The 102,821-nt window shown below is 33.4% G+C and overlaps 6 protein-coding genes across 23 annotated transcripts; 2 read left to right on the top strand and 4 right to left on the bottom strand.

Moving 5' to 3' along the window:
- Positions 1–24,528: 24,528 nt before the first annotated feature.
- On the top strand, positions 24,529–42,338 carry LOC113706868 (protein ENHANCED DISEASE RESISTANCE 2-like). 2 transcript variants are annotated; one of them, XM_027228901.2, is made up of 23 exons: positions 24,529–24,687; positions 24,989–25,551; positions 25,828–25,902; positions 27,519–27,572; positions 30,130–30,195; positions 30,458–30,561; positions 31,228–31,295; positions 31,382–31,498; positions 31,641–31,681; positions 31,777–31,877; positions 33,902–33,997; positions 35,475–35,539; positions 35,631–35,702; positions 35,844–35,999; positions 36,672–36,904; positions 36,988–37,027; positions 37,128–37,282; positions 37,368–37,469; positions 39,480–39,524; positions 39,604–39,744; positions 40,391–40,486; positions 40,646–40,747; positions 41,925–42,338. In XM_027228901.2, exons 2-23 carry the CDS (start codon positions 25,414–25,416, stop codon positions 42,045–42,047), a joined length of 2,190 nt encoding a protein of 729 aa, XP_027084702.1. In that variant the 5' UTR covers positions 24,529–24,687; positions 24,989–25,413; the 3' UTR covers positions 42,048–42,338. The 2 variants fall into 2 exon arrangements, with proteins under 2 accessions (XP_027084702.1, XP_027084703.1); XM_027228902.2 differs by lacking the exon at positions 41,925–42,338 and having other exon boundaries at positions 40,597–40,680.
- A 1,835-nt stretch (positions 42,339–44,173) lies between these two features.
- On the bottom strand, positions 44,174–46,188 carry LOC113705432 (probable UDP-glucosyl transferase 73B6). Its single transcript, XM_027227284.2, has one exon. The coding sequence runs from the start codon at positions 46,125–46,127 to the stop codon at positions 44,475–44,477; it is 1,653 nt and encodes a 550-aa protein (XP_027083085.1). The 5' UTR covers positions 46,128–46,188; the 3' UTR covers positions 44,174–44,474.
- Positions 46,189–55,068: 8,880 nt separating this feature from the next.
- LOC113705684 (protein LPA3) lies at positions 55,069–60,886 on the bottom strand. Of its 7 annotated transcripts, XR_011820657.1 has the most exons (11): positions 60,732–60,886; positions 60,306–60,485; positions 57,986–58,033; positions 57,853–57,892; positions 57,616–57,716; positions 56,768–56,960; positions 56,555–56,653; positions 56,126–56,243; positions 55,814–55,956; positions 55,353–55,439; positions 55,069–55,222 (listed from the first exon to the last, which is right to left on the bottom strand). XR_011820657.1 is itself a non-coding variant. In XM_027227600.2 (10 exons), exons 1-9 carry the CDS (start codon positions 60,798–60,800, stop codon positions 55,836–55,838), a joined length of 969 nt encoding a protein of 322 aa, XP_027083401.1. In that variant the 5' UTR covers positions 60,801–60,886; the 3' UTR covers positions 55,069–55,652; positions 55,814–55,835. The 7 variants fall into 7 exon arrangements, 2 of the variants coding, with proteins under 2 accessions (XP_027083401.1, XP_027083399.1); XR_003451970.2 differs by having other exon boundaries at positions 55,069–55,652; positions 56,126–56,291; positions 56,616–56,653; XR_003451969.2 differs by having other exon boundaries at positions 55,069–55,439; positions 56,126–56,291; positions 56,616–56,653.
- Positions 60,887–62,184: 1,298 nt separating this feature from the next.
- LOC113706481 (bifunctional pinoresinol-lariciresinol reductase 2-like) lies at positions 62,185–66,488 on the bottom strand. The gene is made up of 4 exons (XM_027228392.2): positions 66,066–66,488; positions 64,620–64,860; positions 63,523–63,726; positions 62,185–62,646 (listed from the first exon to the last, which is right to left on the bottom strand). The coding sequence occupies exons 1-4, from the start codon at positions 66,411–66,413 to the stop codon at positions 62,483–62,485; spliced, it is 957 nt and encodes a 318-aa protein (XP_027084193.1). The 5' UTR covers positions 66,414–66,488; the 3' UTR covers positions 62,185–62,482.
- A 6,601-nt stretch (positions 66,489–73,089) lies between these two features.
- LOC113706538 (isoflavone reductase homolog) lies at positions 73,090–74,923 on the top strand. Its single transcript, XM_027228461.2, has 4 exons — positions 73,090–73,628; positions 73,864–74,104; positions 74,215–74,418; positions 74,594–74,923. The coding sequence occupies exons 1-4, from the start codon at positions 73,299–73,301 to the stop codon at positions 74,755–74,757; spliced, it is 939 nt and encodes a 312-aa protein (XP_027084262.1). The 5' UTR covers positions 73,090–73,298; the 3' UTR covers positions 74,758–74,923.
- Positions 74,924–82,695: 7,772 nt separating this feature from the next.
- On the bottom strand, positions 82,696–99,609 carry LOC113706682 (uncharacterized). Of its 11 annotated transcripts, XR_011820709.1 has the most exons (10): positions 99,190–99,601; positions 98,493–98,547; positions 97,458–97,523; positions 88,521–88,676; positions 86,270–86,316; positions 86,084–86,171; positions 85,886–85,998; positions 85,319–85,476; positions 85,111–85,231; positions 84,169–85,016 (listed from the first exon to the last, which is right to left on the bottom strand). XR_011820709.1 is itself a non-coding variant. In XM_072064081.1 (7 exons), exons 4-7 carry the CDS (start codon positions 88,668–88,670, stop codon positions 84,741–84,743), a joined length of 705 nt encoding a protein of 234 aa, XP_071920182.1. In that variant the 5' UTR covers positions 88,671–88,676; positions 97,458–97,523; positions 98,493–98,547; positions 99,190–99,601; the 3' UTR covers positions 84,169–84,740. The 11 variants fall into 11 exon arrangements, 2 of the variants coding, with proteins under 2 accessions (XP_071920182.1, XP_071920183.1); XR_011820712.1 differs by having other exon boundaries at positions 85,886–86,171; positions 88,521–88,658; positions 99,190–99,609; XR_011820708.1 differs by having other exon boundaries at positions 85,886–86,171; positions 99,190–99,606.
- Positions 99,610–102,821: the final 3,212 nt, after the last annotated feature.

The following is a 102,821-nucleotide window of genomic DNA, read 5'->3' as shown; positions in this document are numbered from 1 at the left end:
TATTTCCATTCAAGGAATTCAGAAAGTTATCGATTCCAGTTAAGAGTATTCCAGAAATCAACTTACAGATTGGTTGGTTGTCCAGTTTTTACTCTGGTTTACTTGTAACAAAGTAAAAAAAAAAAACAAGCTTTCTCCAACCACTCCATTCTACACCTAATCAGATTAGACAGTTGCTCTTTTTTGTAAGGGTTAGGTTGTACTTTACAGAAATATCAATCTTCTGATAAGTTATCAGTTGTATTTCACCTTTTCATAACCATTAGATTCAAAAACAAAGTACTGGATTTGTTGAGATTGAATAGTGCACCTTTGAATGACACAGTCCATGCTACTATGTTTATCAATAGCTGCTGTTCTGCTTTATTTCTCCTCCATGCGTAGATAGCAGAAACGAGTCTTCCTTCACTTTCTTACTCTCTGATCGCTTGATAATACAAATTTTCTTAGTTTGTCCTTCATCATATATTGCGTATTTATACCTTATTGTAGTAACATATAGTTTCTTTTACATGTTTTCCATTTTTACGTTGCAGCATTGCTTTCATCATTGAAGATTTTGGCTTGCACTGCTACTTTACTTCCCGGTTAGTCATATTACTCCTAACTAGCCTACCTAATGTTTGATAAAATGCTTGTTAGGCTTTCTTGATGCTTCACATTTACGAATTTTCATGAGCCTTTGTAGTTGCTTATTATTAAATTATATATACTCTATGCTTATGATTGTGAAGCTCTGGTAATGAATTTTCAAACTGCGTAGTGTAAGCTATTTGTTCATCTCCAAGATGTTTGCTTATCTCTTTAATGCATAACTAAGATAATTGAAGGTATGTTCGTCATTAGTTAAATTCTTATATTCACAAGAAAAGAAAAAAGGATTCAGACAAGCTAGCATAATTGTTGACTCAGCTAACAAAAGATGTGAAAGCAAAATTTTTGCCAATCAATCTCAAGAAATTACAACATGCAAGTCAAAGACCAAAATTTCAAAACTTCACTACCTACATCATTCACTGTTGTTCTCGTTCTGCATGGCAAAGAGCCTACTACACACGGCTATGCCCTGATGTCTAATTTACAAGACATTCCTTGCCGCATTTAAGTAACCATTGAGAAAAGAAAAACTACAGAAGGTAGGCTTACCTTAGATGGAAATCAAAAAGACTGCGTTTATATCATTTTCAGATGAAGAAACAATCTTCAACTGAACCAGTCAACATTCCCCTACCGAATATTGATAGAGAGCATCTGCAAAATGCCTGTCAAACTGTAAACAATGAAAATGTTGAGCTTGCTAAAAATAGGCTACAAGCTTATATTAGACGGAAATGTAAAAAGTGTTGCAGTGAAACTGTCCAGCCTACTCAGGCTGTTTGTACTAGAAGCATAACTACATGCGACAGTATAATCCAGCCATCAAGAAATTCTGAAAACATTGCTACACCTATGAACCATAATAAAGGTAATTCCTTTTATGACTCATCAAACCTTTAATGTATCATTTACTTGATATTTTATTTACTAAAATTATGATCTTATGATCTTATACGTGAAATCAATCATTGCAAGATCAAGCAATGCAACCGTCATGTCAACAGCAAAACCATATGCCAAAGAAAAGAAAACGTTCAGGTTATAGTCAATATTTTTTACTTTATGTTGATTAAAAAAATATCTTACTATAAAAGTTTCTAATGTAGTTAGTTATTATATTTTGTTTTACTTTAGGAAGCACTCCTAAGAAAGGAAGACAGTTGTTAGACTATATAGTTGACACTCCTGATATTCTGCCAAAACAAAAAGACTGTCCGCATTGTGGAGCTAAAAAGTTTTACTCAGAAACAGCAAACCTTTGCTGTGCTAACGGCGATATAGTCCTCGCGCAGAATAAGCTTCCAGATGTTTTGAGAGAACTCTAAACTTTGTCATCTGACGAAGCAAAAACATTTAGGCAGTTGATTAGAACTTACAATAATCACCTTGGATTCACATCTTTTGGCGTTAAATGTGAAAAGAATCTTTCTAAACGAAACAAAGGAGTGTATACATTTAAAGTACAAGGACAAGTGTATCATTTTCTAAACAACTTGACACCTGCTAGCAATCCAGGCAGTAACATGCAATTGTATTTTCATGATGTTGAAAATGAGCTTTCTAACCGTAAAGCTGTCTGTCCAAGACTATCAGAAAATGTAATTAAAAAAATTATGACTGTTCTTGAAAACAATCCATATGCAAAATTTTTTAGGAGCTTAAGCAATGTTCCTAATTTATCCAGCTATAAGATAATTCTGCGTACTCTGCCTGATGTTGACCAGAGGGTATTCAAGGTCGAGCTCAAATTAACTATCAAAAAGCTCCTTTCTGATATTTTGCATGCCCTAACTGTGATCAACCCACTGACTTCATAGGAACCTTGGACATTAATTGCCAATATTGCAGAATGAAAATCAACCCCTCTCCTAGGCAAGTAAACTATATTTTAATGCATCTAAAAATTTTTCCCTCATCATTAATGAAAAATTAACTAAATGGCTAATACATCTAATTGCATATATAGAGCTTGCATTGCACTTGCCATAGTTGATGCCACAGGATAAATAGATACAATTGCCTTGGGAGAACAAGCTGAAACATTGATGTCCATTCCAACTGCTGAACTAAGCGAACTAAACAATCAGGTATCGAAGAAAAGCAACTACAAACTACGGACATATTAAATTTGTTTTGCTTCTTAATGTGTTCCTATCTAATTGTAGTAGAATATGAATTTACTTCATCATATAACACAAGCAATCCAAGGAAAAAAAACTCCTCTGTTTTGTTAAAAAGCGGCTCCAAGAGAAAAAACAATCAAAGGAACGGCATTCACCATTGTCACAAGCTACGAAGTTGAACAGCTCGCAGCTGACCAGCAAACTTCAATAAACCTTCACAATGATCATCCATAGCATTAATTTCCAACAATATAATGCTTCTGTTCTTCAACACTGAACTACTTCTGTTTTAATGTAATTATCTTGTATCTCTTTATCATTTGCATTAATGTACTTCAACGTTTTAAACCTGTTATCTTGTATTTGTCGATCCTTCATGTTAATACTTCAATTTACTCTCTTTTGCCTTCAATTTCTCTGCATTACACAAACGTTCCATCAAGCATTTCAAGGTGGGCACTGGTTGTGCCACAGCCAGGCCTTACTAGTATAGATATATATCTTTGTGTGTATGTCTTCTTAGTTCTTAGGTTCCAATTTACTAGTCCGATAATAACATGTTTCTTAATTTTATGACCTAGTAATATATAACTCTAACCCGATATAAGAATATTGATTTAATCTTTCATTAAATGTTGGATTTTTCCAATGCAAGTTTAAGAACTGTCATTTACAAATAAAAACCTCAATGTAATGTGTCAATTTTGTATGATGTGTGTATTCATTTTAGTTTGATAAAATTTTATTTTTCTGTTTTAAACTATTCGACATAGTGGGTAGATAAAACTTTTAGAATTACCTCATATAGGATATGGTAAACTACTTAAATACTAAAATTTTAAATGCTCAATTATTTACTAATTTTAAAAACATTTTTTTGTTGTGAATTTATACAAAAACCAATAATTTAAATATAAAAATTACAATAGTTCTACATGTTCATTCATATTAATTTTAAAAATTTAATGTATATTAAAAGTTCAATTATTTACTAATTTTTAAAAATTTATTTACATACTTTTACTATAATATGATAGTATACATCAAATAATGTACCCCATTTAAAAACTTGGTAGATATTCTTTTTTTTATAAATATTCTTTTATATAATTTAAAATTTTATAATGATCATAAATTTAGAATTATATATTCATATTTAATTAAGTAGAAAAACATCTAGCAATCTATTTTCCTTTATCAATAAACTAGTTTTGTACCCGTTCGTTGAATGGAAATCGTCAAAAAATAATAAACTTTAGTCAATTTATAAAAATGTCAATATAAAATACATATTTAATGTATAATTTATTATAATTTGTCTTAAGTATATTACTATGTGCGCATTGTAATGTAAAGTATTCTTATAATATAAATTTGAACATCTAATTCAGTGAATAATAATTCAAAAATAGAAAAAATAATATTCAACAATACTATAATATTCAAAAACTTGAAAATAAATAAAAAGTGCAGTAAATAGTATCAAACAATATTCTACTATTCAGAAACTTTTTTTTGTTTTTTTTTGTTTGAACATTCTACTCGATTTGTCCATGCAAATCAGCATTTATTGATTTTCTATTATCACTGCATGATAGCGAAGTAAGATAACTAAGTATAAAAAAATAAATGATTTATCGCATTCAAGTTTGTGTATAACAATACGTAAAGATTATAATTAAGTAAACGGCCAGAGTGTTTTAATTAACTAATGAATTTACAGATATATCTAATATCGCATTACTTTCCAGTGCCTTTTGTTTTTTATTGTTTTTCCTGAAGGCAAATTAACAAACATCGTAGTATATGATCACAAAAATCAATTAACAAACATGCTAGAAAAAATCCTACAAAAATAACAATGAAAGTACTTGTTTAAATCCTATGTCTTCATACAAAACAAATAGAAAATAAAACAAAAAACAAAACAAAATTCAAGATATGTTACTAATCTCTTACAATTGAAAATCAACATGCCTTTTTAAAATATATATATATATATACATATATATATATATATATATATATATATATATATATATATATAGAAAGAAGATGTACCTAATAATCAAGAGGAGTGAAAATCCAAAATCGATACTTTAATATGCCAACCTCTTGCACTCGAAATACCTAACAATGAATTTGATGCTTGAAATCAGTATATTAGAGGCTATTTGTAGTGTAGACATATGAAATAAGAATTAATAAAAATACAAAGAGATATTGATATGAACATTAAAAGTATGTTTATCTTAATTTAAGTTGCTTACAGTACGTAAGTTTGTAAATGGGTCCACACTCGAGTCCTTTAAGTGCATGAACTCCTATGATTTGGATCCACACACGAAATACTCCCCACCATCTGGGCAGAGATGTATTGTGATTAAGGAATTATTGGCAGAAATATATTTAAAAAAAAAAAAAGACGGGCGGTAAGACACTATGGACGGAGACCTTTCTCTTGGATTGGAGGATACTACGGACGAAGGGTCAGGTAAGGGCCTTCGGGGTGCAAAACTTCAACAAATATCTAATGTTTTATCTCATCTTTCTTTAGCTATGATAATGGGATTTTATTTCTTTGGTTGATGACACTCCATTTTCTTTATGGACTTTTCTAGAATTTTTCAATCAGATGAAGTGTCATTTCTCTTTATACATCAATTATGGATGGGGACTGTGAGTCTTGTAAAAACTTTCTCGGGCTAACTTTCTTTAATTTTCATGTCTAGATTGTTTATATGTTGTTTTATATATGGGTAGATTATTTTAAAATAAAAAGGATCTATGATAAAGCTGTTAAAAAAAAAAAGAATAGGACACTATAAAAAAAAATATTATCATTTATTCCTATATATCTAATAGAGGAGATTTATGTCTCTTTTATTTATATCGCATTACTTTCCAGTTCCTTTTTTGGGTAGGAAATAAGAATCATATAATATTAAGAATTTTTATAGGAAATAAGGATTGATATATATACAAACAAAAAAGGAGCAAGCCACGTAGGAAACTATTTGCCGTCTCGTTAAGCCACGTAAGAAAGAAAAAATATGAAGGGATAAGTATCAGGATATGACTTTATTATATATATATATATATATATATATATATATGATATTCAGTTTTAAATAATATTGATAAATCTATCAGTGTAACAGTTAATTCTTTTTTTACACTAAGTTAATTCAACATTAAGAGAAAAGATGATGAATAATTTGAATACTAATCAATGATATAGTAGTGAGAGGAAGTAATTTATGAAATATATAAGATTTCAATAATTGTGATTTAAATGGTATTACTATACTTGTGCGTAATAATTTGGTAGAAACCGATATCATTAAGATAAGATTAGTTATTTTTTAAAGCTATTTTAAAATTAAAGATAATTTTTAAGCATATAATATAATCATTGTAATAATTTGATAGAAAACAGATATCATTAAGATAATATTAGTTAAGATTACCTATTTTTTAAAGTTATTTTAAAATTAGAGATAATTTTTAAACGATAAATATAATCCAAATAGGATTAGTATGGATAAACCCAAATGAACCATAATCCATTAATTCTTTTCAATCAGTCATAACACATAGGAGTGAGAAACACTGTGATTAAAATAGTTATATATATAGATGCGAATTAAGATTTGGTAGAGTTTTTTGAAGGTAACCTGTCATCCCTATAGACTAGCTTCAAATCCCCTATCTCCAAAATAGTCTCTGTCCTCTTTGTCCCTTATTTGTACAGCTGTCACGTGTCTCTAGCCTTTTGTTAACCTAAATTCAAATAAATCGATAATAATCGGTTTACAAATTTACTCAAAATTAATTCAAAAAGATAATTCAAAAATTTTTTATTTTCTTTTTAACAAAAAGAGTCTTGTTAATTTGGGGTAAAAAAATAAAGAAGAGTTTTAGTTGATTTCTATGTTTATGATCAACAAGACTCTTTTTTGTTAAAAAGAAAATAAAAAAAAGGTTTGAGTTATCTGTTTTAATTGATTTTAAGTAAACTTGTAAATCAATTATTATCGGTTTATTTGAGTTTGGGTTAACAAAAGGCTTGAGACACGTGGCAACTGTACAAATAAGGAACAGAGGCTACTTTGGCGACAGAGAATTCGAAGCCCTATAGACTACCCTTTTGCTCGTTGCCTTCCTTGAATCTCGTAAAACGAGTATAATTCACACGAAAGTTTTTGAAATCAATAACATGAAAAGAAGGGATTAACGATTTACACGTGAGGTTAATGTGGGGGTTAAAAAGATTATTTCAAGATGTGAAGGACAATTTTGGTCCTTTTTCCCCTATGTATATCCTGTCCAATTTTAATTTGTGCTTTATTCATAAAATCTTGTTGGAAATTTTTTACTCAAGATATATACCCTTTTAAGATGATTTCAAATAAAATAATTTGTTTCACAAATTTCAATCACCTTTTTATGTCACACATATCACATCACAAAAAGTGCTACACAAATTATCTCAAATAAGCCATCTAAATAAACTCCTGTCCAAACAAACCCAGCGTTTCTATAATTTGCAATGTGTGATTTGTTAGAAACTTCCGCATAATTGAGCTAGATGTATTTTTTCGAATGGAAATAGACGGCGTAACTGCAAAACCGAGTATTACTGATCTTAATCTCTTGGGTTCAGACTCTTAAATTTATTTATACTAGTATTTTGACCCGTACTATGCACAGGGTTATATTTCAAATCAAAATAATATTTTATATATTTATATATTGTTGTACAAATATATATATATAGACTAAAAATTTTAAAGAAGTGTATGCTTAATATCTTGAAAAAAAATTTAATCTATAATGATTTACATGATAAAAGAATTGTTAACGTATTTAAGGAGAGGGTTAAGTTGGGTGGTAAGGTGAAAAGAGTTTTGTAAAAAAAAAGTCAAATTATCAATAACCGACAAAACATATTATATTATACCCATATATCAAACTGATAATATAAAAAAATAACCAATTTATTTTCTTCCATTTTTAGAAAAAAAATCTTTCTCATATCTTGTGCCCCTAAAATTGTTGACTGCATTTAGATTAGCATTTTTCATAAATTTTAATGAATATTTTTAAAAAAATTCTCCGTAATATGTGTTTTTAGAGTTCTTAAAATTATTAAAAATCACCATCATTTCTCTCTTCTCTTATACGCCAGTTAGTCATCAAATGCCTCCTACGATTTTTATATCTTCTATCATGGTACCATCATCTCTATTATTATTGTTTTTTTTTTGTCATCTCTGTCATATTCCTGCAATCCCCTTTCTTCTTTTTTCCCTTTTCCGCTCATCCTTGTAACCCATATTTTTTCTTCAACCTTTCCTGCTACTTTTCAACATCTCACCATTTTCTTCCCTCGCTCCTCCCCCTATACCTAACCTCTAAATTCATATCCCTGCGACCCAATATATTTAACTTTACCTATCACAATGAAAATATAAAATTAAAAATTAATTACAATGGTTGCAATTATTAGTATTTAAAAATGGAAATGAAAAACTGATAATATCTACAATATATTTTTCTTTTGATTTACTCTCCCACTAATAAATTTCAAACCAAATTCCTATATAAGCGGAGCCACTACTTTTTTTAAATTAGAAAGGCATAGGAGCCACTTCTTACTTAAGAAAATGTTATTTGCACTGAATATTTTATTATTTTGCAATTCCACCATTTGTTTTATCATATAGTCTAATTAATGAAAATTATATGATCAAAATGATTATTAAAGTGTGAATAACAAAAATGGAGTATAAATAATCTTACTTATTTAAATTAATAAGAAAGCATAAAAGGATGTTATATTTGTTATCTCTTCTTATGGTCTAGTAGAAGTTTTAATTGTTGTAGAATCATAAATAACGCAAGACAATTGAAAACGTGATAGGTTGAAGTTCAAATAGGATAACATGCACATTAACCAATAATTTGAAATGAAATGATTTTAAAAAGTAACCAACAATTTCAAATGTGAAGAGTAGATGTTGAAATTGAGAGGAATATATTTTATAAATTAAATTAAATGTGAAATGCTAGAAAAATGGAATTAGTAGTGGGAAGATGCGTGGATGTTTGTTGTTAAAAATCCCTTCTCAAATTCATTTAGATATAGATATCACTCAGTTTTTCTAAAATTTTTAAAATCTTACTTCCCCTATTAGCTTGACAAGGCCAAAATGTCCCTATCAATGGTTCAAATTGACAACATTGTCCTTGCACTCTTAATAACTATTTAACCAAAAGGCAAAACAAAAAGAGAATTTTTAAACCAAAAAGTATAGATTAAAAAAAAACCAGATCGCTATCCAATATTGGTCTATATTTCTCTCTGTTGAGATAGAAATGGAATAGCAAAAGATGTGGATAATTTAAATTTAGTCAAAGTTAGCCAGTTAAAAGGATTTTGATAGCTAATTAAGACCTTGAAAATTTTTGGTGGGACAGTTACAAGGAAGTCAAGAAATTTTTTAGGAAATATGTTTTAATACATATGTAATTTAAGTTGTCCTAAAAATTAAAATAATCTCTTCATATGTGTAATTTGTAATATACATCCTACTTATAGAAAAAAAATTATAAATAAGTCAAAATTTAAAAACTTATTCAAAAAATGATCGAATGACTAAATATATATCTAGGAATATAGTATGCTTTCCAAAACATCATTGGTTATACTAGGTAATAGTTGTTCTATGCCTAAAAAATTACTCATTATTGCATTTATAACCACTAATGTTTTCATCTTTTTTTTAAGCTTATTTTATTTTTTATTGTTGTTGTAAGCATCATATGTAGGATCACATAAGGGTGGTATTGGAATAAAAATTTTCTCCTTCTTGCATTTCCTCTAAAGGGAGCTAAAGTGTTAAAAAAATCTCATTCTAAAGGAGGTATGTGAGATTTTGAAAAATTTAAAGGGTGCTAAGTGATATTGTGAGAAACATCAAGGGAGGTATCTAAAATTATCCCCATACAAAAATATATAGTGATAACAAGCACAAAGCACAATAAGTTTTGATGTATTGCATCAACAATTAGAAAGTAAAATTAAATGCTGTCTAATGTTGAACTCAAACTTCGATATTGAGAGAGAAAATCCATTCTCACGAGTTGTTGTTGTTGTGTTACCTCAGGCAAACTTTAATAGATAAAAATATGACAATGTGGGTTAAGGATTTAAAATAGATTATTCTCGAGTTCATGAGCTCCAAGTTCATGTTTGCCTTAATTATCTCTACTATATAAAGTCATAGTTGTGGTAGTAATTGGTATAAATATGTTTTGTCATTTTTTGAACTTTAAATTTTATTTTTATAAAAAATTAATTTTTATCCTAATCAGCTAATCATAATATGTCAAGATACCTACTTATAACCACCATAAATATTGTAATTATCAAATTACTATAACCATATAAATCAAAACTCTTTAATAATAAAAAAAACATTGAATGTGTCCTTATTATAACCATACAATATTTACATGAAATTAATTCATTTTAAATATTTCTAAACTGCACACACATTGAATGTGCCCTTAACACATTGTCAGTGTAATTAACAAACCCTTGCGCTCAACTTGATACCATAATAGATAGCATGTATTAGCCAAATAAAAACGTCATGCTATCAAAAAGTTCCTTAGCATTATAGATAAAGAAAATAATTCTTAAAGGTACTTTTTAAAGTTGAAAGTTGGCAAATTTTACTAGCCACAAGGCCGAATATCAGCCAAATAGAAGATACAAAAATCAGGAGGGACTAGAACAAACTCTTCCGGACTAAACACTAAGCTGGCTGTCTAATCCCAATATCTATAACAAGTCGTTTATTAGAAACAAATTTAGAGTTAATTTGATAATATATTTGTCTTTTTCACTAATATATAGACACTTTCTGATATTCGGACACTATCTCCACATACTGCTTCAGTTGTGCAATCTAACATCAGGCAGCAGAACCTGTATAGCTGAGAATATGATCATAAAAGTATAGGTAATAGAAACCAGTTGCTTATAAAGGTTAGCTATGTTTGAAGCAACTTCTTTCGTTTTTTCATTGGAGGAAGAAAATACCAAAAGAAAAAGAAAAAAAAAAGGAAGTGTAGGTAGAATGAATCAGTTTCTTTTTGTCATGAAAAAGGGTCTAATATTCAAAAACATTACATAAACTTAACAATTTAGAATTAATCTTTCTTAAATTGACAGTCTATACACTAGCGAACTATATGATTAAATGAAACTCCAAATTTTGCATATATAAGATGTATCAAGACTCGCTAATATATGCACTATTTAAAGCATGAAAGTTTAGGAAAATGATTTAACCTATTTTGAGTGTCATACCTTCAATTTAAATTTATTGTTGGACAGTTAAATAACTATTTCACACCCTTAAATTATAACAAGTTCAATCATTTAAAGTTTGAACAACTAGTTGAAGTTGAAGGAATGCTCCAAAAAAGAATGATAAAATTTCCCGAAAGTTTCATCCCAACTTTTACTGTTCGTTCCTGCTCAATGGAAGTTAATTGAAAAGGCATACTAGTTGTTTTTAATCGAATGACATAACAACTAGAGATGTAGATGAAGCTAATCAAGTTGAATCCCTGACATTCAAACTTGTTTGATTATTTAAACGAATTTAAAATTTTATTTAAATTTGATTTGTTTATTTGATGAACTGAGGTTAAATGAGTTTTTAATCGAATTTGAAATTTATCTAATATAAACTGTTGTTTAAATTTAACCTATCCAGTTGGCAAACCAAATTCGAACAAATTCCTATACAAACCGAACTCAATTCAAATATTAAGTAATTTTGATTCATCTTTCAGCCCTATTAACAACTAGACAATGCAGTAAGCCTACCCGTATGGTTTAACCCTTGTTTCGTGTAGATATGGACTCTCTTCTGTTTGTTATGGATCACGGCCAGCCCAATTCAGCAATTGCCCAAGTCACTTTTGGCAAGAAGGCAATTTATGTGCTGATGTTCTAGCAAAGCATAATCTAAATCTGCGAATGGGAAAGCATCTTCTTCCAAATTCAACAAACATGGTCAAACCGCGTTTAAGTGAAAATCTAATGGGTATAATTACGTAGAATTATGTAAATTTGACTTTTGACCTCCAACTGAACTAAAGAAAATAGTTTGTGGACCCAAATATTCAGTATAACCGGTAGAATTAAGGAGGTAATTGCCGGTCAAATCTTACATTTTTTTTTCTTTTCTTTTCTTTTCTTTGACTCTGCAAAGGTTTAAAATGACTTTTGAACCAAAAAAGGAAAAACTCTTTTGAACCAAAAGAGGGGGAAAATGGTATAAGAAACACCACCAATGATAAATCTATAGCCACAATATTCTCTTTCTAGCTTTTGGGGTTCTTTTCTTTTGGTTGGGTCAATTAGAATGCACAAACTCCTTTCACAGTTTGGGATTTATCAAGAATTTTTTTTTAGAAGAAAATTTTACTTATGTAATGTTATTTATACAGTAATAGAGAAATGGTTTCATGGTTAAATTATTTTCAATAGGACGTTTAACTATCAAGCAATTTGACAAATCAAACAATTGAATTTTTGTTGTTGATGCATCAGATATTTCACTTGTGAGAAAATCAAATTTAGAAATAAAAGGGTCAAATTTTCATCCATAATATCTCTAGTCGGCTAGTGGCTTAGTTAGAAGAAGAAAGAATGTTCCATAGCATCTGCTGAGGTGCCGAGGGCTTCCGTGGTTTGGAGCCTAACGTGTTCAAGTGGTGAATGACTGAAAGCGTTGTTTTTCCTTGTTTATTATGGCTAATCTCTTCACGCCATTTAATGCACAAGTGTCAAGCGTCTGCTTTAATATTTTGCATTTATCTCTTTGCCTTCGTTTTATTTTTCTTGGACCTCTCAAAAAATTAAGGGGATAATTTCAGAAACCTCCCTAGTGGTTTCTAACAATTTCACTCACCTCCCTTCAGGTTTAAATAATGACACTAACCTCCCTTCATGTAGTAAAATGATTATAATACCCTTCACTTATAGTTAATTCTTAAAAACAAAAACAAAAAAAAAAATCCTACAACTACAACTACTTTTTCATTCTAAAGTAATGACCGCCACACAAAACAAACTCTTATTATCTCTTCGACTCTCTCTCCTTCATTTCATAATCCATTCTTTTTCTACAACTGCCATCTATACAACCATCTAATACATCTGAATCCTCATTATTATGGAAATAGATCATCTCTCTCTCTTTTTTTGTTTTAACTTTTTTGTAAGTATTATTGAATTAGAATTGTTAAATGACAAGTTGCCGAAACAGATTTGTTGTCAAACTAAGGATGTGTTTAATAAAACTAAAGTTTGAAATCTAAAATCAAAAGTGTGAAACAATTAAGTCATTGAATTGTTAAGCATTAAATCTAATATATTTGAGTGTATATCATATTCAATGATAAGTGAATAACTTATCACTTAATTTTGGGAGCAAGTTTTGCCTAGAAAATATAGTGCCACTTAGTTAATTCGGTTGTTCAATTTTTGGTTATCAAACAATCTGAATATATTAAGATCTAAATTTATTAAATTTAAATGCTGAATTGGGTTATCAAACAAGGCCTAAATGAAAATGAAAAGGATGGCGGTGATATAGAGTACATACAAGAAAATAAAAGTGATGGCTAAAAATGGAATATGGATACAATTCATTCTCCCATTTACAAACTCATAATTAGATGTTGGTAACTAACTATTTTCACTATTTTATGCCAACTGTGAAAAAAAGAATTTTGGAATATTAAAAGCTACAATCAGATTTTGCCTAGAGACAATGGGATGTGGTTTCTAGCGTTGCTTTTGGTTGCTTCGTATTGGTTTTCTTAGTGGGTTAGATTTTTGTTGCATCAACAAGATTGTAGCCATTTGGCCATTTGAATTTGAGTTTGGATAGTGACATTGGTCAATTCAACCGCTGAATTTAGGCACAAAAAAAAATTTTTTGTGGCTAAAGATTGGGTTGAATGCAAACTTTAATTATCATAGTTGATTTCCATGGAAAGCTTTGGAGCAGCAAAGGTGGGCTATCAAAATTTTGAGAATATGGGGATTAAATTGAAGTGGCTTATTAAGTTCATTAGGATGATGGTTATGCTATTTGCAATAGTTGCAACGTGAAAGAAATTTATAAGTGGGTTTTCCCCATTGTAACTAACAAAGGGGTATTTTAGGATTTTAAGGACAAATTTAGCATATATTGTTACTAAAATGCTAATAGTATGAGAGGTAGATGTAATTTTTTAAACTAGAGGGGAGATACCTGCAATAATTAGAAACCTCATGGGAGGTTTCTGAAATTATCCCAAAATTAAGAGAAGAAAGGTGCATTCCTCTAAGAAGAAAAACATGAAATATTTGGTTCTTGTGAGTTTTATTTATTTTTTAATTTTTAAGGGAACTTGATTGATTCAAGTTTGACTAACAATTGATGAATATGGCGGTCTAGCTCGTTTATTGACTCATCTCTTTTGTTGTTGAATTCAAACTTACTCGTTTGTTGAATTTAAAAAAATTTTCATATATCAGGCGTGCCTATTAAGAAGAAGTGGCATCAAGAAAATGCAGTAAAGATTGCAAATTGAAAGCTGACTAGTTCAAACATCCATATTCTGACTAAAATGAAAACCCATCTCAACTCTTCAGTCAGTTTCCTCGGTGAATTTGATGTAGCAAAAATCCCAAGATAATATCAGTCCTATCATTGCTTAGATCTCAATGCTCCTTGTGAATCCAATATTACCTGCAAAACCTACTAACCATTTTGCCCAACTCATCTCTGAGGAGACCACATGCCTTTTTTTTTTTGGGGCAAAGAAGTTTGTGCGGGCAATAATTTGTTTGCATCAAAAGACTCTCAATTTATACGGTTGTAATGGAGATGAAGAATATGGTTTTTATTTTTTGAGGAATTTTTTCTGTGGTCTAAGAGTACAAGATAAATGGTGAGTCCATTGTCATTTTTTTCTATCGAAAATGCAAATTTTTTTTTTTTGCACAAGTGTATTTATGTATTTTAACCTATGGCAGAACTATGTAAATTTGCTTTGGCATCCAACTGAACTAATGAAAATAGTGAATAGATCCAAATATTCAGTCTAGCAACCAGGACTAAGGAGGTAATTGAGAGGTCAAATCTTACATCTTTTTCTTACTTTGCAAGGTTTAAAGTCTCTTTTGAACCAACAGAGGAAACAAAGAATGGTATAAGAAACATCACCAATGACAAATGCATAGCAACTAGATTCTCTTTCTAGCTTTTGGGGTTTTTTTCTTTTGATTGGTTTAATTATAATATACGGTCTCCTTTTACAGTTTGAGAATAAGAAAAATTAAGAAGAGAAATTTACTTGTGAAATGTTATTTGTATAGTAATACAGAAATGGTTTTATGGCTAAATTCTTTTCAATAAGAAGATTAACTAACCAACAATTTGACAAACGATTTGATTTTGAAGAATATGAAACATTAAAACTATAAACATGGTTATTTTTCTTGGGGATAATATCAGAAACCTCTCTTGAGGTTTCTCCGAATATCACTTAACATTTATGAGATCTTAAAAATATCACTTACCTCCTCTAATAATTGTGAAAAGACTATATTAACTCGCATTTGATACATAATTTACATATCAAATAAATGGAGTTCAAAAAATTTAAAAAAAAATGAAACCAAAGTCACTTTCTTCTCTTTTTCTTTTCTTTAATGTTCTCTCTTACTCTTTTTTTTTTTGGATGGCTATGTGATTTTTTATTTTTAAATTATAGTAAATTGAATTTTATTTATCTTTTAAATTTTTGTGATTGTGATAGAGTGAAGTATGATATCTTTGTTTATTTTGAGTTGATTTTTCTAATGATTAGTAAAACTTACAGGCTTGGGCCATGGGTCAAGACAAAATTAGGAAAAAAATATAAGATTCATAAGAAATCGATTTTGAACATATAGAGTTAAGTTGGTGTTAGTGTATTTATTTACAATATCTTTTTTTTTCAAATTTATACTTTTATGGTCTTTAGATTTGTGATGTAATGGTACTACTGGAGATGTTTTTTAGATGGTGATTTTTTTTGGAATAAATAAAGTGGTTTAGGAGTATTTTTATTTAGCAAAATAAACAAAATGATAGTTTAGGGTTTTTCAAAATTTTATTACACAATAACATAACTTTAAAAGTGCTAGGTGGCATTAAGAGAAATTTCATGCAAGGTTTCGGATATGATCCCTTTCTAGGGAAGAATTCATGCATAATGTTTGGAAGGCCAAATTAAAATACCTCAAACCAAAATTTTGAAATTTTATTGTTTTATTTCATATTCTTGAATTTTTCTCGTTGATGTATCTGATCTTTTACTTGTGAGAACAATCAAATTTAGAAAAAAAAAAAAAAAAAAGGTCAATTTTTCTTCCATGTGCATTATCACGAGTGGGCTGGTGGATTAGTTAGAAGAAAGAAGGTCCCATGGCATCGGGTGAGCTGCCGGGGTTTCCGTGGTTTGGCGCCTAACGTGTTCAAGCGGTGAATTACTGGAAGCGTCGTTCTATCCTTCTTTATTATGGCTGATCGATACACGCTATTTAGTGCACAAGCGTCACACGTTTGCTTTGATATCTAGGCCTGTTTGATAATGCAATTTATTATTTCAATTTAATAGATTCAGATATTAATAGATTCAGAAATATTTGATAATAAAAAATTAAATATTTAAATTAATTAAATGACATTGAATTTTCTAGACAAAACTTATTTTCAAAAATAAGTTATAAATTATTTTCTTATCACTTAATATGAAATACTTTCAAATTTCGTATTTAACAATTCAATAATTTAATGAATTTAGATTTCAAATTTCAGTTTTATCAAAGCCACCCATAGGCCATAGTGTTTTTCTTCTTGCCTCTCATTTTTCTTTTTCTCGGACCCCTCAAACAATTAAAAGAGGAAAGCCACATTTCTCTAAGAACAAAAACATGAAATATTTGGTTCTTAAAACTTTTATTTGTATATATATATATATATATATATATATATATATATATATATATATATATGTATAGAGTAAATCTTATATACACTGTAAGTATATACATTATCACGATTGGATGAATGACACATGAACAAAATTTGAATTTTAAATTCAAAATTTACACGTGTCATATATCTAACGATGATAGTATATACACTGACAGTGTATACGAGGGTGTGTCATATATATTTTTTAATTTTTAAGGGAACTTGGTTGGTTCAAGTTTGAATAACAATTAATTAATATGGTGGTCTAGCTCGTTTATTGACTCCTCCCTTTCGTTGTTGAATTCAACTACTTATTTTACTATCCATTAATTCGAGTAACTGATAAAGCAAACTACCCAAAAAAAAAAAGCCATAACTTTATAAATTGTTTAATTTCTATAAGGTCGTACTGTGCAAAGAATTTAAGCGTTAAAAATGCAGCAAAGATTTGCATTGGAAGCTGACCAGCTCAAACAACCATATTGTGACTGGATGAAGACGCATTTAAACTCTTCTTTTTTTCCAAACTTGAAAGGTCTTGAATGGTTGGGAACTTTGGATTAATGATCTTTCTCTGAGAAAGTTTGGTTAGGGATTACCTCATAATAAGTATTCGTTAAATCGAGGTCCCGACATAGCTCATAATTAATTAGGTAGAAGACAAAGTATAATTTGTCATACTCTCAATCTAGACTGTCTTAATCAAGATAAAGAATTCGATTTTTTGTTTTGGAGCTTTCTATTCTGTGATCTTCTTTTGATGCACTACACCAAATACTTCCAATGTAGATTGTTCTAATCGAGATAAATGATTTGATTTTGAATGGTATTTTCTATCCCTTTTTAAGGATTGTTTTGTGTGCATTAAGAGCATTTGATAAAATGTGAGTCCAATATTTGTCTAAAGGCTAAGGCCCATTAATTACAACTTACAACCAATTATGCAAGGAGTAAATTTATCTTTACTAGGTGATTTGCACTAGAGCTATTCACGAATCGAGCCGCTCGAGCGGCTCGAATACGAGCTTGACTCGAGTTCAATTAATATCGAGCTCGAGCTCAAAAATATCAAGCTCTGCTCGCGAGTTCAGTTATATATATATATTTTTTTTTTAATTTATTATTTTAATAGTAAAATTACATATATATCTCTAATATTTTATTATTTGTTAAAAAAATTATTATTTTATTCTTTTTAAAAACAATTATTTTTTAAAAAAATAAAATAATTATATAATTTTTTTTTATTTTTAAGCTCAAATTTGACATTTTGAACTTGTCGAACTTCATAAAATTAATTGGAGACTCGGCACAATTAGGCCAAAACTCGACTCGACTCGTTTGCACCCCTAATTTGCACACATGTTGCCTTCACTGCGTGCGGGATGTATATATAACCTTGCATTATTCCTGCTACTAGAGAGAAGCGGGAAGGGGCTTTTAAATTTTGAAAAATCAAGTTTTTCTCCATTGAAAAGTTGGAATTTTTAAAAAAATTTTATGTCGATTTAAACTTTTGTCCTCGCAAAAAATTATAAATATTTCAAGTTATATATTTAAATTTTAGTTGAATTAGAGTTTGTCCCCTCAAAGGAAATTTTTTGGTTCCACCTATAGTTGGAAGGGCTTTCCAATTTGCAGCTCTCTACCAGATGAATTCCCACTCTTAAGTCTGTTTCCACAATGAATTTGATGTAGCAGAATTCCCAAGATAACATGAGTCCTACCAGATATTTTTGCTGCACTGCTGCTTGTGAATCTAATATTTGCTGCAAAACCTGCTAACCATTTTGCCCAACTCATCTCTTAGGAGACCACATGCACCTACAACCAGAGTAAATTTGCTCTCTTTTTTTTTGTTGGCCGAAAAATCTATGGAGACAATAATTTATTTGCCTCAAAAGACTCTCAATTTATACGGTTGTAATGAAGATCAAGAATTTGGTTTTATTTTTTTTAAAGAATATTTTCTATGACGTTAGAGCACAAGATAAATAGTGAACCCCGACCTAGTACGTGGAAGAGTTTCAAAAGAGCTCTCTGTGGCCACCACTGGACCCAAACCCAATGGTTGGTGTGCTTCCTTTTTCTAATGTGCCTAGCATGTCTCCTAAATCATGAAGTCAACATCAACTGCCAAACCAATATGCCTCTTGGTGGAGTCAAACTCCACAATCACCAGAAAATGGAATATGATATAACATACGAGTACGGTTAACTAAGGTCTCTTTTTTTTTTTTTTTTTTTTCCTTCAGTGGGGGTATCCGAATGCATCGGCACTCGACTAGTCCTCCACTGGGCCTGGCCCCCGCCCCACCAAGGAATCAGAGATTGTTAACTAGGTGAGATTTGACCACACGACCTGGGACCTAATGAGGACATCCCATAGCCAGTCAATCTACATCCCGGGGGCAAGTAAGGTCGTGTTTGGATTGCAATTTGTTGGAGTTTTTATAGAAATTGTCCTGTAACGATTTGATATATATGGGATAAAAAAGTAATTGAAAAATGTAGAGATTTTTTGGTGAAAAATCCCTTTCTAAACAAGCCCTAAATTATCAACACCATTTTTTTCGTATTTTTTAGATTTATTGACAATTTTTCAGATCTATATCTGTTAAATTGCAGATATGTAATTTCTAGTGTGTGTATGTTTAGCCTATTATTAAGACAACGATATAAATCAAATCGTGTTGGGCGATTTCTAATTATCCACTAATGCAAATTTATATATATATAAAAAAAAAGCAAATTAAGTGATAAAGATAAAGAAAAAGATGCACCATTTCATAACCGCCTCTCATTTTTCCTCTCTTCCGGGGACAAAACTAATTCTAGCAAGCACCCACCCATTGACGTTTCACTTTCACTAGTACTGTTAGAAAGTTAGACACACGAAAACAAGAAGTCAGCTGGATTCGAAAATCCAACTTTGGGAGGGATAGGGCCTAAGGGGGTCATTGTCCTTGATTTTCCCTACCCTTAATTTCAAAATTCAAGTCTCATAAATAAATCATTCCCAGGACCAGTTCATTGCATGAGATATGTATCACTATCACAATGAAGTACGAATAGTTATGCGGTCCACTTCGCTCGTACTATGCTCTCTCCACCAAGCCTTCAACTTGCAGATTGTTGTGACGTTTAATTGTTGCCTTAATGTGCAATTAAAGGGGAAGAAAAATCGTCATGATTGCTATGTTGTTATATTTTATTATAAACTTTTCTTTTGATAAATGGTAGTTGACAAATACTCGTCACTACATAGATTCGAGTGCCACGATTAAAAAGCACTAAGAAAAAGGAACAGGAAAAAGATTGATATTTTATAATAGATATCCACTTAATTTACATTAAAATTATCATATAAATGTACGAAGTTACTAATATTTTCATCCTTACATTGAGACGATTTTTGTATATAAAATTAATTTTTAGAAACATTCAAACATGAGACGTCTCTTAATATTACATAATAAATAGGATATATAGTACTCATAAATACAATAAATATTTGATATATTTTGAGACCTTTTATAGAAATATAAAATCGTAGGACTTTTTTTTGGGGTGTGACTTATTTAATACAAAAAAATAATCGAAAGATGTGTATCTATTTTGATAATTGCCATATAATTACTGAAAAACAATTGACCTATTTCACAGCTAATTATATGATTTTGATAATTGAGAGTAGACCCATAAAAGAAAAGCTACAGGCTCCATTTGTGTTGGCCATTTTTTTAAAAATAAGTTTTTTAAATATAATACTATAGTAAAAAATATCTCATCCATACAATATATCAAATATTTCAAAAAAAATTATAGTAAAAATTTTTCATATACACTGCTACAATTAAATTTTTCAAAAAATTTCTCAAAAACAACTAATCCAAACGGAGCAACAAATTATTTAGGACCAATTTCAATTATTTCCTTGGAATCTTCTATAAAATTTAGTTAAATTCCTTTGACAAAAATATGATACACTTTAAAGAATAAAAGCTGGCATCTAAAGCAAGCACCCTCCCTAGTCCCACATGAGACTAGATCCCCCCATCCCCCTGTCTTTCTCTCCAACACCGCGTTTTTTTATTCCTTCCTTGTCTTTGAAAAGTGATGAAAGAAATTTCATACCAAAAAAGAATAAGACCAATTTTTTTTTTTTTGACTGCAAAAATGTCAAATACATTGCCTTAATTTTCCATAAAATCGAATTATAAACTTCATGTTTTTGACTTGTGAGATTGTTAAAAGTATAGCTTAAATCGTCAAAAGAGACAACTCTTTGAAAAGGTCTTTTTGTTTGAAAGAGTTTTACTATTGCTTGCAAATCCCGTTTGACGTCGAATGTGAAATAACCGAATATTGCGTCAAAGCCACCATAAGACTTTTTCCCTTATGAGAGTAGCCGGCAATATTCCAAATTCCAGCTATTCTTTTATTCCCCTGCCACGTGGTCCTAAATTCCCGGGATTGTCTCTATAATGACGTGGCAACTTTTAACTGCGTCAGCTAGAATCTCTTTTCTGTCCATTACCGCCTTAGTAACTTCCTTTCACTGTGGCTTGGCTTACCAGCTGTCTGCTGAATATGGCTGCCCAACGGAACATCTGAAAAAATATTATAAAAAGTACTCTGAAAAATAGTCTAAATTTTTTTTAATATTTAAAAAATATCTCAAAATATATTCTAAAAACTTTTCTACTCTTGAATATCCCAAAATATTTTCTAAAATATACTATCAAAACTCTGTTGCAGTAAAATTTTTCAAAACACCCCAAAAAACAGCTAATCCAAACGGATCCAAAGGTTTTTCAATTATAGAAAAATGCTAAAATTGTTCCTTATACTTTTTCATAAATCTTTTTGGAGTTGATATGTACCTTGTATTTTTTTTTTTTTTTTGCAATTAGGGTTTAGGATATGATCTTGTATATGAAATTCCACTCATAACACTTTTGGTATTCAAGTCATTGAGTCTGTCTAGATTGAGGATTATTTGGCAATTTTTTTTTAAATACGGTAACACTTTTTATGATATAATATCAGATTTTTATGATTTAAACAATATCTCATAAAGGAAATTGATATTTATCTGACCTCACAACACCACCATAACAAATTTATTTATGTGGATTTGACATTGTTCCTAATCTAGAATTGCACATTTCTTTTAAATGCTGTTTAATTCGCGTGTCAAGTTTTTAATATGGAACCTCTGTAAATGGATTTAATAGGCATTCATCAGTCCACATGCCATTCAATTTCACATTTCCAGATTTATTGTCCTTTCTTATTTTGAATCATTCTTCCAATTTAACCTGGAGCTTTATTTGTGAGTCCCCATTTAAAACCCATTAGACAATACAGTCCAATATCTTTAGGAGGGATAATGTTATAACTGAAAAGTGTGTTTGGGTTGTAAATTATTTGAGATATTTTTTATGTAACACTTTTGGTGATGTGATGTATGTGAGATAAAAAGGTATTTGGAAAGATAAAAATGTGTATTGAAAATTGTAATGATGATATAAACAAATATATTGAGACAGATAATCTCCTGTCCAAACACACTAGGGTAAATTAATCCAAACTTTGTTGTCCTACGTTTTAGTCACCTGTCTCCCATGTTATTTTATCCCATAAAAAACATGGGATTAATTTGGAATGTATGATTCCATACATAGAATACAACTAAGCAGGGAATGAAACAAAAGATTCTTATACTTTTCAACTAATCGTAGATCCATTACATTTACACTAAACATTTTTGTACATATCAGAATTGCGCTAAAAACTACTCAAACTTTTGACTAATCATTTTTAAGAATTGTACTTCAATTTTTAAAAAATTTGTAAAATTTCTAATGCATATCACAAGCTCTATAGATTTTTGCATATAAAATTCATAAGGTGACCAGAATTTATTTGATTAATGTCTCATAAACAAGGATAGAGTTAAAGTTGGTATTCATCTATTATTATGCTTGAAAATTATAGAAATTTTATTTGTATTTTTAGTTGCGTAAATTTCAAACACATCCATTTTATTAGTGTATGAATATAAAATCGTAATTTGGGCGAATTCACATCTTTGCGCTAAACTTTTGACCATACTTTTAAAAAGAAAGCATAATATGTGCACATATAATATTTTTTTGGTACACGTCTTATATTTCACTAACTATGATCTAAGTTAGTTTAGACTTAATCATAGGGTTGGTCCAGTAGTCAAGGGAGGACTCTTAGAATTCTCCCTTGTTATTACAAGTAGGATCGAAATTTTGCCTTAATTGAACAAGATTGATAGGATCGTTTGAATTGTAGGATTTTACGATTCTGATACAATCTTATTATTTTTAAAACATTAGGTAATAATTTTAATAGTTTTACCATATCTTTGTGTGAAAAACTTGAATTGAGTGCTGTTTGTTGCAAACTAGATTCAAATGCTTTTAAATCCATGGAAATAACTCACTCCAATTCCAAACCTATAAAATTCTATGAATCATTAAATTTGAGTCATATGTTTCACTAGAGGGGAGAGATGATTTTTGATATGGGTTATCACTTAGGGCTAGTGTTTGGTGTGTTTATTGTGATAAATTAATATTTAGAAATGAATTAATTACTTTTGCTATGTCTAAGTGGTAGGCTTAAATTTGTAACTCAAATACATGTATTTTTAGCATAAATTTCTATTCTCAAAATTTTCTTTAATTATTTGCTTATTGTATACCGATCTTTTAGTCAATTAAAATATATTTGAAATATTTTGTTGTATACATATAACATTTAATTATCCTGTTGTAAAAACAATGATGTAATAATAGATCAATAAATCATAGTTAACTAAATGTATGGTGTTTAACTATTTTAATAATAATTAGATAGATGATTTATACACATATAAAGTCAACTTTTCGAAGTAAATTGTCCCGTCCTATTTGGATTTTGAACCAGAAAGAAAGAGTTGTTTAGTTTAATTAAAATAGATCGATGCAGTCCCGAATTTTTATATAATTTTCAAACTGTTCCAAATACTTTATATAACACAATTTTAACCTTAATTAACAATATCATTGTATTGATTGCACATGAATTACATTATTTGTTACCATATATGAATTGCAAACTTAAAAATCATAAAAATGACAAATTTTTTACTTGACATTTTTTTTTTTAGCAACTTACGATCTGATCCTGCAAACAAAAAAAAAAAGAAATAATCTTACGCAGGATCCCGATCTTGAAAATCTTGCTCAACACAAGACAGACAATAGGTGAGACTCCCAAAACACGTTTTTTTTACTGACATTTTTTTTAATCTATATTGCACTTTTCTCTAGACCACATGGAAGTATTTAAGTACATTTATGGCATTATGTGCCTTAATACTAAACCACATGGGATGGGAGCACAGTAGATAAGTGCTCTCTGTCTCAAAAACTCAAGCTGCTGCTTTAACTCTCATTTCATTATCATCATAAATCTAAATCGGAAAAATGCATTTATCTTTCTAATTGATATATATATATATATATATATATATATATATTTACTTTCTCCTTTCCTGAAAGGCTGGTCGAATGGATTTTTCTGGACAAAAGGCAAAAGTAAAAGTCCGATGGATTAAAAAGAGAAGAATATTCAATCTGTAGCCCCTTTATTGGATCGGTGCACAAAACTGTTTGTACTGGATAACTCCCCTGTATTTTAAAACTCTCATAGTCAATTTCTTTGATAATCCCACGGTATCTCTCCCTCTCTCTCTTCTCTCTCTCATAAGCAGCACTTTTGAAGTCGCCGGCCAAATTCGTCTCTTCTCTGCTCCTCGCCGGTGACCGCAGATCACGGGGCGGGTCGGCTCCTCCCTTCCTTCGCTTCTCTACGAACTCCAAATTTGCATTCAATACTATACACTATAAAATTCATTTTGTTTATTCAATTCTATTTTACTGTGATTTATTTTATTGTATTCGCACGCGTACTTTAACATGCAAATTGCCTCTCTCTCTCTCTTTGTTGCTAATATATAATGGAGAAAAATTTACACGCAGTGGTTTAGAGTCTAAACTAGTTCTCTTGCTTTTTTTAAATTTCTTTTGTGCATTTTTTTGGTTAATTGAATTGTTTGAGAATTTCAAATTTTGTTGAATGCAGATCTTAATTGTTCGAAACGATCGTCAAATTGATCGGCGATCATCTCACCGGAGAGTTCTGGAAGAGTTGTTTACATTCTCCAGCAGTTAATTCTTTGGTTTCTGCATTGAAGAGAGTCGTTTTTTCTTTTTGGAATTTTGAGAAGATCAGTTTATATTTATGAATCTTGGACTAGATGAAATATAATGATGATTGATCGAGTCACATAAATTTGGTTGAGAGTTAGCGGAAGTGAAGATTCCTCTACTGTAGCTTCCCGGAGTTCTCTCGGTGTGTGTGTGTGTGTGTTTTCTTTCTTCTTTTGGTTGTTTTGCAAATTTTGGTGAGTGGGAGCTGAGCATAAAATTAGCTGATTCAATTGATAAACGAAGGAAATAGAAAAGAACAAGAGAGGGGGAACATACGAATTGTGAGGTTTAGTAGGGATGTCAAAGGTGGTGTACGAGGGTTGGATGGTGCGGTATGGGAGGAGGAAGATAGGAAGATCCTTTATTCATATGCGGTATTTTGTCCTCGAGCATCGGTTGCTTGCCTATTACAAGAAGAAACCACAGGACAATGTGGTAAAAGCTCTGACTGCATATCTGCATTTTCTAATTTGTAATTAACGATGCTATACATTAATTTTTGAATGCTTGATTTTTTTTTGGAGCTAGTTAATTTGAATTGTCGAACATTTTTAAATTGATTTGTTTTGTAAATGTGTAAACTGCTTGTTTCCTGTGCTTTAGTAGATGATGTAGGCTGTAGGCTCTTCAGTTTGCTGTTTGAAAATCTTGATCACTGCTTATGAAATGCTGTAAGTGAAAAAGTTGATACTTGAGTTTTGATATGAATAGGTTCCACTCAAGACTCTCCTTATAGATGGAAATTGTAGGGTGGAAGATCGGGGCTTGAAGACTCACCATGGACATGTGAGTTGCACATATTTTCTTCTGTTTTGTTGGTTAATTGCCAGTAGTAGCTTTGTTTGAAAAATAGAGTATAGAATAAGCAAGTTTGCATCCATGTGTCCAAGTTACATCATAGCATCCCTGCATCACAATTGGCTGTTGCAGCTATTTCGTAGTGATTGAATCCTGCAATATTTTATTTTTAATGAGGTCTGAAAGATGCAAAGACAATTTTCTTAACTTAGCACAGTGCCTCAAAGGTGGACTGTGAGCTGTTTATTTATTTTTATTTTCTTATTTTCTATAATTTTTATGTGAGGATATTCAGACCAATATTCAGAGTCCTAGCACTGTGCCTGGAACAGATCATGCAAAAAAAGAAAAAGATAAAAATTACTCATTCTATATGATCATAAAGGTAGCATTAAGAAGATGATAGAAGAGAACTATTGATTTAATGGTTTGAGCTTTCAGCAAATAATTTTTAGATGCTCTAGTTATCAGGAATGATTTGGTTAAAGGTTAGTTTAAGGTTTCCTATTACTGGATTATGTATCCTTTCCATGCAGACAGAGTATGCTGTCTTTTTGTATTGAGCATAACGCTACCTAAGCCATAATTTGAAATTAGAGGTAGAGGAAGAGAAAAGAATAGGAGGAAGGTTACAGATAACATGGAAAAAAAGTGTAATTTAAAAGATTTTACCCAAGCCATAATTTGAGTTGAAAGAGATTCATATAGTTTACACTAATTCTTGGTAAAATTGGATAGGTCACTCAACTTTATTGAATTTGGATCAGAATTATTAATGAAGCATGGTGCAGTATGTATTAATCTTGGTCCCATGGGTTGCAAATCTTGGACTACCTTGGTTTATTAGTTGTGATACTTGACATATGTGCCTTAAGTTTTCTGCGGATTCTGACCATGTCTTGTTGCAATTAATCAGAAAAGACAAGTTGAATCAAAATGTGTTCCAATTTCAGTGTCAATAGAGTACTTGGAATGGTTGTATCCATTATTGATAGGTCTGGAGGCCCATACATTGCTCCATAATATGAAGACCACCACCTGAAATCCACCCATATTCAAGCCTAATTAGATCAAATCTGGAAAGTCATTGCACAAAGAATTTTCTCCTTGGTCAATGGACTAGAATACATAGCATGCAATTTCCCTGCACTTAGAGCTTCCAACTGTGGGCTCTTTATGTAACGTTGAAACTTGAAAGATTGAATTTTTAGAACTGTCCATTCTTAGCTTTTGGATTAATCCATGATATTTTGCTGTTCAATTGATTTGGCATGTTCATTGATGTTTGACTGCCTATGTTTACTTCAATGTTGAAGCTTCTGTTGTTCTATATTTCCATGCAATCTAAGCTTGATCCCTCCATTCCTTCTCCCTTATCTACCAAAAGGAGGAAGATTATATCATACATGTACACTGATCAAAGTTGGCATGTAAAAAGTGGCCAAATAATAGAATGTGTATGCTGTCCAAATTGAGCAATTTTGCTTAGTGCTAGAAGCAATTAGAACATAATTTTATGTTAGAGTATACCTTCTGGGCATAAAACGTCACTTCATGTTTTCTTTTGATGGTTGTTTATCTTATGGCTTTCCTTGTCTTTGCAGATGGTTTATGTGTTGTCCATCTACAACAAGAAAGAGAAGTACCATAGACTGACGGTGAGTTTTATTTTTAGTTGTTATATGTGTTACTCATTCTTTATTAAATTACTCAAAATGCCATATTAACATGAAAGCTGATGGAATAAAAATTCTGTTGATGCTTGAACTCATTGGTGAACCTAGAATTCAGATGATGAACTAATGAGATACGGGGAAGATTATGCGATAGTGTAGCAAAGTAATTTTTTAAGAAATAGGAGGCAAGATTGATGGAAAGGAAGTTGAAAATGCTGTTCAAACCAATTAATGCTTGCATTAATCTTGGGGTAAGGTAGATATCATGAAACTTTAACAGTATAAGTGTGATGAAAAATGTAAATGGTTTTTTTGGGGTATTCCTCTGAAAATTTTATTGACGCAAAGGATGATAATTCATATATACTTGTACCGGGATGGAAGTATATAGATGTTTGGTGTTGGCAAAGATCTTTGGCTTATGATTTCGCAGAATGTACTTGATTGCTGCACATGTGGAAGTAATGGCAGTAGTGGTGATTGAGGTAGGATTCTACTACACTGTGAAACACCATGATTTATCTTATATTGGCTATCTGGTTACTGTTTGAACCATTTAGAACAGCTTTGTTATGTAATTCTGGCAAGGTTGGCTCAAGGATTGCGAGTTGGTGGTTGGAATATTTTAGGGTTTCGGTTCATATGGTTAGGTTAATCTTAGAGTGAAAATTATTGAGAACCAAGTCTTATAGTAGTTGTTTATGAAACCTGTTCAAACTTCCTCTGGAATCTTCTATCAACAGGCTAGGCATGAGCTGTGACCGATTACGATGATTCCTAGAAAAGGTGCTTGGGCTTGCAGGTGGATACTGTGATACTGTGGTACCTTAGCATAATTGTCTCATGTCAGCTACTTGGGGGATCTGTTACAAATCAGACTTTTCAATCATATACTTTGACGTATTGGTTTAAGCGTTTGGTTCACCTAATTTAGGTTGATAAATGCTGTTGAGTTTGGTTTTACACATCAGAATTTAGTCTTTTGGTGAACGGAGAGCGCAAGACTTAAAAAGGCTTATAATTATTATTCACATGCTTCTAAAGATCAAGGTCATTAAACATGGATATATGCAGATATAGAATGTTTTCATATGGAAAGTCTGCAGTGGAATAGGCTAATGGTAATATTGAGGAGAAGAGCTTGAGTCAGGAGTGTGAGACCAAGTATACTGGCAAAGATTCTAATCTAAAAGCTGAAAAGTTAGAAATGGGGTATTTGGTTTGTAACTTCAGTAATAGCTGAAATTTTATTGAAGACAGATTATGTGGTATCTTTGATTTGCTTCCTGGATTTTTCTGAGTGAAGCTCTAAAAGTAATGTTTATCATGGTGGACAGTCATTTGCCTACTAGAAAAGGAGGGTAAAGGCTGGGGTATTGTCAAAGAATGGAAATTGATTTCAGAAGCGAAAGAGAGTGCAACTATAAAAGAATGGCCCATGTGCAGGCGATAGATTTGCTATTTATATGCAGAAGAGTTTCAGCAATGTAACAGAATATGTCTCTGCAAGAGCAGTAGAAACTTCCCTCAAAGGAAGGAATCCATCACCTCTATCCATCTTTTTGCTTAACACAGTAAAGTGAAGACATATAGAAACTGATCTGCATAGCTTAGAAATGTGATTGAGCTCTTTCTGGAGAGTTTAGAAATCTGGCTGACAAGGTATTTGCTGAATTGTGTAACCTGATCACTTCTTGAAGCACTTGGAGATGGATTTATTTTATTAATTAGAATGATGAAGAGATGACGAACAGATTGAATTGAATGGTTGGATGAGGTTTGAGCTGCTGTAACCTTTAGGGTGGTAGGGTGTTGTAATTTTGTTTATCCATACAGTCTGAGGTGTCTTTCTTGTTTGATGAAGAAAGCTGTCCTAGTTTTGATTGTAGAAACGGGAGATGAACATTTTTGAATTATGGAAAAGTATTATCTGATCAGTGAATGGCACATAAAAGATGTTTCTTTTGATAGTGAGTTTCATCAAACAACAATTTTAATAAACTAAGACAATTTCATGAACATGGCCCTGTATCATAAGGTATATATGGGGAGAGAGTTTCAGTTTGGAATTGCCCAGGTGAATTTCATTCACTCCTGTAGTACTGTCTCCGGAAGAGATTTAGCATTTTGTTATTTGACATTGGAAATTGGGCATGGAAAAGAGGTCTAAATCTTCAAAGGATGAAAACCCCAAACCCTCAGCTGATTTTGTATTAAAGTATAATAAGTCTGAGATGTCCACTGCAACATTTCCTGCTTGAAAGGATTTTTGAAGCGATGATTGTGGGTGGGACTTGGGAATCCAGTGGGAAAATGAAGGCGGTGGAGACTCTTGGATTATACTGTGTCCGCAAACATCAAAAAATAATATGGCTTTGACACTTTTTGTTTTAGGGCATAGTTTTAGCTTTCTTTTTTACCATCTTCTTAATTGCAGCACTATAATGATTTAAACGCCAGCTTTTGGTGCTTCTCACCTTTTCAGCATCACCACTCTTGCCTATATGCTGATTCATGTTAACCATGTGTATTCTTCCAGATGGCAGCTTTCAACATTCAGGAAGCTCTTATTTGGAAAGAAAAGATTGAATCTGTTATCGATCAGGTTGATTTCTTATCTGTTAACTTTTCCTTCCATAAATTCCTACTATTGGATTTCTGCGGTGTTACAGATACAAAATGCATGACCACATTTTGAAAAGTGCCTAGTATTTGATGTCTAAAACTTGGTGGTTATTTATTGTTTGTCTATTTGTTGATAAGCTTTGAGGGCGATGATTTATTTTACATAATGGCATATACCATATACTATGTTGTGCTTTTTGCTTGGATGTACATAGAACTGATTTTGAACTGATAAATTGCAGCATCAAGAGTCACAAGCTGTTAATGGTAATAAGTACCAGTCTTTTGAATACAAATCTGGAATGGATAATGGGAGGAAATCCTCATCATCTGATCATGAAAGTCAGTAAGTATTACATTCACTTTATTTTGTACCCACTTTGTGAAATGCTGTGTTAGTAGTGGTGAAACTTTAGTTTTGAGGAATGATGCAATTTTTATCATTGCTCAACTTTGATATTTCTACCTTCGTTGATTCTGTTCTTCAGGCTTATTTTTAATGGTTTAAACTGAGCAGAACAATTTTGGGAAAAGCGCTTCTCTGAGGTGTCCTCAACTAATTTGGGCTTCTGCTTTTTGCTTATCTTATGCTGACAAAAAAAAATAAGATTCTGAGAAGCAACCTGAAGGTGCTCTTGGAAACAGCTTTTAGCTTTTTAAAACATTTAAAGCAAATACATTCTTCCAATTCTGCAAGAGATAGGTAATGAGCCTAAAAAATCCACAAGTTTCGCAGAATATTTAGTTGATTTGGGTTACATCCTCCCCTTAGAATGTGGCTTTACAGAATAAGAGCAAACAAGGTGGTGAGGAGGTTAAGTGGAGACATAAAGTAACTTTACTAGTAGCATTAGTGCAATACGTATCTTCTGTATTTTAAAACTATTCATTGGTGGTGTTATTCTTGTTCAAATGCTGGTTATGCTTCTGTTCAGTGTAGTCAGGTCCTTAATTTATTCTGAACTTTCAATTTAAGGTTGTTTTTGTACATAATAAATTCTAATCAATGCAGGTTCAGTGCTGCCGAGGATGAAGATGATAGCCGTCATAGTTTAATGCGGAGAACAACCATTGGAAATGGTTTTTTTTTTCTTGATTTCCATTTTTGTAATGGCTTCATTTCTTTTCTTATGTAACTGAATTTTCACTTTCCTTTTGATGGGCAGGTCCTCCTGAATCTGTATTTGATTGGACAAAGGAATTAGATACAGACTTGGCAAATCAAAGCACGAACAATCAGGCATTTTCTAGAAAGCACTGGCGCCTGCTCCAATGCCAAAATGGTGGGTTAGTTTGCTAGTCTTGAATTGTTTTTTCTTTATGTAAGTGGAGCAATACTAGTTTTATTTGAAGCTTAGCTTAGGATGTGAAAGAAGTTGAAATTTGATGAGGTGCATAACCTCTTCATTATGTGGATGACTGCAGGACTTCGCATCTTTGAGGAGCTTATTGAAGTAGATTTTCTTGTACGTTTTTGCATACTGCTAAAAAGATTTGTCTTATGTGTTGAAACTTGAATGTTTGAGGAAAAATCCTCAACTCAAAAGTCCTGTTTCTGTAGCCAAAGAGCTGTAGTAGAGCAATGAAGGCCGTTGGAGTTGTGGAAGCTACATGTGAAGAAATATTTGAGCTTGTAATGAGCATGGATGCAACGCGTTTTGAGTAAGTGCTATTTCTTGTGGACCTGCATTAAGCACTATTCCGGTACTTTTTCTTGCAATTTGGCATGATTCTTTTAGTGGCTAATGTAGATTTAACCTTATTGCCCTCTCCCACAGCTACCAAGTTATTTATTTAGAGAGTAGGATATGCTGTTATAGTTCTGCATCACTTGGACTTGGTTTGTTTTCTGTTGTTGATCATATTCCATGTATAGCAGTGGAGTCCTTGCACGTGTATGTATGCGGCTTGCTTTTCATCTTCTCGATGCCCATGTATGTACTTTTTAAGCTCCTGCCGATGGATCATGGTGCCTCCATGATTTGGAATTATTGCATTTAGATGTCCCTCCCAGTGTTTAATGTTAGAAATTGGCAACCATATGATTCTGTACTGTAGAGCCACCATATTTTTCCTATTATTAGGAATACGCTCCACTAGTCTCTAAACATTACAAGTTAACTACAGACTGACAGGTATTGTAGCAGGAAAAGGATGAGGATAGATTTGAAGTATTTGTCGAACCTATTGTCTGGAGAAAATTAAGATACCTTCGAAACTAAAGAAAGGGAAGCCTTGGATAGAGAATTGAAAGATATAGTGATGGGATATATCTCTGTTTAACATTAATGTCAGCGCATGTTTGATGAGATTAGAGAATGCTATAAGCCTTATGGGTGACATGATTACTAAAGATAGAAATAGATTTTGACCTGGCGAAACAAATTTTGTTAGGGATGAAAGAATGTTTTATGCACCCAGGTAGAGGGTAATCAAGTTGAGCTTGAGTTTCACCATGCTTGAGCTCAAACTTGACTCCTGATAGCGTTGCTAGCTCAAGCTTGACTTGACACTTACTTGAGCTCGACCTCAAGCTTGAGTTGAGCATCCAAATATCATGTTTTAAGTCCAGAAAAATACAGAATTCTGAAGTTAAAAAAAAAAGACAAATTTCAAAGCCAGAAAAAACAAAAGATTCAACACCTGATAGGATGGATATATTTTCTAATCAAATTTCAAAACAAAATCTAAAACACTTTACATTACCTTTTAAGATTAGTGGAAAATTAAAAAATCCCCACAGCTTGGTCCCCTGTTGCAAAGCTCCAAATCATCAGATGGATGAGAGAAAGATGAGTGCAAGGCCCTTTGTAAACCAAAACTATGATCTCATACAATTTTCAAAAGCGAAAATGCTGATTAAAGAAATATGGTAGTACCCATCAATCTGCTAGAACTGAGGTTATTGAAATTAACAATCATGCAGGTTGTCACTTTCTACGTTGGACTTTGATTATGAACCAAATAAAATATGTATACCAGCAACGACTAAAAAATTGGGGAGAGAGTGATTAAGAAGAAAGAGACAGAGAGGAATGGGGGCAAGGGAGAGGACGCAGAGGGTGAGAGAGAGATGACTGAGAGGATTTGGGAGTAGTGGGCAGCTGGAAACAAAGTGAGAGAGAAGAGAATGCGATGTTTGGAGGTATACCTAGGGTATATTACGAAGGGTTTACAAGTAATTTCACAAATGTTATAAAAATTAAATTCATATTCATAAAATTTCGATAAGGCTTGCGAGCACTCGAGCTTATCAATTTGGAGCTCGAGCTCAACCCAACTTCTTAGTCAACCGCCTCAAACTTGAGCTTGAGCTCAATCTTTATTGAGTTGAACACCTTGCTACTTGCAAGTAGCTCGGTTCGCTTACACCCCTATGCCAAGGTAAATGAGAATGAGGTTTGATATTGTTGAAACTATTATTCTGTTTCTTCTTTTTTCCTTATGGGAAAGTGTTTGATGTGTGGATGGGAAGCATGATTTACTTGAAATTGCATAAAGTTTGAGGCGATGATTGACCAGTTTATGGAAGACCCATTTTTTACCTGATATTCAGCTACATATTTGTGGACTCTGTACATGGCATTTTGGTACTGATTTGGCGTTAATGCTTAATCATATGATAATGAGGCATTGTGGTTTCAATTTATTGATAATGCTTAGTCATGTCTGGATGATTTTTGCAGGTGGGATTGTACTTTCCAGTATGGTAGCTTAGTAGAGGAGGTAGATGGACATACAGCAATACTGTATCACAGGCTTCAGTTAGACTGGTTATCTATGTAATATATTGTTCCAGATATGAACTTGCTTCTCTGACATCTATTGTTTTGAGTATTGTTTTATTTCAATTAAATTGGGTCTAACTTGATGTCAAAGTTTGAAATTGGTGCTTCATTGCAGAGTTAACTAATAGTTTTAAATTTGAGCTGTTTTTGCATGCAAAGGTTGGCTTTTATGTTGCATTGTGGATTTAGGCTTATTTTATAACCTGATCTTTCTATGAGGCACTTTGGTGTGTGCACAAGCCTAAGCATGCTTATAGTCGTGCCGAAAAGGATGTTCTTTTTCCTCCTGCTATCTCACTTTCTAAAAACTTTATCCTCAACTCCTTTTTGTCATTTCTGGCCTTTAAAATGTATTTTTCAGAACTGGAAACTGCAAATTCTGAGTTGAGCTTAATATGCTGGCTGCAATAGTGAGTTTGTCAAAAAACTGGAAATTCTAGCATTTTGTCCCATCGAGCCTGAAGGTTGACTCATAGTAAATAACGAAAGAAAATATACATGAGAGGTAATAATGATGGAAATTTAACTGTAATGTTGGACATAAAACTGTAACCCACTGCTATCTGTTGTCTTATTATGGTGTCTTTGATTCAAGTTAGTTTTACAAGGGTTGTAATTGTCATAAGCATGCCCCTTATTTTTTCCAAATTGATCTTTCCTCCCCTTCTGGGTTTCTGGCTAAGAAAGTCCTTCGACTAGGTCGTCCATGTATGCAATTCATCAGTTCTTTTAGGATTATAACCCAATTGCTACTGTGCTACTGATATTGGCAAGTTTTAACAGCATCAGGGGTATTTTTTTTGGTGGGGGGGGGTTACATACCTTAAGTAATGATGGCAAAATTTGCAAAATTAAGCTTCTGTAACTCTTACCAGAAGAAAACTATATGTAAAGTAGAGATGGTATTTCGAATAAAACAGGAAAAGAGCTAGATTTGATCACATTTGAACAAGTTAAATCAGGGGGTGAACTTGGATTTAAGAACATTCTTGTTGTTGGGAATGAGAATTTGTAGTAGTAAGACATGACATGTGTTACAAAAGAAATATCTGTGAAATGTAGATAAATTATGTATAATCAACATTTCATAAAATATTGATATTTTGTCATTATGGGAAATGTCCATTTTGGACATAGAACAATATTAATCCTGAAAAATTTAATCTAAATCAAGGTTCTTTTCTAATAATAAAATATGTGGAGTCAACACTTCATAAAATGCAGATAGTAAGTCCTTATCAGAAATGTTCATTTTGGAAATGGAACAGTGTTGTCAATTGAAGATTTTATTCAGGATAAAAGCTGAATAGCATATAGAACATCATTATAGGGGCACAGAATTCATTATATTTGGTTAAGGACTGTGAACTAATTATTCTTTTGTGTCCCTTCAATTTTTCTTTTTTGCTACACTTACATGATTAGACAAGAAATTCTTGACATTAATTTCACCACTGGATTTCAACTGCAGGTTAGTATGGCCTCGTGACCTTTGTTATGTGCGCTATTGGCGTCGAAATGATGATGGGAGCTATGGTAACAGTGTACAGGATGCTTTGTTGTTTTGTTGGGGGGGGGGGTTCTAATTTTCCTTTCCCAAACCAACCACCTTTTCGGCTCTGTGCAGTTGTATTATTTCAATCAAGGCAGCACGAGAATTGTGGCCCACAGCCAGGATTTGTTCGAGCTCATATAGAGAGTAAAATTTTGTCTCCTGCTTTGGTTTTATATGGCATGAAATAACATAATCTGTTGAGGGCTATATGGTACTGAATAACTTAAGCGTTTAATCTATTTAATATGTATCATGAAAAGTCTTCAATGTTCCTTATGTGCGCAGGTGGAGGGTTTAACATCTCCCCTATGAAACCTCATCACGGAAGGCCCAGAACACAGGTGCAGCATCTTACGCAAATTGATCTGAAAGGCTGGGGAGTGAATTACATTTCATCTTTTCAGCAGCATTGTCTGCTTCAAATGTTAAATAGTGTTGCTGGTAAGCTCCTGTGGAAGGGTCCTGCTTATTTGGAAGTGTCATTAGGGCTCTGTTGATGTCTCTAGTCACTATGTTTAGTGTTTCTAATTTCGTTGAGCTTTAGTACACCAGACTTGTGCTTTTCTGTTTCTTTTCATGCTCAGCCACTCTGAAACTTGTATAGAAAAGTTGGATACAACTTTAGTTGCATGTTCATCTATACTTGAAATTGCAGTTCTGGTGATAAACAATTTGTGTTGTGTGGATATACATTTCTAGTCATACTTTTGAGTTCACAGCTTTTCTGGATTCTTGTAATGGTTTCTATCTGGACATTTCTTGTGTTAATTGCATAAATTGAAGTACTTTCACAATCATAAGTTTCTACTTTATTATACCTGTTTGTATACTGATTACATGTAAAGTTAGTGAAGTAGCTCAGCTAACTCTTTATGTGGTCATTCTTCTTGCTTGTTATTTTTTTCCTTGTCTTTTCATCTTGATGTCATATTTTCATCATTTCGAGTGAAATGATGTGTATACATGAAAGTGCCCAATTTTAAGGGTGTGTAGCTACTTATGCATGATACACTGTTTTATCTGATTATTTCTTGGTCAGCCTTCTGTGCCTGAGTTTTAAATAGTTGGAATGTATCTTGTCTCTTATATTGGGTAGTTTCCTGTTTACTCCAGGACTGCGTGAATATTTTTCGCAAAGTGATGAAAGGGCAGCTGCACCAAGGATCCCAGTTATGGTTAACATGACATCAGCTTCTGTTTCCTCAAAGAAGAGCGAAAAGCTCTACGGTTCTTCTGTACATAAACGAAGTATGTCTTTAGATCAAATAACTTCTTCGAATAAGAATGTGTCAATGATGGATGACTATTCTGATGAGGATGAAGATTTTCAAGTGCCTGATCAAGAGGTATAAATTTTTTTTTTTAACACTAGATATATCTGCTTTGTCTTCTTTTATCTTTCTCTAAGTCATGTATGGACAATTTGCAGGTGTTGCCACCCAGTCTTGACAGTGAAGTGAAGAAATCTGGTAACTGATTTTAAGTTTTTATTGTATTACTGTCTTTTAGATCCTTCAATTTTCCAAAAAATGGTTAACAGACGCTAAATTTTCTTTTAATGATTTGAAGCTTCTGAAGAAGAACTAGCAGACAATATTGATTTGTCCATTTTCTCGGGTAACCTCCGGCGTGATGACCATGAAAAAGCTCGTCACTGCTGGAATATATCTGATGGAAACAATTTCAGAGTTCGTAGTAGGACTTTTTGCTATGATAAGTCAAAGGTTTGTAATTTGTTGCTTTTTGTAAATTGTTATCATTAAAATCTGTCATGGGTTGCACTAAAATCCATCTTGGACATATTTAAAGATTCCAGCTGGAAAACATCTTATGGACCTTGTTGCTGTTGATTGGTTCAAAGATTCAAAGCGAATGGACCATGTAGCGAGGCGGCCTGGATGCACAGCACAAGTAAGATTTTTGTAAAATATTCTGTATCTTTGTTTGAATTTTCTTTCCTTAATTAGTTATGTCATTAGTAATATTCATGAATGTGAAGCAAATAGCTTACACCTATATTGGCTGTCTGATACATATAGGATGCATTTAATCAAACTTCATCTCTTGGGTCAACTCTTTGCCTATTATTTGGAAGTTATACAATTTTTACAAGCTTATGCTTGTGAGAACTGTATTTTCTCATTGCTTATTGATACGAGTTTTATCTGGTACATATTTGAGCTACCTGCTTGTTCCTACAATTGCCGCTTGTAGTCTGCTTTTCTTGTTCCCCCGTCTTCATTATTAATCACTCAGAGTCGGCTACAATACACCACAATCATGCTAATCACTAGATTTACATGTGATCTCATTTGCATCATCTTTTTGAATCAATGCCATGGTCATACTGACTATTTTTTGTCCTTTTGGACTCTGCATTAATGCTTTGTTACTGCATCATCAAGAGGAACAACTGTCACAGAAGTTAAGTGTATGACATGAATTTGTTTTATCTTGTTAGTAGGAATCTTGTGTTAGCAACAAACAGTATCCTAGTTTTATCTTGTGCAATCAGCAACAAAGAGTATCCTTCTTTTATCTTGTGCAATCCTGAGAGTTTTATGAAACTGGTCAGCCTAAGTTCTCAGAGGCTTCTAGCTTTTCAGTTTGCTTGGCAATTCTCGCTATCCTGGGCCAAGGTGTAGTTGAGCTTTATACTGATGCTACAGATGGTCAGTGGAATCATTTCAATGCCTATGTTAAGAATGTGGCTTGTTAACCTGATTTAACAGTCCTCTGAACCATGATCATATTCTGAACCCTTTAATGCTAAAAAATATTCAGTATATTATTCCTGAAGTCTTACAAGTGCACGAAGGAATTTAGAACTGAGAACTTGCAAGGAGCTTTCTTTCATAAAACTGGTGCAATTGATTCATGGCCATGCTGCTGGAAATTCGAGATGCATTTTGGTTATCTGATATATGCTGGCTGTGTTCTCCGTTGCCCAAGATCATCTGATTTAGGTTTTCCAAGCTGAAAGTTATTTTCTGGTTTTTTATTTACTGTGGACTCATTTTGAGCTATAAAAGCTAGTCACAGAAGCAACTCTGAAAGGTGCTTTAAAATCAGCTTTTACTTTTTTAACTCTCTGAGAATGTGGTACCCTTCCGATTTTGTAAACATCGTCTTTGAAGAATCTTTTTGGGAAGTGGAATAAAGTTTGCAATTCTCCTATCCAAATGGTTATGCAACATGAAGAGGCACATTCTACAGTATTCGCCATGTCTGAAGTTCATGATTACAGGAACTTTCAAGTACTGATGAAGAGTCGATTATCAAATCCATTTTTAGGAATTTGGGGAAAGGAAATATGTTTTCTAGGTCCAATGTGTCTTCAGAGATTAATAAATTCAAATTATGAAAATACTCTTGCTTGAGTTTCCTGTTTGAATTAACTACAGTTTTGATGCTTGTATCAGTCTAAGTTCCCAGACATTCATGTTCAAAAGCAAGGCTTTTAATTTATGGGTACATCTGTATATCTTTCAGAAAAGCTTTAGTTGTTTAGCTTGTATGTATAACAGTTGTACTAGGCAGGGCGTGTGAAGTTTCTTTATCAAAGCAAACCATTATTATGACAAAACATAAAAGATAACATGGGTGGGGACTGTACATGTGGCCTGTTCATCTGAGTCTTCTTTATAGGACCTTCCTAAGACGCTAAGAATTTAGTATAGTGATTGTTTTCTATATAAGAGCTAACTGTCTGTGGCCCTGAATGCAACTGAAGTGCTGCTAATGTTGTCAAGGCCTCCGAGGTGCCAAAAACCTCTAAACAGGCCAAGTTCATTAAAAACAAAGAATTGAATCATGTCATTGATTAAGAAATTAATAATGGTTTTCGTATTTTTCCCCTAGTCTCTTAGCCATTGATTTTCATGTATTTTAGTTTTTGATGTCTTTTTACTCTTTTTGTAGGTTGCCTCTGAGAAAGGACTATTCTCATTGGTGATAAATGTACAAGTAAGTTGGGTAGCCAAATTCAGCTTTTCTGTTGAATATCTTTATATTCATTGTTGGCATAAATTTTGTCTCCTTAAAGGTACCTGGATCAACACACTACAGCATGGTATTCTATTATGTGACAAAGAAATTAATACCTGGTTCTCTTCTGCAACGTTTTGTTGATGGGGATGATGAGTTCCGAAACAGCAGACTGAAGCTTATCCCTTCTGTGCCGAAGGTTCTCTCTCTCTCTCTCTCTCTACAGGCAACCTGAAATGTTCATGCGTCCCAAGCTTCTGTATTTGTAAATATGACAGTTTGAAAGTTGTCTTGATGTTCTTGCACTGTTGCTTGTGTAAAATCATGCTTGTCTCTATTGGTTTTGATAAAAACTTACATTCTAAGTTGCAAAACGTCAGTATATAATTGCTGGCACTCATCTTGGTGTGTGGCATCATAATTTGTTACATTCTAAGTTGCAATATGTCAGTATATAATTGCTGGCACTCATGTTGGTGTGCGGCATCATAATTTGCATTTCTGAGTGTTATGTACAGGACTATTACAGTAACTTGTCATGTCACTATAAACACAACACTTATTCATGTTGACCTACTGAATTGTGTCTTCAATGTCCTTGCATTGTTACAAATAGCTATGCTCTTTGATCTTAAGTGTGATGTCCCTCTTACCTCTCTCTCTCTCTCTCTCTCTCTCTCTCTGTAACTTAAATTGGTTCTCTGGTTCTGCAATAAGCTACAGAACTAGGCATGGTGTTGGAAGCCTAAAGGATGACATAGTAATGTTTACCTTGAAATGACTTTTGCTTGGTATTTTCAGTTTACTTATGTTTCCCTTGCTCATGAATAATTCCCCACTTCTAGGGCTCATGGATTGTGCGTCAAAGTGTTGGAAGCACCCCATGTTTATTAGGGAAGGCTGTTGATTGCAACTATGTTCGTGGCAATAACTACTTAGAAGTAAGCATCAGTTAGCCTCTCTCTCTCTCTCTCTCTCTCTCATATGTTTGTGTGTGCATGTGTGAGTATGTATATAAATATAAGCACACTTAATTCTGTTAATTGTCTAGGCTTAGCAGACAGGATACAACCATTATGGTGTGGCTTACATTTGTGCAGATTGATGTTGATATTGGTTCATCAACTGTTGCAAATGGAGTTTTGGGACTTGTGATTGGCGTAATGACAACATTAGTTGTTGACATGGCTTTTCTAGTACAGGTATCCTATTTAATGAGAGTGCTTTTTCTTTCTGCTTAGTTGAAGTTTTATGTGTGTGTTTGGTCAATAATGTTGTTCAGTTCCAAAAGTGGATCACCATTTGAAAGTTTATTCTTTCTCTATCAAGATTTTTGTTTGTATTCAGGTATTTCTGCCTTTAATATCTCCCAAAAATTATTAAAAGTATTTTGCTGAAACAAATTGATGTTATAACATATTGTTTGGTCGTTGAAATTAAGATTGAAATGGAAGACGATTATGGTCATAGTATTAGTAGCTGTGTAAGGGGTTCAGATTGTGGTTTGATTAGCATTTAAATTGTTTCCCGTGGCACAAAAAGGTCGCAAGTGCCTATCCTTCTATCCTATCTACGTTTGAAGAATATAGAGATGTCTAAGGCAGGGCTGTTAGCGACTCGCATTTAGACAAATCATAATTGAGTCGTGTCAGAAGAACCTGAACCCTAAGAACAACCCATTTGAGTTTCAATTTTGTTATGTGATTACCTATAAACCAACATAGTTTTTTTTTTTTTTTTTTTTTTTCTGTGTAACGAAGTATTAGCTAAAAAAATCTATCTGATTTCTTGGATCTAAATAGTATACTTACAAGTTACGTTAGAAGTCAATTGGGTGTATAATATGACTGTCATCTCATTTTATGCTCTTGATCTTGTAGAACGTGCTCCTTGCTTTTCATACATTGTCTCAATTGTATCTTTAAATATAGTATACTTCGAATTAGAAGATTAAGTCAATATCAACACAACATCCAGAATGGTCCACTAATATATAATAGTTCTTTGATTATATAGGAAGAGCCACATATCATGCTTACATGCTAGACATTTAACAAAATAATTAGTCTTTTGAAACGTAATTTGCATAATCAATTGGATAGAAATATCTTTGTTTTGGAAACGCGGAAGGTTTTCATGCCCAATTTAAAAAATTGAGTACCGAGTGCTCGACAAAACTAAAATTTGGTATTTCCGATTCTTGTTTACTTTGAAATCACCAGCATCATGATTAGTGGAAATTTCTGTTATTGGCACCGGCAGGTATGACTTGAATTTCCTTCACTGGGGTCGCTGGTGCACACTAAATATGAAAGTAATATCACATTATTGTTTGCTTTTTCAACCAATGAAATGGATTTTGTGTAAATGGTGGCGCAGGCGAATTCCGCGGAAGAGTTACCAGAGCGGCTTATAGGTGCTGTTCGAGTTTCGCATATAGAATTATCGGCAGCTGTTGTACCAAAGCTAGATCCAGATCCATCAGATTTGCCCAAATCATGATGACCTTTGCAACTTTTACAAAATCATTGATCGGTTATAATCTCATGCATGCTGGCCATTTCTATTGATCAATTTCTTCATGCCTGACATATCTTGAATTTTCATCTATTTCTTCCATTAAAGGTTGTCGTGTCTTCAACATCCTTTTATCTTTTCTCTAATTAAATGAGTCTTTAGGGTAGCAAGATTGTGTCAATATTCTTTTTCCGTTGCGATGTAATCTTTACATCACTTGTAACTCCTGTTGCATATTGGACGAATGAGAAATTCCTTACAGTGATTTTTTGGATATGTTCCCGGGATCATTCACTGGACAGGTATTATTTTAACAGACTACTCAATAAGAAACTGTGGGAAATTTGAAACAACGAAATGAAACATTAGCACTAGTACTTTGAATGCTTTTAAACGTTATGTGTTTTTGGATACAATGTTACATATATATATATATATATATTGTATTTGACATCTGCACTCACTCTTAGGCCTGTCAATCGGGGCTAATGAGCCGGGCTTTGATGAGTTCAAGCTCAGCTCATTTAATTTGAAACATTTTCGGGCTTCGGGCTATGAGTTTCGGGTTCGTAAATGTGAAGCTCATACTCAGCTCACATAATATTCGGGTTGTGAGCCTTAATCGGACTTAGCCCAAGCTCACTTATTACTCCTTAATTTTCTTAATATAATTACTATAACTATTAAGTTGTAAAACTAATTTAACATTTACAAGACTATAATATTAAAACTAAACATGAACAAATAATAGTTCTTAAAAAGTATATAAATCAAAAAAATTTTCAACAATATTTATATTTAATCCCTTTAAAATGCATGAAAAATAGTAATAAAACATGCGATCATAAACCAATACATCTTTAAAAGTTGAAACTTTTTTTTTATAATCTTGTGATTTAAATCCAAATATGCTTGATGATTTTTGTGTTTGTAGACCAAAAAAAAATAACCAATAATATGCCAATACAAAAATTTACTCAACCAATAAGAAAAATTAGAGATTTAGTTATGCATTACTAATATTGGCTCTCAAGAAAGCTCATGAAAGAGTCTTTAGATGTATTTTTGTGTTTTGTAATTTATATATATATTTAGTATTTAGTAAAAATATATTTGGATATATAATTATACATAGTATCAAAATATAAATATTATATATATAGGTAATTAAAGGGCCGGACCTATATCGGGTTTGAGCCTAATAAGGCCCAAGCTCAGCTCACATTTAATTCGGGCCTAATTTTTAGGCTCAAACTCAGACCGGCTCACTAAATGATCGGGCTCATCGGGCTTTTTGTCGGGCCGAACGAGCCGAGCTCGGGCTGGCCCAGCCCCATTGACAGTCCTACTCACTCTCGTTATGTATTAGGGGAGACCTGTCCCATCGTTTAATATTTACTAATAACTAGTGAATTATGGACTCTTATTGATATTCTATAAAAGTATGTAACCTCCAGAAAATGTAATTCGGAAGTTGTTTTAGGGAAGCATGCTGGTAGTTACACATCTTTTAATTTGGAAATGGAATCCCGAATTTGGGGCCTGACAACATGCAATAAAGTTTTCCATGAAACCTTTTAGGGTCTCTAAGTAGCAATGATATTAGGGTAGCTGTAATAAATTGATCTAGTTTCTACTAATTTTATTTATTTTTTTGTTGCTTTCGTCCTAAACCGCTTTAGGTTGCCAGAGAAAACATCAATGAATCACGAGTTGGATTGTCTCTGACTCTTTTGTTTGGATCACAAGCTGGATTGTCTTTGGTTTGGTTCCATTTAAGTGATTCAGTGTCATCAGATCATTTGACCGCAAATATGACTTGTCATTAGTTTTTTGGGTTTATTGCTCATTTAGATTGCTATTTTCTAGAGATTTTTGTAAAAAAATATATTGTATAAATTTAATATATATAAGATAAAAAGGTGATTGGAAGATGAATTCACGAAAAATGAATAAATTTTTGGAAGAGAATGACAATCCAAACAAGATGTGTACATTGCCTAGGAAAAGTTCGTAACCTAGGGTATGTATTTCGCTTTTAATAATAATTTGACCAATTTAATCAATTTTTCTCCTGTGCGCTTTATTCCTTTTTTGTTTTTCTTGAAACATTCGTAAGAAGATCGTATATTTCTTTTTGGCTGCTTCTGCGTCATCCATACAAGCCTACAAATCAAGCCCGGAAAGTTATCAACCCCACGCCCCTCGGCGATATCAGATTGGGCATTTGTATAATTTCAATCGAGTACACGGCAGGTCCTCCTACCCAACACAAAGCAAAAGACAGATAGCTGTATAGCGGACAATTTGCGATACACTACTCTCTAGGGCAACAGACACAGTATCAATCTGTCAAAACCAATAGATATTATAAGTGCTCATATGATCCTTCTCTTCATATCGGTAATCTGCTTAATTCTTCTTGGCTATAGCTTCAAGAAAGGACTTCAAAGCAGCCACTGAACTTGCTGGAAAACCATTCTTGAATCTGCTTCTTACTGCCACTGCTTCCTTGTGAACCTCTTTGTCATCCAGCAGAAGGTCAATACCTCGGATAATGCCATCCTTTTTGACCATTTCTTTTGGATCTTCACCGGTCATCAACATATGCCCCGCCTTCAAGTGTTTTACTACCAATTTGGCATTATGAAATTGGTCACCCCTGATTGGCCAAGCCAAAATTGGGACTCCCCGGGCAATGGATTCCACTGTAGAATTCCATCCACAGTGAGACAAAAATCCACCAAGAGATGGATGGCTCAAAATTAGCAGCTGTGGTGCCCATCCATTTATCACCAATCCTCCGTCACCGACCTTCTCTTCCAACCCATGTGGGTAGAAACCTTCTTCTTTAGTTTGAGAACGGGATTCATCACCCATAAAACCAGGTGGTGGACCGGCTCTTCCCGAATTCGGTTGAATCACCCATATAAACGGTCGGTTCAACTCCCCTAATGCACTGGCTAATTCCGCGCATTCCTCCAAGTTAGGCCCAACTTCACTACCAAATGACACGTAAATCACGGACCGATGTGGTTTCGAATCCATCCATTGAACCACCTGGTCTTCTGTATAATTCGATTCCCGATTTGATCTAAATTCGCCGTCATGTAAAATTGAACCGCTTGATTTCCAGTACTTTTCAGGCAAGAGCGGGCCCACGCCGTAGACCGGTTTATCAATCTGATCTGCAAGATACTTGATAAACGGCTGTTCCAGATCATTACATGTATTGAACAACAACGCGGACGAACCCTCCACCTCATCTAACCATCTCGGTCTACTCCCGGCCCCAGGAGGACCGAATTTCATCCCACTAGGCGGTCCATTCCCTCCATCTGGTCTGCCAAATCTCCTCCAACCCGGTGGTCCATTCGGTCCATCCGTTGCTGGCCCAGCTACATTTCCACCACGTCTATGTGGCCCATGATGCTCCTGCCTTTTGAGATCCGAATAACTCAGCTCCATGTCTTCCGGTAACCCATCAAACTTTCGGATCTCACCTGGTTTCATATCACCCACCTGAGCCTTCCAAGCAGCATATTCCATAGCAGCAGAGCAAGCACCAGAAGTAAGAAAAGAAACTGCCGGTATCTCAAACTTCACAAAAAACTCTTTGCTCCAGCTCATCATCACATCAAGCACAGCACAAACGGGTCGGGTCTGACCCAACTCCCCACACTTTTGAGAAAGGTATGCTTCAAGTCCACTTCCCATTTGCTGATGGTGGTGGCGAAGTGGGCCGGGTCCTGGCCCAAATCCGGGTCCGGGTCTCGATCCATCTAGCATTTCAGGCAGTAAAGCTGCTGGTGGTGGTATCATCTCCGGTGGTGATGGCTGCACAGGAGGATGTGGTGGTGATGATGAAGGTGAGTTGGGAATTTCAACCACTTCAACCAAAGAAAGTCCCCTGAGAGAGGAGGGAACAGATGAAGATAGATGAGAAGGGATGATGAGGATGGCTTTGTAGTTATCAGATGAGAAATGCTTGCATAACTCCATGCATGGGAAAAGATGGCCTTGCCCAAAAAATGGTACAACCAAAACTTCTCCTCTAGCTTCCATCTTAGCAACTTCCTCCAAATATGCTTATGTTAAATCTTCAACCTGCACAGATTTCATATTGTTTTTGGGTATTTATAGGACACAAGGAGGACGCGGAAACTTGAAGCCAAAGCAAAGGATAACAAATTTTAGGACTCATACGTTTTCTTACAGTTAGTGTACTTAGGTTTGACTGTTTGGTTGGAAAAAGATGCAACATTAGTGTAGTATTTTGGAGGATTTATCGTTACGTTTTAGCAAAAAAAAAAATTGACAGTGACAAGCATATACATACAAGTGCTAACTGTGAACAGGCGATTGATATAGTAGTAATTTATATAGATTACGAATTAGATTAAAATTAACAAGGCAACGGCACTGCTTTTACATTTTTCAATGGCTAGGGAGGTTGATAATTTGATATTTTTCTTTTTTTAAAAGATAAGGAAGATAAAGGGAGGTAATCAGGAAAAAGTTGCTCTAAGGCTTGTGGATAATTTTTTCTGCTGTAAACAACCATTTGAAATAGAATTTTGTTTATATATACTGATACTGTATATATTATCACCGTTAAATTCATGACACATATGTAAAAATTGGATTTTAAATTCAAATTTTGCATAATTGTCCTTCATTCAAAATTAACAGTAAATATACTGCTAATGTAGGAAAGATTAATCTTTTTTTTTTTTTTTGAGAAAAAAATAGGACTGTATTAGCGGATAGTCCCTATATTTTAGACCATGATTTATCACAATTTCATGAAGCTCACGCGTGCACGTGCTCTATTTTAGTTTTCAAGCTACCGGTCCAATAAGTTGGGAGACTTTGCGTTTCCTGGATGATCCAGGACAATCCCAGAGTCTTAGTTGCTAAGCAAAAACCGACACGGACAAGATCCAAATTGAATTGACGATGGTCGGTGTCGGGAATTCACATGGGCAATACACTGCTAAGTAATAGCACAATGGAAAGTTGCGTAAGCACACACGTCATGAGTGAAGGGGTGAGGGCCAAGGCAACTGATTGTTTTTCAGTCAACGCGTCTACGCAATCTTGCATTTGCAGCACTCAAAAGATGTCCGGCTACTTTCATCAATTGTAACGAAGGAGCATCAAACCAACTTTTTTGCCTTATGCAAGTTTGCCACTAAAAGGGCTTCAGATCATTTTTTGAGTCGTAAGTCGAAGTATTTAAACCCCACATTTTGATGTGTCAGAATATGAGCTTGTCTTTCCTTTAGCTTCTTACACAACTTAATTGGATTCCCTTTCTCTTTAGAATAGAATAGCATAAATGTCGTTGACTGTTGAAGAAAAGAAATAATGAAGGAGAATCAAATTTTCCTTTATTAAGTAGTGATATCATGGAGTGGGGTGGCAAACTTTATCTCTTCGTGTTAAAGTTTGGTTTAGAATCTGATAGGATGACTAATTAACCATTATATATTGGAAATTTCAAGTCACAAGATTTTGCCTTGGCTTGATGATTGATGGGAATAACACCTAAAATACTCAATATTATGATATTTGCATTTCCAAAAAAGCCAATTATACAGTACTCCATGGTGGCATTTTACTGAGTAAGTTGATTGGACCGTGAGAGAAGTAGATATATCTGTGTAGTGTTTGGATAGGATATTATTTGAAATAATTATTATAGTACTTTTTGTGATGTGGTGTATGTAAAATAAAAAAATAATTGTGAATATAAAAGAGTGGGTTGAAAAATATGTTTATAATGTAAGAAAAACAATATTTGAGATAATTTTATATCCAAACACAGCCATTTAAGGGAAACTCGTTATGATTGGAATTGTAGTCGTAGACCGAAAAAGTGGCATAGATTGGACCAAAAGGGTTCCAAGCGGGATGCCCGGCAATTTTGTGGACTCTTGGGCTCAGTTATTTGAACTGTGTACAATGCCCTTTTTCAAAAGACTGAAAAAGGAAAGATTGTTACAGTAGTTAGTAGTTTGAAAGATTTGTTAGTAGTTTGAATCTGTACTGTCAAAAAGGAAAGAAATTCACACATGGCATGATTTTACATTCCATTTTTAATTTTTAATATAGACAATAAAACCAATAACATATCAATTAGACGTAGAAATCAATTAACAAAATCTTATTCATTTGAGGTCTAAATTATGCTTCCTTCTGCTTTTCCATTCCTGTCTGAATCAAATTTAACTTGAAATGAAATTAATTAATGTAAAAAAAAAAGTTGCCTTGCATGTACAAACACTTGAACAGTCCCTCTCTGTTATTTTTATTTTATGTTTGGCCCTTTTATAACTAGATAATGGGGAATGGATAATCCAAGCTTAAACATACTAAGTTGCATCCAAGCTCATTAGACTTTCAGTATGACTTACCACTGACTGAAACAATTGATAGTAAAACTTCATACTCAGCTTATACCAAAAGCGAACTTGAATATCATGAGGATGGTTTTGTAGTTATGAGATGAGAAATGTTTGCATATAACTCCATGCATGGGAAAAAAATGGCCTAGCCCAAAAAATGGTACAACCAAAATTTCTCCTCTAGTTTCCATGTTAGCAATATCCTTCAATTTTGCTTATGTTAAATCTTCAATCTGCATTGTTTTTGGGCAGTTAGAAGAGGGACACGGATAGTTGGAGCCAAAGCAAAGGATAACAAAATTTAGGGTTTATACTTTTTCACACACTTGGTATCCTAAGGTTTGACTATTGTTTGGTTGGAAGAAGACGCGGTAATTTAGAAGATTTATCGGTAGGTTTGCGTGCAAACGGACAGCGACAAACTTATACACACAAATGTCAACAGTGAACAGGGGATATTGATATATTAGATTACAGAGAGAATAGAATCAACTTGAGAATACGACGTGGTTTAAGTGATTCAAACTTGCTTTGCTTATATCCTAAGAGTAAATATTATATACACTGATAGTGTATATATTATTATTGTTAGATCCATAATATATATATATATATATGTAAATGTTAAATTTCAAATTCAAATTTTGTATATTTGTCATTCATCTACTGTCAATGTAGAAAAAATTAATTTATATAGTAATCCCTCTTTTATTAAATCAATAGAGTTCATAATCGGTACGCACATTACCCTATTATCTTATTTTATTTTTTGAATTTATCACTTTTTTTAAAAAAAAAGTGAAAGTGTAATGCGGGAGATTTTATTGTCACTGATTTCAACATAGGTGTGTAGCACCCCTTTTTATTTTTCCATGGCTAGGGATGTTGATAATGTGATAACTTTTTTTTAAAGAAAGGAGGATAAAGGGAGGTAAAAATCTCTCTTATGGCTTATGGACAATTTTTCCTGTTGTAGACAATTAAAAACCCATTTGAGAATAGAAAAATTTTCTATTAAGAAAAACACAGAAGTCCATACAGCCATTAGTCATTGTACCTTAGACCGTGGTTTATCATACATTTACAGCTCTCTATTTTTGGTTCTCAAGCAACCAGTCAGATATTATTGGGAGACTTCGCCTTTCTTGGATACAAGACAATCCGAGACTCTTAGGCCTTAATTGGATTGCTTTTTTTTTTTTTTTTTAAGAAAATTTTTAAAATTTTTTCTGAGCACATTTTTCAATCATATTTTTTTTCCTTATATGTATCAATTTGTTATAATACATTTTTACAAAAACTCTAAAAAATAGCAATTAAAACGACACCTTAGTTGGCAAGCAAAAATCGACACAGAGAGGATCCAAATTAAATTGGCATTAGTCGTTGTCGGGTATTCTTTTTTTTTTTTTTTGTCAGCAAGGGTTAGTGAGTATACAGACCCAACTAGACCAAGAGAGTGCTATGGCACAATTCTTAAATTTTTTTCGCTGCTGGTGAGGTTTGAACCCTCACCAACAGCCCAATGAGGGACTTAAGTCTCTCCCTGGTGGCCACTGAGCCATTGGCCCAGTGGTTCGTTGTAGGGTATTCACATATGCTACACACAGCTAAGTAATAAAACAATGGAAGTTGGGTAAGCGCACACGCCATGAGTAAAGGAGTGAGGGCAAGGGAAATGAGATAGTTTTTTGGTCAACAGGATCTATACACAATCTTGCACTTGCTGCATTCAATTGAAACAAAGATGTCCGGCAACAACTTTGATAAAAAAAACTGTGTTCAAGAAGGATCAAAGTTTTCTTTGCAGAATAGTGATATCATGGTTTGGAGTGACAAATATACCTTTCCTTGTTAAGTATGGTTTAGAATCTGATAGGATGACTGATTAACCATATTATAGGAAATTTCAAAGTCACGAGATTTGGCATTGGCTTGATGATTGATATGAATAACAGCTAACAAGTACGACTTTCAATTGGGCTTTATGAGTCGAGTTTTGGCAAAACTCACAAAAGAAAAAAAGGATTTTCGAAATTTTGAATTTCGGGTTTTAAACTTATATTCTAATGTTCATATTCAACTCACAAATATATTAGGGTTTCGGGTCTATATTAGGTTTAGTCCAAGTTCACGATTAATACACAATTATATATGTTATATGTTTCATTTTTGTATTATTATATAATCATGTACAACATTAATTTGTTACATTACAATATGTATAGTTATAGATTTTATGCATTATTTTATAAATTTTATACATACATATGAATTTTATACAGCCCTACTAACAAACGCAATATTTTCGACCAAAATGGTGCCAAGTGGGCTAGCAATTTTGTGTAATCTGGGTTTTGGACTCAGTTTTTTTAATAGTTTAAACATGAGGGTTCGAATGCTAAACTTCCTATTTATACTCCTCCTCTTTGAACCATCCAACCCCATCCCTCCTCTCCCCACCTCCAGGACTTTTTTTTTTTTTTTTTTTTTTAATAAAATGTGTAGATGGGAGGGTTCGAATCTGGAACCTCTTACTTACACTTCTTCCTTTCGAATCACCCAACTCATCTCTCCCCTAAGGACTCACTTATTTGATTAAGTGTACAATAACATATTTAATATATTTTTGGTAATTCAAATATATAATTCCAAAAGTTTGCTTTGCATGTATAAACACTAAAGAGTCACTTTGTGTGTGTTTTTGTTTTTATTTTTAATAGGTAGAGTTACGACTTCATGAAACAACTGATAGTACAACTTCATACTGAATTAAATCTGAAGAAGAATAAAATCCATTTATTCGACAACCGAAATTGACCCAAGGTTACTGACTCAGCTTATTTCAAAAGCTCTGAAATAACTTTCTTTTTCATGCATTCTAAAGCAAAATACCTATTTAATTTAGAGTAATTTTATATACACTGATAATGTATATACTATCACCGTTTGATTCATGACATATCTAATTAAGATACAGTTTGGCTAATGAAATCTCTTAAAGCTTTAAAAGCAGCCAGAGAACTAGCAGGGAAACCATGCTTAAAAACTTTGTTGCGTAGTGCTTTTGCTCTCTCATGCAATTCTTCATCACTCATTAGTCTCTCAATGGCTTCAATTATATCATCTTTTGTTGTAATAATTTCAGTGGCCTCATCATCTTCTTGTATTTTATTAAACTAAACTACAACTACACCGTCCTAAGTTTCATTTATGTCAGAGGTCCCTCTAGCCAATTTGGAGAGGCAAATCCACAAGAAATGTGACATGCCATTTATTTATGAATTAATGAATTAATCTTTCGTTCACTGTAAGTATATATATTGACGGGGCTAAAGAAAATAAGAAATATGTAATGCTGACATTATAATGTTCAAGTTTGGATGGATTATTTAAAAGAACTTAAGATATAATAAAAATTCAGCTTGATTATTAATCAAGCAAAACTTAAACAAGAATTTACTAGAGTTGTTCTTAAAATGTATTCCATTATAAATTTTTGGTTTAGACTTTGTTTGGTTAGTTTAAAAATAAATTTTCAACTGATTCTAATCAAGCCAAACTCGTGGTCGTCTACTTAATGCTTATCAAGAAAGAACTGAAAAATTCATAGCAAGAAAATGACCTATCACTCAGTTGAACAGTAAAGGTATTCGCCAGTGGCCTCAACTAATTTTCAACTAAACTTTGTTCAATAAAACTCGTAAAAGCATCATATGCAAAATTGGAGCTACTTGGAAAACCATAACAAAATTTAGAACAAAGAATTGCTGCATTTTTGTGAACCTCTTGATCACTCATAATCTTCACCCTGCCCATTAATTTAGCGTTCAAAATTTGATCGCCCCTAGTGGGCGATGGGCTTGGCATCCCTATGCAGACGGCCTCAACTGTTAAGTACCACCCACAATGTGATAAAAATCCACCTATTGATGGATGGCTTTAAGGATGTACGCGAGCTGAGTCGTAATCGAGTAGCTCGCGAGTAGCTCGGTCAACGGTTTGGCTTGAATTCGGGTTGACCATGTTCGAGCCGAGTCTCGAGCTACTCGATTGTCATTCGAATCGAGTTTCGAGCCAATATTTTGAGGTTCGAGACTTGTCGAGCTACTCGTCGAGTCGGGGTATTTAAATAATATATAAAATGACCATTATGGGTATAAGTTTTACGGAATTTACATTCGAGTCGAGTCAAAAAACTTGATTAGATTCGACTTGATAAGGTTTGACTAAAGGTCGAACTTTATCGAGTCGAGCCTCGAGCTTAAAGCGAGTTTTTCGAGTCAAGTTTCGAGTATCGATTTTTTTGTACTCGGTCGAATTCGAGCCGAGCTCGAGCCTAAGTATATATGAGTCGAATCGAGCTCGAGTATAGCAATACTCGAGTTTGACTTGACTCGATTACATTCCTAGATGGCTTAATGTCAATAGTTGGGGTGCCCATCCCCTTATGATCAAGCCCTATCACCAAATTTGCCTTCCACATTTGGGTGGCTTGAACTCGACCCGGATCGAATGACCCAAATCAAAGAGCGGGTCAACTTTTCTAAAGCCCATGCTAACTGGGTACATTCTTCTTCCGCACGATCCACTTCACTACCAAAGGCTACATATCGGACAGATTTGCACGATTTTGTATCCAACCATTGCACTACATGCTCTTCACTACAGATGCTGTGGCGCTTGGGCTGTCTAATTTGGGTTTCACTAATTAATTAACGACTTGGGTGGCACCCAAAATTTCTCATGCAGGAATGGCCCCACGGCAAACGTCGGTTGGCATGGCCGTTTGATTAGCCACGTAGTGGATAAATGGATGCTCCAGATCATCACACGTGTTGAACATCAAACAATTGAACCTTTTATTAATGGCATCCATGGTGGTTGATCACCCCGTCTAGGTGGACCGCCAGTACATGGAACCCGTTTAGGATGGCGTGTGAAATCGGAGTATGTATGATGCATAACCTCTAGTAAGTCAGGGATGGTATGCACCTCACCCCGACTACACGCTTTAGCTTGGGATTTCCACGCGCCCTACTCCATGACAGCTGCACACATAATGTATTTGATCCAGTCCATTGGAAAGTCGATTATGGCACACACTAGATGGGCTGAATATGGACCAGTGGACCTACTGCTCAAGTGGGCCTCAAGGTCCAGGCCCACTTGCTCTTGGGCCATGTTGTGTCTAGATAGGGCTGTCAACGGGTCGGGTCCGGGCCGGAATTCATTATTCCGGACCCGGACCCGAATTACTATGCCGGATCCGGACCCGACCCGTTTACCCGACGGGTCTTTTATTCTACGTTCCGGATCCGGATCCGGCGGTCCCGGATCCGGATCCGGGTCTACCCGAATAAATTTACCAAATTTTATAATTTCTAATAAAAATGAGAAAAAAATATACTTGTAAACTAATTTCTAACTAATGCAAAGAAAAAATCAAATAAGAAAAGAAATCAAATTAACTTTATTAAAATACATCACCCTAATCAAATTATATTGATAAATATATATTTTTTAAATTATTAATTCATTTATATCCGGATCCGGGTCTAATACGGGCCGAAATACTATATTCCGTATCCGACCCGTTTTTTTGTTTGACAAAACGGATCCGGATCCGGATCCGGGAAACGGAATTAAATCCCTACCCATACCCGTAATAATTTCCCGAATCCGGTCCGGATCCGGGTCTAGACCCGACCCGTTGACAGGCCTATGTCTAGAGAAGGGTCGGCTGTGCTGAGGAGGGGGTGGTGGTTGAAGGAGGAGAGGACGTAGGAGGAGAGGTTGGAAGGGAGTACAAGGGTGGCCTTGAAGTTTCTAGAGGAGAGGTGTTTGCATGGTTCTATGCAAGGGAAAAGGTGACCAGAACCAGAAGATGTAGCAACAAAAATCTCTTTAGTTGTTGTCATGCGTTCAGATTGGTTCTGATATTTGAGAGTTGTGAAAGCTTTAGCACCGAATGCAGAAAGGAATCTGTAAAGAATGGTGAATGATGCCTCAGAGGATGCGAACAATGAAGAATATCAAACTTGGAGATAAGATATTAAGATGTGTAGGCCATCATGGGGCCAAAATAAATTGCATATTGATGAATAGGATGCTTGTTGAATCTTGCCACTAGTACGGGTGTAAACGAATCTAAACAAACCAAATATTCTTATATTTAAGTTTGGTTGATTATTTTGTTTAAGGTTAACTTGTTTATTTCTCGAAACAAATTCGAACAAACTTTTATTGAGTTTGAGATCAAGTGATTTGACTATTTTATATGTAAAATTTCACTTTTATGCTAATCGAGTTGAACTGAAAAGTTTATAAAATAAAAAAGATTGTCACAATTTGATTTGATTAGTTAGTAATTGAGCTGAACTCAATTTGAGTATCGCAGCTTGATTCGTTTTTCAATCCTAGCCACCAGCTTTTTCTCATTGTCAAAATGTTAAATAACAAGATGGTAACAAAAAAAAAAAATCACACCATTCGTAGACGGTAAATTTGATAAAAGGACACACACACATATATAGGCAGGAAGCGCATTTTGACAACCAAAAAAAACAAAACAAAAAAAAGAAGTTATGTACAGATTAGACTGAACAAGCTGCAGGCCAAATATTGCTGGAAACAGTACATCACAGTATTCACAGAACTGACATTGAAGTTTTCATCATACACACGCTTACACCATCGGTGCTCTGTGTAACTACTTAGAAGGAGCACAAGAATTCCTTCTCAGTGTAACTACTTAGAAGGAAAAAAAAAAAAAATACACTCATTGGTGTAGCAATAGACAACAATGAACAGCACTATCAATTCAGAAAAGTCTTTCTCGTAGAGAAAATCAACTATCAAAATGAAACCAACAACGTACCTGTTGTATGACAATTGACAACTTGCATAAAAGCTAAATGGTGCTCTAGTTCTGAATCACCTCTGTGTTCACTGAAACCAGAACTACCTAGAGAGAAGAAGAAGAAGGAAAGATTTTTACAGCCTAACATTGATAACAACAACCAAAGATTTTTACAGGGAACTTCTCATTGACTCGTTGGTGTAGCTAGTAAAATATTTTGCGTCTTCTATTCCAAAGACAAGATGCTATATGCATCAGAAGTAGGTAGAGCTTTAACTCTTCTTTTCTCCCAAGGAAATGAATACAGCAGAATATTAGCTGGGAAAGGATACTAGAATCATCTTTCTGGAAGTCCAGATTTGCAACATTGATAATCGCATAAAACCAGTAAAGAAAAGCAAAACAGGAAATATCCAGATGGGTATTAGTGATTTAATTTCTGATTAAGTAGAGAAACAAATTAGTAGCAAAAACCTTACCTAATAGTTTAACAAGGAGATATTAAGCTGATGGAAGGATGTCTAATGCCACTTCCTTGAGGGATGGCATCAAATCCTGCTGATGCAAGCAAATATATCCCTTTCTTGTTCTCCTAAGCACTTTCCATGGGCCAGGGTAGCACCTGTGGTTGATCAAAGTAGTTTATAGAGAGCGAAATAGAGGGACAGCTTGTAACTTCATTTAATTTTTTTTTCGACAGAAGCAATAATCTTCCAAATCTGCATCCCTGATATTTTAACTCGAAAACTTATCTTGTAAAAGTTGAGAAAGAATACAGAAAACATCAGAACCTGAATAGAACTCCCCCTTTGTGTCCTTTAAAATTGTGAATGTAGTATACAGTCTCCATTTTGGGCAAAAGAGTCTTGTTAAGTGCAGCCAGCTTTGGATAGAAGAATGGTGGATAATCTTTTCTTGTTTAAGGAGAAATTCTCTATGAGTGAAGCCAGTGAGATGCTGTCGAACGATTTGAAATCAACAACCTACTAGCAGAAGTTCCTAATACTCCAAAATTTTCTAATAATTTGAATCAGAATAAAGGTTATTTGTTTTGAAGATACAATAAAATGTATTATAATTTTCAAAACTTTCTGCTTTAGCATCATAAATGTCAGCAGTCTATGACTTGTAACAGTCTATCATGAAGTATAGAACACAAAATTGTACAAGAACTAACATCCTACACTACTAGTTAACTAAACATGCATAAACAAGGATACACCCTGATCTTATCCGGTCAAGTTCTCCATTAAATATGATCAGTTTCCGAGAGGTGCTTACCACAGCCTCTTTGTACAGTTCTTCGACCACAAGCATTTCTGTGTTTCACAAGATAAAGGGCATACACTTGAAATTAAGTCAAAGTGGCGAAAAAATTGAAAAGAGGAAACTTTAAGGCATGGAAATAAAATGAAACATAAAAGTCGTCTTACCACTGACATTAAAGTATGGATAAGCAACTAAAAAAAGCTCATCTTCTGGCTTAACTCGGTCAGCCATCTTAACTTTTTCAACAAAACCAAAGTCCTCAAAAAATGACGGCTTTGTCAGATAATCCAACTTAAATGAGACTCCCCCAAAAACTGAATTTCTTGCAAATTGAACTTCCTTAGCCTCTGGGAAGAACTGTTTAGTATAAGAATGTAAGACAAAGTTGAGAAACCAGAAACAAAATTAAATAAACAAGAAGATGGCTTTTTCAAGAAAAATACAGCATTCCATCTTTAAGTGCATTCAAAACAAGTTTGGCATAATATCTGGTGGCAAAAATGATATTTCAAAAGCTGATCATAAAGGAGATGCTCCAAAAGGCAGGAAATCCTTGCTTAACAAGCCATGTTCCTTAAAACAGGAAATTGGTAACGTAACTGTTTCTTCATTCAAACCCATTTCGGAGCTAATTTTGGTTTATTTGCTGCTTAGTCTTCCCTATCACTTTGATATTTTTGATTTTCAGTCTTCCTCCAACTGCAGCGCAAGAAACCCATTAACCAATGTCCGAAACCATCTTAACCACATTCTAATCAATTTGTCTCCATGGAGCTGATTCCATACTCCAATTACTATACAACAAATTGCAAGTACAACTGCACCTCTAAAGAAATGTGAAGATCCATCAGGTCAATAACAATTATTTTTTTCATTTCAATTTGATACACAAAATACAAAATAACTTAAAAATTTGCTCTATGAAATATAAGTGAACATATGGGAAATATGAGTGTCATTGACTACTTTGAAACTGAAATTGCGCAAATATTTGTTAAAGTTCAAACCATACTATTCTGGTTCTTGTGGCTTTCTCAGGAGTTATGAAGAGGTCACAGAACTCACGGATTAGTTCCATACTTTCGGTCATTTCTATACCCCCTTCACCATCACCTGATACAGACATGATTTTGACGATTGTTATGAATTTTATGGAACATGTAATAACATGGGATGTAGCAATTGACAGAAAATGATAATAAGTAGTTTCATAGATGAAAATTAAGTAAACAGCAAAGGATCGTATAACCTGGCACAGATCCCAATCCAGCAGTAGGAAATTCAATTTCCTGTGGCAGAAACTCGTTGCTCACAAACTATGCAAACTGTAGAGGTTCCTTCATGCCTATTATCATTATGACAAAATTTATATAGCAACTCACCATGAGCTGCCTGTTGTCCTTCACAGCTAATTCAGTTGCCTCTTTAGCCTGTCATTTATAAAGGCCCTTGGATTAAACTGCAGAATGGTGATAAAAGATCGAAAAATGATGAAAAGAAAAGAATGTAAGAAGACATATCCCTCCTGTAAAGCCACTAGAAAAAGAAAACTATTTGAGTTGGATTAAATCAACTGCAGAATGGAAACAGTTTCCAGTCAATTTAATGGTCGTGGCTAAACTTTATTCAAACAAAGTGATATCAAATGACCAAATTCAGGATTTGATATGGGAAGTATAGTCCACCTATTTCCCCTATTGAAACCTAATTTATGCCATGTTTAATCATACTAAAGAGGAACCTAATCATACAAACTGCTTAGTTGAAACAGCAGATTTATTATGCATTAACACAAGTCTGAAAAGCACTCTATTAGAAATGGCAATCAGAAGCCTGCATCAATGAAGGAAACTAACTAGGTAGAGCATTCCAGAAAGCAATTCATAGTATCTCTAGGAAAGATCAGCAAGGGTCTAGTTCAACTTTATGTTCCATATGAAGCTGCCTTGCTAGGAAAGTAAATGTAAGATACCTGCTAAAAAGTATATCAGAAATGCACAGAATACCTTTCAGATAAATTTACCGTGATACTACTTTCACAAGTTTATATTGTCCAATCAGAAAAATGAAATAGTATGCAAACAAAACTTTTAGAAGCCTTAACAAGAATTCTGATTGCCTTATTCCTTGAAATCAAGAGAATGTAATTTTACAGAATATGTGTGCATATATCATCATGACCGCAGGCAAACAATATGATCTACAAAAAGAAACTAAAATGAAGCTTGAGATTGTTAAATTTTTTCTAAAGTAAGCAAAAAGGGGCTCCAGCCACCGACACCCACCACGCCAAGTTTAACTCAACCTGAATAAGATATGTACAGATTGTAAATGTGTTTATTATAATTGTTCTTTTTACCAAATAACCTCTACTTCCTACTGTAATTAAGATTATATAGCATCCACTTGTAAATTCTGCACGAAAAAATGCATGTATATCCCTTAGAAAAAAAAGAATCTAGTTCAATATCAAGCTATGTGGATTAAATGTTGACCAAGAACGTACTGAACCATCGCCATGCGGTGTGTAACAGGCATAAAGACTTAAACAGCAATAATTGCATTTGGTTCCTGACTAAATAAAGATAAGTGTGATTGAAAACTCAAGGGAAGACTTGCATTTCAAATTATGCATCCAATAAACGGCTGTGACAAATGTTACAGTCGTCAGTTTCTGGAAGGTAGAACAACGAGAACAATCCACTGGTAGTTTCAGCCTATTATGGTGCCTTGGTCATACATGGTTCAAGTTGAGCTTTCATTTTTCTCTTATCTATTGATTTTGAGCCTTTGTATCAAGTATTCTTGTGAGAAACAGATAGATGTCTTAGTGGTAAAGTACCTTTACAAGGATAAATGGTAGTTAAGATCAGTGCCCTAACAAAGATGCACAAACAAGTAAAATATCGCAATGCATGAAAATTTTTTCAGTCACAGTACCAGCCACAAAGAGTTTGGCATCATCAGTAATGATCTCATTCTTGTAACCTCTAAATGATACTGTACCACAAGGAAGGAACTACTTCTTTAAAGTTTTATTTGGATAAAAAAACTACAAACATCTAATATCGGATGAAGAGTTAGAGGAACTCATCTAACCATTCAATGATTACATTCATAGCTTACTAAGATTCCAAGCTCATTTCACATCTCTTCAACAAGACTTTGCTAAATCTTCGCACCTAAAAAAAAAATCCTTTTCTTGGATCATGAACTTGAAGGAATAATAGGAAACTAAGCTGATCAACAGTTTTAACTTATAAAAAATGACTTGTACATAATTATGGACCACCATGAATTGAAGATTTAGAACACATAAGCAATAGTCCCATTCATTAACTTCTCTCTGGTTTTCTTCTCCTCTTCCCGCTTTATTTATCAAAAAACATTTATTGGTTTATATTTCTGAGACCAAAACAAGAAACTGAAGGCAATATCCAGAGAGAACAGAACAAATTGACTTTGATTGTTCTTGCAATAAGACTTAAATCACAATTCAAAAACTAAATGCTTAATTTTCTTCTCTTGATCAACAACTAAAGTTACCAAAGAACCCATTTCCCATTTTCTTTTTTCTTCACATTTCGAAGTTCAAAAATAAAACTGAAATCATTTTCACAAAGAATGAAAAGAACTAAAGAAAGCATCTAAATTCAAAAAATCCCAGTACCCTGAAAAGGGAAAAGACTATCAGAAACTCACTTGTTGAAGAAGCTCAGCATAATCCTTGGGAAATTGTACATCAAATCCAACCGATGGACTGCTCTCTCTAGATGCTGAATTTATTGCAAAATCACCATTTCTTGATTTCCTGTTAAAATGAATTCTTCCACTGCAGACGTTCACTTCTTTCTTTATCGAAAACCATCTCTGACAAGAGCCCTGCAATTATTTTCAAGAAATCATACAAACACCCAAAAGGGTACACTAATTGAAATAAAAATGATAATTCTAAGCATTACTTATGCGCTGTATAAAAAGCAGAAAGTGAAATTTTGCATCAAGAATCATTTTGGCTTGAGTGGAGCTTTGGAGGATAATAATTATAGTCGTTTATTAATTATTTATTAATTTTGGAATAACTGATCAACTGTTATCGGTTGCCCGATTAGAATTAGCAATCATAACCTTTGGTTTTGAATGAGAAGGAGATGAGAATGGAAGAGCAGGAGCCGTTGGGGAAGTGGATAACGGCATTTTGAAATTGGAAACCAGCCACAAGACAGCTAGCGTCTAAGCCCAAAGTGAATCAATATATTCTTTTGTTTTTCCCCGTTTTTTCCTTGCAAAAGTTATTACCAAGGTTTCCCATTAAATTTATTTTTGTTGTGAACGTAATAATATATCTATAGTGGTAGTGATTTGTATTTTAAATTCAATACTAGTAAAGCTATACAGTAAAGAAAGAGTGAAGTACAGATAATATTTCTTTTAGAGCCAATGGCGTTATTGATTATTGATCTCTTTATAAATTTTAATGTTGCTCGTTGAATTTTTTCTTTAGCTAAACTAGTCACTCAACTTATTGAAACATATATTTTTTGACCAAAAAGGTGTACGTCTTCATTAGTTGAGTGACAAAAAATTTATGTTTTTATTAGTTGTGTGACAAAAAACACGATATTCTATTACTTGGGTGACCAGTTTAGCTAAATAAAAAATTAGTGGTTAAAACGAGGATTATCAATAATTTAGCGACTATTTTTGCAATTTACTCTTTCTTTTATTCTTTTTTTGATAAATGTACAATGAGGTTTCTAAATCTACTATAGGTGAGACAACGCCATAACTACATGTATCTTTATTAATACAATATATGAATTTAGAAGTTTCATAAATGAATTAACGAATTTCAAGAACTATATGAATGTATGATGTGTCAATCAACCTTCAAGGGAGACCAAGGTACTGATATATCATGCTAGGGGTTGAATGGACATGGACGCTTATCTATTTATCAATTTTAAAATATTACCCCATATCCATTACATAAAGAATATCTTGTTATAGCCTTTTTTTTTTTTTTTTTTAAAATCCAATTGGAAAAACCCTAGTAATATTTTGTCAACGCATGCTTTGGGTTGTTCTCCAGACACAGGATGCGTTTAGTGTCTATCTCCTTCTCATTTTTTAATTTCTGTGCTTCTTAATGACGTACTTAAACTAAAAACACGCAGAATGGTGTGTGCTGCATATAATATAATCAAGTAACGGAATCTTTGTTTGTATACACTGATAGTATATAAATTAGTAGGTATAGATGCATGTCACATGTACAAAATTAAAGTTTAAATTCAAATTTGAATTAAATGGCATGCATCTATTTCCGCTAGTGTATGCACTGACTTGTTTGTATACATTGATGGTATATAAATTCGTAGGTATAGATGCATGTCACATGTACAAAGTTAGAGTTTAAATTCAAATTTGAATTAAGTTGCACGCATCTATTTCTGCTCGTATATACACTGACAGTCTGACTGACAGTGTACATAAAATTAATCCAAATTGTTATATCACTTAAATTAACAAAGGATGAAAACACTAACAAAGGACCGGACCAAATCAGAGGCAGATAATATAGTTTTTGGGCTAATAGCCACACAGCTTGCACGCGACTTACTTAGCTTGTATTTCGTGAAAATATACATCAATTGTCCAACTTTGATCGAAATTGAGAACATTTCAAAATGACAATTATTTTAGTAGAAATTTTAGAGACGAAGTCCCCAAACATTTGGGACCAAACTTTAATTAGCCATAAAGGTAGAGGGTAAGCACATAAATTACAGAGGATTGACCCACAATAAATTTTAAACATTATCATCCACCCTTAAATTACGTAAAATTTTGTTGGAACCCTATAATTATTGCTTCAATCACACATATTGCTTGAGGTAGTCCTCAATTTTGGTGTACTTGACTTCAGGATACAGTTTGGATGCCTCTTCCCCTTCATCTCCTATCTCAAAATTTGTAAGGCATCCTTCATAGCAGACGTGATAATAATGAGTTAATCCAACTTGCTCCGCATAATCAAGTCCTGCTCCAGAGGAAAATGTAAACAAGAAGAAGGAAGTCCAATGGTAATAAATAACTTGAGTGAGCTATGCGAAGTATGAATCTACTGGAAAAAAAAAATGCAGAACTGCTAGAAATCACAATGGAGTTGCATGATCTATAGAAATCTTGAAATTATTATAACACATAGCGCTAGTAGTTCAATTATTAATACACGAAAATTGAAACAAGGAAATTTGTTGGCCCTTAATATCTTCTAAATTTTAATCAAGAGAAATAAGATTGCTACATGCTTGCAACTATTATTTTCAATCCGTTACGTTTTCCATGTTATATTATATAAGTACTTTTACTTTTTTGGAGACTTGTTATGATTACAGATCTACAACGATTACCATTCTTGTCAAATTGCATTAATTTGATCCTAAGTTTCATGACATTTTTCATTTATGTTAAACTCCAAATTGTTGGAAAATTTTCAATTATAATTTCAAGTTGTGTTGACAAGATTATAGACAAAAGGAGATATAAAAGCTGAACTATAGGGACAAAAAATAGAGTAAATGAAAACTATAATAAACAGTTTTTCAAAAACTAGATTTTTAACTACTATAAAAATTTTTAAAAAGTAGTCTAAATTTTTTTTAATATTTAAAAATATTCCAAAATATATTCTAAAATTCTGCTACAGTAAAATTTTTCAAAACACTCCAAAAAATAGTTAATCCAAACGGAGCCTTTTTTTTTAATAAAAATAAAAAAATCACCTAGAAATGGTAGGGGGTTAAGCATAGACTCTGATTTGTTTATTAAAACAGATTATTGAGCTTAATTGTAATGCAGTTAAAATTAAAATGATAACTTTTCTGGGATTATGACAATAAATCATTTGAAGTACCTTTGATGGAAGCCAAAAATTCTTCCTTGGTTATGGATGACTTTTTCAGTTCTTTCCCTATTAGCTTTTCCCATAATTGGACCACCTCTCTTTGTGAAAGTATGTTTTGAGGTGGCCTTAGGTAAAGTGTTTTGTTCAGTGTCCTTGGATCATCTATGGTTTTGATTGTGTAGGTGGCTATGTCGTCTTCATCAACATAAATTGCTGCAAGAAAAAGACAGTGGCACCAGAATAGAGAAACCAGCAAACAATTAGAAGGGAACAAAGACATCAATGATAATGATACGAGGGACCGCGCAAGGCGAAACAAAAGAAATGGTAGAAGAGTAAAAAGAAAAGAGAGACTGGCATAATTGCACCCTACGGCAAGAATCAAAAGTAACACAGGAAAATCATCAACTTAAAATTAAACTTGCAAGAGAAGTCCATAAACCTAGAAAAAGTAATTGCAGCAAATACCTAATAAATAATTTACTTGCATTTGCCTTGGCCCAAAACTCTGAAGTTTCACATAATTCTTTCAACTAGCAGCTTTACTTAAAAATAAATAAATAAATCTATAAATTTTAGGATAATTCATTTTAACTTTTTTACCACATTAACATATATAATATGATGTTCTTCATTTTTTTTTAAGCGTAAGTGGGAGGTCCCGGTTTCGAATTCGGGACTTCTCACTTATATTTCTTTTCTCTATACTTATCCAACTCATCTCTCTTCTCTATAATGTTCTTCATTTAAGTTGTAATAAGTGGGTATGCCCTGATTTTACTATATAAAATCTCTAATAGATAAGGAATCCTTGTCTACTTAAGATTTTCTGTAAAATGGCATCCAGACCATTTTAAAGGGTTTACACGCATGAAGATGATAACAGAGTCCCAGTCTATACTTCAGTTAACAAAATTATCAGAAATTTACGCCGGAAATTTTTGAGACTACTGTCTAAGCTTTAGTTCAAACTTGTAACTTGAGCAAACCCTAGTCAAAATTCCACAACTTCTCCAATGTATCTACTTTAATTTTAGAGTTCAGACACAAGTCCAATTGTGGGATAATTGATTCTTGATGTTCTACATATAGTACGAGTTGAGTACCTTTTTGGTTTCCATCTCCAAGGAGGAGTACAGAATCCTTTGATGGCAGAATTTTACCAGGTTGGCAAAGACCTCCAATAAAGTATCCTGCAAAGCAATTGGCTGAAACATACGTGAAAGGAATCCCAGCTTCTTCAATAGCTTTTCTTACCACCATTTTATCATCAAACGTGACCCTTCCTGGCTCCATAGCATCGCCCATTCTTGCGGGATCAGTACCAAACTCAGATGGCAAAAATCTCTGTGTTGCATTTCACATGTCAAGGCTATATATGTATATGTATTGAGGGGGGAGCAACAAGGGGGCCAGCAGGGGCAGCCCCACCCCAAGTTGTGGCAAAACCATTTAATCCCAGAAAGACCAACCTCCACCCCCACCACCCCCCCCCCCCCCCCCAAACACACAACAAAAACAACCAATCAGAAAACAACCTAGCTTTGGCCTTGAAAAAGAATCTTAACTTCTTTCAAAAAATTTTGGTCTGCTATCTAATTAGTTGATCTATAAAATTTAAATTCGTATTATTTTAGTATCGGATAATATCTTTTTAAGGTCATATAGATTGTTTCCCAAAAACTTCTCTTTATGAACATGTAATAATGAACATTTGGTGCTTATTAGCAATTGCGGTTGTGTACTTTGAACTAGAACTTGCAATTTTAAACTAAAATGTACGTTAGAAGTTAGAGATGTGAGTAGTTGTATAAATTTGTTACAATAATTCAAATATTCTTATAAACTGTGTTTCGGGGACTCGATTTCTCTGCTGCTTTATTAAGATTATTGTGATCATAAACAATCTATTGTTATAGAACTTTTTTTCAAACATATTTTAGTTCAAATTGCAATTAAATATCAAAACTGAGGCATTAATTCAAAAAACGGAAAAATTGACATAATATTTAATATTTTCAAATTACACACATAAAAAAAATTTTCTACACTTGTAGTTTTGCCTCCCCTCCTACTCAAAATTCCTGGCTCCACCACTGCATATGTTACAAGCCAAATGAACTACAAAAAGACAAATCCTAGTCATTTATGCTTAATAGTCCTTCTATTTCCTCTTGGACGGAGAATTCTCTATTTTCAGCCTCCCAAGTACTCGTTGGACTTTTTTGCTATCCTTCCTCTTCTAAAACTTGAAGAAACCATTAAAATGGCATAATAACAGGGACTCAAACAATCAATAATTGGCACGAGTAGTTAAAATGGAAAATTCACCTAAATTTTGCATAGTTGTGTGAGTCACTTCCTTCGTCTTTATTTTTTCAAGAAAAAATTTCCATTAGAATGAGAAGGATTTAAAGGGAATGATTATTCGTTATGGTTTTAAGACTAAGAAATAAGAGCCTTAGACTATTGGATTTTGTCATAGTAATTCAAAAAAAAAAAAAGAATTAGTAATAGTAATAGGCTTCATGGGTAGGACTAGTACTAATTACCTTGATATTTCCAGCCTCTTTGATGGCCTTGACAAGGTCGAGCTGAAGCAAAATATGGTGGGATCGAATGTGAACCCCAGAAATCGCACATATAACAACGTCCACCAACTTCACAGCATCAACTAGGCTTTGATAATGGCTAAAGGAACCAGGGACTAGGTGAGCTCCTCGTGCCTTAAAAGACAAAAGCATCTGCACTTTCTCAATATCAACACCTATCTCTGGACGATGAAGAATGTAGGTTTCATGACCTTGTTCTAAGCTTGCCTTCACCAGCCTCTTCCCCAAGTACCCTGTTCCCCCTATAATCAGCACCTTGCTTTTCACACTCTCTACTGTGGAAGCCATCTCTCTCTCTCTCTCTCTCTCTCTCTCTCGTGGAGGCTTGAACAATTAATGTTGTGACATCATTATATAGGTCATAGTTCAGAATTGTTCTTGATCTTATTCATTTTTTATATAAATAAAACACTTTTTCTTTTTGTGTATATATGTATGCATGCATGTATGTATGTATATATGTATGTATACATATGTATATAGTGTGTATATATATATATATATATATATTCTCTGCATTTATGTTATATCTTTTAAAATGGTAAGAGTCTATTAACATTTAATTTTCATGTGTATAAACGTAGTGGGTATGTTTAATTGATACTCATGGTTGGTTTTGGGAGAGGTGTGTTGAACCAAATGTAACTGTTCTAGACAACAATAAACAAAAGGTTAACTTAAAAAGTGTCTACATATATAGGCAAGAAATGTGAGCGTGTTTTTATATGATAAATTGTGTGCATAAAACTAGTGCTTATTGCTTATTATTATTTTGTAACAGATTAAAAATAGAAGCTTATGATTGTTCATCTTTGTACTAATTTTCATGTGTAATGACCTTTTCAGTTTTTCTAGTATAGTGGTAATTATGTTAATGACAACTATTTTCATACAACTAACGTTAAGCCAAATTATTTTGGTGAATTATCCTGAAATTATTCGATATATTAAAGAACGAAGAAAGAGATCAAGATGCATGACCATATGATATGGCGTAGCTTGAGAGGATAGGTTGAGGTAACCTTAACATAAAGAAACTGTTGTTGAAACGCATTTGTTGCTTTCTCTTAGAACTGAAGAAAATGATCCAAACTAAGCTCAGACCGTCAACGAAAGCACAGAAACATTATTGTTTATTCATCTGCTCTCAAACTTAAAGTGTTCAATTTTGATTGTGCAACTACTTACCAACTTTTTTTTGAAAAAAAATGAAACTCTATACCAACACAATTTTTGAGATCCAAACTATTGGATTATGCAGATGTATTCTAAAATCTTTGAGATATAAATTACTAGTAAATACATATTGATGAAGGGCTGAATTTACACCCCTTGATCTTAAATTTACATCTTATGCATTACTTTACATTAACAAGTTTTTTTTTAAATAAAATTTAGCAAAGAAAGGGTGAAATTTAAGAAATGAGATGGAAAAAGAAGAATTTAAACATAGGATTATTAATTCTTCGATGGCTCAATCTTAATCACTAAACCAAGATTTCGCGAGCCATAAGCAAGTTATCAGTACTAATGAAACAAGAAAATGTCTATCATGTGTATGTATACTATACAAAAGCAAATTGTCAAAATTGACTTTTGTACTATGGCATTCCATTGATTTTAATGGACAAATAACGATATCGTGGTCCTTTGAATGACCTTGGCAAATAACTCCCATGAAATCACTCTTGTTTCCCCACGTGTCACGGCGGCGGGTTTCCAATCAAAAGGGTTCGTTCAACAACGTTAAAGGACCATCTTCATTCATTTTAGTTGGACTTTTTTTTCCAACAATTGTTAAGTCAGAAGAAATTAAACCTATTTTAGTTGGACTTGGAAATTGGAAACTTTGTCCTCAGATTTATTTCACGATCAATCTTATTCTTAGATCTACCTGTGCTCTTTAAAATTTCTGCAACTAATGATGTTGTCAGTTTTGGCCCTGATTAGGTTAGAGGACGGTGCATGCATGTTATATATACTATGACTTTTGATTTTATAGAGGACCAGAAAGTCACATTTGGTTGTTTTTGTCTCGAAAGATTTTGACAATCGATGTGAAATAAGCATAAATTGGTCATCCTGAAATCCAGAGCGATTTTGACTACATTTTGTGTGTGACACCATATGTTGATAAATGAAAATTTTTTTGTGTTTCTGATTTGGTTCTAGTAAGGAAGATGGCCTTGGATCAACAGTAAAAATTGAACTACCATTGAAAGGTGTTATGTTTATGATTTGCCCAAGTCACAAATTGATTTGAGGAAAGTGATTAAAGGGGCGTTTGATAAAGCTAAGATTTGAAAATTGAAATCTAAAATCTGAATCCATTAAATTATTGAATTGTTAAATATTAAATTTAATACATTTGGGTGTTTATCACATTTAGTAATAAGTGAATAGTTTATCACTTATTTTTGGGATCAAATTTTGTTTAGAAAATTCAGTGCCACTTAATTAATTCAGATATTTAATTTTAAAATATTAAACGCGTCTGAACATATTAAGATCTAAATTCATTAAATTTAAGTGTTGAAATAAAATATCAAACACGACTAGAAAAAGAAAATGGTTCTACCCTTTGGAAGTTTGACATGTCAACAAGATTGAAAAAGTAGAACTTGCGTCACTAATTGTAATTTTCTGTTTCCGCTGTTACTTTCGATAGGAAATTTGTGACTTAAACTAGCATGCCACCTTGTGGTCTAACTAGTTTAGGCAAGATTTTGGAAAGTATTGATATATAGTTGCTTTTGATTTTGAATTTACTTGATTCTTTCTTATATATTTTTGAAATTTCCACCCTGTAGGATTAACAAATGAAACTACAACCTTAATTGGTAAATGCACTTAAAATTTAATTGATAAGCATAACCACAATTTAATCACTTTTTCCTGTGGTTTTACACACTTAGTTTTTGGATATCTTCCACTTAAAGAACAATTGCAAAATGACTTTACTATTTCAACATCACTTTGGGAGGAATAGATAGTTTTCTATATGTGCTACTCACATCATTTTTTTTTCTTTGTGGCGTGTGTTCCGCTTTGAGGAAGAGTTACATCAGTCAATGACTTGTGATCTCTCGTTACTTCAAATTCTAAATTGTACGTGGTGAAAGTTCTGAAGGAAGCAGACACTTTACCAGCCCATCAAGGACCGGTGAGACATTCCAAACAAGAAAATTTATCATTCATGCACCTCATGGGTCTCAAACCAGCCTTAGAAAATGAACACTACCGCGAATGATATTTGACCACTCCATTGTGATTTCTGCACTTTTCACCAAACTTTCTGTCATGCAAAACAAAATTTTTTTTTGTCAAAACCCCACACACGGAAATAGGATACCAGTCGAAATTTTATTTGTGTTGAGTCCCTTATTTATATATCCGTTATTTCTGATTAATTATGTGCGCATTAATAAAATGGATTTTAAACATGATTTCTCAAAAGATAAAGAATTTCATTGTATTAAAAATTATTGCTCCGGGCACGCATCTTGTTTTTTTTGGCTAGTAGACATGCACGGTTGGCGAGTCAAAATTGCTTCAAGTGTTGGATTTAGTTGCTGGTCCAGAAATCATACTCTGAATGGTAAATAATGATACGGTTCATCAGATACTACATCCTGAGTAATGCAGCTTGATGTTGGGCTATCGCGTCTATTACTTAATCTGGGAATTACGTATGTATGTAAATTTCCGATCTAATACAGCTTTTTTAAGTGGGAGAGATCGAACCTGAAATCTAATTTAATGTAGCTTTCTATTTCCTCAACTCAGTAAACTACAATTGCATACCAATCTTTCAATATTCCTCGTTTATAGAAAGAATTTTTGTACATAAGGGTGTAGAGTAAAAGTGAAAGAAAAATCCATTAAATATCTTGAATTACAATCTTCGTCCATCAATCAAAACAGCAAGATATTCAAGTTTAGTCCACAATGTTAATTAAAAGACACATTTTGCTAATTAATCCTTTTTCGTCTTTTTTTTGTCGTAAAACTCTTAAACAACATGAGAAAAGATAGGATCCTTTTCGTTATTTCCCAAGTATTCCCTTGTTTTCCTTACCTTTCAACTGCGATAATAAACACACACACATCTAAGGTAACTCTATAAGTTTACTCAAAAAGCAATTGCTCCTTGTTTTCCTTACCTCAACTTTTCATAAAGTCCCAAGTTGGCCTTAGTCAAAAGGTTAGCACTCAAATTAGAAATTGCTTTTCCCAAACTATAGACTATCTTACGCAACGGATCTTCTGTCCCACACCCTATGCCACTCTCTGTTCCACTTTTTATTATATTGATATTTCTCCTACATAAATATCATGTTTTAGTTCTTTTTTGTTTTCTTAAAATCCAATAACTATTAATTGAGTAAAAAATAAATACAGTTGCTTCAAAAAAGCAATATATAATATAAAGTTAAAAAATACAGCAGAAAATTCATAAAAAATCTCTTTTTTTATTCATTTTGATTTTTTGAGTTTGTTAAATTTTGTGTATTACTCAATTAATAGTTATTGGATCTTAAGGAAATAAAAAAAGAACTAAAACATGATGTTTATGTAGAAGAAATAACAATATAATAAAAAGGGTTAATTCCACTTTGTCACCCCAAACTTTGGACGATTACCCACTTAAGTCCCTAAACTTCAAAATGGGACGCTTAGGTCCCTAAACTTATAAATACCTCCCACTTAAGGAAATTTGTTAACAAATCCTGAATGCCGTGGTGGTTGAAGTGTTCCATTTTATAAGGGTTTAGGGATTTAAGTGTCCCATTTTATAAGTTCAGAGGCTTAAGTGGGAGGTATTTATAAATTTAGACACTTAAGTGTCCCATTTTGAAGTTTAGGGAGTTAAGTGGGTAATCGTCCAAAGTTTGAGGGGACAAAGTGGAATTAACCCTAATAAAAAGCAGGACAAAGAGTGGCACAGGGTGTGGGACAGAAGATCCGTTGCGCTTACCTACCCTTAAAAAAAAAAGGAAAAAAAAACTGTAGACTATCTTTAGCAATTAATCAAGGGAAAAATTCACTTTTCGTCCTTAAACCTTGAGTTAGGGACATATTTCGTCCCCAAACTTTTAGACACATCACATTTAGTACATGAATTAATTATTTTGGATCACATTTAATCCAAAAAACGGTAAAATATTCAATGTGGATGGAGAAGGCTGATGTAACCGTTGATTTTGATCAAGAAAATTATTTTTACTTAACTGCCACGTGCAAACACACGACTTTCTCCATCCAAATTAGGCAATTTACCGTTTTTGGACTAAATGTGGCAAAAAATAATTAATTCATATACTAAATGTGGTGCGTCTAAAAGTTTAAGAACGAAATGTGTCCCTGACTCAAAGTTTAGGGACAAAAAGTGAATTTTTCCCAATTAATCAATGTCTAAGATCAGACTTTGGCTTCCCAAATCTCAATGCCACTTGTCACCTAATTATAACTTCCACTTACCATGAGTATGTAAATTGGAAACGGGGCAGGGACGGTCATCTGAAGGACCGTTCCTGAACAGTGCACGACCAGGATTTGGTCCAAAAAAATTGTACGGTCCAAATCACTTCTTGTATCTCGTTTTTAACAACGTGTGTGGGGCCCATAAAAATTTGTTCTAAAATTACACGTTATGCAAACAAAGTTACGTTGTGTACAAATAAAATTACGCGATGTGTAAAATGCACAATATCGCTAGGAACGATTGCACCTGCAACCGTTTCTGCCCATGGTCCATGTAAATTAAAGTATCTTCTCCAGGGTGCAAAAAAAATCTGAATTGGGCATGTAGTTGAAATGCTTGATCACCTAACTGCTGACCACATTCGGCCGTTCAATATTCTTCAGAAATTTCCAGGACCCATTACTGTTGTCGTGCGTTTTACGTACACCACTTATTAGACATTAGGATAGGTACAAAGCATTACCTTTTTTATCGAAGACAATAGTGACTTCATCGATATATGGAAAAAAAAAAGATCATTGATGTATTGTGTTTTCATCTAAGAAATACCCCATCCCTTGCAATGGTTGTAAATTTTTTTTTTCGTTTTTGTTACTTTGAGATAAAACAGAAAAGCCAAAAAAAAAAAAAAAAAAGAGGTACTGTTGAGGGATCCCTTCTTGTTGGATCATGATTTATGGAATCCATGCATTGAGAAGTGGATCGTGATTGATTTTGTTCTATTGACTCAATGAAGCCATACATTAAGAAGTTCTCTCTTTTCCACACCTTTTTTATTCTTTTTTTTTTTTTTTTTTTGCTACTAATGACTTTCAAGATAAGAAATAGGAACATAATTCAGTAGGATTACTGGAGTCTGTGAAATAGATTTTTTTTAAAAAATATGAAGAAAAAGAAAAAGAAAAAAATGAGACACTCAGGCTCCGGATCTTCTGTTATTGATTTAAATGCTATACCCTTGTTACATTGTTTGAGTGGTATAAATCTTATAGTATTTAGTGTATTTTTCATTGGATTAGGGTAAACCAATTTTTGGTGTAACTTATAATAATTTAGGTGTAAAAAGTATTCAAATTATATCAAAATATGAGGGGAAGAATGAGTTGAGTGGTTTGAAATAGTGAGTATATAAGTGAGATTTTGGATCCAAATCCTTCTATTTACATAATAAAAAAAAGGTTAAAAAATTATATAAAAAATATTGATTCACACCAATCCAGTAGAAATATACATTAAATAGTAGTAGGGAGGATGGGGAGCCTACAATAACTGGTCTGTCAGGATGAAGAAAAACCTGACTCCGTCAAGGTTCTGGAACTGTTTTAATTTCTTTTCCATCAACTTAAACCAACCCAAGTTTGGCAATGGAGTAAGCATCATCTAAGCATCCCATCATCACTATAATGCTCAATATACAAGTCTATCTGGAACACCTAAATGAGCATCTTTATATAATTGGAAAGTTCTGATCAATAAATTAACCAGGCAAGTTAGTCAAGCTGCCCAAATCCCTCACCTACTCGAGTTGGTGGATATCTTAAAATAAAAAAACTGCTGAGTAGCTGGTGTATCAGTAACCATGTTAGTTTTTGTCAATTAGGGCTAATTCTCTCTCTCTCTCTCTCCATATATATCTGAGCAGGTAATCTTGGTTCAATCACTTGAAAGGCCAAAAGAAAAGAGCAAAAATGGCTAAGAGCAAAGTTCTTGTTGTGGGGGGCACTGGTTATGTGGGTAAGAGGATAGTGAAAGCTTGCTTAGCTCAAGGGCATACAACGTATGTTCTCCAAAGGCCAGAGATCGGTCTAGACATTGATAAATTGCAGATGTTGTTGTCGTTTAAGGAGCAAGGAGCTCACCTTGTTGAGGGTTCATATTCTGATCATCAAAGCCTTGTGGATGCCGTAAAACTAGTTGATGTTGTCATCTGCACCATGTCTGGCGTGCATTTCAGAAGTCATAACATTTTAATGCAGCTTAAGCTTGTTGAGGCCATCAAAGAAGCTGGTAATATCAAGGTAAGCTCAATGGCATATGGAAAAACAAATACCAATTTTACAAGTATCTAAAAAAATATGCACATGAAATATGTTGCAATAAATATATTAGATTTCTTTAGTTTACTTCTATACGCAAATTTTCTGTTATTGTATGTATACCATTAAATTGCTGCATTTTTAGAGTTTTACTCTTATGGTAATAAGTTTTCAAGAAGATTATATAACGAGTTAAATTGTCTTTTCATTTTTGTAGCGTTTCTTGCCATCAGAGTTCGGCATGGATCCTGCTAGAATGGGAGATGCCCTTGAACCAGGAAGGGTAACATTTGATGAGAAGATGATTGTCAGAAAAGCAATTGAAGAAGCTAAAATCCCCTTCACTTATATCTGTGGTTGCTGCTTTGCTGGTTACTTTGTTGGTAACTTGTCTCAATTGTGTACTCTAGTTCCACCTAAAGAAAAAGTGAATATATATGGCAATGGCAACATGAAAGGTGCTACCACAATTCATACTGAACTTTCTGTTACAACAACTTATTGACTTCTTTAAAAGTACACTCTAGTATGGATCCTTATAAATTGATTGTTGAATTATGTTTTACAGTGGCTTATATGGACGAAGATGATATAGCTACTTATACGATCAAGACCATAGATGACCCACGAGCACTGGACAAGACAGTTTATCTTCGACCACCAGAAAACATCCTCACTCAAAGGCAATTGATTGAGAAGTGGGAAAATCTTAGAGGAAGAAAACTAGAAAAATGCAGCATTCCTGCAAAAGACTTCCTAGCTTCTATGAAAGGTATAAATCAATTTCTTTCGGAATTTTGCTCATGTGCACCCCACCTCCCTCCTCCCCTTTTTTGGTAAATTGTAGAATCTGTGGACCCACCTGGGATTTTTCCATCTATGTTTTATTATGTTCCTGGTCTTTTTGATTAACATTCAAGTCTGGTATCGGGGTAATACTGATGCAGACATGGACTATGCTGGCCAAGTTGGAGTTGGCCATTTCTATCACGTATTCTATGAGGGCTGTTTGACAAACTTTGAAGCAGGAAAAGATGGTGAAGAAGCTTCAGAGCTATATCCAGAAGTTGAATACACCCGCATGGAATCATACTTGAAACGTTATGTTTAGATACATTGTTCAATTTTCTTGGGAGATGAAGTACATTACAGTAAATTTTGTGCTTCAATAAATGATCTGCTGTATTTCAGTTAAAACTTACTGTTTTTCCTACACTTGATTTTCATTTCTTATAACTTTCAAGAGAAGAGTAAAAATTTCCACTTCATTGCCTAAATACTAATCCGAAAGTAATGTTTATCTATTGCTTCTTTCATTCCTCCTGTAGAATCAAACAATAACCAGATTCAATAATCCGCTTATTTTTTATTTGAGTATTATTGAATAAATACATATTTTCTGATTGGAAAACCCTTGCTTAAAAAAATATTATAGATGTTTATTTCTTTCTTCTTGGCTATGCAAATGTACTCTGTTCACGATGCAAGAGTTTTGATGCATCTAAAAGCAGGAAAAATCTAAGTGGTTATGTTTTCTTTCAAGTTACAGTATAAGAGGATATTGTGGACTAACAAAAATTCAACAATTAAGGATAGGCCAATGGTAATTGAAGTCTTGTTGGTTTTATATTTAAGAATGAGAGGTGTTGATTCAATCTTTCTCTTGCCAAAAATACCACCTTCGATTACATTAAAGAGAAATGCACTTCCAATTGAAGAAGTGATCCAGTGAACCATGCAAAATATCTACACTTGTTTGCGTTAGAAAAAATTGCTAGGAAATTGGATTAATTTCTTTTAGGTAAAATTCTTGTTTTATGTGGAAGTAATTAGTTTTCTAATTGGTTTTAGTTACATGAAGTAGTAGCCAAGAAATATTTTATTTAATTTAGAATTAGAAGTTATTTCCTATTTTGCACAAGTTTAGGAATTAGAATTGATTTTCTATTGTTGTTTGGATTTTGGCCAAATAATATTCTCTATAAATAGGTGGGTTGACATACTACACAAGAAGCACACAAGGGCACATAAGTGGCGACATGTAACCTTATACATGGGGTGAGGGAGGATTCTTGGGAGATGAGAGATGGTATACAAGGGTTGGGTTTGGATTCAAGTTTTATTCTTGTAAAGGGTTTTTCTCTCATAATAAAGAACGGTTTCTCTCCGTGGATGTAGACTCAATGGTAGAGCTGAACTACGTTAAATATTGTGTCATCTATCTTTCATGTTTGTATCTTGTTTACCATTAAATTGTTGTGTACTTGATATCTCAATAGTTGTTTGTTTCGCGTTTGAATCCTAACAAGTGATATCAGAGTTTGGTTGCGAGACCGGATTGCTCACAAGCACTTGGATCCCAACAAATTGAATAGTTGGATCAAGAGCTTGGTTATTTATGGTTGGATCCCGATTAACTATTGAGATCAAGTGGGTTGGTGGCTGTTACCCATTGAACAATTTAATGAGTGGTATCCTTGTTTCTATGGATTGGCAAAAAACATTGATAGTGAAGGATAGAAAGCCGAAAAGCATGAAGATACTTGACGGTGAATCTAGGTAAGTGATTCAAGGGTCAAGGAAAAGGTGAAATTCAATGTTGATTTTGGATGTGAATCGGTGGAGGCTTTTTCACATCTCCAACGGTTGATACTTCATTTCGGTGGCTTTTAGATTTCGGTTATGTTTTTTGGGTGGTGTGGCACGTGTCCCAAAGAAACAAAGAGATCTAATTTCCATGCACCAGAAGACTCTGACAATTATGAGTTTTTTGTTTTAGGTGAAATCTTGAAAATCACACGTGGCGAGATAGTCCTGAAGATGAGAAGAAATATGGTGATTTTACCATTTGGTTGCCTCAATGGTTAGGGTTAAAGCTCACAGAAGAAGATCCCGGATTGCAAGTGCTGGTGAGAAGAAATCCTGCAAAAGGAGATGGTGAATTGAGACACTTTCTCACGAGTCAACTAGAGGTTGGACTCGAGGTAACTACATATATGTTCATTTGCCGATTGAATCAATTTGGTGTCAGGACTGTATTGATTCTGGTGTGTAGTTCGATACCATATTATTTGGTAGTTGAAGACAAATGGTTGCTAAAAGAAATTTTCGCCAAGGTGGAGATTTGTTAGAAAATTGGTTTAATTTCTTTTATGTAGAATTCTTATTTTGGGTGGAAGTAACTAGTTTTCTAATTAATTTTAGTTACTCGAAATAGTAGCCAATAAATATTCTATTTAGTTTAGGATCAGAAGTTATTTCCTATTCTGTACAAGTCTAGGAATTAGAATTGATTTCCTATTGTTAATCGGGTTTTGGCCAAATAATGTTCCCTATAAATAGGTGGGTGGTATACTACACAAGAGGCACACATGAGGCGACATGTAGTCTTATACACGGGATGAGAGAGGATTTTTGGAAGATGAGAGATGGTATACAAAGGTTGGGCTTGGGTTCAAGTTGTATTCTTGTATAGGGTTTTTCTCTCATAAAAAAGAACAGGTTTCTCTCCGTAATGTAGGCTCAATGGTAGAGTCGAACCACTTTAAATATTGTGTGTCATCTATCTTTCATGCTTGTATCTTGTTTACCATTAAATTGTTGTGTACTTGATATCTCAATAGTTGTTTGTTTTGCACTTGGATCCTAACAAAAATAACTATAACTACAGTATATCAAAATTAAAGTTAAGTTGGCGGTGTAAATCAGTTTAACATTTTGTTTCAAATTTAATGTTGTACATAGTCTGACAAACTTGTAATAAAGAATCCTGAAATGTAATGTAAAGTGAAAATTAAATAATAAGGTGCAGCCACTAATTCATGGAGAAGGGGTTAAAGGGCATATATTTATGTAGACCTGATTTTAGGTCCTATTAATAGATTTCATTGCCATTAAGTAATCAAATAATCATTGTGATATTGAATGACATTTGCTGTTTAGGGTAGACCGATGTCGTATGATGTTAAACCTAATAATCAATGCTACTTGAAAATTTGTATCTTGAAAGAAGGAGTTCAATAAGAAGTCAAACAGGCCAAATTAAGGTTTTTTCTTTAAACCTTCTATACGAGTATGAATATGTAGGAAAATGTTCACAAATAGCGAATAGTTGTTGTAAATTAGAACATACAAGAGAAAAAGGAGGGTAGTTGTCGTAAATTACAACTATTGTAATTTACAATAGTTGTTGTAAATTACGACATACAAGGCCGGCTGGAAAAAGAAGGGTAGAAAAAGGAGGAGGAAGTACGTACTACTTATTAGGAATGCACAGGAATGCAATGCCACTACAACAAAAGCGGGATAGGAACGATTGCTACGGTGATTATCAGTTAAACTTTAAAAGTCATAATTAATAAAAAAAATTACAATATTTAGATTACATCATGTTTATCTTTTCAATGTTATGTGGCATTTATAAAATTTTATTCAACATTTATATCGTGTTAAAATAATTTACATTATGAATAAATAAACTTACGTTCAGTTGAATTGAATAAAACCGATCATAAACGGTTCACCTGTCAATTGTTTTAGTCAATGGCCGTAACGAAGATGCTTTCCGTGTATTTTCCATTTTATATAAAATTATAGGAGATTATGTCAATTTTTTAAAAACTTAAGAGGGTTATATAATATTATACAAAAGTATTGGGGAATTATGAGTAGTTTACCCTTTATTAAATGATCATGTGGATATCACATTCAGTGATAAGTGAATAGTTTATAACTTATTTTTGGGATCAAGTTTTGGCTAGAAAATTCAGTGCCACTTAATTAATTTAAATATTCAATTTTTCATTATCAAACGTGTTTGAACATGTTAAGATCTAAATCCATTAAATTTAAATACTGAATTGGAATATCAAACACGACTAGAAAAAGGAAATGGTGGTACCCTTTGGAAGTTTGAAATGTCAACAAGATTGAAAAAGTAGAACTTGCGACACTAATTTTAATTTTCAGTGCTCGCTGTTACTTTCAATTGGAAATTTGTGACTTAAACTAGCATGCCATCTTATGGTCTAACTAGTTTAGGCAAGATTTTGGAAAGTATTGATATATAGTTGCTTTTGATTTTGAATTTACTTGATTCTTTCTTATATATTTTTGAAATTTCCACCCTATAGGATTAACAAATGAAACTACAACCTTAATTGGTAAATGCACTTAAAATTTAATTGATAAGCATAACCACAATTTAATCACTTTTTCCTGTGGTTTTACACACTTAGTTTTTGGATATCTGCCGCTTAGAGAAAAACTGCAAAATGGCTTTACTATTTCAACATCACTTTGGGAGGAATAGATAGTTTTCTATATGTCCTACTCACATCATTTTTTTGTGGTGTGTGTGTGTGTTGATAAGTATATATTGTACGTGTTTTTAATGTGTTTTATTAATTAGTTTTGGTGTGTTTATTTACTTTTATAACTAATTAACTAAGTTTCTAGTGAAAATGCACATTTTATGGTTTAAGGGGTAAAAATTGTATTTCTATGGATTTTAATGGTTAAAACTTCATGTTTTTGTAGGTTTCATGATTCAATCATCAAAGGAAGTGAATTGAGAATATATTTGGATGAATATTAATGATTTCAAGTAGTTTAAAGAAGATATGAAGTGCAAAAGAGAAAATACAATCAAGTTATAAAGGAAGCAAGTTTCACAGTTTTGACACCTTGCGGTATTTCGGCAATATCTTGAAATACAAGCATTGGGTTAAGGTGATTCTTGAACCATTTTGAAGCTAAGAGATAGATCTATATTTGGTATGAGACATTGAAGTCCAGTTCAGTCGTTTTCCTAGTCAAAATGTCAAAATGCCAAAGTGCAACTCTGTTGTCGTATTCTGAAACAGAGCTCTGATTAGTTGATGGTATTCTGATCATATCTCAGTTTACAGAGCTCCAAATTAGATGATTCTTGAGTCATTAGAAAGCTAACACAAATAGCTACAACTTTCATGTTTTGTACAAGAGCTAGTTCGGCCTCCATAATCACGAAAATAGTAGTTGAAACAGTGACAAATGCACAGAAGTGAAAACGCGACTTCATGAATACGTGGCTTGTAGTCGCGTATTCTCACCTGATTGCTGCAACTTGCTCATCAACTTGCTCTACTTTCACACAACTTTTCCAACTTAATTACAGCTATCAATCTCGGCTATATCTAATCAAGAAAAGGTTGGAAAGTTGGAAAGACAACTCATAGAAGTTTCAAGAGTCAAAAATGACAACTAGAAACAATTCATTTAGCTCTTGAATCCTCTATAAATAGAGGCCTTTGGAGAATATTTTCACAACTTTAGAAGGTTAGAGAAACTCATCGAAAATGTAGCTTTCATTAGAATTTCTTTAGTTCATTAGTTAGAGTAGTATAGTATAGGTAGTGTAGTTTATCCTTCTTGTATTAGTAGCTAGATTTGGATGAAGATTGAGGAGCAAAGATTGAGAGGTTGATCTCATGTGACAAGGGTGATATCTCTTCTACTACTTTCTCTCTTGTATTTGATTTCATGTTTAGCTATAATACAAGTTTGGAATTGTGTTTTTATCTGTATTTCTAAAGTTTATGCCTAGAGTATGGATGAACTTGCTATATCTTGTTAATGGTGTTTATTTAGTTGTTTGATGATATTATTTTGAGCAAGTTATTTATTATTTTTACTTTTCTAATCATGATTAACCGGCCATTAGTTGTGATAATCTAAATGTGTAAGTTTGCAATGAGAATTGAAATTTAACACTAGTTCAAGGAAGTGATAAATCTAAAGATTACACTCACGAGAGTAGAGATGCACCTATGTGGTTTTAGTGATTTATTTCATGTAATTTCATAGAAGAAATGAACTTGTAATTAATTCATAACCATGAGAGTAGGTATGGTTTATTTACAAGTATAGTTGATTCACCACGAGAGTAGGTTTCATATATATTAGAAAATTATGCCATAACTTACCAAGATAATAGCATTCACTTAATCGGTAACTTCACTTGTAAGAGTAGTAAAGAATTCCATATTTCTAGGAACTTTCTAGTGTTATTTTCATTAATTTTATATTTATGGTAGTCTAGATAATAACGGATCACCGATAGTTCGAAAATCACCGGTAGTTGCAATCTTCCCTATGGGATCGATATGTAATACCCCTATATTTAATAAACGATTCGTATATTGGCGAAAAATTGCATGTGGGGTATTTAGAATTTATAAATGTAAAATTTGATTGTGGATGAATTAATTGTATATGTATACCCCGTGCATGTAACGTGTTCAACTTTGACAATGTGTTCAGCTTTGACGAAGAGTTATATCAGTCAATACTTAAGTACTTCACAGGATGCTTAAATTCTAGATTCTCATCAGTGGCTTGTGAGCTCTAATTACTTCAAATTCTAAAGCGTACGTGGTGAAAGTACTGAAGGAAGCAGATATTTTACCAGCCCATCAAGGACCAGTGAGACATGCCAAACAAGAAAATTTATCATTCATGCACCCCATGGGTCTCCAACCAGCCTTAGAAAATGAACACTACCGCGAATAATATTTGAACACTCCAATATTGAGATTTCTGACCAAAGTAACGTGAACGAAAACACATTTCACCAAACTTTCTAACATGCAAAACAATTTTTTTTTTTTGGCAAAACCCCATACACGGAGATAGGATACCATTTGAAATTTTATTTGTGTCGAGTCACTTATTTATATATATGTTATTTCTGATTAATTATGTGTGCATTAATAAAATGGATTTTAAACATGATTTCTCAAAAGATAAAGAATTTCATTGTATTAAAAATTATTGCTCCAGGCACGCATCTTGGTTTTTTTTTTTCTTTTTTTTTTTGGCTAGTAGACATGCACGGTCGGCGAGTCAAAATTGCTTCAAGTGTTGGATTTAGTTGCTGGTCCAGAAATCATACTCCAAATGGTAAATAATGATACGGTTCATCAGACACTAAATCCTGAGTAATGCAGCTTGATGTTGGGCTATCGCGTCTATTACTTAATCTGGAAATTACGTATGCATGTAAATTTCTAATGTAATACAGCTTTAAGTGGGAGAGATCGAACCTGAAATCTAATCTAATGTAGCTTTCTATTTCCTCTAGTTAGTAAACTACAATTGCATACCAATCTTTCAATATTCTTCGTTTATAGAAGGAATTTTTGTACGTAAGGGTGTAGAGTAAAAGTGAAAGAAAAATCCATTAAATATCTTGAATTGCAACCTTCGTCCATCAAACAAAACAACAAGATATTCAAGTTTAGTCCACAATGTTAATTAAAAGACACATTTTGCTAATTAATCCTTTCTCATCATTTTTTGTCGTAAAACTCTTAAACAACATGAGAAAAGATAGGATCCTTTTCTTTATTTCCCAAGTATTCCCTTGTTTTCCTTACCTTAACCTCTCCTAAAGTCCCACGTTGGCCTCAGTCAAAAGGTGAGCACTCAAATAAGAAATTGCTTTTCCCAAACTGTAGACTATCTTACCCAAAAAAAAAAAAGAAAAAAATTTGCAGACTATCTTTAGCTATTAATCAATGTCAGAGATCAGACTTTGGGTTCCCAAATCTTTTTTTTTTTTTTGGAGGGCAGGCTTCCCAAATCTCAATGCCATTTGTCACCTTATTATAACTTCCACTTACCATGAGTATGTAAACTAAAGTATTTTCTCCAGGGTTGTATTTTCTTGGCCATTTCCTTTCATTTTTCTTGCATTTTTTTTCCTCCCTTCAAGCCCCTCAGTACAGAGACACATAACCACAACTAGAAACGTCAAGAAAGGTCTAGAATCAAGCCATCTAATGGCTTAAAATGGCCACAAAAAAAATGCAGCAAAACCCCCACTCTTGATGCTAGGTTTTGGAGGATTTGGTGCCTATAAAAGGCTCATAAACAAAGAAGGAAACAAGTGGCGGCGGCTGAATAAAGAAAAAACAGCAAAAGAGAGAAATCTGAGAGGAAAAAGAGAGAAAAGTAGCAGAATATTTTTCCAGAAACTTTTGATCCAGGGTTGACTTTCTGACCCTATTTTGGCTCAAAGTCCGACCTCAATTTAGTTATTTAGGGGATTTTTTTTGTTGTCTCACCATCTACGTTTGTAGAAGTGAAACTTTTATTCACAGAACTTCAATAAAAAAACGTCTCCAGGTGTGTGAAATTTGGGCTTGAATCTGCTGCTTTATCAACACTTGAGCAGTCTGCAACAAAGGTCCTGGCTTCCAGATTTCAGCTTCGAATCCCACTCTCCTCAGATCTCCTACATTTATTTGGTATCTTCAAACATCAAAGGTAACTCTTAATCTTTCCCTTGCTTGCTGCAGTCCACATTCAAAAAGAATTAAACTCATTAAATAGGAACCTTGTCAGATTATTGCTTCATGAGTCTTTGCACTTGCCTTATGCCTATTATTATTGGGTCTAATGCAATCTATTAAAAGATGACAAAGCTGGCAAGTTAATGTAAAGGCCATCAATGTTGTTTTTTTTTATCTCTGCAAGTTTTGCAGCTCATGATCTGAATCATGTTTTCGGGGTTTTGTTTGGAATCTACAAATGAAAGTTGTCTGTTTTTCCTTCTGCTTGCGAACCCGAGAAGGAAAGGAAGAGAGGGCTCTTGAGCCATTAATTTCATGTTGTTATGTTATTTTCCTTGGGTTGGAGTTCCTATGTTAGTTGATGAATCCATGGACTTCGTTTAAAATTTGCGGCTGATTTTCTTGTGCTTGAATAAGAATAGCTAGTAAAACCCAGCAAGGTTGAAGAAGAAATCAGCGAAGAAGATGCATGCAAGTTTTTAAAAATTATATTTTGACCCTTGAATATTTATATAATTTTACTATGACTCAGAATCTGGAACATTGAATCAATTTTTCTCCTTTTTAAGTTCTAATACTCTTTTCATGTTTTAAGTGGATTCTTAGGTAGATTATCTCTAGGTTTTATGATGTATTTAGAGTTTAACAATTTTTGGAAAAACTCTTTGAGAATGGAATAATATAGATTTGTTTGAAATAATTACTATAATTGTAATGTAATATAGAGTATTTCTGGCTGTGCAAGGCACAACCAATGCCCAAGGTATTGCGTCAAAAATATTGAAATGTGTTTTTTTTTAACAGGAAAGAACCAAAGCTGAATATCTTCAGGTATAGTGAGCTATATGAGGATGCAAACAGAAGAAAATAATAGATCGAAAGGCAAATATTCTTGTACAATAAATATTGAACAATGTTAATCATCAATTGGATAATTTCAAATAAAAATTGTCCCTGTTTACTCATTTCCCTAGACGAAGGTAATAAAAGTAGAGTCTAGAAAGAAATGCTTACTCTTTTGTTTCCATTACATAGCAATCTATCGATTAGTTAGCTCCATTACAGTCATATAAAGCATACATTGAGTTAATAAGTGAAAGCAAACAAACTTACAATTGGAAAAATATGATTAACAGGTGAAATACAACAAAACTCAGGCACAAAAATTGCAGCATATAGAAAAGGAATGTAAGGAACTACTGTACATATTATTCATTGCTAGATAGACTTATATGACATATGAGTATTAAAATGCACTGCTCTATCAAAAGATATTGGAGCAGTGGACTCTAATACTATGTTTTCAGCTCATGAAGTTACGATTTACAACTTTATGGCTCTGCTAATAGCAGTCATTAGGAGGTGAGGGAGGTCCTAGTAAGTGTAAGTCTTAGAATGCATTGCTCTATCAAAAAATATTGGAGCAATAGATTCTAAGACTACAATTTAGCCATGATAGACCTACACACTCGAATACTAAATTCTTCTCTAGCAATATCAAAAGGTTTTAGTAAGAGTTGGGGGGAGGTCAATTGCCTTCTTGCTGTTTTGGTTTCTTTATTGGGCTGGCAGCAGTTTTGTCGATTGAGGTGGCAATTGGTGAGGCTAAGGTAGCAGTGTTTTGTGTTTTGCGCATTTCTGTTCCAACAGTTGGTGCAGCTATTTGGTGGCCTTCCAGTTTGGTCAATGTGAGGGCTTTTTTTGTGGCTGTTGATTCAATCATGGAGCTTCTTTTAGTAGCAGTGGATTCAGCTATTTCTTAAAGCGGCAATTTGGCCCTTGGTGTGAACATTTGTTCGTCTGCAATTTGCTTTTGCTTGGTGTTTGATGGTGTTGTAGTTGGTGAAGCTTGGACAGTTGTTGGTGAATCTTGTAGAGGCAGTGGTATGTTTGGAACTTCAGCTGCTGTGTAGGCCTTGATGATTGCATTTCTTCTTTGTGGCAGTCCTTGAAAAGTTGTCTCATATGTTTTGATAAAACAAATCAGGCTGTGCTTTTTCATGATGGTAGAAAGTTCTTGGTTTATTGTTATTCCCTGAGATGACAAGAATGAATATGAGTGTTTATATATTAGTATTTTTGTATATAAATGTTGAAGGTAGATTTGAAAGGTAAGTGTGCTACTATACATGTGCCTCTCCATCCTTCAGTTCGGCAGCAGTGAATTGTATCAGTCTTTCAGCTTGTTTTCCAGATATTAAGCATTGAATGCTTGCAGTTGAATCAGTGAGTGTTATTCCAATGCGACACCTTTAGTGAAATGTGAGAGTTTTAGTTTATTGTAAAATGTAGAGTATGAAAAACTTGTTTTTAGATAGATTAAATAGGAATGAATACCTTAGCTCCACTTCAACTTCTTCTTTGCATGATGAACATTTTATGATCCAATCTGTGTCTGCTTCAACAGTCTTCAAACAATTTGAGCATGCAGTGTAACAAAAGCGAGTTTGACCAAATGATAATTGTGCTGTACCGGTTATCCATGCTGTTTTTTGCTGCAAATGAATTGAAACTTTAGTGTATTATTATTCGACTTTCTGCAAAGCTGAAGTGTAAAATGATAATGCTGATTGGTTAGGAAAAAGAGTGTATTGTTCTTATAGTTCCGAATGAGATCAACGCATCATGAATGTTCTTAATGTCTTCTTGATTTGGTGGTGGGAGCAGCAATTCTGGATCTTTATATGCTTTTGTTTCGAATAAAGTCTTAACTTCATCTTTATGGATGCTATACCATTCACGAAGTAGGAATTCATCATGGAGTGGTGGGTTGATGAGAATGGATGACAATCCTATTGTTGTTAATGACAGAGCTATTTAACCAAAGAATTAAATGTTTTTTGTGTAAGAAGTATGAGTGATATGCAATAAGTGTGTAATGGATTTTTACAGTAAGGGACTTACTGTTAAAAGTCGAGACTTTCACTCTCATAGCAAAGATCATAGGAATGGTTGCAAGGATGTTGCCCTCATATTCTTGGAATTCATTCCATAGGGTGAGAAGCATCAATTTTTTCCTTTGAATAGAAAGGATTCAATAAAAATGATGATGTTAAGTAATAATTTATATGCTAAGTAATAGACAGAACTGAAATTTCTCACTCTTCATTTACAATCACAAAATCTCTTGTGATTGAGTCCGGGGTTGTTTCTTTTTTAGGGAAAGCATATATGACCAATGCCTTGACACCTACAATTTGAAGTAGTTAGTTAAAAATGAAGGTATCTAAGAATGTAATACTGGATAGAATTGTGCAGAGATATGTGCTTTTTTTTTATAATACTTACTTATCAGAGAAATGTCAGATTCTGCATGTTTATGTGCATCAGAAAAGCTGTCACAGGTGAAAGGATATGGAAGCGTCAGAGGAATTGGTTCGAGGTAGTGCTCAATCAAAGTTGAGTAATGAAGGACCCAAGAGTAGGGATTTTCGTTGACTTTGTATGTAGCAATAGTAGTGATAACAGTTGCACCAGAGATGTAGTATCGTTGGTATGGAACTAACAAATTTCTGAACAATCGGATGCAATTTTCATAGGTTGCTGCAGAAACTTTAGTTCCCTGTTTTTAGTGTTGCTAGTTGAGTTAGTATATTATAAGGTAATATTATTGTGTATTTTGCATATGGATATTTGCATGAATGAATATGCAATTAGGTAGAAGTCAAGGACCAGTCTTTATTATCATAGAGGCACAAGGTTGTTTATAATGTTTGTAAACTTTTGGTGCAAGCGGCTCCTTTGAGAGTTAAGTACATGGTCTGATTTTCAAATTAAATTGGTCGCTGGGTGATTTTTGTCAATTTGAGGTTTTGTACCTATAGATTGGTAATAATTATGGGGAAGGATAAACCAAAATTTTTAAGCCCTTCAAACAAACTTGAATAATCTGGAAATTAAATCTGGAAATTATCTAATAGACGCAATTTTTATTAGTATAAAAACATTAGGCTATGAGCTAATAATTATGAAAGTTGAATTATATGTAGTCTGAAAGAGAAGAGAGATAAGTTGTCCAAAGAAAGTGCCATGAGTTTAAAATTGAATAATGACTGTAAATCGATTGAACCTGTTTTTACATGCTAGTAAGAAAAAACAGAGATTTCGAAATTCTTATGTAGTCTTAACTTTTAAGTGGTTGAGCATGATGTCCTTATGTGGTTTATGTAGCACAGATATAGGGAGAGAGACAAATGTGATTGACAAGAAGAGAGGTCCTACAATTTATTAGGGCTTAATGACATAATGCTATGCAATCAGGTGGAAATAAATTTTGAGGGTAGATTTTAATTCTCTGCTTTAAGAAGGCATATAAATGTACATGATAGGAGTGGAGGAGTCCTTATTCTTTTAGAGTAAATAATAAACAGTTGAGATAAGGTATAGGGTGGAAGCTTGAAATGAATTAGAGTTATGAGATAAAGTGGTTCGATGAAGTAAGGTTATGTGCAATGCAAAGAGTTTTGTATGACTAATGAATTTTTTGAGTCAAATTTTTAATGTGGGGGTGGTGAAAAACATTTTGAATATATTCAATGAGTATTTAAGAGACTAAAACTGAGTAAAGTTGTGTAAATGTATTTAAGACTTTCATGAATTAGAATAAGTAGTGGGAGGAAGGAACTTTTAGAGATTTTCTGCTAGATAATAGGATTATGGAAGGAAAGTCTAGTTTGTGATAGTAGCAGTGCATAGTTAATTTTAAATGTTGAGTGTTTTTGTATAGTGGAATCTTCAGTTTTTAAGAATAGCATTGCATACTGAACTTTGAATGATAAGTTTGTATGGTTTTTTCAATTTTTAGGTTGGAGGGAAATAGGGGAAATCTATTGTTTATGTTTTATTTTTATATCACTGTTATTGAGATTGAGATTTCACAATATGCTTATTTCAGGAGGTGGTGGACATTGATTTGGGCCCATTTGTATCGGTTTGAAGACTTACTAATTTTTACAAGTTGCAAATATAGATTTATTGAGTCTAGGTAATATAGATAGTTGTATCTCAATGCTTATAATGCTAGGAACTGTGTGAAAACATGTATGAACAAGAAGAACGTGATAAATAATACTTCTAAGCTATATCCATTATGAGAATTTGGTGTTCTTCTAGGTAGAAGCTCGTATTGAGATCAATCAAATCTAGCAAATGCTATATCTTAGGAAATTTTACTTATTTGTTACTATTATTCTTGGAATTAAGTGAAAATGTTATGAAAATTATAAAGACAGCAAGAATGTTTGTTACTCACTTTAGCGGCAAAGGACTTTTAAGGACAGACACCAATTATAATAAGGAATACAAAGAATGACAAAGATATGCTGCTCCTCACAAGGAGAAAGCTGTCTCTTGGTATTGTGGCTAAGCAACACTTTGGCAGTTTAGCCTAAGTCTTACATTCAGTGCAGATTCTAGCATGCAACATTGAGAGATAAAACTGTTTCATTACAACCAGCCAATTGAACAGTAGGTATAAGATAGATATAATTTATGATTGTTTATATTGGGTGATAAATATACATAGTAGTTAGTGAAATACCTGAGAATCAGTGAAGACGAATCGCTGGATCCGTCTAGGTGGTGCTTTCCGGGTGTACTGGATATGATTTCTTTCAACTACTTGAATAAGAACTGTCCATTTGTCTGACTCTTTGTCGATATCCAGAATAGCCGAGATCTGTCTAGGCATTTTGAACTGCATTATGATGGAGTATAGTGAGAATTCTATTAGTTTGAATGGAGAACAATAATTATAACAAGTCAAGGGCTAGATAAGTAGGAAAAGACTATAAAAATAGTAAGAGGTATGAGTGATGAATGTACTTATTTGTAGTTATTTTGTATGCTGAAGCACTTCTTTGTAGACATTGTTTTTTTTTTTGTTCTTTTAGATGAGGGGAAAAATAGGCTAGTTTTATTAGTATTCTAACTGTTGAGGCTTTTTTTGCTCTTGAAAGAGCAACATATAATTGACCGTGGGAAAAAATAGGTTCTTTCAAGTATATACCCACAAAGTCTAAGATTTGTCCTTGTGCTTTGTTAATAGTCATTGCAAAGCACAAACGAATTGGAAATTGGATTCTTTTGTATGGGACTGGATATTGGTCATCGACTGGTGGTTGCATTGGAATTCTATGAATAAAGACATCTTTTCCAGAGAATTCACCAAATGATATGGTAGCATGAATGATATTTTTACTGAGGGATTTGACACCAAGTCTTGTGCCATTGCATAATCCCTCAGTTGGATCAAGATTTCTCAAGAGAATTATTGGTGCGTTTGGTTTTAAAACTAATCTGTGTGGTGGTAGACCACAGGGAGTTAATGTATTCAACAAATCAACATATTCAGCCTGGTGATTCTTATTTAATGTCTCGTCATAGCTCAAGTATTGAACTGCTTCTCCTGGATATCTATTTATGAGAGCATCATTTATCTCATCAACAAATGAATTTTTTGTAGTTAGTATTGCTCTGTTAAAGAAAGAAGGCGAGATCTGTGAGTCATTAGCGATTTCAAGATATACTATTTCAATCAGTTTTTGAAGTGCATCAGATTCATTAGTGTAAGGAACTAAGATAGAAGGTGGAATTTTTACTAAATCATTAGGTTCTGTGTGAATCGTCCCATCTCCAATCTTTAATAGAAATTCTGTAAATGTAGGATCTAATCTTGCTCTCATATTTTCTGTTAAGTTTAGTTTCTCAAGTTTGTCCCATATTGGAGAATTAATTAGACAGGAACTTATCATTTCACTGTTTGTTCCTTTTCGAACTACTGGTAGTGTTTGTCTAAAATCCCCTCCAAACACAACAACTTTTCCCTCAAAGATTTCAGCCGAATCCATAAGGTCTTTTAATAAGTCATTCAATGCTTCAATTGCTGTTTTTTTGGACATTGGTGCTTCATCCCAAATTATTAACTTTGTTTCTTTAATCATCAAGGCTAGAGAACTTTGCTCGCTAATTCTACATGTTGTACCCTGAGGGATATCAATTGGGATCTTAAATCGAGAATGCGCAGTCCTACCACCAGGTAAAATAGAAGCTGCAATTCCTGAAGTAGCAGTTGCGAGTGCAAGGAAGCCTTTGCTCCTAACGTCTGCCAATAAAGTCCTATAAAGAAATGTTTTCCCAGTTCCTCCAGGATCATTTATGAAGAAAGCACCAGATTTTCCTGAATAAATTCTCTCAGTAATAACTTTGAATGCTTGTTTTTGTTTTTCATTAAGCATGTCAATTGCGATTAAATCATGAGGTGTAACAATAATGTTTTTCTCTACTCTCAATTTTCTAGTTTGGTCTTCTACGTTTTTATATGGCAAGTTAGATGGGAGTAAATTGTAAGAGCATGTGTTCTTTCCCATTCTTTGTAGAAAACCATCTATTTGTTGTAGTGCTTCATGTTCAATGTTTTTGAATGTTAATGTTGAGCGTTTGACAAGATCCTCTAACATTGACACTTTGAATTTTTTCCATAATTATTTTGGGTTATTGGGGCAAGAGTAAACTAAGAGTGTAGCAAAAAGCCTTCTCATTTCATAAGACATCTTAAAATGCGAGACTTCTTCTAAACAAATTTCTTGACTATTGTCATCTTGCAGTAAACCTCGAATTAATGCTGCCTCTCTAAAAGTGTCCACTGTAACATTATTGTGAGTTCGTAAGTCTTTGAATGAAGTGGGACATCGAACTTTTGATAGGAGGAGCCTAAGGTAGTATCTCTCACCTTCTGTTGGATGTGTTGTCATTATTGGCCCAATAGAATCTCCCCTTTCTCTAAGTTTCCAATATCTTTGGCCTGATTTCCAAACAAAGTGGTCTAGAAATTGTGAGTATGTACAATTTAATCTTTGTGCATCCTCATCAGTCTTATTCATATGAAAAAATTCTGTTAGCATTGTTTTCTTAAAGTGAGGATTTTTTGAGAGATTTTCTAGATTGGCTCGCTTTTTGAAAACTATTGGTTGGTAGTTTTCAAGATGTAGTTGTAAATGGATAATTGCAGGTTTGATTTCAGTTGTGGGAAATCTGAAAATTCTCCATACAGCCTCAAGTGGAGAAATCCATCTTGGTGACACATATTGTTCGATTTCATCCACTACACCATTAAAAGTAGACGCTGAAAGGCAAAAGCTTGTCTTATCATGACCTTTACATATATATTTGTATATATATTTGACTGCTTTGATTGTTGAACATATTTCAACATTTAAATGGCAATCAAATTTGGCTAGTAGATATGGGTTATGTGGGACAACCCATCTATTGTCCAAAGTAGCACCTCTAATTGTTACTTACACACCATTGTTTGCTCTTTTATACTAAGGATATGCATTTATTGTTTGAATGGTCTCTTGACAGAAATCTTTTGGATAGTTATTTCGACAGAGACCATTCTTTGTCATGCAAGCGTTTGATGGATTGACAGGGCCACAGGAGCCATGGAGCATGTGTTTAATTACCATCTCATATAGATGAGGTTGGATTTTTTTACATGGAATTTCTGCACACACAATTCTATCGTATTCTTCTAGACTATAGAGTTTACAGTTGGACTTTAATATTAATAAAAAATGAGCATGTGGCATTCCTTTCTTTTGGTATTCAATTACATAGGTATAAGCAGCCACTTCACCGAAAACAGATTTTTTTAGTAATTCATCTTTTAAGACTTCTAGTTTTGAGTGAAATACTCTAGCAAGTAAATCTGGTCTATTTTGTGCTTCTTCTCTATGAATTAGATGTTCTTTTATTTCTGGTCAATTAGGATTACATGTCATAGTCAGAAAGATATCTGGCTTTCCAAATTTTTGGACTAAAGTCATTGCATCCATATACTTACGTTTCATATTCCTTGGTCCTCCAATGAAGGAGGGTGGTAATATGATTTGTTGACCGACTTTTGATGCTTGTGTTTCACCTGTAGTCACAACATCAATGATTCCCTGTAAAAATTCCTTTTGTATTTCTTCTTGTTGATTCCTAAAGAAGTCAAGTCTTTGACTTTCTAATTTGACGTATTGATCTGCTACGTATTGTTGGAGTAGCCTTGCAAAGTGAAGGAGCAATGATTCATCGTTATTCCTTATTTGAAGCTTGTAAGCATAATACTCTCGTAGGGAAACGAAATCTGGATCTTCCTGAAGACTACTCATTACTGTGTGAAGTGAGAAGAAATTTCTGTATTAGTTGTTATTTTTGTGAAATTTTACATCAAAAAATGCTAATTAGTAAATTATATTTTACTTACCAGCTTCTTCATTGTCAAGTAATTCGTCTACATTAGAGACATTCATTGGGCAAATAGATTCAATTGTAAGTTTTTTTTTTCCTCAATCTCTTAGTTTGTGCTTTTATTCCCTTTTTGGGAATACCTTGGTGCCATCCTAGATCACCGAAAGGAAACATTAATGGGTATTGAAGTGGATCATAACATCCGTAATAATATTGAATATTTTTTGAGGTCCCACTATGAGTGTGCACTCTAATGTTTCGCTTTCCTATCTGACCATTGTCTTCACCTTCAACCCACAAAACTGCTACTTGTGAGGTTGTAGGTTTATTATAGACTCTTTGGTCTAGACCAGGAATGGTCTTTAAGACGATGTGATAACTATCAAGGTTAGGCACTCCACTTAAAACTCTAAAAAATTTAGCATATGGATTGTTTTCCAACAAGCACATCAGTTTCCTGACTGAAGTTTCTAATAGTCTCGGGCAAGACGCTATTCGATTGGCTAACTCAATTTCAGGATCATGGAAATATAATTGAAGGTTTTCGCCATGATCATTGGTTGAATTTAAGTCATTTAGAAAGTGATAAACCTGCCCTTGAATTCTAAATGTACAGACTCCTTTATTTCTTCTACAAAGCTTTTTGTCATATTTAACACCAAAAGAAGTGAACCCAAAGTGGTTGTTGTAAGTTCTAATCATAGCTCTAAAGATTTTTGCTTCTCCTGAGGATGAAGTTAAGAGCTCTTTTAGAACATTAGGGAGTTTATTTTGAGAGAGGACTACTTCACCGTTGGAACAACAGAAATTCATTGTCTCAGAATAGAATTTTGTTGCTCCACAGTGTTGGCATTGTGGCTTTAATGGTAACCTATCAGGGCAATCAGGTATGAAGCCTAGCAATTGTCTTCCAGTTGGAGAGATTTTACCTATAACGTGATTCACATTCATTGATTAGTATTACTCAAATGTTGCAATTTTTTTATAGTAAAAATTGAATAGAAGTGAGTATAAAACTGAATGGTTATTATTGGAGATTTTTAAAAAATGCTTTCTTGCATGAAAACATTTATAGAAGAAAGTAGAAATAGGCATATGTTAGACAAAACATTAATTACCTTTTCGTGTTAGTGATTGTACAGCAGGTTCTAATGCAAGGTGGGTAATAGTTGCCAAACTCTGAACCCTTTCCAATCTGATGGCTGGTACACATGCCATTTTAGTGCTAACATGTGCGCGTAATTTCTTAGATTTTCATTTTATGTATGCTTGTCTTCTATAATTTTTTGTTTCAAAGTGTTTTTGTTGAAGATAATATGGAGAAAGATGAGAAGATAAAGCAGAAAAAAGTACTAAGGAAGAAGTTGGCTGAGAAGTGGAAACATTTTGTGTTTCATTTATATCCTCAGGTCGTATGACTGTTAGATTATAGTTTTCATTAAATGTATTTTGACAGGAGGATGTTGTATTTGAAGTCCATCTAGGATCAATATTGTTAGGTTGTGAGGAGTTCTTGATTTGAGAAGTATGAATTTTAGGGACGTATGTAAAGTTGATAGGAGATGAACATTAAGAGCGAGCATAAACCTCATCAATATTAGAGGTTAATAAGAGCAAGTGATGATTAGATGGATGTAAGTTGTTTAGATCAGAATCATCTAAGGTAGGCATAGATGTGATATTAGGAGTGGATAGATGGTTCAAAATAGGCAGAACTCCACTACTATAATTTTGATGATGCTTCCTAATGATGTTATTAGTTTGGTCTGTCATAGTTTGGTCTGTCATAGAGTGGACAACAGGACCAGTTACATGATTGTTATTTGTTGAGGTCTCAGTAGCTGTATATCCAGCATTAGAATGGATATGAATTGCATTAGGACGATGGGGCTGAGAAAGTGGAAAATTTGTTGATAGCTCTTGAGATTTTATTGTTTTGTGAGAGCTATTGGGGTTCACTTGTGAAGCGTCAGCATTGTAGCATTCATCAAACCACTCATCTACTAAACTAAAGCTTTTAGTTGCATTCCTTTTTCTTTTCATCTTAATGAAAGTAGTAGTAAAAAAATGTGAGTAATATTACATAATGAAGAGAGTAATAATAAGTTATTTATATGTGTGAAATGCAAACTGCTACATAGAAGCAATTGAGCAAGAGATACAAAGGTGCAGACTAATTGTTTGAAATTACTATATTTATCCAATCAAAGTCATTAAATAGTACAAGGCAAAGCGCACTACTACAAAAATAGTCTTTAGTGACACACCTATTATGACACTTTTAGCAAATGTCATAATACATTCTTAATATGACATGCAATGACATGCAATAGGAATGGTCATTAAAAAAGAAAAGAAGACACCATAACGACATCGTAATGTTAGAAATAGATTGAAAAAAATAGAAAATGCTGAAATAAAATGACGCTCCACTAAGGCACCTTTTTCAGGAAAATTTGTAAGCCCCTCTCCAGAACCTTCCCGACCCCAAACTCTACTCTTTCCTCCCCCAATTTTTCCTCTCCGAACAGAACCAATCATCCCAATTGAGCCAGAGAACCAATCATGCATCATCATACACAACATCCATTCTCATGCTCTTGCACCTTGTCTCATCGCACCGTTTTTTATCTCTCTAAGTAACTCTTGGATCCATGGTTTGATTGCGAAGAGGAATTAGGGCATTTGAACCTAGTGATAATTAGGACATTTGAAGGTAGAGGAAGGCAAGATTGTGGTGGCAGACAAACGGTTAGTCTGCATTTGATTTTTGAAAGTTATTTGCTTTTTGTGCCTAATTTTTCCATCTCTTGATTCAATTTTCTGTTGAGTTTTCCTTGCAAAATTAGGTTAGAAATTTAGGTTTGTAAGGCTAATACCCTGATATTAAGTGGGTTATTCCGTTTTTCATGAGTTTGGACTGATTTCAAGCATTTAGTGTTATACTTTTCTAGCCAAAAATGTGAAGTCTAATAATATTTGCTATGTGTTTGCTGTTTTGCCAGAAAGAAACTTTCAAAATATAGCTGCCCCATTTGAATAGTTGTTTAACTAGTTTTAATGCAGCTGGTTGAACTTGAAGATGCTTAAATTATGTGCTCCTAAACAAGGCAACATTGGGCAATACTTGAGTTGTTGGTAATTACCAAGTTCTTGGATTCGGATTCGGATTGTGATAAGAAACCAAATAGAGTTTAAGAAACTAGTTTAAACATCTTATTTTCATCTTTGTTCATTCTTCATTTGATGGCTCTTGGAATTTGGTTTATTTGTTCTTCCTTGTAATTGAATATTGGGGTTTTGTTAGGAAGATAGAGAGCCATCAAGAGATTAATAAAGTGCAGTAACATACTTAAGAAAAAGAAAGAATTATTCTGCAAATTTCTGAAAAAAGTTAAAATTCCTAATGGTTATTCAGCCACAATTTCAAAGTCTGTGCACTTAAACCTTCTAAACTATGCAAACTTAAGAGCCATGACAATCACATTTTAATGCAACAACTGTTACCATAATGCTACAGAAAACTTCTTCCAAAATCGGTGCAGTTTCCCTTGATAAAGTTGTTAACTACTTTAGAGATTTGTGTTCTAAAACATTTTGTCCTAGGGAACTTGTTCAAATGGAAAGTGAAATTACTATTGTGCTATGCCAGTTGGAGCGTCTGTTTCTACTATCTTTATTTGTTGTAATGGTTCATTTGACCATTCATTTAGCAACTGCGGCAAGGATAATTGGTCTAGTATACTATCGTTGGATGTATCCAATTGAAAGGTAATTATCATAAGTTTAAAATTTCATCTTTTTCCTTAATGTGATTAGTCTTATTATAACATATTATTTTGTAATTATCTCAGCTACCTATGCACCTTGAAGAATTATGTTCGAAATAGAAGTCGGATTGATGGTTTGATTGAAAAAGAGTACCTAATTGATGAGTGTAAACCACTGAAATTTGGATTGATTTGTAGTATTATGTAATGAATTTCTGTGTAGGAGTTGCTCTCTTGCGTATGATTTTCACAAACTTTATAAAATTGATATTTTCAAGGTTGGGGATGAAGTTACAATAAGGAGTATGATTGATCCAAACAACATTTTGACTGTTGGAGAGGTTAGAAGTTTGGATCCTATGGCTAAAGTTGGTGACACACCTTTGGGGTCGCGTTAGTGTGAAGTTCATGTGAATGTGCCTATGGAGAGTAATGAGGAGTTGATGAGGCCATACCATGATTTCCGAAAGATTAGAGATACAATTAGAGTGGCTATTGTTTGGCCAATAAATCTGGTACTCTTTTTGTCATACCTTTACCATTCGTCTAATATAGTTATTATTTGTTTTCTAATGTAGTTATTATTTATTTTCTAATGTTAAAATTGTAAAACAAGACCTGTGTGAATTGTAATTTGTCTTGTTTGGTTTACGACACTTGTAGGCGAGTATTGAAGAAAACTAAAGCAACATTGGGTCAAGTGGCAATTTTTTGAAGGCATCATCCTTGCTTTGTAGTTGAGTTGTTGTCCTGTACGTCCTTTATATGTACACGACTGATTTAAAACCATCTAAATTAGTAATTAATTTGTAGACACTTTTGGTGTGGATTGTTTGGATGATGTACTTTTGCTCATGTTTGGATGATTGTATCACTTCTTTTATATTATTATACTAGCTATGTTACAATCCTTCAAAATTTAGGATCTAAGATGCTTGTACAGCAGGATGAAATGTGGTTTCTGACATTAGATGATATGCAACAAGAAGTTGGAACACTTTAATTTGGATGTTATACTGACAAGTAGAAAATGTCATAAAAGCCTGATCTAGTTACTCTTCAAATGTGTCATAATATTTCTATCTACTTATACTAAAAAAACGTCTGTGATATGTTATTGTATCCCAGCATTTCTTGTCATTTGAAAGTGTCATAATAGGCATAGATAATGACATTTAATAATGTCATAATAATGATAAATTGGGACACTTAAAACTGTCGTAAACCTATCGTGACGCTAGAATGGATGACGCTTTCAGTAGAGCGTCATTATAGCCTAAACGTCATGACATAGATCTATAATGACACTTTTGAATGTCATAAAAGGACATTTTTGTAGTAGTGGCGTGAGAAAAAAAAAGGTCATATGAAACATATATTTAGTTATCATATTCTGGATGATGTATTGATCGAGAACAAAATTTAGCCACTAAAATTGTAAGGTACAGTCAAGGAACAGAAGAAATGACCTTGAAGTAAAGCAATTCCTTAGTATGAATCCATCAACCCCAAATATGCCGAACTGGTGAACAGAGCTGGTAACGTAAATTGGATTAAAAAAATGCTATCAGTCAATGCAAAACTATGCAAACTATCTGATAATATTAATACTGACAAAGGAAGAAATAAAACAAAAATGTGTAGTTAGTTTTAGTAGGAAAGATTGCAGAGGTGCAATTATTTTCAGGCATATTCAGTCAATAAGTGAAACCAAACGAATTTACAACCCAAAAACTACAATCATTTAAGCTACAAAAGAACATAGTATAGTTTCTTACCAAACAATCTGACTTCATTAGGTTTGTGCATTTTTTGGTGCAAATATCAGGGTGTATGGTTCAAAGTTAGTGAGTAAACATATTTCATCAAGAAAACCTCATTTTTTTTAATGTTGCAGCTTTATAGATACTTAGATTTAGAGCAACTGTCACAGATTCTGTAATCTTTAATTGGGTGTAATAGTATTCATATAAGAGATTATGCATCACTCACTGCATTCCAAATATGTGAATGCATAAAACGGCCAACGTGTTGTGGTTTTCACATTTGATAGTTTTGTGGAACCAAGAACGTTGCTTTTACAAATAGCTTTGAGGAATTAATATTCTACACCTGTAAGCCAGGTACAACAAATCCTAAAAACTCAACATTAGGATTATCTGTTTTAAGTTTTGTTTCTTCTATTGCCTACCTGATTTCTGTGCATAATACCTTTAACGTGGGGTAAAACCTTAATATATATAAGACTATCTTTTATTCTCATTTTCATCAATGGGATTTTGGCACTTTTTTCTCATATGTGTAAGACATGCACATCACTACTCATTCTAATGCTTTTACATAAGGCTGGAACTTTAGTTTAAACTTTAGGTTGAGAATTTAACTTGTTTTAGTTTGGTTATCTGTATTCAATAAACGGTGACAACCCTTAATTGGTAATGACTTGTACTATATTCTTAACAGGAAAAGAAAAAGCAAGAAATTGAAGGACAAAAGAGAGTGACCTGAAATTGAAGCAACTACTTGCTAGAAATCCGTGGATGCTAAATCAGAAGTTTTCTGCACCAATTGTTTCAAACTGCAATTAAACTCTTGAAGAAATTTGGTAACTAAAATAAAAACTAGACATATTATCCAATCTCTTAAATGCTGGTAGGGGAACAAATTAGACAAAGAAAAAAAGTAGTTACCTTTAGCATGAAAGGTTGCAAAGAACAAAGTAGAAGAAAGGTGTAGTTTTTTTGTGACTAGTATTTCTGTTTCTAATATAAAGGCACAAGGTTTCCTTCTTTCTTGATAATTTGGCAATTGGTCAACAATATCAGGAAAACAGAAGGACAAAGCTATATCTCTCGCAATAGTATTAGCCATCATGAATACAGCAGATAAAGATGCAAACTTGATAAGTTGTCAGAGATTTTTCTTTTGAGTCTGTGTAATTTCTCAACCGGGCAAGAAATGAAATGAATACAAAAGGACAAACCACATTCTCATGGTTGGGTATAATAATAAAGAGTACAGATGTAAAAAAACTTGGATGGATAGCCATAATTTAGGGAAGAAAATCATGAATTTATTGACCGAGTGATCTGGAAACAACAGGAGGGGGAAAGTAAAGAACGAAAAACAAAAAAAAAAAAAAAAGACAAAGGAAGAGGAAAAGAATGGCTGAGGAATAAAAAGGAATAGATAAGGACTAACGAAAAAATCCGATGAGCAGCCGCAATTTAGCGAAGCCAATCCTGAAATTGTTGACCAATTGTTGGAGGAAGCAGGCGGACAATCCATTTCTTGGCCACTATTTCTAAAAGCTATTCAGCTGCTTCTGTACTTCTCTTTTTCCACCGAAGAGAGGAATAGTCCAAGAAATGGGAACAATGAAAAGGAAAGGAGGATTATCATCTTTTGTGGAACAATCCCACAGTTTGGATATGGATGGGCAGCCATAATTGGCTCTTTGTGGGAGAAAAGAAAGCTGAAAGAAAAATTAAGAAATGGGAAACAGAGAGAGACAGAAAGGAAGAAGAAAACAAAAGATGATGGGCTAAAGTTGTAAAATGAAGTAGCAAGGGCATGTTTTGCTTTCCTGCCATCGGTGCACTTCCAGATTTTTATTTCACTTTTTGACTCCTATGGGCTAAAGTTGTAAAAATGAAGTAGAAAGGGGGTGTTTTGCTTTCCTGCCACATCGGTGCACTTCCATATATTTATTTGACTTTTTTACTCCTATGACTTCTTGTCTTTGATAACGGAGACAGAAAAGTGAAGAACAACAAAGGTGATGGCAACTACGTCTAAGAAAAGATGGCAACTGAGAAATAAAGCAAAAGGCTGTTTGCAAGAAGTCAAAAATAGCCCTCAACAGTTAGTTACTGTTTTGGGGCTAGTTATTTTTATCTGGGCAAGGTAGTAATTGCATGTGAAAAGGCAAAAATTGACCTCAACAGTGGTATACTGTTCGAAGCACTAATCAATATTTTCAGGGCATAAACGGAAGAAAAAATTCCTCCCTCCCCTCATCCCGCCACGTGGCTGAACCTGAGAGTAGAAATGTTAGGTCTTTATATATATGTAAAATATATAAATAAAAAATAATTTAAAATATGAAAAATATATTTGCAATGCAAACGAAATCTTGTTTGAAAAAATTGATATCCAAACATCCTATTATTATCTTGTTGGGTTTAGTAAATAATATTAGGTTTTGCGTTAATGTTACTTTATTGGGTTTGGCAAATGGTTTTTGATCTTTTTTTGATTGAATTTTGGCTTGGGTTGAAGGGTAAAGCCCACGTGTTTTTAGTTGTGATTGTTTAATAAAAATGATGGGCTAGCCCGTCTCTTTTTGCTTGGGTTTTGGAGGGCTGAAATGGCCTTGGCCCAAGAAAAATAATAAAATGGCCCAATAGCTCGTTTCCTTAAGAGAACGGGTAGCAATAATTGTGATATGGTCCTTGTATTCTTACGTAATTGTATTTTCGCCCTAAAACTTTGAATTTATTTCAATCAGATCCCTAATTTAATTGCATATATTTTCCTAACTTTATTTTTATTTAATTTGGACCCTAATCTTTGTGACAATTTAATTGGACCCCAAAACTTTCTTAATTTTTATAATTAGGTCCCTAATAGTTTTGATTTCTTAAATACAAGTTACTTTTCTTCTTTAATTGTTAATTATAGTTCATTTAAGTGCTTTAATTGATAAATTTCATGATTATTTTCATTTATTTATAATTAAATTGGTGTCTTAATCATTTTGTTGATTTTGAAGCATAGATAGAGCAAATTTCATCCATTTAACCACAACTTCAAGGGAGATAATTTCTTTTATTATTTTGAATTCTTCTATGTGCTCCAATGTGTGTTTATTTGTAATTGCATGTTTTGAGTGCTTTTTTCTTTTAATTATTCGTTTTATTCTTTTTTAAGTTTCATTTATTTTATTTAATTTTGATAATTATTTGTGAGGCATTTAAATCCCAAATTGTAATATATAGGAGTTCAATATATGTGTTTAGCTAGCCTAAGTAATAGATAAGTTTTAATTTTTGCTAAAAATGTATCTAGTTAGATAAATGCAATAGTTAGGGTATTATTTTTAAAATTTCCCCCTTAGATTGTAATAAGGGTTAGGAATGTAATAGTTAGGCTTTTATTTGCGTCTATTTGTTTGTGTGCTTACATGCTTGTGTATTTACGTGTTTATTCGCTTTCATTAGGGTTTTGCATATAGAAATTATGCCTATGTGTTATGTGCTCTATGTGGATTATGTGTTTACTTACTTTTATTATGTTTTATATGATTTATTTAGTTATAATAAATGCATGATATCACCACACTAGTCTAACGCTAGTTGTGGCCTTTCTTCTCGATTTCTCACTAGTCCAACGTTAATGAAAACTTGTAGAAATGAGTTAGTCCAATGCTAGACCCTTTAGGCCGTTTTCGTGCTAGATTCACTTTTTTTTCGTGACATTTATCGTATTCCATGCATATTTTCCACTTTTAGGATCTTTTCTCATCTTATATGATATTTCCCTTATATATTATCCCCTTTATCCTTATATGCGTGAAATATGACGTTTAGACTTACATCCCATTTAAGAAATTAGAAATAAGTTAGTTCACTTGTTTGATTAGGTAGAAGAGTCACCCTTCAAATATGAAAAATAAACGAGTATGACTTCTTAACCTTAGCACACTCGTATTTCCTCTATGAAAAGGAAAAATATGAGTCACGAATTTTAGTCCCCCGTACCCGTTATGTTGCATTCCTCTCCTTTAGGTCACATATATTTATATATTATAATTCTTCTTTTCTTTGAGTCTCATTTTTGCATATTCGTGACCTCTTCTAAGAATCATTTTTGGGCATCACAATTAATGTGATTCGCACCAATTAAACTTTGAATAGATATTTTGACTCTCTTGATATTCTTTAGGTCTAAATTTGCATCCATGTAGAAACATCCAAATGTGATAAATTTTATAGGTTAGATTAAGAAAATTTTCGATTAAATCTCGCAACTACCCTTGACTAGATTGAAAGGGTGTCTTAGATTTGGTTCTATCAAATCTTTGCATTTCCTTTTTTCAACCGTAACTCTTGAACTCTTTCTCTTGTTTTCAAAGATCTGGAGTCGTCTAAAAAGCGTTTCATCTATTTTTTAGGTGACTTGGTACACTTTAATTTAATATCAAGTGTCGACTCCTATTTTTTCTTAAAAATCCTTTTTAGACTATTATTTTGGACCAAAACTGTCGCACTTTTTAAGTTCCATTTTAGGCCATTTTTCTTTGTTTATTCTCTAAAATAAAAAGCTCATTTTTCACTCATAAATTCAAATTTTCTCAATGACTTATAGATTTATAAATCCATTTTTTATAACTTATAATTTTGTATTTCAAAAAATGGGATGCGACGCTGACCATTCTTCAGAAATTTCCAGGACCCATTACTGTTGTCGTACGTTTTACGTACACCACTTATTAGACATTAGGATAGTTACAAAACATTACCTTTTTATCGAAGACAATATTGACTTAATCGACATATAAAAAAAGAAAAAAAAAAAAGATCACTGATGTATTGTGTTTTCGTCTAAGAAACACCCCATCCCCTGTAATGGTTGTAAATTTTTTTTTCGTTTTTGTTTCTTTGACCTAAAAAAGAAAAGCAAAGAAAAAAAAAAAGAGGAAGTGTTGAGGGATCCCTTGTTGTTGGATCATGAATTATGGAATCCATGCATTGAGAAGTGGGTCGTGATCGATTTTGTTCTATTGACTCAATGAAGCCATACGTTAAGAAGTTCTGTCTTTTCCACACCTT

Source organism: Coffea arabica, chromosome 8c (assembly GCF_036785885.1).
Source record: "Coffea arabica cultivar ET-39 chromosome 8c, Coffea Arabica ET-39 HiFi, whole genome shotgun sequence".
NCBI lineage: Eukaryota > Viridiplantae > Streptophyta > Magnoliopsida > Gentianales > Rubiaceae > Coffea > Coffea arabica.
This window is presented reverse-complemented; position numbering and strand designations above follow the sequence as displayed.

Bases quoted from the DNA above. Each gene is read 5' to 3' on its own strand.
- LOC113705684 (XM_027227600.2), bottom strand. From the start codon at position 60,800: ATGCCGTTATCCACTTCCCCAACGGCTCCTGCTCTTCCATTCTCATCT. The intron at 60,486-60,731 runs GTTATGATTGCT...AAATAATTGCAG, and splicing joins CTTCTCATTCAAAACCAAAG to GGCTCTTGTCAGAGATGGTT. The intron at 56,244-56,554 runs GTATCCTTGTTT...AAACAAGAAAAG, and splicing joins TGACCGGATAAGATCAGGGT to ATTATCCACCATTCTTCTAT.
- LOC113706682 (XM_072064081.1), bottom strand. From the start codon at position 88,670: ATGCCTAGACAGATCTCGGCTATTCTGGATATCGACAAAGAGTCAGAC. The intron at 85,477-88,520 runs GTATTTCACTAA...ATTCATTTGCAG, and splicing joins TCGTCTTCACTGATTCTCAG to CAAAAAACAGCATGGATAAC. The intron at 85,232-85,318 runs GTATTCATTCCT...ATTTCACTAAAG, and splicing joins GAAGTTGAAGTGGAGCTAAG to GTGTCGCATTGGAATAACAC.
- LOC113706538 (XM_027228461.2), top strand. From the start codon at position 73,299: ATGGCTAAGAGCAAAGTTCTTGTTGTGGGGGGCACTGGTTATGTGGGT. The intron at 74,105-74,214 runs GTGCTACCACAA...TATGTTTTACAG, and splicing joins TGGCAATGGCAACATGAAAG to TGGCTTATATGGACGAAGAT. The intron at 74,419-74,593 runs GTATAAATCAAT...ATACTGATGCAG, and splicing joins CTTCCTAGCTTCTATGAAAG to ACATGGACTATGCTGGCCAA.
- LOC113705432 (XM_027227284.2), bottom strand. From the start codon at position 46,127: ATGGAAGCTAGAGGAGAAGTTTTGGTTGTACCATTTTTTGGGCAAGGC.
- LOC113706868 (XM_027228901.2), top strand. From the start codon at position 25,414: ATGTCAAAGGTGGTGTACGAGGGTTGGATGGTGCGGTATGGGAGGAGG. The intron at 35,540-35,630 runs GTAACAGTGTAC...GGCTCTGTGCAG, and splicing joins AAATGATGATGGGAGCTATG to TTGTATTATTTCAATCAAGG. The intron at 39,525-39,603 runs GTAAGTTGGGTA...GTCTCCTTAAAG, and splicing joins CATTGGTGATAAATGTACAA to GTACCTGGATCAACACACTA.
- LOC113706481 (XM_027228392.2), bottom strand. From the start codon at position 66,413: ATGGCTTCCACAGTAGAGAGTGTGAAAAGCAAGGTGCTGATTATAGGG. The intron at 64,861-66,065 runs GTAATTAGTACT...AATGCAACACAG, and splicing joins AAGAGGCTGGAAATATCAAG to AGATTTTTGCCATCTGAGTT. The intron at 63,727-64,619 runs GTACTCAACTCG...TTTTTCTTGCAG, and splicing joins TGGAGATGGAAACCAAAAAG to CAATTTATGTTGATGAAGAC.